The 128,777-nt window shown below is 30.1% G+C and overlaps 1 protein-coding gene across 2 annotated transcripts; it reads left to right on the plus strand.

Moving 5' to 3' along the window:
- Positions 1-3,311: 3,311 nt before the first annotated feature.
- On the plus strand, positions 3,312-118,610 carry LOC129958127 (tyrosine-protein kinase Btk29A-like). 2 transcript variants are annotated; one of them, XM_056070326.1, is made up of 13 exons: positions 3,312-3,566; positions 75,069-75,149; positions 80,727-80,791; positions 87,690-87,755; positions 94,749-94,877; positions 102,099-102,298; positions 106,755-106,819; positions 106,916-107,022; positions 108,067-108,155; positions 111,581-111,779; positions 116,976-117,094; positions 117,840-117,997; positions 118,281-118,610. In XM_056070326.1, exons 1-13 carry the CDS (start codon positions 3,480-3,482, stop codon positions 118,356-118,358), a joined length of 1,443 nt encoding a protein of 480 aa, XP_055926301.1. In that variant the 5' UTR covers positions 3,312-3,479; the 3' UTR covers positions 118,359-118,610. The 2 variants fall into 2 exon arrangements, with proteins under 2 accessions (XP_055926301.1, XP_055926302.1); XM_056070327.1 differs by lacking the exon at positions 3,312-3,566 and adding an exon at positions 24,793-24,985.
- The last annotated feature ends 10,167 nt before the right edge of the window (positions 118,611-128,777 follow it).

Below are 128,777 nucleotides of genomic sequence, written 5' to 3' on the forward strand. Positions count from 1 at the left end.
ATGTAATAATTATATCATTAAGTCTGCAATTTTCCAATCAATTTCTTTATGAATTATCTACTTGCTAGCACGATAAATGCATTTATCGTAATTTATCGATAAATGCATTTCTACGATAAATGCACGATAAATGCATTTCCTTTTCAAGAAAAATTTATCAACAAAAACACGAAAAGTTATTTTGCTTTTGTGCTTCAGTAACTTCCAGGTTGTAAGAAATAAAGAAAATAAAAAAAAAAGTGCAGGACTCTTGCGACATGTTTTAAAATATTTTGTTTTCTATTTCTTTCTTCTGCTTCCTTTCATTTCCTTCTTCAAATGCAATCGTTTTTTATTCCTATTAAAAGTATTTTAATGCATGTTCAGCAATATCTCTAATTATGAATTTTGAATTTCGATTTTTCGAATCCCGAATGTCGCAGTTATTTCTAAAATTTTGTTCCTTTTTTTTTAAGTACATCACATATTCTCGACATTCTTTCGTATAATCTGAACTCATGTTTATTAATTTCTCATTCAGAACTTTTCACGAAACATTACTCGAAGCCCTATAGTTTGCATTTATGAAATATTTCGTGATTTCATTGCACATTAAAAAATTCCGCTTATTTTGCATTCATCAGAAATTCGAACTTAAGAGTAATAATATATAATATGGAATAAATTTCTTTTGCGAAAACTTATATATTTATTAAAAAACTATTATGTTTTCAGAGAACGAAACCAGATTTGTTAAATGATTTTATGTAATGAAAATTTGAATTTTGTTTGAGTTAAAAACTAGTAGGACAAAATCAAAATTTTTCTTTTATCTAGCTAAAAGCCTTTTAAATTATTCTAGTGAGCAGTAATATGTTCAGTCAATGAATATAGCTCAGTTTAGTTAGGTTAACGCCCTGTTTTGAAGGTGTCTGAGAGTTTTCTGCAGATGAATTTTCTACTTTAATCAGAGGGTGAGGATGGCACCAGAAGCATCATTCCTTCCTCCCATGACACTCTGATGTGAATATGATCAAGATAGCTGTCATGATGGCACTGGCATTATGGCATTCATACATGATGGATTCTGTCTCGGATTATCAAACTTCTGGTCCCGAAGTGGATTCTTTAACATTAGACAACCCACCGTCGATTCATCATATTTTGTCTGAAAGACTTTATTCAAATACTATAAATCACGTCATTGCATTTTTTTTTATTAATTGATAGAAAAATATCTCTTTGGAGTTTCAGTTTTAAATGATTTGTGATTACTGGCTGGGAAATAACAAAACATCATTTCAGATTTATCACTATTATCATTCTAAAGAAGGATTCAAAGAATCATCTAAGACAACAAACTTTCGGATATGCAAATCTGTATATAATCGATTATTCTTCAATTAAAAAAGATTTAGAAAAATGTTACTACAAAATATTCGAAAGAAAACAGTAGATTTATTTAATGAATATTCACTTGATTTAGACAATGAGCTGTTTCTAAGAATGTTTACAGTTTAAACACATAAACGTAATTAACTATAAGCAGGACGCATTCAGTAAAAAATTCATTTACTAAAAGAATGTGCAATATTTCTTGTTGAAATGGTAGTGAAGTAAGGTCATTTTTAACATTTTTCATATCATAAATAAGGATAAAAGCTTATTCAATAGAGTCCTTAGGAAAATCTTAAATGACTAATTGATAGAATTGCTTATTTTACCTACAGGAGATGACATATTAGAAATATAGGCCAAAATAAAATTATTAATGAATTTGATACAAATAAATCCCAGAAAAATTTATAAAAATGTTATATGAGGTGCAGAGTATATATATAATATATGTAAATATGTATATATCCACTCTGTACCTTATAACAAACACATAAGTTGCTATATTTCTATTTTATAAAATAATTATTATCAAAATTTATTCCTTTTGCACAAAACAAAAGCTTAAAACGAAACAAGTATTTTTAAAAATAACTGAGGTCTCAGATTAATTTTTAAGAAATTCCGTTTTAAACTACTAATTAGCGTTAAACGCTCTCAAGTAAAGTACGTCATAACAATGACAATCAAATGAATGAAAATAAATTAAGTGAAACATTTCTTGGCAATATAGAGTAAAAGTGGATCAGAAAATTCCAAAAGCTGCACGTACTTTAATTATTTTTTTTTATTTAATCTTCATCTCAGTTGAGATTATGGCATTTGTTTCTAATTCGTCTTCATTTTACCTTTAAAAATAAAATAAATTATTTTATTAAACTGTATTTTCCTCGTGAAAATATGTTAATTTCCTTGAATCTTTCACGTATATATCAACCCTTTTTAGCTTATCAGCAGCTATATCAATAGATTTTAAGCTCTGTTTAAAATACAAAGAAAAATATTAAATAAAACATGCTAGTTAAATGCAAGCCATTTTAACTAGCACTTACAATGTACTGAGGACTACAGATCGAATAAAAGCTTTTATATTTTAATTATGTAAAGATAATATACAACAAATAAAAATTATTTATTTAACCAATCAGTTAAATTTATTTAATATAAAATTGAAGAGTAAAATAGTAAAAAATTTTGTCACTTGAATCTCAACGTTATTTCAAGAGTCTCAAAATTTTCGAAAGTAATTTTACAAAATCTCATTGAATTTCTTTCAGAGATTTCGTAATTTCTTGTAATAACACCCCGGGAGGTTTTTTTCTCAATACCAGGCTGTTGAGGCTACATTCCTCAAACATTTGAGTTTCAGGGATTCCGAAATTATAACATTTCAAAACTATAATGCCCTTTTGAACACAGTGACGAATGCTTCCTCGAAATACTTCTGAAATATTCCAGTAAAGTTGAGCTCTAGATTCCAAAATTATTTTATTAGATTTTTCTTTAAAAATTTCTGTCGGAAACTTTCCTTACAACACTATGGAATTCCAAAATATTTCATCTTCAAAAATTCGAAATTACTTTAAAACATACAACAATTTTCACAGATATCTCTTTACAATACCAATGCACTCCTGAAATTTTCTAAAATATTTGAGTGATTCATTCATTGTTCTGATGGAAACATCCAAGCTGTTATGAGATCAATTTCGGCTGATTTAGGAAAGAGAGAGAGAAAGAGAAAGTGATATCAAAGAAAAAGAAAATGCTGCTCTTACAGTCATCATGAACCCCCACCCTTGAACTCCAAATAGGAAAGTTGTTGAACAAGTTCCGCTTCATTCCGTCATGTTGAACACACACCCTGAAATCTGTATTGCGGTGAGGATGAGCAGTTGAGAAACTCTTCAAAATTTCAGCAATCGCAGAAAGAAAAAAATATCTCTCCTGGTATCTCCCAACTTTCATAAGGTCTAAAAGCGAAAAGAAACGGTAAAGTGGTAACGAAGCAATGGTGTAGCCTTAAACCGGTTGCCGGATTAAGTTCGACTGGCTTTGATGACACACAGTGCTCATGTGCTGTGGGAGAATCGAAGCACAATACCATGATTTTGGCTTTTGTGTGCAAATATATACCGGTTGCTATGCGGATTTGGGCCCCTAAAAGGTTTCGAAGGGAGAATTCTTCAAAGGTAAGTTAAGAAAAACAAAATTCCAAAATTGATATATTTTAATTTATTAATTATTTTTTAAATTTCTTTGCAATGTAGGCGTTTACTAGATGCTTGCTTATAAAATTGCGAATGCAAATTTATATATTACGTGAATGCTTTTTTTTCTCCTCCCGAAAAATGCTATAGACAGCAGATAAATTTGACGAATTCCTTTACTTCTAAGTTGGTTTAGTGTTCTATCAAAATTTCTTATTATTCGAAATTTATTGCAAATATCAGAATCGTATCGTCCATGACTGTTTTAAAAAAATAACATTTTTTGAATGAGAAATCAGCTTTGCCATAATATAAAGGCATTTAAATGATACTAAAAAAAAGAAGCTTTAAGTAATCCAGTGTTGTTTTACATAAAAATAAATATTAAAAAATTCTCATGTTTTGATATGAGAAAGGAACTGAAAAAGTTTTTGATATTGAAAGTAAATGTCATTTCTTACTCATATTTTCACTGTAGTTAATATAAAATTGTAAAAAAAGTCATTAATTTATTTATAGCTTCATTAATATTCATATTGTTGTTTCCTTTAAAATTTTCATATGAATATTTTTATTGTCTGATTGTGTTTTCTCTTCGTAATTTATATTTTTTAAAAAATAAGGGAATTGCACGAACTTCATAAAGTTTTTTCTGAAAATTCTTTTTATTTATGCTGCTTTGGTGTGTATATTTACATACATATCCTGCAAATATTAATTGAGTTTATCATGTACTGTCAATATAAAATAGGATTTTCTAATTTACAATAAGTATACTTTAGTTGAAAATATTTGCACTTTTTTCATTTTTTATTATTGTTAATCTTCATATAGCAAATAAGTTTACTGATATTTTTTATAGTTTTTAATATTTTAAAACTCAAAATATTATATTTATATTATTAGATTTTTATAGGTTCACTGATATTAAAATATTAAAATCTTTAGCAAAAGTGTAACTAAATGTTAAAGAAAATATATAAAAACTTTGAACAAAATTTTCAAATAATATTTGTTTGATAAATATACCTAAAATTCTTCTTTACTTTGAGAAGAAAAATCCTTGATTGCCCAATTCATTGCACACTTATGAGTATGAATAGAATTAATGAATATAATGAGAATTTTTAGAATTTCCAGTATAACAAAATGGCAATTTGATCAAAAGTGTTATAGAACAGCGTTTAACAATCTGGTGAAACCAAATTCCTCAGAAAACTGCTTGAATTTAGGAGATGATGCATTATTGAAGGAGAGCGAACAGAAATTCGAAACAGGATTGGTCGTTTTTCTTTTTGTGATACATATATAATTCTAACCTCATAAATTATCTCCAGTACAAGGCCTAAGTTTTTGATTTTCGTTAGTTCCTGCTAGATACTCTAGAAGGATGATACGAGCGTTTTGCTCTGTTGCGATATACCTAGATGAATATTTCCTAGATTTCTGTATAGTTTGAAAACAAACGGTTCATATAAGTAGTGAACTTATTAGTGATAAATTTATATAAAATGGAATATTTGTCAGAAGATTTGAAACTCGAATTTTAGTCAGATAGTTTTTCCATTTTGTTTGCAAATCACGCTACCTTTTTATGTTAGATCTTATCCAAAACAGGATTGTGCAAAACGAAGGCTCTAGTTATTTTTCTAAAAATACATCTGTTGATTTTTATTAATTGAATCAGTAAGCTAATGCAAGAAAAAATAATCATTCATACATAATCATTAGAGTGGCAGCATTGAATATTTATTACTATAAAGATGCAAAAATTAATAAACTCTCATAAATTATTCCAATTTGCGTGGTGAAATATATTTGTTGCAGCTTAAGTACATCGAATGGCACAATTTTTTTAAAGGCAATTTCATCACTAAACATATCCTACTGCTACCATAACATTGCTCCTGATATAATGCAATTAAAAAAATAAAAATAATGCCATCCAAAGGAGAAATGAAATATAACTAGACAATAATTTTCAATAAGGTCTTTTGCAGTTACGCATCACTAGCCTTTTATTTATATATCAGTTTATCTTTTTTCTAGAAAGTTAAAATATTTCTCTTACTGGTAACATCAGTAACTTGATTCGCATCTCAGTTTTGAATAATGTACTGGAAATAAGACATTCAATATTTTGAAATTTTTACAAACACACATTCACGAACAATTCCAACAAAAATGATTCTTTCAAGAAAATTTCTTTGAAGAATACAATGAACACTTTTAGAATTATGAAGCAGTTGCAGAAACAATTTTGATGCTGAAATATACTTTTAATATTGAAGAAACAACAACTTTTTTTTTTATCAGAAACTATTTGTAATATTGGTGATTTCCAATATAGTTTGAATATTTCAAAGATAGCATAACATTTATGTTGACTTATGGTTTTGGCTGCCTACATTTTTTTCTTCGGAGTATCACCCACTCCCACTTATCTACAATCATCTAACGCCCTTCCATGTTTTTCATTTTGTTGCTCAAAACGAAATGTAGTATCAATGACAAATGAATAATTAGTTGATTATTATTATTATTGGTGCAGCCGAAAGTCATATTTACGAACAATTAATCAGCAACAAGTGTTTAAAAGAAAGAATTAAAAAATAGTAAAATATTTGGAGATCAGTCACTTCTTGCATCAGAAACGACATTTCATTCTTAATTTTTAAATTAAATAGTACCAAATGCAAACAGTTCTGGAATTTTTTCCTAAGGAATGTAAAATCTATTTGTGTTGTAGCTTAAGTGAAAAATATTGGTGTATTTATTTGCCCTTTTAGACCAAATATTACAATAGGATAAAACAAGAATACCAAATCCAGGTGCTTTCACCACTGTTTCATGTTGCAAGATCATATTTCACTAACAATGTTTGCGTGCTCAGCGATCAGACGCTGATTAGTTGCAAAAATCAGAAATGCTCTTTCAAATACTTTCTTTATTTGATGAGCAAATAGTTACCGTTTCTATCTGAAATCTGAAATAATTTTGTATGGTCCAATTTGGATTTTGAATTTATATGCAGGATTGAATTCCTATTTATCAGTTCAATGAATTTCTTGGTAAACATTTAAAGCTAGATATAATTTCATTTCATAATATTTTATTATGTTTATAGATTTTACTTAATGTTTCATTATTTTTATAGCATTTTGATACACATCATGCGTTTATACACTTTAATTCTCCTGTTTTTTGCGTCTAATATTGGAATTTTATAATCAATTTTTCATTCACTTCTTTGTGCACAAAAGTCCTGAATTTTTGCATAGTTAATTCATCCCTTTTATAATAGAATATTTTAATGATTTTAGATCTCTAAATTATTATTTAATATATTAAATTAGCTAAAAGATTGATTTCGCTATTCCATTTTGAGAAAATTTAGTTTCTAGATTTCATAATATCAGTTTCATGAATCATGAAATATATAAAAGAATACAAATTTGAAAATATCAAAAATAAAGTTTTTAAACTCCCTTTTATAATGCAGTAGGAAATAAAAAAAATGTTCATGGAAAATTTTGGAATGTTATAAAAATTAAGACATGAAGGTTAGTCACAATAAGTAAGGAACAAAAAATCTGAAATTCGCATTATATTAGAATTAAAATGTATTAAAATGCGATTACAATTTCAATTTATTTCAAGTTTTTCTATGTGCGCCTCAGGTTTTAGTTATTGTTATTTTAATCTCCAGATTCTTGATGAAAGAATTATTTTTCTTTTTAGTGCAGCGATAAAAGTGTTTTTTACTTTTTCATATACGACGCATAAAAAAGTATCAGAATTGTCAAAAAAACATTTTGAACTTGAGTATTTGATGAATTTCCAGGTTACAGACCTCCCTCAGTTCGGAACATAAATTACGTCTGTCTATCCATGAACACGATCATTCTGATCTAGACGAAATAAATTTGGTATATGGGCTTTTGACTAAATTTATAGATTTCTATAAAATTTTAAACTAAATCCATGCTGAGGAAGTCTGTCTGGATGTCTAAGAACAAGTCAACCTGATAACTATAAAACGTAAAGAGCTAGATAGATAAAATTTAGAACGAAGGTTTAGCATCTAAAACGCCAATTTTTATCAAATTTTGAACGCAATCTGTCAAAGAGTTGACCATCTGTTCTTTCGCATGCATGTAAATGCAACCAGTTAAATGACTGAATCTCGGAAATTCTTGGGACAAATTTTGGTCCGTGTCAAATATTGATTTTAATCAGACGAAAAAAAGGTTCAAAATAAATATTTGCACGATAGATTCAGTAAAATATGCTAGATTCAAACCGAAGATCTGTATTTCGAAACTACTTTTCTGCAATACCATGCAAAGCATTCGCTTCCTTAACTATTAATTATAATTAATTTTATGCGGGGGGAGGGGGAAGTTCTTCTTTGGACAGTATACAAGAAAGTTTCCGGAGACAACTCTCGCTGATTTGAAAAGAAATTTTGTTTTAATCCTTTTGTACTAATTTTCGAAACATTAGTTATACATCAATCGAATGAGTAAGCTGTGCTAAATAAGATTTAGCCATTTCTATGGGAGAAGAAATGCGCCTCTTTCATGTGAAGAATTTTGTTGAGCATGGAGTTTCCCGAGCCGGTTTTTGAAATGGCGCTTAATCAAATAAAACAGAAAGACAATTCGATCGCATCAAACAAAAGATAATTATGTTTTCAATCATTTTATTGATTTCTATTAAAAATTGAAGAATACTATTTACTTTCTAGCATATGACAAATTTACTTCAAATCAGTCAAAAAATAGAACGTATTCAGAAATTTGTGTTTTATATATTTACTGTTTTTATGTAGCATTTAATTAAAAATCACAAAATAAAACTTAAAAAAGAGCTTTTTTCATTAAAAAAAATTGCTTCGAATGTACTTGCAACTACATCAACATTTCATTTGTGAATAAAGGGAATTTTTTCCAAACAAAAACTGTATCTGAATTAAAATATTATTCTTGTAGAAATAATGTGATATTTTCATTACAAGATAGTATAAAAATATTTATATCTTAAGAAGAGGTCTCAAGACAAGTACCAAAACAGTACCTTTGTTAAAAAAATAAATATCATTCGCATAATCCCCCCCCCCCGTTTTTATCCTTGAGACTTTATGACAAGGGACACTAAGATTGAAATTGTAATTAAGCTTAAATAATGATGCATATGCTATTTTTGGATCTATCTAATTTGTATTCTCCAAACTAACGTTAATTTAATAACTAAATCGATTAAATATAGTTAATTTAGTTACTGCATTTATTTCATTTTTGGCCATCCGAAAATATTAATTGTTGCATGCAGGGATTAAATAAGAAAATACGAAGAAAGAACCAATATACAAAAAATGTGTTAAGATTTGAAAAAATTTTGAACCAAATGAAACAATTTGTGGTTAATTAAGTTAAAGAAATAGATCTTTACATATAGTTGTTAAAAATTAAGTACAAAGTTTTTTTTTAAACATGAGATTTAATTATTAAAAAGGTAAATAATCTTAATTAAGGTTATTTAACTTTTAGAGCAAGCAAGGAATTACCATAATAAAAGGCATATTTAAGATACATTACAAATGAATAACAAATTTACTGTCGCAAATGCTTTTGAAACTAAGAAAAATCCCTATCTTATGAAATGCGCAATGACATATAAAATAAGAACTGCAATCTAAGTCATTCATTTACATAAAAAATGCATCACATATCAATTATAATTCCAAAATATAGATGATCACTTGTTTTTCATAATAAACACAAGGAAAAAAATTACGTTCAAAAGCTGTAAAATATCTGAAAAGGTTAAATTTTTGGAGGAAAAATTTATCTAATTCATATAAAAAAATTTTAACCATTGAAGTGACTTATGATTCAAATGATTATTACAATAATACATTTCATTGTTAATTAAATACTACGTATTTAATCCAGTTATAATGAATTTCTGAATAACAAATTTATAGCTACAAGCACTTTTAAAATAAGAATGATCAGTTTCTTAAAAAAATCATAATTAAAAGTATCTATTGCTTTAGAAGTTATAAAAATTTTCTGAATAGTTCATGTGGATTTAATACATGTCACATGACAAATCTAGCCCTGAAATAAGATGACTTGATGCTTAAAATCATACAAAAAGAAAATGTAATATTCGCATGAAATAAAATCATTTACTATTTTTTCATAGCTTAAGAGCAAACTAAAATATTTTGTTTAAAGTTATATAATGATCTTTATCCACAGGAGGAAAACAAATGATTTAAAAACTTGACGAAATTATGAAGTTTGAATTAAATTTCAACAATGAATTCTATTGTTCATATTAAAAATTTGTTAAAGTCAATTTGTTAAAGTTAATTTGTTAATCATATTAAAAATTTGTTAACGTTGGAAAAAAATTTGCGCTATAAAATTTTATCATGGAAAATGTAATTTTTGGAATTTTAAGATGGGGTAAAGATGATTCTTATGCGATAATATTTTCAACCACTTATCATTAAAAGACTTTGAAATTTAACTGCCATTTTAATGAATTAAAATTTCATTATAAAGACTCGAAAAAGTTACGTTAGTTAGGGGTAAACATTCCAAATTTATGCCATATTTGATAATTATTAGCTTATAATGGCCAATAAGCAGAGATACATTATTTTCTTTTAATATTAGGGGATAAAGTTGCCTAGGGAGTATTAAATATGTAGGGTTCTTCACACTAAAAGCCATAAGACAAAATTTTTTAGCTGTTTAAAGTTTTGAATGATATTTTATTAAATTTGCTCAGAAAATTTGATATATTATAATTTAAAACGTTTTTAAATAATAAATTAGAACAGTTATTTGTGTAAACGTTTTTAGATTTGAAAAATGTCAAATAAGCATGCATTTCATTGATCTCGTTCTTAGAAAACTTAAAAAATGCGCACAATACACGTAATCAAATAAAAAATACATACATTTACGGATAGTAATAAAAATCATATACATTATTTCACTATCCACAGAAATTTTGAAAATCCTCATTCTTTGTACTCTACATAAAAGTTGATTTTATGTGAAAGTAGGGATAATACCTTGTTCCTAATTTGGGTACAGCTATAAATACAGAACCTATAATACTATCGTCAAATACACCGTGTGAGAGTTCTTAGGATGGTCAAGTATACTTTCTCTCCCACTGTCTTTTAAAAGTACCTTACCTTTTCGGAGATCATGTTTTAGTTAATAGATATCTGTTAAAAATTCCTGTTTGTTACTTTATTTTTAGCAAGTGGTCGTTCTCTGGTTTTAAAAAAGGATCTGGAATTATTTTAATTGTTAAGAATCTGAGGAACGTGAGTAAAAAAAAGTGCTTTTCTTCTAAATGCAACAAATCGATTACTAAAACTTGCACTTACTGGTAACGGCACATGCTCTACCTGCTCCACCCTAGTTATGGCACTGATCTTAAATATTTATTTTTTAGAAGTTAATCGAACAGATGTTGTGATGCGACAATATGCAATTGTGTAAGGTACTCTTAGAAAAATGATTTCTGCATAAAATTACCAAACTTAGCACCTTATGTGAATGAAAGTTCAATAATTACTTTTATTCCAATATATTTAAAATGAAAATTTAGAAAATTATTAATACCATATAATATAAATATCTAAAAAAATCATACATTTTTTTTTCTAAATAGCATCTTTGAAACAAATAAAAATTGTATTCAACAATTGCTAATATTTGTAAATATTAGAGCATAAAATTTCATACTTATTCAATGGAAAAGATTTTATGCATTAAACAAATTATAAATTTGAAAAAAAAATTAAAAAAAACTATATATATAACTGCAAAATAACACATTTTTATTATTGAAATTTATTTATTTATGAGCTTTGGGCATTTCAAACTCAAATATACTAAACATTGAATCTAAAATGCATTTAAAATTAATTGCCATTTTGATTTAGTTACTGATTTAATTATCAAACATTGTGTGATTCGATGGCAAAATCAGAAATGTCTTCATATACGAATAGCTAAATAAATATAAAAGCGGCATTTTATTTGGAAACAAATAAATTTACTGACATTATTATTCTTTGCCTCTTTGGCGACCACTGGGAATATCGGTTGTGTTTCATTTCAAATAACCCTCTTACGCATGATTCTATGGCCATGGCTCCCTCAACGAAATGTAGCAAAGTATTTTAAAACATTAAAAAATGACAGCTATTAAAACTATGTAATTTTCATAGCTTTATGTTTATTCTATTCATTGTGTGCTAATGAAGTCATGTCCCATGACATTATAATGGTATTAAAAACAGCTGTTTTCGGTTCATTTATCTTTTAGTTTTCACGTTCCTGTTACTTTACTTCCTTATTCCCATGCAAATATTAAAAACCCTTCTTTAGATTTCAACAATGGGATAAAATCATGCGATTAAAGAGTTGAATAATCAATGAAAAAGTTTTCGACTTCATCGCAACGATCAAATCGATTGTTAAACATTAAGCAAAAAAATATTTTTAAAGAAATTGCAAAAATTAAAAAAAAAATGTACACAATAACTGAAATGGTTTTAAAATAGTTTTTGCGATAATATTTTCGGATATTATTGCGAGAAAAGTTCGTTTGATTTTTAATTAACTGAAATTACAATTAGGATTTAGAAACACTGTCTGCATATTCTTGTTCTCCAAAATATATCTATATCAAATTTGGTAGCTGTAAAGAGCCAATATACGTTCTGCTTTATTATTGATAGAGATAGTTCGCATGGCGTCGGCATATTCGAAAGCGAAGTCTATCGAAACACCTCAATCCTAATTGTCCTCTTACTCTGTGTTTAATTATTCCGTTAAACGAACTCAGTGCAACATATGGTTGTTAAGAAACCTCACCATACATATTCATTCGTCATTTTCCTTATGATGGTAATAAAATGCATTCATGAATCAACTGAAATCGTACTTCATCCTTCTCACCTTCCTACTGAAAAAAACGCATGGAAATAATCTTTTTAAAATGTAATGTCTGTATTTGATAGCAAATTAGAGCTATTAAGTAATGTTATCGAATTCAACTAAAGAAACCAAATTTGTTGAACTTTAATCCGGCAACTTAAAGGTATAATGCGAAGAAAATGATGTAGAAGTATCCAAAAATGTATGCATAAATATAAAAGAAAAGAAAAATTCTGAAAAATCTTTTTGTTTTAAAAGGCAAGAAGCAATAAACATTCGTTTTTCTAATGCTTTTATTATTTGATTAAGCTGATTTATTCATATAGTTTATATTAGGCTGAGCATATTCATTATTTAGTAAAATTTGTAGAAAAGAAACTTACTTTTTTCAAAAATTAAATATTTTTTACAATATAAATCATTTATTGGAAGGTAAAATTGATATATAACTCAAAACACTTTTTCCTCCCGAAACCGCTTAACCAAAATGACAAGTTATTATAGACAAAAGCAAAAGTACGAAATTTAAAAATAATTGTTCATTTATCTTTTTTTTTTAAACTTGACCTATTTAATAAGTTTGTATGATATATTTACTTAGAAATAAAAGTTCATTACATGTACTTAAAACTCGAGACATTAGGTCCGAATTTAAAATTCGAACCGAAATGAAACAAAATTTTCGTAAAATGTATTCATTTTAAAAGATTTTTTTGTATAATTTCACTGCTATTGAAGAATCAGAAAAAGTGCTCTAAGTGTTTTCCGTATCCAAAAACAGGATTTTGTTTTTTAGTAGCTTCGATACAAACCAACAAAGCCACCCAGAACCAAATGTTTGAGAACATTCTTCGATTATAGATAGATCAGTGTTCAGGAAAATCTTACTTTCGGTAAATGATTAGCAAATTTCCATGGCACTTCCAGTCCTTGTATTCAACCAAAAGACGAAGCCTAATTGGATTGGGTTTATTTTGATTTTTTTAACGTCTTGTTTTAAAAAGATACGAAGGTATCAGTTTGAGATGGACAAAGAAGAAATTTAAGCAATAAAATTAGGTCCTTTCTTAACATAAATTCCTTAATTAAAAATAAATTTTAAAAAGAAATTCATTTTGCTTTTCTGTGACAGAAACAGATTTTTCATACCATTTGATACTTGAAATTTTGATAATGTTTAAGTATATTCAAGGCATAGTAAAAATTATTATTATTTTAGGAAGTCCATTTGTAGTAAAAATCGAAAAAAAAAAACGTCGTATATAGCAAATAAATATATAAAAAATTTAATTACAAAGTTTTAAAAAACACATATTTATTAGTGTACTAAACCGCATATTTCTTTTCCTTCAGTTAATTTTTACTTTGTTTCTTGGAATCTGCCGTTTTTCAAAATTACTTCGAGGTGGTGCCATATGGAATCAAAATTCAATTAATGATAATTAAGTTGAAAATAGTCTGTTGTCAGTGAGACTTCATAATATTTCATTCCTCTAATACTTCAAGGAATAAGTGAAAAAACGATTCCACCTTTACGACAAGAAATAAATAAAATAAACATGCTTAGAAAGGGAAATAATTGTACCACTTTTATGAGATTATTTTTCAAATAGATTAGCATTTTTTTCAAATTTTGCCGAAACCAATCATCGAGCATATTCCTCTAAGCACAATCCGATAAATCCTAGAGTTTGAATTTTGAATATATATTTGACACAGTTGTTACAAAATAAACTTCCATTGAATATTTTTCATGCATACTGGTTTGGTGGCGTAAATAGTATGGAGAATCCTTCGAAACAGGTATCAACAGGGAAAAAGATAAAAAATAGTGTTACAAACCTGTCATTTTGCTTCCCGGCACGAATAGTGTCATCGTGGGAAAAACCGTTGTACGATCTATCCTGTGAGGGCTGAGCAGGTGCCGCGTCAATGACCTCAGAGCTTGGCGACGAATTTGGCAACTTTGGCCACAGAATGGATAATGCTGGAAAGTTCGAGAACTTTCACGATCCATCCACTAAGAACCGAGATACACCCATATACGCCTTGATTGGTCTAGAAGTTTCTAGCTCCACCTCCCGAGAACTATAAAAGGCCGACACTCTCAAGCTGCAGTGAAGTCGTGTATGAGCAGTCGGAGTCGCCGACAAGTAACAATTCTTCGAGAGGATAGCGAAGCAATGGCGAATTCTACCAGCATTGTGTGGGGCGAGTACTGAACTGCTGTGTGCCGAATCCTGTTGTCTACTGTGGAGGCAACGTCGTATATTGTGAGTAGCCAGTTGTGAGAAGTAGTGAGTCGGCAGCTAAAGCGAGAAGTTCAGCCGTTGGAGAAACGGTAGAGCGAAGCTCCCAGGATCACCTCTCCTGCTGGATTCTATCTGGTCGATTCGTGTGCTGTGGACGATAACTACTTGCCTGCTACTGTCTACTGAAGTGTTCTACTGTGTGCTAGCCTGTGTTCGTTTCTGCTGTAAATATTTGCCATCTGCGTATTCTTCTTCGTTGTGTTCGTCTCTTCGTGTAAATAAACGTCGTTGTTTTTCTACTGTCGCCTGCTGATTGTGTTCTCCACACCATATCACTACCACTATCAAAAGAATCCGACGCCAGAAGAGAAATCCGTAACAATAGTTTTCACGTTGAAATGTTAAACAAATGATGTTTCAAAACTAGGCAAGCGTGAAAAGTATCTACTAGTCCTCTCAATAATTAAAACGAATGTGTAAAGAAATGACAAGCTTGAACATTTCAGCAACTAGAAGGAACAACATTTTACAATTTTCCAAAATTTTTTACTTTTGGCAGGTATGGCATTATCACTTATAGTCCTCAAATGTTTCGAAAACTAACGACTTACTTTTCATTTCACTTATACTTTGAGGTAGAAAATTTTCGATTTCCTGATTTTTAGGGCAAGGAAAGAACTTATTTTATTTTCAGATACTTTAAAACGATGTTACTAACGTATCTAATTATAAAATATTCCAGCGGATTGATTTCGGTCGGAAATTCTGAAAAAGCTTTTCTTTTCTAACAAATCCTCTATATATAGATCGACGTTATTTTAATAGAAGTTCTATTCTTTATTAAAAAAATAGCATTTTAGATCAAGTGCAAGCAAAGGCTACTAAGAAATGTCTTTCATCAGCAGAATAAGGAAACGGAATTGAGTAATCTAATAATATATTTTAAAAACAATATTTTCAATAGAAAGAATCAAGAAATCTTTTTTCTTCATTAATGCAGTGCTGCCAATAATTTTATTGATGAATTTGTATAGCCCACTCTTCAAAGCGAAAGTGGTGAAAGGTTAAACATGGGGGGTGAAAAATCTAAAGACGTTGAGTTGAGAGCCTGAAATGCGCGCGAATTTGAGTTATCAAATAGAAATTGTTGAAAATAAGGCTAACATTCTGTATGATTAAAAACGAACATTAGCCTTGAGATAAAAAACACAAAACATTAAAAAATGACAATTCTAAAAAAGATTTTTTAACAAAATTCTACATTGGTATTTTCAATCTCTTCTGTTGTCAAAGCTGAATGAAGGAATTTTATTCACTGCGCACCCTTTTTGATTTCACAGGCAAACTCATGTATAAACTAGCATAACTGAAAATTTCCCGCAGCTGACTTCCAGCTAAAAGGAAGAGGGACCTTCGCACTACGTCCGTTTATTTGTTCGTCATATTTGTTATAAGTACGAATTTGATTTAAATATTTACCTGTTCATTTTTACCCATAGCTTTGGGGTTCAATTAATAATTGAGCCAAGCATAGATATGTAAATGAATCATTATTGTCATGCATGGATTTTTTGACGAGACTTTTAATTATCATCCATATTCCATCTTAGCTTCTATTTGCTCATAACATTGCAATGTTCAAAGAACTCGCTGTCTGAATCGATGCTCACTTTCCGAGTTATTCATGTAATTTGGTTGTACTATTGCAAACTTGTATTGTATCATTGTATATTTTATCTGATATGTTCTTTTCTTTCATTCAATTCTGTGACAAACAACTGCTTACTGGTCACTCTCTTTGATTTTCCGATCCAATATATAATTGCAAAAGACTCGTTTCTGTAAGCCTATCTTATTTTTAGCATGCAAACAATCTTTTGGAATACTCTCTTCATATAATCATTTTCTCCTCTAAATATCAAAGAGACTGCAGTCTACTGATGGGCATCTAGAAAATCGATTATAGCAAAAGGAGTACGTGATTCGGACACATCTTGAATTTATCGAGAGGAAAAATGTTTTAGCTTGACTGCGGGGGGGGGGGGAGTTTGGAAAATGCAATGCAGACTCAAATGTCTTCTTTTTCTGATCAGTAATCAAAAATATGTTATTATTCTTCATTAATTATCGCCTCGCTCCAAAATACCCGAAGTTATATTAACAACAGAAATAAACTTTCACATGCATATTGTGACATCATAGATCAGAGAAATTATCTTTTCAGGAACCGCTATTTAAGGAGGTTAGTCATTTAAGATCCATATGTATGGACGACCTCAACGGAGTTGAACATAGAAAAACATTCAAAATCGGTTTTTATATGACATAAAAAAAATAACAAGAAAGTTTTAACTTTTAATAAAAAGTTTTAACTGTTATATTAACTATTATATAACTGTGGTTATTAAAAGTTATAAAAAGTTTTAACTGTTATATTAACTATATAACTGTTGTTATTAAAAGTTATAAAAAGTTTTAACTTTTAATAACAACTTTTTAAAGTTTTTTTTATAGGAATTATTAATAAGAATTTACAAAGCAAATGAATTAAAAAAATTACTGATTTTAAAAGATACTTTTTTTTTATTTTATCTGAAATGACATCTTACGAAACTATATTTTGTTACTACATATAGATACCGAGTGCTATTGCATTTTGTGCACTCTGGTAATCGGCATGTTGAAACATTTTTTGTCATCCATAAATCTCCACAAGTTTCCTACTCCATCTAGTCGCTCTTCTTTCATTGGTTGGTTCACAACAACTCAGTGCTTCACTGGCACGTTTGCATTATTTCTCATGCGCACAAATTTCATCTCCTGTTTGTTCGTTGTGTTTCCTTCGTAATTTAGGAGACCAAAGGCAACTGTTATGTGATACTCCAATCGAGACACATACTTCTTAGTATTTTTTTCATCTGGCATATCGAATCCAGCGGGAAGATCTATAAAACGGTTAATTACTCACACCAAGCAATTTATAGCTTTAACAATGCATCTGTGATATACCTGCCACTAAAGTCTGTACCATGCAAACATTCATTATATGAATGCACAATGTCCTGTTGTGGTATCGTTTTTTGACCACCTACAGCAGCTAGAAACAGGCTCACTTCAACCGCACGAAGACAATAAAGTGACAGAAAGTTGATCCTTCCATTTTATCACGCGGTCGTCCCATTCACTTCTCTGAATCGTTCTATCACTTTTCAACTTTGTTCAAACTATTTTATATTTTATTGCTGTTCATATTATAAATTCACCTTTTCCATCGGCATGCGAAATAGTACTATAAAAGCAAGTAAAAAAATTTTGACGAGAAATAAAACCCTTGTCAAATGTAAGAAATATATATTTGAAAACTCATGAATATTTCTGAAATAAATTTTTTATTAATTTATATCTAATTAAATTTAAAAAACAGGACACTTCCCGATTCACATTTCGGATATTTTTGCTATTTCTGATAATAATAATAATAATAACTGGGACTGATCTAACTAATCTTGAATATCTAATCTCTTTTAACATCGATATAAACGTATTGAAATGAAACAGTGAATGCACGATACCTCAGAGAAAATAATCCTAAATACGAATGGTGCTTGACAAATCAAGAAATAATCACATTTTCATTTCTCCTCCTGTCCTTGCAACAGTGCATGCAGAGCAAGATTAGGCAATGCAGGCTCCGTGTTCCTCTTTCCAACTTCCAAAGCTAGATATTTTTATTGATTTTAATATCATTTCCAAATAAATAAGTAACGTAATTACTATTAGCTGGAATATCAAAATATTTCATTTAGGAGTGTTCGAAGATAGTTGGTTTCAGTATATCGATATATATATAAAAAAAGAAATTAAAGTAAATTTGAACAAAACGATGAAAAAACAAGTAAAACAGTTTGTAGCACAATCTAATTAGTATTATGTGCTGCTAGAATTGTTGACTCGTTTGTCAGTTAGCTAATTGCAAAGACAAAAAAATGTACCACGGGATCTGAATTTGAATACATTAAATATTATAGAATAATGTTCAGAAATTCGAATGATACTTGATTTTATTTTAAATAAGTTTTTTAACAGGGTTTTTGTGAATAAAGTAAAAGCACAAATTTAAATTGAGCCTGCGAACTCATCTCATTATCCTCTTTCGAAGCTGTGAGATTTCGAAGTCGATGACGACTTTGTTTTATTTGATAAACAACCCTGAGGAAACGTGAATTTATTCCCCCACAACAATCAATAAATCAACCCTTTTGATCGGCAAACTTTCCTTTCTGTCTCTGGTCAAATAAGGATGATTATACTACATTCTTTGTAAAAATTGAAAAGGATATATCATTTTTACTTTAGTTTTTAAAAAAACACTGTTTAACTAATTTTTAAAAATTAAATCTAATTAACTTTTTTTTAAATATTTGTTATTACTTTACATTAAATTCATAATATTCCGAGGCCTATAATTCAAATTTGGTGCAAATAGTTAAAATTCGGCATTATCTTATATAGGACATCAGGTCACTTTAAATATGAACTAAGTGGGGAAAATGGTGACTCGATATTATTTTTTTTAGTGACTACAATCTTCTCTTTCTTGTCTTTCAATTTTGTTTAAGTTCATTTGCAATATTGCTTCTAATAAAACAAAACAACACCAATAAATCTTTAGCGAGAGCTGATCCGTTGCTGTTTTTCCAGCAATTACTTTGGCCTTTCAAAACTGGTCGGATCAGTTCTCTCTTTCATTTTTTGTTTGTTTGTTTGTTTCGGATCGGGAAGTGAAAATGGAGATGCCGCGTCCATGCTTGGCTTCATATCCCTCTCGATTGTCAATCAGAGAAAATTCTTCGAGATAAAAAGTCATATATATATAGAGAGAGAGATACAGATATAGATATATATGATTCTTAAAACTTTATTGCTAAACAAGCAGCTTAATATAATGTTGATGAAAATTTCAGCGAAGAAAAATAACCTTGGTCAGGGTAACAAATGATAATTTACTAGATACAATAATGTAAAAATGATTTTATTTATTTCTTTAAAATAGTAAAGAGAAAATGATGATATTTGACCTATAAGAAGAAGGCTAAATATCAATATTTTATTGATAATCTTACAAATGCAAATTTTTTAAGTGGGAGTAATTATAAATCAGCTCAAATGAAAACTTGAAGAAAGTTTTTTTTCTTTGCAATTAAACATACATCGACTGAATGCAATGGTTTATGAAAAGAAAGATTCTCGAGTTATCTAGGTCTTTAAATTATTTTAGTCCAATGCATGTTGATTATCTAGAAAACCAGCGGGAGTAGTCTCTCTGACATACTCTCCAATTATCCTTCTCCCGCCACATAAAACTGGGGACCTTGGGGAAGATCACGAATTCTTTGCATAGCATTTTTAACTAGCATATCGCGAGAATATGCATTTTAGATTCCATTTTGCCGGCTGATTGACACAAAAATTTTAAGCAAAACTGCAGTTGTTGTCCCAAGATAATAAACCGAATTTCATAGATTTAAGCCATTGCGCGTGAAAGTAGAGATCGACTGGCGATCTACTTTTTGATAAATTTGGTAAGTTTCTATGTTTTAGATGCTAAACCTTCGTACCAAATTTTATTTACCTAGCTTTTTGTGTTCCGTAATTATCAGAATAACAATGCAGACAAACTTCCTGTGGATGGATTTCGTTCAAAATTTGATAGAAATCTACAATTTTGGTCCATACTTATGGCGTTTCTGAGTAATCCTGTGCACAGACATAACGACAAAAATGACTTCAGGAAGGCCTGAAACGTGGAGATTCGTCAAAAACTAGAATTTGAATTTTTGGACGTTTTCAATACTTCTATATTTCGCATATGAGAAAGTAAGGAAATCTAATTAAAAATTATTTAGCCTAAATACTAATAAAACTCATGGCAGATGTACAATGGAATATTCCAGTCTAACCAGGGAAAATGGATGGAAAATCAGTACTACGAATACATAAGGTATACTTAACATCGGAATATCTGTCCACTAAACGTAGATAGCAGTTTAATTATTTGTGGTTTTGTTAATATATTAAATTTCCGCTTCATCACATGCATATACGTAGTGATAAAAGAAACTCACTTACAAATAAAAAAAAACAATCTAGAGTATTATTGTTACTAGAGTATTTTGAGACGAAGAGAGAATTCGTAAGATCAAAAGAGATTCTAACTTATAAGATTAGTTATTTTAATTAAAACATATACCCTATACTTATTTAAAAATGTTCATTTTCTGAAGCCATTAACATATTCACTTGTAATAAATTAGCTAAAGAGACGAACAGAATTCATTCTGCTTTCAATTCATGCGGAATTTTAGAATTAGAGTGTATTAAATTATTTGAAATTACGAAAGCACGGATTTAAATGCATATGCATATCTTAAGCAAATAAATATGCCAAAAAGATTGGTTAGTAGAGAATCCTCTAACATGTTTATGTTGATGAAAAAATTGACGATACTCGTCATTTATTTAAGGTGTTGCTAAAGAATATTTTACAATCTTTTTTATTTTGTTTTATATATTTTCTCTGAAATAATGAAAGATAATGCACACAAATTATGATTTAAATATGTCAATTTATTTTTATACCAACCTATAATTTTTTGAACAAAATATCTTTTTATACGCAATACTCATAAGAGGTTTTCTTCGGTAGAAATAAAATAAAATGTGAATGATAAAATATGTAAATGATCTATCATGAAAAAAAATGTGTTCAGAGATGGAAAAATGAAATCTTTTTCCTTGAAATAAATGGCAAAAAGACATCAATAAACATTGTGATATGTATTCATCTACGCTTATTATTTACATAATTCTTCCTAATTACTTTTATACATATTGCGAATGTTCTTTTAAATGAGTTCTGAAGCAGCTGTAGTATACTTTTTTCATTTGTAGGCAGATAGTAGATATTAAAATGTGTATCTGAAGGATATGCAAAACTTTAAGAAGGAAAAATGGAATGATAGCTGTGGAGATATAAACCAATTTTTTTGAACAAGACACAAATTACCGCATATAGAGTAGTAAAAAGGATTCCGCATTTGTTTTAAATTTTTGGGGTTATTGTATCAGAAACAAGTGCAATACTTAGCTAGAAGAGCAGAAATTCATATTTATTCTTATCAATAGTAACCTTTAATAATTTAAAAACTAAATCATCATTTCGCAGAATCTTCAAAACTGCGATTTTTGTGACGTAGTTTTGTCTGGGAACAGTTTTTTTGCCTGGGTTAGTTTTGGGTACAGCTTTTTAGTAATAATGTAATTACCGCTGAATTCTGAAATAATGAATTCTAGCATCTAAGTTAGAAATCTGCTCAAAGTCGAGAGATTTCCAAAAGCTATGCCATTCCTGATAACTTCAAAGTAAGAGACGGAAAGATTGTCTTCATTTTTTCTAAAACTTTCTTGAATATTTTATTCACGTTAAGAAAACATTGAACAGATTCTTGACGCACAATGGAAAAAATCCTCTCGAGAAAAACATGAAAGAACCTCGCAAAGGTTAAAAAGCTTATTTTGACTTCAAAACTATGTTTCCACTTTTTAAATTGTGGTTAGAACCCAGTATTCAGATAATTCTCCTGTTGAAATAAGACTTTAATGAAGTTTTCCACTACAAATGAATGCATTTCATTCACATTTCTCATTCATTATTGTTTGCATTTTTTTCGCGTATCCTTTGTGAGATTCTTGATATAATATTAGAAAAAAGTATAGTATTATTGACAACAGGTTAATCCGTTTATAGCATTTTGGTATTTTTTAAGAATGATTCAAAGAGAGTACGATATATATTGTTTTGAAACAGTGAAATAGCACTTTGGAAGAAAAACAATTCTACTTTTCATACTCCATTACTAATAATAGTAATTAATCCTATAAATATTTAAAACAACTTTTCATTCTATTATTGATGCACTTTCTTGCTAAAATTGTATTTATCAAATATATGAGAAAATCAAAAGAGGTTAAAAAAGAGGTCTCGAAATGATTAATCCTTTCTAAATTCTTATGAATAACATATTTTATGCTTTGATAGGATTATTTTAGTTGGAAAATTTTTTACATTTTTAAAAAGAAAAATACAAAGAATCCTGTCCGATAGTATAACAGCTAATAATGCCTTCATACTAAATCCTTCTCTCTTAGGGCAAACTAACCTAAATACAGACCATATTGTTTTCGAAAAACCGTTGAATTTTGTTGGTACTTATCCTTTGTCATTTGAAAATATTGTGAATTTTTACAACTTTAATAACTGCTATATTTAGTCTTTCTTTTGTTAAAACACTATTTAGTCGCCAAACAGCTTTAAAAATGTGACAATGACATATTTTTTCAAAAGACCAGTTTCGGCAAAAATACTGAAGGTATCCGAACTTCAATTATTTCCTCTGTAAGTTATGTTTCAAGTGTTTTTTCCCTCATTATTAAAAAGTTATTTAATGTTACAATTATATCAAACAACCGATAATTATTGATTTTTCTTTTATTCAGTATACTCCAAGGAAAGAAAAAAACCAAATTAGTTCCGATAGTGACATAATTAATATTTATTACGTGTTGTGTAGAAAAGGAAATTATTGGAAGAACATATAAATTAAAGTGCTGTAAAAGGATGAAAAAAATAATTAATTAACCATATTTTTAGTTGTTAATGGTTGCAGCCGACGATTCCAGAATGCCTTTAAAAATATTCCAAGTAAAGCTACATTTTCGTATAAAAATATTTTCCTAGGCTGCAGGGAGCAACTGCGAATCATTCATAGTCATAAATGATGAGTTAAATTGGAATTACTTTGACACCTTGAAAATATTTTGTCGGAAAAACATTCTACATTATTCGCATTTCTTGCCATGCTCAAGAAAAGAAAATATTTGTAATTGATAAGTTGAACATTAGTAAATGATTTCTTTCTTTTAATTCGGAGAAATTTTTATTTTTTGAGTCGAAAATGCTCGGAGTGGTTTATTTTATAAGCATAATTAATGCAAGTCAGATACATATGCTCTTCTAGTGTTCTGTCGTGTTTCCTAATGGTAGAAAAGTTTTTTTGTTTTTTTCTGTAATGCTTATGAGTAATTTGAAACGGAAATGATTATAGCTATTATTTTTTTAGTTAATGATTACTTTTATCATTCCTAGGTATTTATTTGCTTGTTTAAACAGAAGTGTATTTTCTTCCCAGAATTTCTTTCAGCGGCAAGTTTAAAACAAATTCTACGCAATGGCGGATTTTCGAATAAACTGACGCTTAGAGCCGCTGGAATGAGGTAGGCAAACTGATAAAATATATTAACAAATAAATTTGTAAAAAGCTATTAGGATAAGAAATAATAGTACAATATTAGCAATTTGTCAATTTTAATTGGTCAGGTTCTTATCCCGTTAGTTCTTACAGTTTTTATAAACACCGAGCATCTCTTAAACAATATACAAACGTGGATGCCGAATAATCAAGAGTCATATGAAAAGAAAAACCTTTATGCATTTTCGAAAAGTTGTTAAAATAAAAAAAAATTACGAAAATAAACCATTAGCATGTCAATTAAGTAAAAAAAATGTGAAATTAAATTGAACAGTTTGTTAAAAGAGGAGCCTCATAATGTGCACTGACTAGGATGCCAAATGACAAAATCCAGCACTGACTATGGTCCAGAGTCTGGTCTTTATTTTAAGAAAAAGAATCAGATGAAGCTCATTAAATGTTTCACTTTCATTCATAAAACAATTCCAGAAATCACAAGAATATAACGCACCTATACGGAAACATTATGATTCTGTTTGAAGTTTCTCTAGTTTTGTGTTGCGGTTGTAGATTTTGGCGAATGTTAAGAACCTTTTCGCCAAAGTTCTATCATCCGAATCACAATACTAACAGACAATCCTGTGCAACCCTGCAACAAGAAAATAACCTGTCGACTCGATCCCAGTCAGGAAGAATGTAGGTCTTCAACAGCACGAAGTGTTTTCCTGCCTACGCTTCAGCTACCAGAATGCTGCGTAGGGTGTACCACTTTAACATTTCATAATATTTATATTTGCTTCTTCCGTATGAGGGATATTTTCGGTGACAAAAGATTTTTGGTTAACACCCGCCAAAAGAAAGTGAGTTATTCTTTTTCTTTATTAATATTTTCTAGAAACACCTACCTGGAATTTCAAAGCATGTCCGTGTGTGTGTTCGGTCTCTGATCTTGTAAATAGATTCTGCTAAAACAAATATTCTTCCTAGTATTTGCGTTTTATAAATTTAGCTTTATTCATCCTATACACAGCATTTACTTAACTTAACTATTGACATGGCGTAAATTAAATGTTGTCTATCTTAATTTATCTATTTAACGTACATCTTATTGTTATTTTCTGACCAAACTGAAATTGTTTACATATTTTTGTGCGGTTACTTTACTGAAACCAAACTATAATAGGTATACTTTAATATCAGGATTGAAAACTGAATATACCTTCATGCATTTAAATCAAATTAGGTATTTTTCGAATCAATTTTAAGTTTCTAATTAGGACGGAACACAAGATTTATCTTGCTGGATTCAACAGGATTGTCAAGTTTTATTTTAAGATGAACTTTCCGTTGACTTTTCATAACCCATGAAATATTTTAATATATAAATACGTTATTTTTCAATTATCGATTCTAGATATTGACTTTAATTCATAAAATAATCAGTATTCCTAATCATTTTTCAATCTCTTCTTTGATAAGTCTACAAAATTAAACATTTTAGGCTAGCAAGCCTATCATATTTCATTTTGCTGATTGAACGATCTTCTTTTTTTCATTCGACAAAACAAAAATTATTAGAATGTTTATCAAGAAAAGAATGTGAGATGGGAAATTGATACGCTTAACTTGAATTTGTATTATCAGCATTCTTAAGGCTACAACTTTTTGTAACAGTGCTTTAAACTGTCATATGGCTAAAAAATACTAAACAGATTTTACACACGAGATTTTGCACACAAAAAAATAAGAAAAAAATATTAATTTTATTAGATTATTTTCCAAAGATTAATGTTTAGGAAATCATGTATTTCTATAACTGAAACTTTTCTCTGTTGAGGAGTTTTCGTTGATTCAGAAATAAATTTAAGAAGGATATGGTTTATTTAACAGTGCTCCCTTGTCCATTAAAATGAGTGAAATTCGTTATTCTGATAAAAAGAATATTTTATTAGTTCATAAATGATAATCCAATTTCTCAGTTATATATTCATAATACTAGGGGAAATTTTCTTGGTGGCATTAATTAATTCTAAATTTAATGTAATGCGTGGAATATATATATATATATATATATATATATATATATATATATATATATATATATATATATATATATATATATATATATATATATATATATATATATATATATATATATATATATATATATATATATATATATATATATATATATATATAAAATTTATACATCAAAAGGCAATGTAAAAAAAATTTCATCTCGAATTTTTTTTTCAAATGTAACATTTTTCTTATGAATCATCTGACTGCTGGTTAAATAAAAATATACTTTTCCATATTTATTAATAGCACTCACTCTGTAAAGCGACCTTAGGGCATTATAGTTAAAACGAAAAATGAAATCGATTTTGCGTGGTTATTAAATCAAACACCGTTGACATTGTAATTGGTAAACAGTAATCTAAAATGTATTCTACTTTTGATGATTTATCAAGTGGATTAGAATTTATCAAGTTTTCAGATAGTATTATAAATCCATATTTGAATAAGATGCTCATAAGAAATAGAAATGAATATTTTACGAATCAGACTTTCTCAGAGGTTTTTAATATTCATTTTATAAAAATAAGTTAATTAAGAAATTTTAAACTATGAATATTTTTACCAATCTTATGATTCTCTTGTTAACTAAATAAGAAATGAAGGAGCTAATGGAATTTATTCTTTCAAAAAAGCTAATTTTGAAACGATAAATATTTATGATAAAAATTTGCTCGGATGGTTAAAAAAAATAAGGGAAAAAAAACACCGCTGTAGCGAATTATAAATATAAGCGTAAATACACTAATGTTTTCCTTGGTTTCTATGTAATGTAATGGAAATGGAATTTCTATGTTCTATGTAATGGAAAACGTTGTTTTTCTGGTCCAAAGCTGGAAAGAAATAGCGGATGGGATTATTTCACATCTTAATAAATCATTCTGTTCAATATAATTTAGAGCCAATTGTTATCTTTTTGAATATTTATATTATTTGCATTTATATTTAGAGTAGCTAAAAATATGCAGAGTTTGAATTATTCTGAATGACCAGTGATTATGTATTTTTAAAAATCCTTTTTGGCCTATTTTCTAATTCCTGCAAGGGTTTTCATTACATTCACTTCGAATGGTGGCTGAAGATTTTCCTTCTTTAAAATTTGATTTTATATATTCATACATAGATTTGCCCGAAATAAGTGTCAGTAGTTTCGAGCAATGCGTCGAAGATGTATTGCTTCAGTCACTAGCTAACGATAGAAAGGGCTGCAAGGAAGTCTGGAAAAATTGAAATGTCTTTTACTAAGAAAATGATATGTCATTTCTATTCCTATCTATGTAGCATTTCTTGCCACTGAGCGAGCCAATTCTTACGAAATCTTTCTGGGCAAGAAGAAACCGCCATTGGCATAGAGTTATTCTGAAAAAAGAGGATGGAATAAGCCTCCTTTTTTATTTTACTTAAATGATCCTTATCTGCAAGTTTAATCTTTGTTGGGCCGTCTGATATGCTTTATAATATACGTTATCAAAATTTCTGTCACATTTTTTTATTGAAATTCGAAACACTCAACAATGTAACTACTGCTAAACTAGCACCATTATTAAATGTAATTAATAATTGTTTGTTTTTAATAGCATTTGTATGTGTCAAGTAACATACCTGTCATTTTACACTTTCCATTGAATGTTGTGAACACTTAAGTGAAGGACTGATTACCTGTGAAATAAAATTTTGCAGTATCAGAAATATTTGTATATCTGTATATCAAATTATAAATTATATTGAAGGAACAGAAAATAACCAGACGCATTCCCGTTCTTCCCTTTAAAAGGGACAGACAATGAGCTGATGAATAAGTATTAAGTTATTCATTTTGAAATAAAACGGAGAAAATATGACTCTTAATAATATAAATAAATCTCAATCTTTACAAATTTTCTAAACAAGATATGCATGAACTCAAAATAAAAAAAAAATTATATAAGCTTAGTCATCAGAAATGGGAAAAAAAAAGGCTTGAACTGCCATGAAATTATGACAAGAGGAGTAGAAAGTATTAAAGCATTATTAACTTCTTACAGTGTAATCAAAACGCAAGTTTTATGCTTCTTGCTAAACACGTGGAAATAGGGTTTCGTTCGAGATGGATCATTTGAGTTCAATGAATTAGCTCTGAAAAGTTTAAAGCATCAGAAAGCATAGTTCTTTCTAGCGTTTATCTCTGTTTATATAGTCACGCGGAGATATACCAGACCGATTAAGAGGATGATTATCATTTCTACATTCTCAGCTATTTCTGTCGTCTGACAGAAGCATTTTGGCTTTAGATCCAAAGGGTTACGAGTTAGATATGCCGTGTATGGGAGCAGAGTACCAGGCGCTTTTATTCAATATATATATATAGTTTTCATTTTTTTCTCTTAAATATTACTAAATCATTAATATTCATTTACAGTTAAATATTATACATACTGCAATATAATATTTACCGGAAAAATGACTTTTGCCTCTGATCTTGTATATGTGTAAATGTGAGATAACTTCTTTTATATTTTCATATGCTGTAACTTTGTTCTTCATTCTGTTGATATTATTGCCAGATCAGTTCTTCTCTTTTCAACTGTAGAGTGTTTGCTTTAATCAGTTTCAGTTTTGGTAAAATGTCGTCAAGCCCCTCAGTGTTATGGCGACCTTAGGCAGTGGTCTGAGTAAAACCTTTCTTGTATATTAAACTGGTGCACATTAAATCTGTCTTCGTCTGTCTAATTTACTCATGTTGGCAGGGCGTTTTACTTAGAAAATAACAGTCCAGAGTACATTGTCCCCCCCCCCCTCTGCGTTTACTCTAGTCGGAAATGACTTTAAGAAACAAAGTGAATGCACGACGTGTTTTTTTTTTTTTTTTTTTTTTTAACATTTTTAAATTACTGACATCAGGGGCATACGCACCTCACTTATTAAACTGATATCTATACTCTTTTTGTCCGTCTCAATCATACAACCAATGCAGGCTGGTATAGCATGGAAGTTTCTAGAGTAAGATGATGATTTAGTTCTTAATGAGATTTACGAAGTCCGTCCTAACATCACCCGCATGTAGCTTTAACTTAATAGATTGTTAATCTAACTAAGCTAAAATGAACTTCTCTGCAGTTTTTTTTCTTTTTACATTTCGATTGTTTCAAAAAGTTCATTACAGATAATAGACAAAGAAATTTATAAAATCTCTATTTTTCCATCTACAAATTCTTTACATTATAAGAGCCGCAGTCCTCTAGAGAATCATGTGTTCGAGTATATATGGCCCCAGAGAACATTAAATCTTTTGTCGAAGGTCAAGTGCCTTCAAGTTGTTGAAAAGTAGAATGTGAAGAAAAAGATGCCGGCTTAGGTGTCGTTTTGTCATCTGACCACGATTTAAAATAATGAGGGGTTTTTTTCCAAACTAGCCCTTTGATAAAGCTTATAAAAGGAACGTTATTCTAACTAAATTAAACTAAACCGACATTTTAATCCATCTCTTTGTTTTAAAAGGCAGAAATAAGTAGGAAATCTTTCAAAGCTTAAAAGAATAAGTTTTTCTTTTCTTTCTTTCATTCTCCCTGTTCAATTTTCACAGTAGAAGTAATTGCAGCTTTATATGCTATAAAAGAAGTTTCTGAAAAAACCATTTATCATGCACGCGAATTCTCCAACTGTTATCCTCCTCTACATAATCATCCTTTCGTTTGAAAAATTTGAGATCTTTTTAATAAACAAACCGCTCGTTATTTTATTCTGTTGGGTATCATCTCATGTTTGAATTGAAGTGACTGCTCCAATAACTGCTACTATACTGGAAGACGATTTGAAAAAACTATTTCTTTGTTCAAAATCGTAAATGCAATGGGACACAGAAAACAAACTTCACGCTCTAGTATAACCTTGACTCTACCTTGATACCGAGTTAGACATACCAGAATCACTCATCTTCATTTGTTGCTGATGCACTTGTGATAAAATGTGAGCCTGCCATATATTATCAGAATGCACACATTTCTATGTCCACGGTTTGAAAACATCTAAAATTTCATCACCTAGTAAAATGCCTCCTCTTCATTTTTTTGTATTTTTTAAAATTCATTATGTTTTATCCATTCATTTAATTATGTAAATATTTTAAATTAATTTTTACATGCGCTGTTTTAACACTATTTTATTGAATTTTTTTTTTTGGGGGGGGCAGCATAGTCAACTTCATGGTTCTTGCGTCATGAAAAATCAAAACCTTTGTTTCATTACTGATGGTTATTTTCATAAATATCGAAATCAAAGAAAAATTGTTCTGCCGTCCTTGATTTTCATGAAGGAATTTAATTTTCAAAAGCAATCTTTAAAAAAAGGGAAAATTTAAAGATAAAGTATTTTTCCCTCTTCAGTGGTGAAATAGAAATCGAACATTTTTCCTTTTGAAATACTCTCTTTTTCTTTTCCTTTTTGACTGGTGTTTTCAAATGTAATTGAATATGATTAAAATTTGTTTTTCCATCTTCCGTCAGATTGAAAGTGTCGAATTTGCTGTTTCAAAAGTCCATTTTGGCTTGAAAGGTTTGGCTAAATTTTGTAATGAAATAACTCATAAAACGCTGCTTAGTTATTTTAGAAAAGAACAATTATTTCAGTTAAGAAAATATTTGACTCGATTAGATAATGCACCAGACAGATTCAGGTCACAATAAAGAGTGCTTCTGTCTTCGCCTTTTGTTGCTTGAAATATCTCTCTCGAAAGGCCAGATAAAAAAAAAAGGTGGAATTAACAGGAAACTATAAAATTTAACTACTTAATCTCAGTAGGAGCGCAAATCATGATAATTATTTTTATTCATTTTATTATAAAAATGGAAAAAATCAGAAAAATGCCAAATTTCCTTAAATGCATTCATAGAAGGAAAGTGACATTGCTTGGAAAGTAGTGCATTATGAATTAATAAATATTCTAAGCACCGAAATGTTAAGACTTTAATAGCTAGCATTGTATTCCATATCATGAATATTTATTCAGTCCTTTTTATTTTATGAAGTCTTCAAATAAATTTTTCTCAAACTAATACCAGCTGAAGCCACTTGTATGAAATCAAAATTTAATTACTTCAATCAATTAGAAAAAATTTTCTAAAAATATTAAAATAAATCATTCTCATAGAGAATATGCAAATGTACAAAATTTCAAAGCTGTAGGATATCAAGATGTTAATAATATCTTTATAAAAATAAAACATGTCTAGTTAAGTAAAATTATATAAAAATTAAGTAAACTTGATTTATGACAAAAAGGTATAAATGATTAATTTAATTCAGATGTTTGTTAAATCCTTATAAAAAATGATCCCAAAAAAATTCCATTATTACATCTGAAGAATCTGGCAAAGAAAAATATTGTCAAAGTTTTCGCTACCCCACTTATAATTAAGACCATTTTTAAAGAAGTTCTTATTAAACGATTTACACTTATAAGCAAAGAGCTAAGCGACTTGCAATCAAATATATCCTTGTTGAATAAATCAAACGTACATTTATTTGATAAATTTTATTATATCTTTAAAAAAGTCCCTCAAAATTTATTTATGCGATACTCTTAAAATGATGTGAGGAGATCTGTTTTTGAAATAAAATTTGGCTCGTATGTTGTAATGTATCGATGTTTATATCAAGAGCAAAACGGTAAAAATGAAAGGTAAAGAAATGATAAAAATTCCTCTTCAACTCTAACCTCGAATAAGGTTGAAACACACGTTCACTTTTTATTTACTGGAAATAAGTAGGTGCTGTAAATTGTAAAAGTATTTAAAATAAGTTCATTGAAATTAACGAAATAACCATGCAGTTAGTTTTCAAAAAGTGGCAATTTTTAAATTTTTATTCGATCCTGTGAGATTTTTTCTTCTTTTTTCTGCAACTGCATCATTATTTAAGATTGCATACTTCATCTTTAAAATCGATTGACTTATGCTTGACTGAATGTTATGAGGGCCATCCAGAAATGAAACGAAGACGAAAATCTAACGAACTCTGCCAAGAGTTGCAATGCAGTCACAAATGTTCGATGCTTTCACATTGACACATGCCATTTTTTAATTGAAAAAGAAATACATATTTGTATTTAGGCTGAAAATCTTCGCAAATTTGCTCAGCTGAGCTCTTTAAAGATTATTTCTTTGGCAATTCTTTATTTTAGAAATAATGACGAACGAAATTCAGTCATATGATAAACTTCAAAGGGTCGAACTCAAACTTCGAATCTACAAAGCATCATATAATATTCCTATCTCAGTGGAAATAATAAAAAAATATTAATTGATTGAAATATTTTTTTTATCCTTCTGTTTGGTAATTTTGTTTCTTAATTATTTATCAATTCTCAAGTTTTTCCTGATTTTTTAAATATACTTTATGTTGGAAGCATTCGTTTTTTTCACATTATTAACATTGTACTTCTATTGGCATTGTTTTAATTATTAATCTACATATGGCCATAAAAAAATTTTCTTCGACGTCTGCTGATTGAATGGAATGAAACCAAATGTCATGTGCAGTCTCTGGAAGGCACAAGAAGGGAAAGGGAGAAAAAAATTGATAGTGCAATTTGTATTGCATACAGAAAGGTAAGATCAGCACAATGATGATTAATAATGTTGATTAATTATGTTTTCTGATTAAAAGAATATTTTCTGTGAATTTCGTATTTCATATTATTCATTTCTGTTTGTACATTTTTTTCATCACTTGAACATCGATGGAATTTTACATAATCCAACTTTCGAACGTTTCTTGTAATTTCTGATTTCGACATTTTAGTTCCGATAACGCCGAATCGATTACCTTCCTAAATTTTTTTCTGTATGCATTGTAATTTTTTAAAAATTTGTTTAGTATAATTCGTTTTTTAAAAACTTTCTTTCTTGTCTTCGTCTCCCTGACCTATGATAGTCAGTATATGGTATTCAGTTTAATTCCGTTCATTAGTTTCAACTACAGATGCCTTCAAATACAGGAGTTTATTTTATGAACATTCTGTTTCTAATGAGTTTTATTTCATTTTTAATGGATTCATTTTTTACAAGTTAAATAATAATTAAATATACCAATAAGTCTAAAACAGCAGCCTTAAGAATACTTTGGAATTTCACAGTCCATGTTCACTCAAGTTTGTAAAGTGGAAATTCAAAGGAAAATTTTCATGCAGTAATTGTTTTACTGTTTCACGTTATTACTGTCAAAATCTAAAAAGATAAAGTGCTCTTTTTCCTTACTCAAAAAGGTTATTCAAAATGTAGAGAAAACGGTACTTTGTTAAGGTCAGATATGTCCAGGTTAAATAAATGAATACAGTTTTTAAAAACATGTGACATTCATTCTATTCCGATTTATTTCAACAAAATATTCCAAAATGAGGCATTTTTTTTCAATTTGCTTATTCATAATTGTAATACTCCACCGAAACATACTTTTTTAATACTGGAACAGGAAAAAAAAGATTCTGAGAAAAACTAGTATGTATATTTGTGACTCTAAGGATCTATGAGCAAGCTATCGCGTAACAAATCCTGAAGATGTGATGGTGCATAATATCCAGCTTTCATTCGAATTTTATTTATTCTTTATGCAAATGATTGCTAGTTTATGTGGAGAGTTCTCTAAGATTATGATTGAAATGACACTTTTTTTTTGTATGAACCAAACCACTAAAGGAGATTTTCTCTTTATATGTGGTACAAAACTTGAAATGGGAAAATTCCTTGGCCCATTATTTCATGAAGGCCCTATTATTAATTTTAAATTGTCATGCATCTATAATATGGAACTCCATTATTGATTGGTTGTATTGTCACTATTTTCACTATTTCAAATGATAAGAGAAAAAAGTTTTGAACCAATTTTAAAGATGCATGTTTAATACTTTTAATATAAAGTAGACTATATTTGTATTTAAATATCAGGAATTATGATTTTATTAGATATCAGGTTTTTTTAAGTTAATATTTTATAATGTTTATATGTTATTCTTTTGAGAACCACCCTTTTATGTATTATAGTTATGTTTTATTTATAAATCATATCTTTTTGAGAGAAATAATCTTTTCTGTCTTATTATACACTTTTATTTCACTTCACCTGCTTCATGTGTATGAAGATGGAGTTTGTAATCGATTTATCATCCGTTATCCGACATGCTAGGTGTTTCAACTTTCAGTACTTATATATTCTCAGTGGTAATACAATACTTGAACATTTTCAGAGCTTAGTGATAAGGTAAATTATCAATGAAATGAAATTTTAATTCCGTACGAGTAGTGCAATCTGATAGTTATTTTAAGATAAAAAAAATGATTTCAAGATTCTACAACCTTTAAAATGATGAATTAATGAAAGAGTCGAATCATCAAGAGTTCAGTCTTCATTAAAATAAAAGACTAAAAGTTAAAGGAATTATTTAAAAAATTATCTTTTTAAAATAAATTTACAAAATTATGTCTTTAAAAACCGTTTTTGTATCAAATTTATTTTACATAATGTCTTTTCCGCTAGAATTTTGAAAGATCGTGCCTTGTGTTTATGAAAACATATGCTACTTTCGCCTTTTCAAGAATTTTTTTTTTTTTGAAAAGAATATTCTACTACTAATATAAGAAAAGCATATGTTTGACAAAATCGCTTAATTTATATTTATTTTGACATAGAGAAAGCTTATGGAGAAACCTGGTGATATAGTATTCTAAATGACCTTTATGATTTTAACTTCCATGAAAAGTGACCTGTTTTATTGAAAATTTCTTAGTCGAAAGATTGTGCATTTGGGGATTATTTATACCAATGTGCATTCCAAGAAGGGTGTGTATGTTTCGAAATACCATTTTTAGCGTTACCTTGTTAATTTAAAAAATAAATCAAATCCTATCACTTACTATGAATAAAAATATCTCTGTTGATGATATACATATCTCTTGCTGTGAAAGAAACCGGCTTTTCATTGAAAGACAATTGCAGACATTATTTAATAATATAGTGGCTTGATCTAATCACAACGGATTTTCGTTTTCAACTCAGAAAATCGTGTTTGTACACTTATGCATTTCAGAGCCAGGTGTCTCCTATTGATGTACCACTAACTGTCAAAGAACAGCATAAATTCCTTGGTGTCATATTTGACAAACGTCTGACTTTCTTTCCTCATATTTCTCATCTACAGAAAAAGTGTCTGTGACTGCTTAACATACGACCTGTTTTGTTCAATACAGTTTAAAAGCTAACAGATCGCACCTGCCTTTTACTCGTTTTTTCACTGAAGCATCAGATCCCAATTAGATAATTAAGATTAATTAAAGACTAGATAAATTAAGATCATATCAGATCAACAGATCTAATCAAAGACTAGTTCAAAACTACCTTCCTAATACTCACGTCTGAATGAATGTTTTTGCTGTGGTGCTTTCACAACTTCTCCAATCAGCAGTTTACATGTTGAGATTCACGAACCATCACTATTAAGAAGATAGAATATGTTCTCTATTGGCTGCTTCTTCTAGGTTTTAAGCGAATGTTCTCATCCGTTAGGGTAAATCTTTACAAATCATTGTGATTTTCGTTTATTAATTTCTCATATTTCTTGCATCCCCCATTGGGAACATGCATATTCTTGATGTCCTTCATAACATCTATATATTTGACAATTTCCTTCACACATTTCTGTGGCTAAAATTTAACATTTCTTCGCTGTTTCCATGCCAAAACTTCTTAAAAGCAGATTCTTAAAAATGAGTTTTTAATCCCATTTTTAATTTTCATCAACAAATGTTTTGTGATTATATGTTGGTTTTTACAGACAGTTTGAAGTCTTATAGCCATGTGGGTTACGCTTTCATTTGTGGCAATGAAATTGTAATTCGGAAGTATCATGCGCTTTCCTCTGCATTTACAGTATTACGCTGAAGTAACTGCCATTCTCTTTGTCCTTTAATCTGTGAGAAATAAGGGATTCAAAAAGTTGTTATTCATTCTGATTCTTGGAGTTTTCTACAAGCTGTCATTGGATCGAATCCAAATCATCGTTCATACTTAAGACTCACTTCCTACACTATACTCTATTCCAGAATGTTTTTGATAGTTTATTTTCTTGGACTCCTGCTGCTGATGGCATGCAGGGAAATTAGACTGCCCATGCTGCTTCAAAATCTGCAAGCGAACTTCGTATGAAGCCTTTTCCTTATTCTGATGTGCGGGCATAAATTCGAAACTGGGTTTTTCAAAATTGGCAAAATTAATGGAAGTACAGAAAATAAATCGTACAATGTCAAATCTTTGATAATACTTTGTATTTACTTTTTAAACTACAGATATGATTTCATATTAACCCAGTTAAGAATTGGGAGTTAAAATATTTGTTCCATAAATATTTATTTTTCTTATAATTTCCACCAACCTGCAGTCGTTGGGAGAAGACATGTTTTAATGGATTCTTCAGCTCTTACATTATTGCAACTCCAACATTTTAATTCCAACAATCTGTTTATTGTTATAATGGAACAAAAACCACTAATCAACATTTTTGCATTTTTTTAAAAGCGAGTGTTTAACTGTATACTTTATTTTAACCACTTATATATTTTTTAGCTTCTAACCATTTCTAATTTTATTCCTTGTACTTGTTGCTTTTTAATTGTTGTTAACTTGTTGCTTCTGAATAAAGCTACCGTAATGTTTCTTAATGAATCTTAAGCCTCGGCGCAGTATTATGGAACAAAAAACATTCTGCAAAAGGATCCTGGCCAGTACAACACCTGTATCATCATCATTGTCGTCTAAAATTGTTCGACCGTTTAAAGGCCAGTATTTTTGTTATATATATGTAATAGTAGGGATTGTGCGACCAACATGCAGATTTACTCTGTGATAATTTTGAAATATTAAGCGGGCAATTCTACTTTTCGATGGTAACAGATTGGGACGTTTTCTATCAGTGCTACAGTCACTCTTACATTGTCTTCTGCCAACTTGTACAAGACTGTCATCAAGAAAGGATGCATATTTCTTAACTGACTATCTTTACTTCTTGGCATAGCCTTTTACATAAGAAAGCTAACCTCTTTGGCAAAGTATTCATCTTGTACCTGCTTTAATATAATAAAATAATCTATACTTATAATAAAGCTCGTGTGCGTGTGTGTGTGTGTTTGCTCTCTAAAGAAAAGACCATTTGACCTACAACTACCATATTTGGTACATGTATACCTTGGAGGTCGGGAATGTGCACCTGGGGTCCCTTTTTTTGAATTTTTAATTAGAATTTTAATTATTAATTAAAAACTAACTTACCCGCCAAAAAAATCTTTTCATTTTCCCCACCGCCAAATGAGTAAGGGTTCAGTTTGTTTCCCCAACAGTAATGAGGCTAGGCTTTACATTTTTCGATCGATTATTTCAAACGATTCTGTTTATTTTCTTAATGTTTGATGCGTTTAAATTTAAACATTGTTAATTAATCGATCTTTCAGATTCATTCTGAAATACTTTTGAATTAAAATAAAACAGAGTAAAAGAAATTAAAAATTTCTAATCTGCATAGCGTTACCCCAATTGGCGTAGAAAAATTCACGCATTTGCGTTACCATAACTGACGTCGAAAATTCAAGCATGCGCATTGTGTTCTGGTTGTTGACAACTATTTTCAATGGATGCGGACTTCATTTAAATTAATTTTAGGTTAGTTGTATGCTTTTGTAATTAAATTGTATTTATGTTAGTTATATATTTTTTTGTATATGCTTATAGTTTTAAGTACATCATTTTTTAAGTAGTTTTTTTTTTTACCTGTCTTCGACCGATTATTTTAAACGATTCTGTTTATTTTCTTAGTGTTTGATGCATTTAAAATTAAACATTGTTAATTAATCGATCTGCTCATGATAAATCTGAGAAAATGTTGTTGAAAATTCTTGAGACATTACATAAATTAAGGTCTTTAGTGCACATAAAGTTTAAATGCTCAGTGACTCAATTTTCAGTAATCATATTATAAAAAAATGCTTTGTTTCAGTAAAAAATATTATTATATTAATTTCAGATTAATCATTTCCACTTTAATTTAAATCATAAATTCTACGGGAGCTAACAGAAAATTAGAGAGATACATATTACGTTATGACTGAAGGCCTTTATAATATTATGAGTGAATTATATGACTATCAAATTTTGAAGTTTAAAAATATTTTGATGAAGAAGCTATTAAAGTAGGAATTACATAAAATATTTAATTATTAAAATTTTAACGAGCATTAAGATTGACAAACCGGCTGGTCGCCAAAGGCGCCTAGTAATTAATAAAAACAAATAATTAATATAAACAAATCATATTCCTTTAACTGATCAGAATCTCATGGATGCTCTTTCCTATCGCTTTTTATTTTACAATTCTCAAATATATTTTAAAATGCGGATTTTTTTACAATAATTTGTAGACTAAGTAAAGGATGAACAAAATTATTGACACCGTAATAAAAAATAAAAAGACATTTAGAATTATTTGAGTTCAAAGATTCATTAGAAAAATAATTTTGAATGACCGTTGCTGGATTCTCTCTTAAAATAGCTGCTGGAAACTATAAAGACCATTCTACTAAAGAGAAGTGTCGGAAAGCTCGTCGAGATTTGTACCTTCAGAGATCAATTCAGCTGTATTCTCATGTCATGGAGAATTTTTCCACTGATTAATTTTATTCAGTTCTCTTATACTTGACAATCGATTAACCACAAACGTTTTTAAGTAGAAAGTTTTCTTTCATAGCCAACGAAACGCTATCATAGATTTGGATCATAAAAAATATGTTGGTTATACCTAATTTAAGCTCAAAAATCACTCAAGTTACTAATTTTATTATTAAAACGGCTGCACTTTTCTTTGATTTAGGTATTTCAGTACAATTAACAACCTGACTAGCTTCCGCAAAGCCTTGCATTTCGATCAAGTGTAGTTTTGGAGACAATATACATCTGTAAACTTCAGTGTCATTGACATTTTAATGACCTGCTAAAAATTGATACCATTCATCTTTTGTAGGAAGAGGATCGTCCAAGTTTTGTTTCTGCAACCATAACTTCGGGAAGAATATCTTACTTTGGAAATCATTGGATTCAAACTCCAAATGGATCGAAGACACACATTATGATTGACAGTGCTTGACCTTTTATCTCACTAAAATCCTCATTGGTATCTTTGAGAGAAAAAAAATACCAGGCCATACATAGAGCTTAAGTCTCTTCCAAATTGGTCGAAGGATAGTGCTCAATATTTGCAGCAATTTCAGCACTATTACAAACCACTTGTACAAGGAATCCCTCCACAACACAATAAGTTCATTAATTCTCTTTGGGGCATTTTTGCAATTCCATTCTGTCGTCCGAACAGTAAGTCATCAATCATTGTTGCAGCAGGGAATTTTTGACCTTTATCATCAGCGAATTATTTTAATGTACTCTTAGTCAAAAGGGCCACACTTTTAGTCCCGAATATCACTATTGCAAGGTTATAAGTTTTTACTGGATCATTGTTATTGTCCATCCTCAACATTTTCTGAAGTTGTCTCTGAGGTAGATGAAATAATATCATTCTATGTATTTTTATATCCTCTGTGACGGCAAAAATATAAATCGAAATATAATCAAAAATGGGTCTTCTCGTATTACCTCCATTGTATTGAATAACATTAATTAAATTTCCCTCAGCTGTCAGCTTAGGACTGCTCGAAAAGGACTAGTCTTACGTTCTGGGCATAAGATGCCTAAATGAAGGATATAATGTGATCTACTATTTTCCTCTATTTCATTAATCTCATACATGTGCCCTAAATCACGATATTCGCGCATAAAATTCGAGTTAAGGGCTATATAATGAGGTTCTTTGACAAATCGACTCCATAATGAATATAATTTTTAAGCACTGTATGTCTTATTTTATAAATTCATTGAAATCCTATTTTCTCTTGGTATATTTCTTGACACAGTGAAACTAGACACTGCATTTTGAAGAAGAAGATTCGATTCCGAGATGGAAATTTTCCTTGACTTCAGCAATTCATAAAATTCTTCTACACTTTCAAGCATCTCCACTAGTTTAGGTATATTAAAATTTTCTTCTCGAGTTTATGAAATTATTAAAAAGTTCCTCGAATTTATCTGGAGTTGTTAATTTTTCTTTAATGTAGGAACAGCTAAAATGTTTAAAGTTCGATCATTGATTTTGTTTTGATTTGCAATTGTGACAATAAACTATGATTTACTTCGCATCAAGAACTCGTTTGATATCAAAATATTTTTTTTTATTTCTTTAATCCTAACATCTCTACGTTATTTAAGAAAAACGCCCGACTCCAGAAGTTCGATAAGCAACGCAACCATATCTACTTCCCTGATTCGTCTATCAAATAACAAGCACCAGTATTCAACAAAACCAAATGCTGCTTATTGCTATTGTTGCTCACAAATTTAACTTTGCACGAAATCAGGGGCATTCATGTTTAAGGAAAGTTCTGTCATCTGAAAAGATGAAAGGTCTCCACTTTAAGTTTTTTGCGTACATTTTTTTTAATTAAAGGTTTTCTAACGATGAAAAGAAAGGCCAATTTTCTTGTTTAGTAAGTAATTGAATGGCTGCACAATTGATATTTTCTGCTTGAGCTCTCGATAATTTTAACTCCAGTTATAATTGTTTTTCTTTTGCACATCTCGAGATTGAACATGACTCGTTTTCTCTCTAATGACTAAAGCAGCCATTTTCTTTATTGATTCAACATCTTCTTTGAAAATGTTCGAGTTTTCAGTTGATTCGATCATTTTTCACAAAAGGTTTTGATCTTCAAGATTTATTTCTGAAGCAATTCATTTCAATCTTCTTTCCATTTCCATTCAACATTTTTCAATATAGTAATAAGATCTTTGCAACCCAATAAAAGACTACTTCAAACAAACGGTAAAGCATACATTCACCCTTCGCAGCGATGAGCTAAAACACGCAGAAAATCCACCAAAATAAAGAAAGTTATAGTCCGAATCTGGTTTTTACTAGACCAGATGATGCGTCGATAACTCTTATAAGTATATTTTACTTCCCTCATTACCCAGAGAAAAACTAGGAAATTGTAAATTTATTCATTTAACTCAATAGTAGACGTTCTCCCTAGAGATAGGCGTCTACAAAGCATCATATAATATTCCTATCTCAGTGGAAATAATAAAAAAATATTAATTGATTGAAATATTTTTTTTATCCTTCTGTTTGGTAATTTTGTTTCTTAATTATTTATCAATTCTCAAGTTTTTCCTGATTTTTTAAATATACTTTATGTTGGAAGCATTCGTTTTTTTCACATTATTAACATTGTACTTCTATTGGCATTGTTTTAATTATTAATCTACATATGGCCATAAAAAAATTTTCTTCGACGTCTGCTGATTGAATGGAATGAAACCAAATGTCATGTGCAGTCTCTGGAAGGCACAAGAAGGGAAAGGGAGAAAAAAATTGATAGTGCAATTTGTATTGCATACAGAAAGGTAAGATCAGCACAATGATGATTAATAATGTTGATTAATTATGTTTTCTGATTAAAAGAATATTTTCTGTGAATTTCGTATTTCATATTATTCATTTCTGTTTGTACATTTTTTTCATCACTTGAACATCGATGGAATTTTACATAATCCAACTTTCGAACGTTTCTTGTAATTTCTGATTTCGACATTTTAGTTCCGATAACGCCGAATCGATTACCTTCCTAAATTTTTTTCTGTATGCATTGTAATTTTTTAAAAATTTGTTTAGTATAATTCGTTTTTTAAAAACTTTCTTTCTTGTCTTCGTCTCCCTGACCTATGATAGTCAGTATATGGTATTCAGTTTAATTCCGTTCATTAGTTTCAACTACAGATGCCTTCAAATACAGGAGTTTATTTTATGAACATTCTGTTTCTAATGAGTTTTATTTCATTTTTAATGGATTCATTTTTTACAAGTTAAATAATAATTAAATATACCAATAAGTCTAAAACAGCAGCCTTAAGAATACTTTGGAATTTCACAGTCCATGTTCACTCAAGTTTGTAAAGTGGAAATTCAAAGGAAAATTTTCATGCAGTAATTGTTTTACTGTTTCACGTTATTACTGTCAAAATCTAAAAAGATAAAGTGCTCTTTTTCCTTACTCAAAAAGGTTATTCAAAATGTAGAGAAAACGGTACTTTGTTAAGGTCAGATATGTCCAGGTTAAATAAATGAATACAGTTTTTAAAAACATGTGACATTCATTCTATTCCGATTTATTTCAACAAAATATTCCAAAATGAGGCATTTTTTTTCAATTTGCTTATTCATAATTGTAATACTCCACCGAAACATACTTTTTTAATACTGGAACAGGAAAAAAAAGATTCTGAGAAAAACTAGTATGTATATTTGTGACTCTAAGGATCTATGAGCAAGCTATCGCGTAACAAATCCTGAAGATGTGATGGTGCATAATATCCAGCTTTCATTCGAATTTTATTTATTCTTTATGCAAATGATTGCTAGTTTATGTGGAGAGTTCTCTAAGATTATGATTGAAATGACACTTTTTTTTTGTATGAACCAAACCACTAAAGGAGATTTTCTCTTTATATGTGGTACAAAACTTGAAATGGGAAAATTCCTTGGCCCATTATTTCATGAAGGCCCTATTATTAATTTTAAATTGTCATGCATCTATAATATGGAACTCCATTATTGATTGGTTGTATTGTCACTATTTTCACTATTTCAAATGATAAGAGAAAAAAGTTTTGAACCAATTTTAAAGATGCATGTTTAATACTTTTAATATAAAGTAGACTATATTTGTATTTAAATATCAGGAATTATGATTTTATTAGATATCAGGTTTTTTTAAGTTAATATTTTATAATGTTTATATGTTATTCTTTTGAGAACCACCCTTTTATGTATTATAGTTATGTTTTATTTATAAATCATATCTTTTTGAGAGAAATAATCTTTTCTGTCTTATTATACACTTTTATTTCACTTCACCTGCTTCATGTGTATGAAGATGGAGTTTGTAATCGATTTATCATCCGTTATCCGACATGCTAGGTGTTTCAACTTTCAGTACTTATATATTCTCAGTGGTAATACAATACTTGAACATTTTCAGAGCTTAGTGATAAGGTAAATTATCAATGAAATGAAATTTTAATTCCGTACGAGTAGTGCAATCTGATAGTTATTTTAAGATAAAAAAAATGATTTCAAGATTCTACAACCTTTAAAATGATGAATTAATGAAAGAGTCGAATCATCAAGAGTTCAGTCTTCATTAAAATAAAAGACTAAAAGTTAAAGGAATTATTTAAAAAATTATCTTTTTAAAATAAATTTACAAAATTATGTCTTTAAAAACCGTTTTTGTATCAAATTTATTTTACATAATGTCTTTTCCGCTAGAATTTTGAAAGATCGTGCCTTGTGTTTATGAAAACATATGCTACTTTCGCCTTTTCAAGAATTTTTTTTTTTTGAAAAGAATATTCTACTACTAATATAAGAAAAGCATATGTTTGACAAAATCGCTTAATTTATATTTATTTTGACATAGAGAAAGCTTATGGAGAAACCTGGTGATATAGTATTCTAAATGACCTTTATGATTTTAACTTCCATGAAAAGTGACCTGTTTTATTGAAAATTTCTTAGTCGAAAGATTGTGCATTTGGGGATTATTTATACCAATGTGCATTCCAAGAAGGGTGTGTATGTTTCGAAATACCATTTTTAGCGTTACCTTGTTAATTTAAAAAATAAATCAAATCCTATCACTTACTATGAATAAAAATATCTCTGTTGATGATATACATATCTCTTGCTGTGAAAGAAACCGGCTTTTCATTGAAAGACAATTGCAGACATTATTTAATAATATAGTGGCTTGATCTAATCACAACGGATTTTCGTTTTCAACTCAGAAAATCGTGTTTGTACACTTATGCATTTCAGAGCCAGGTGTCTCCTATTGATGTACCACTAACTGTCAAAGAACAGCATAAATTCCTTGGTGTCATATTTGACAAACGTCTGACTTTCTTTCCTCATATTTCTCATCTACAGAAAAAGTGTCTGTGACTGCTTAACATACGACCTGTTTTGTTCAATACAGTTTAAAAGCTAACAGATCGCACCTGCCTTTTACTCGTTTTTTCACTGAAGCATCAGATCCCAATTAGATAATTAAGATTAATTAAAGACTAGATAAATTAAGATCATATCAGATCAACAGATCTAATCAAAGACTAGTTCAAAACTACCTTCCTAATACTCACGTCTGAATGAATGTTTTTGCTGTGGTGCTTTCACAACTTCTCCAATCAGCAGTTTACATGTTGAGATTCACGAACCATCACTATTAAGAAGATAGAATATGTTCTCTATTGGCTGCTTCTTCTAGGTTTTAAGCGAATGTTCTCATCCGTTAGGGTAAATCTTTACAAATCATTGTGATTTTCGTTTATTAATTTCTCATATTTCTTGCATCCCCCATTGGGAACATGCATATTCTTGATGTCCTTCATAACATCTATATATTTGACAATTTCCTTCACACATTTCTGTGGCTAAAATTTAACATTTCTTCGCTGTTTCCATGCCAAAACTTCTTAAAAGCAGATTCTTAAAAATGAGTTTTTAATCCCATTTTTAATTTTCATCAACAAATGTTTTGTGATTATATGTTGGTTTTTACAGACAGTTTGAAGTCTTATAGCCATGTGGGTTACGCTTTCATTTGTGGCAATGAAATTGTAATTCGGAAGTATCATGCGCTTTCCTCTGCATTTACAGTATTACGCTGAAGTAACTGCCATTCTCTTTGTCCTTTAATCTGTGAGAAATAAGGGATTCAAAAAGTTGTTATTCATTCTGATTCTTGGAGTTTTCTACAAGCTGTCATTGGATCGAATCCAAATCATCGTTCATACTTAAGACTCACTTCCTACACTATACTCTATTCCAGAATGTTTTTGATAGTTTATTTTCTTGGACTCCTGCTGCTGATGGCATGCAGGGAAATTAGACTGCCCATGCTGCTTCAAAATCTGCAAGCGAACTTCGTATGAAGCCTTTTCCTTATTCTGATGTGCGGGCATAAATTCGAAACTGGGTTTTTCAAAATTGGCAAAATTAATGGAAGTACAGAAAATAAATCGTACAATGTCAAATCTTTGATAATACTTTGTATTTACTTTTTAAACTACAGATATGATTTCATATTAACCCAGTTAAGAATTGGGAGTTAAAATATTTGTTCCATAAATATTTATTTTTCTTATAATTTCCACCAACCTGCAGTCGTTGGGAGAAGACATGTTTTAATGGATTCTTCAGCTCTTACATTATTGCAACTCCAACATTTTAATTCCAACAATCTGTTTATTGTTATAATGGAACAAAAACCACTAATCAACATTTTTGCATTTTTTTAAAAGCGAGTGTTTAACTGTATACTTTATTTTAACCACTTATATATTTTTTAGCTTCTAACCATTTCTAATTTTATTCCTTGTACTTGTTGCTTTTTAATTGTTGTTAACTTGTTGCTTCTGAATAAAGCTACCGTAATGTTTCTTAATGAATCTTAAGCCTCGGCGCAGTATTATGGAACAAAAAACATTCTGCAAAAGGATCCTGCCAGTACAACACCTGTATCATCATCATTGTCGTCTAAAATTGTTCGACCGTTTAAAGGCCAGTATTTTTGTTATATATATGTAATAGTAGGGATTGTGCGACCAACATGCAGATTTACTCTGTGATAATTTTGAAATATTAAGCGGGCAATTCTACTTTTCGATGGTAACAGATTGGGACGTTTTCTATCAGTGCTACAGTCACTCTTACATTGTCTTCTGCCAACTTGTACAAGACTGTCATCAAGAAAGGATGCATATTTCTTAACTGACTATCTTTACTTCTTGGCATAGCCTTTTACATAAGAAAGCTAACCTCTTTGGCAAAGTATTCATCTTGTACCTGCTTTAATATAATAAAATAATCTATACTTATAATAAAGCTCAATGTGTGCGTGTGTGTGTGTGTTTGCTCTCTAAAGAAAAGACCATTTGACCTACAACTACCATATTTGGTACATGTATACCTTGGAGGTCGGGAATGTGCACCTGGGGTCCCTTTTTTTGAATTTTTAATTAGAATTTTAATTATTAATTAAAAACTAACTTACCCGCCAAAAAAATCTTTTCATTTTCCCCACCGCCAAATGAGTAAGGGTTCAGTTTGTTTCCCCAACAGTAATGAGGCTAGGCTTTACATTTTTCGATCGATTATTTCAAACGATTCTGTTTATTTTCTTAATGTTTGATGCGTTTAAATTTAAACATTGTTAATTAATCGATCTTTCAGATTCATTCTGAAATACTTTTGAATTAAAATAAAACAGAGTAAAAGAAATTAAAAATTTCTAATCTGCATAGCGTTACCCCAATTGGCGTAGAAAAATTCACGCATTTGCGTTACCATAACTGACGTCGAAAATTCAAGCATGCGCATTGTGTTCTGGTTGTTGACAACTATTTTCAATGGATGCGGACTTCATTTAAATTAATTTTAGGTTAGTTGTATGCTTTTGTAATTAAATTGTATTTATGTTAGTTATATATTTTTTTGTATATGCTTATAGTTTTAAGTACATCATTTTTTAAGTAGTTTTTTTTTTTACCTGTCTTCGACCGATTATTTTAAACGATTCTGTTTATTTTCTTAGTGTTTGATGCATTTAAAATTAAACATTGTTAATTAATCGATCTGCTCATGATAAATCTGAGAAAATGTTGTTGAAAATTCTTGAGACATTACATAAATTAAGGTCTTTAGTGCACATAAAGTTTAAATGCTCAGTGACTCAATTTTCAGTAATCATATTATAAAAAAATGCTTTGTTTCAGTAAAAAATATTATTATATTAATTTCAGATTAATCATTTCCACTTTAATTTAAATCATAAATTCTACGGGAGCTAACAGAAAATTAGAGAGATACATATTACGTTATGACTGAAGGCCTTTATAATATTATGAGTGAATTATATGACTATCAAATTTTGAAGTTTAAAAATATTTTGATGAAGAAGCTATTAAAGTAGGAATTACATAAAATATTTAATTATTAAAATTTTAACGAGCATTAAGATTGACAAACCGGCTGGTCGCCAAAGGCGCCTAGTAATTAATAAAAACAAATAATTAATATAAACAAATCATATTCCTTTAACTGATCAGAATCTCATGGATGCTCTTTCCTATCGCTTTTTATTTTACAATTCTCAAATATATTTTAAAATGCGGATTTTTTTACAATAATTTGTAGACTAAGTAAAGGATGAACAAAATTATTGACACCGTAATAAAAAATAAAAAGACATTTAGAATTATTTGAGTTCAAAGATTCATTAGAAAAATAATTTTGAATGACCGTTGCTGGATTCTCTCTTAAAATAGCTGCTGGAAACTATAAAGACCATTCTACTAAAGAGAAGTGTCGGAAAGCTCGTCGAGATTTGTACCTTCAGAGATCAATTCAGCTGTATTCTCATGTCATGGAGAATTTTTCCACTGATTAATTTTATTCAGTTCTCTTATACTTGACAATCGATTAACCACAAACGTTTTTAAGTAGAAAGTTTTCTTTCATAGCCAACGAAACGCTATCATAGATTTGGATCATAAAAAATATGTTGGTTATACCTAATTTAAGCTCAAAAATCACTCAAGTTACTAATTTTATTATTAAAACGGCTGCACTTTTCTTTGATTTAGGTATTTCAGTACAATTAACAACCTGACTAGCTTCCGCAAAGCCTTGCATTTCGATCAAGTGTAGTTTTGGAGACAATATACATCTGTAAACTTCAGTGTCATTGACATTTTAATGACCTGCTAAAAATTGATACCATTCATCTTTTGTAGGAAGAGGATCGTCCAAGTTTTGTTTCTGCAACCATAACTTCGGGAAGAATATCTTACTTTGGAAATCATTGGATTCAAACTCCAAATGGATCGAAGACACACATTATGATTGACAGTGCTTGACCTTTTATCTCACTAAAATCCTCATTGGTATCTTTGAGAGAAAAAAAATACCAGGCCATACATAGAGCTTAAGTCTCTTCCAAATTGGTCGAAGGATAGTGCTCAATATTTGCAGCAATTTCAGCACTATTACAAACCACTTGTACAAGGAATCCCTCCACAACACAATAAGTTCATTAATTCTCTTTGGGGCATTTTTGCAATTCCATTCTGTCGTCCGAACAGTAAGTCATCAATCATTGTTGCAGCAGGGAATTTTTGACCTTTATCATCAGCGAATTATTTTAATGTACTCTTAGTCAAAAGGGCCACACTTTTAGTCCCGAATATCACTATTGCAAGGTTATAAGTTTTTACTGGATCATTGTTATTGTCCATCCTCAACATTTTCTGAAGTTGTCTCTGAGGTAGATGAAATAATATCATTCTATGTATTTTTATATCCTCTGTGACGGCAAAAATATAAATCGAAATATAATCAAAAATGGGTCTTCTCGTATTACCTCCATTGTATTGAATAACATTAATTAAATTTCCCTCAGCTGTCAGCTTAGGACTGCTCGAAAAGGACTAGTCTTACGTTCTGGGCATAAGATGCCTAAATGAAGGATATAATGTGATCTACTATTTTCCTCTATTTCATTAATCTCATACATGTGCCCTAAATCACGATATTCGCGCATAAAATTCGAGTTAAGGGCTATATAATGAGGTTCTTTGACAAATCGACTCCATAATGAATATAATTTTTAAGCACTGTATGTCTTATTTTATAAATTCATTGAAATCCTATTTTCTCTTGGTATATTTCTTGACACAGTGAAACTAGACACTGCATTTTGAAGAAGAAGATTCGATTCCGAGATGGAAATTTTCCTTGACTTCAGCAATTCATAAAATTCTTCTACACTTTCAAGCATCTCCACTAGTTTAGGTATATTAAAATTTTCTTCTCGAGTTTATGAAATTATTAAAAAGTTCCTCGAATTTATCTGGAGTTGTTAATTTTTCTTTAATGTAGGAACAGCTAAAATGTTTAAAGTTCGATCATTGATTTTGTTTTGATTTGCAATTGTGACAATAAACTATGATTTACTTCGCATCAAGAACTCGTTTGATATCAAAATATTTTTTTTTATTTCTTTAATCCTAACATCTCTACGTTATTTAAGAAAAACGCCCGACTCCAGAAGTTCGATAAGCAACGCAACCATATCTACTTCCCTGATTCGTCTATCAAATAACAAGCACCAGTATTCAACAAAACCAAATGCTGCTTATTGCTATTGTTGCTCACAAATTTAACTTTGCACGAAATCAGGGGCATTCATGTTTAAGGAAAGTTCTGTCATCTGAAAAGATGAAAGGTCTCCACTTTAAGTTTTTTGCGTACATTTTTTTTAATTAAAGGTTTTCTAACGATGAAAAGAAAGGCCAATTTTCTTGTTTAGTAAGTAATTTAATGGCTGCACAATTGATATTTTCTGCTTGAGCTCTCGATAATTTTAACTCCAGTTATAATTGTTTTTCTTTTGCACATCTCGAGATTGAACATGACTCGTTTTCTCTCTAATGACTAAAGCAGCCATTTTCTTTATTGATTCAACATCTTCTTTGAAAATGTTCGAGTTTTCAGTTGATTCGATCATTTTTCACAAAAGGTTTTGATCTTCAAGATTTATTTCTGAAGCAATTCATTTCAATCTTCTTTCCATTTCCATTCAACATTTTTCAATATAGTAATAAGATCTTTGCAACCCAATAAAAGACTACTTCAAACAAACGGTAAAGCATACATTCACCCTTCGCAGCGATGAGCTAAAACACGCAGAAAATCCACCAAAATAAAGAAAGTTATAGTCCGAATCTGGTTTTTACTAGACCAGATGATGCGTCGATAACTCTTATAAGTATATTTTACTTCCCTCATTACCCAGAGAAAAACTAGGAAATTGTAAATTTATTCATTTAACTCAATAGTAGACGTTCTCCCTAGAGATAGGCGTCACAACCAACTTCTTTAAAAAAAATAAGTGATAGCAGACATCCTAGACACCTGCATAAAAAATTTTTACAAAATATGTAATAGCTGTATTATGTAAAATATGTAACTGACCAATCGTAGGAAACTAAAACCCGTTGTAATGAAGAGACCTGGACTTTCTGTTGTGAATCGTTGGTCTTTTTTTATGGACATCATCCAAATGAAAAGAGTATGTGTGTTTTCATTTAAACATCTGAACGAAAATGAAATATTTAGGCAGTTTTTTTTCTGGCAAGAATAATTCAAGCTTGAATTGCACATATATATTTAGTATCATAACAATTTTTTAGATTACAAATGTGATCTAAGGTCTTTTTTTTTTTATCTTGCCACAAAGTTTTCGAAGCCCTTCTTTATTCTGTATAGAAGAATTTAAAAATCCAGTTTCCAGGTAAAAAAATCTTTAAAACACGTTGTTGAATAATCTCATTTCGATTTCTTAAAGTTCAGATGCTTCCAGTCAAATTTCGAAAAAGGTTTCACCTGTCCTCGATATTTCGTGATTGACTTGTAAAACCACTTTCAGAAGACCAGTCAGGTAAGAAAAGTTCCTTTTTTGACTCATGCCGATGCTAAACCTAACCAGTATTAGTAAGTTTACGAGAGTGGAAACCTGCGTTACTTCCCTCTGACGTAAGGTTTAATTGTATCTTTATAAAACGTCATAGTCGATTGACATTGCAAATAGCTTTAATGAACTAACAGTGGAATAGTTTCCTCCTCTCATCAGAAATATAAAAAGTCAAATATTATTTTTATTTTGCTTAGAAGAATGGAATGGATTTGAGATAGAAAACTGAATATTTTAAATATTCTAAATAAATAAGTGATACTTATAGAAAAGAAAACTTTTTGAAGTAAAAAAAGTTGTTGGCAAATATTTTCTTTTAAGCATTGAGATTTTATAACTTCGCAAACCGTATTGTTTTTAAAAATATCGATAGAGAATCTTTTCTATCTTATGTAGATCTCACCATTTGGAGTTCCCTCGTCAATATGAATGTATTTGATTAATATAATTGATGTCACTGGATAGGAACTCTATAGAAATAAAAAAGTAAAATAGCTGAGTATATGTGTAAATATACTCAGTTAGATTATATATGTTTTAATTTACGATCATTTCACAAATTGACATTTACATTCCTTTTGAATTCGTGTACCGACATATGAAACTTTATTTTTTAATTGAAATATTATTTTTTAAACATAAGTTTGGAGCGTCTTGTTGCATTCATTTCAAATTTTTTTAATATTTTTATGTCTTTGATAATTTTTCTCTGGATACTTTTTGAATACATTAGTCTATGTTTAGAGAACTATTCCAAGAGATATGTAACTTCGTAGCAGCTTCAAAATGACAGAGTTGCCGGCTCGAAACAAGCTGCCGCCTAATATATATAGGTCGAATGCCTTCATCTACCGAATGTCCTTTTTCTCGTATGGTGATGTAGTAGAATATTGACCCAATGGGATCCTCATCATCTGACCACTTCCAAGTTCCGTTCCAAAATAACTCTTGTTTATAATACTTTCTAAAAAGGACGTTAATCTAACTGTACAAACGTTAACTGCATATACAAAGGATATCGATAAAAATGCAAAAATAAAACATTTATCTGTGTAATATCTGTATTTATAAATGTAAAATCATGGCATTATAAATTTGATATATTAAAAGACTTGTAGTTTAATTAGATTTTGCATTGCTAGGTATGACATGCTTGCTTCGTATAATTTATGAGGAAAGTACTTTTACTCTCTTTATGACGAATTAAAAAGTGTTTAGTTATTAAAATTTCATGAGAAATATTAAATAATTTTTTCATTAAAAGAAATTTATTCAGAAATACTGAATGAGCGTGTCCAAATGCTTCTTTCTTTTTTTTTCGGCAACGATGTCTATGGAGAAATGAAACATTTGGTGCCCATTAAAGACGACATCTACGTTCAAAGGGCAAATTTAAAAAGAAATTACTCATACAGATTGAAATAAAATAAAAATCAGTGCAATTCCTTGGAAAAAAACGTAAACTTCAAATGGTTTTAACTGATTTTCAAATTTCTCCTTCTTTAAAATAGTTGCTCTCTATCTTGGATGCAAATGTAAATGAACGAATGCGAAAAGTCATCTTTTTTTTTAATTCCACCCTCTATGAGTTTCTTCAGAAATGATGCTTAACATTTTGAATGTGAATTCTCTTTACAAATCACGGGAATTGTAAATGCAATATACTTATAGCTTGTCATTCATTTTCTACCTCTAAGTATCGAATCCATTTTATGTATTCGGTAGTTTACATTCGTGTTGTCGATATGAATCGTGGTTCGAATAACAGCATAATATAACTTTTCACTTACTGGTTCTCAAATATTTCTCTATTTATAAATTTGCTTCCACTGAAGAGATATTGAATGTATGTATTTTACAACTCTAAACCCATAGCATTTGCTAAATAGATTTAATAAACAACAGAACACATTATTTCATCATGCAAATTGAATGACTGAAATAAAGATGAGCACACTTAAAGCGCTCCCAAGAGTGTTATAAATATAACCTTATATCAACTGAATCAAAAGGTTATAAATTTACGAAGAACACATCATTTGGGAATGTTTCGTTTCGTAGTGAAGTATGACGCTGAAGGTTGTTAAGATAAAAGTGAACAAAAAATAAGATGAATAATGCAATATATATCTAGTTTGGAATCAGAAATAGTAATTAAGTCATATATCACCAAACTTTGTAATTTACGTTGTTTATATGGGATATCAACAACTATTATTTTCAGCATAATGACTAGATGATTAAAAGCAAATAAAAGGAAACATGCATAATGAGTAAAACCTTTTACTCTTCCCGCATAACAAAAAATGAAATAATGATCACGCGAATTCATTTCATCTCAAGAACTCGTTTCTACCTGCCGGATCTCGTGCATTCGACCTTCTTCATCTGAGATTCGATTCAAATGTCGTTGGAAGTCAGAAGTTGGAAATGAACTTTACCTTACGAATGTAGAAAAGCAGTCACATTCTCGAAGAATCAGTTTTTGTTATCAAACAGTCAATTGTTAGTTTCAAAATTAGAAGTGTCTGTCAGGGGAATCCATATTTTTAATGAAATATATTCGACCCAATGAAAGTTGATTCAATGATTATTATTATTTGGTTCCCTTTTTGTGAAATAGAGTGGATCATAGCAAATTGCAAAGCATAAGGGATTTTTAAATTTTGTATGCAAATGGAAAATAAAATAAAAATAAATAAAGCAAATTACAAAGCAAAAGGAATTTTAAAATTTTGTATGCAAATGAAAAATAAAATAAAAATAAATAAAGCAAATTACAAAGCAAAAGGAATTTTAAAATTTTGTATGCAAATGAAAAATAAAATAAAAATAAATAAAACAAGTTACAAAGCATGAAGAGATGTAAAATTTTGTACGCAAATGGAAAATAAATTTAACATATCGAAACTTGAAATGAAACGATAAAAGCAACACAAAATGCAAAGGGTAAGGGTTTTTAAGGGTAACTTATTATTTTGAAGAACAGAAACATATATTAAAAGTTCCTAAATCTAATATTTCAGTTGATTTCTAATTTTAAGCTAAGAATGAAATTTTGTTTATAATTTTTTACTTAAAAACATCTTATTCAAATAACAATTGGATATGTAATGTATGAAATTGGGGTATTTTATAGAATTAGAGATAAAATATAAATACAGCTGTTTAATTTGAACATTTTACTTTATGTATAAATATCTGATAAAATCCAAGAAAGACAATACGCTAATTTACCTAATGCAATGTTTAGAATAACAAATCGTTTTTTTTTTTTTGTCAAAATATAAAAAAAAAACTTTTAACAAAAAATAAACTTCTTTAAAAATTCCAGAAATTCGAAATGAAAAATAAGTTCCTATTCCTTGCAGAAAGATAAAAAGACTATTTTCTTTGGAAAAATTTCAAGCAAAAAATTCAATTTTTTTTTAGAGAGTTGTTATTTATATCCTTTTAAATGATAACTGAAAAGTTCCCGATATTCTGTTGTGCGCGTCTTTTTTTTTTTTTTTTGAGGTAAATACTGACTTTTAGAAATCTGAGCGTAAGATGTGACAGGATATTTTACATCGAGAAGAAAAAAATTGATAAAAGTTTTATTATATTTTGACTTAATCACTTAAAGAAAGGTCCAGTTTGTTTGTCCCAAGTTTTTGTCTCTAATGAGGAGTGCATTTTTGCTTCTAAACGGGAAAAAATAAACTGAATTCAAGTGTATTTTCACTTTTTCCTAAATTACTCAGAAACCATACATTGAAATCTAAAAACGCCAAATCAGAAACGTTGTAGAGCTTTAACGTTTGCACAAAATAAATAAAATTGTAATGGTTTTTCAATTTTTCAAAAAATGTTTGTCTGTCTTCTGAGAGAAGACACATAGTCAAATATGTTATCAAAATAAAGATTCTATGCAAAAATATGTAATTTTATACGCATATATATAAGTTGGTGTACCAAACTCAGAGGTTTAGTGTGGTGTGGCGCTTTGGCGAGGGAGTTCTAGATTGTTCTCGCCATATTTAATTAACCACCGTTCTCAGTGTTATATGTTGTGTGGCTACCTGAAATAAGTACTAGGAAAACATGGGTGATTGGGCGAAGGTCATGTCTGCGCATTATTAATGCAAACGATTTCATCACAGTTGATGGTAAGTACGATGTTGGCTGTTTTGTTAAATTTGCAGCAAAACTCTCCGAGGACAAAGTACTTTTTTCAGACGACAAAGTCACTTTTCAGACAAATAAATAGTTTAGCCTACGGATAAGACTTTTTCCTACATTGATGTTTCTTACTTCACGGATAATTATCCACCTCACTTAATACAGATGATGAGTAATTCCAGCTGTTTTTTGTATCATTCTTAAACGTTCTTTTTTAAAGATCAGATCTTTTATTTTCGTTCCATAATTTTGTTGAAGCATTATAGCTTCTGACTGGTTAGAATGGTTGATCCTTTCAGCTTATTGGTAAACACAAGCTTATCATCGTATCAGCATCATGACACTTGCCATCAATTGTGATAAAATAGATTGATTTTCAATGCAGCGGAGGTTTCCCGCCCCTGGCGTTGGTGGCCATCGTCTCGTGACTCGAGACTTTGGGGGGAGGGGTCTAAAAATCTATATCCCATTGCTGAGATAGAGGTCTTTTTTTTGCATTGTAGGCTAGTTCTCCCAAATGTTTATAAGCAATAAAATACTTTATAAGCAATAAAAATAAATAAAGGAAAGGAAGGAAGATACGAATGAAAGGAGTCAAGCTAAACGTAAGGGGAAATAAGCATAAACAGAAACGCAAAATGAAATGTCAACAACAAAAAAAACCCACATCAATAAATAATTTCAAACAGTGATGTTCGGAAAATTTCCAGAATGTAAAAAAATAATAAATATTGGAAAAAAATCAGTATAACAAAACTATTTGTTCTAAATAAGTTGCAATATGATTAGCAAAATGATATTATTCGAATCTTATTATTAACCGAGTGAGATATGGCGTACCGAGATGATCATCTAAATGTTTTTTTTTTCTGGACCAAACAGGCATCTTATTTTGATTTACAAGGACGATGTACTCGAACGCATTCTAATTCAAATCAACTTTCGTTCAAATTTCAGAATATTTCTCTTAGGATTTATTAAATTCAAATTTGTTTCCAGATCAAAGAGGTTCAATTTGCCTTTGTTCGCTAATTGCTTCACAAGTCAACAATTCTTCTCAATCATAAAATAGAGGAGGGGGGGGGGGCTTCTTTTACCAGAAATGCCAATGTTACATCCTTTTCTCCCTTCACGGAGAAAAGGGTATGATATTACTAATATTAATTAAAGCCAAATTATTGACACTTAAAAGCCGTTCCTTCAATCTTTTCTCTGTGTCGTATATTTATTTATTTGAATAAATTAGTTTCTTTTGTTCTCCCCAACTAGTTTAAGAATTTTTTTCTTTCAATTTCTGCAAATAGTATTTAGATTCAGAAAAGAATTTTTGAGAGAATAATGAGTTACATTTAAAAAATGAAACATCTTAATTTCAGAAATTTTAAAGTATTAGTTTCTTTAAATATAGATATACGTTATAGATCAATACATGTTATGTAAGTAATTACAATATTCAAATTATAAATTGTTTCCGTAAATTTCAGAACTGTCACATAATTTAACACAAACACTTCATTTCTTCAAGAGAAAAAAAATAAGTATGAAAATACGAGGAAAAAATACGTAACTTTTTTTTTATGTTGTGGAAAATATGAATTTTTTTAGATTTGTCTGAATTAAATATTATGGAAATACACCAAATGCTTCTTAAAAATTGCATCCTTAAAAAGAAATATTTTTACGGAACTGCATATAGTTTTTAATCATTCTGTGTCAAAATTTAAAGCCTTTTTGGTATGCATAACATTAGAAAAGATCTATATAGTTCTGATTTTTCTGGACGTTTTTTCTTCTAAGTAAAAGCATTTCTCGAATAAAATCTTGATAACTATTTTCATAAGAATTGCCAATAAGCTATTGAAGCAAGAAGAGCTATTTCTTCTTTCTACACTGGAACCAGCTGGAAGGGTCTTGAAATTTGATTCTGCCTCCACATTTGTGCAAAAGGAAACTAAAGTAGGTTGACTCACAGAAAAGGGCCGGGGGCTGAATCTCATTAATTTATGTCCGAGTGAAATGCAGTTGTTTAGTTCCTTTCAACTCTCATTCGTCAAATGTCTATAACTATTACCAACACTTCAAGAGAAGGAAAAGAACAAAGGCTTTTTTTTTAATCGAAGCCATTTCGAGATATTGAAAAATACTGCAATTTGCACAACTAAAATAAAACTTGCTTTGAAAGAGGCGAGCAAAATTCTTGTTGTTTTAAGCTCTGTAGTATTAAATATTTGTTTATTAAATTGTTATTTTTTGAAATATTTCTAAGAAAGTTTAGCAAATATAAATTATTTGATAGTTAATTAATCATTAAACATTCATGACAAAAAAATATTATTTATTCTACTTGACTGTCGTGAACTGAAGAAATAGAAATTCAGTTTGAGTTGGATTACGAAATAATTTTATATTTATGACGAAATAATTTCTTGTCTATTATAACAATTTTCACTGACAGAAGTAATATCATTTTACTCTTTCCCACACGGTCAATAAAACAATGAGTGAGATTTTAAAATAAATCAGCAAATTTTTATTCATTTCTTATTCATTTGATATTAAATCTTTCCTCCTTCTAATAAATTAAATTCCAATGATTCTTTCAAAACGATTGTTTAGAATAATTAGTTATTATTTTAGTAGCCAGAACAGAACACATTGCTAACAAGTCAATAATAACCTTAAATTGGTATGAAATATTATGCTTTTCGATTATATTATTTAAAATTTTGCAAGTTAAAGCTTTGTTAACCTATCTAAAATTTCCTTAGTCTCGAAATATTTGCCATTTGCTATATTTATAAGTATATCTTCTAATGTTTCCGCTGTTAAAACTATAATCAAAATAACATATGATATCTCTGGTAACCATAAGGATAATCAGTTTTAAACGTTCTATTTTATTTTTAATCTTTTTGAATTGATAACCGTAGAATTTTACATAAACATGCAAGCTAATCAATCAAATTTTGAAGTAATAATTTCAATATTTCTATAGTGCTGTACTTAAATTTTTTAAAATCAATTTTAAGATTGCTCTAAATAAAGGCGAAGAATCGATTTCTTTTCTGCTTCTGGTAGGAGAATTTGTGATGTAATAGTAAATGGTGAAAACTGAGACGGTGTATTTATATTACTAGCAATACTTGATAATTATGAGACGAAAGCAAATGAAAAAAAAAAACATTTCGAGGATGGTAGTATGTAAGATGTATTATTTAGAGGAAAGGAAAAACTAAGTGTCTAATTAAAACCAAGGTATTCTATGCTCAGGACTTCCGTGCCATTTTGAAGTGTACAGTAAATTCAATATTTGGATTTTTAGTTAATTTTCCAAAGTAAAACCAACCTCGAAATTAAGGAAGCTGATCAAAAATGTTAAGAACATTATTCATAGAATATCGAATCTGAATTTGGTAATTAAATGGTACATTTTAAATTCTTCATGTCACAATTTCTTGTAACAAGTAAAGAAAAACAGTACCTGCAGTACTTGAACAAATTCTTATGAACTGATGTATGATAATATGTTACAATCAACTTTTCCGAATTTAATGGCTATGTTTTCAGATGGCTAATGGTCACAAATGCAAGCAGAGAATGAAGTTTCAAGAAACTGAAGCTGCTAAAAAACTGCTATAGATTGTTGATAATTCAAAAATCCCTGAACTTTCCGGCTATTATGGCCAATTAGCATGATGTATTAAAAAGTTGATTTCCAAAATAGTTTAACTGAATATATAAAAAACAAATTGAGAAAAGTTGCAATATGAAATTTCTCATAATATAATAATAAAAGATATAAATATAAAGTATGATTTGTTTTATAATTATATAACATAATACTGTTTTTAATTTTAAAAATATCCAATCTTATAATTAAGGAGTATTTAAACCGTTTTAACAAGTTTATGAATCTTTTTACTATTTTGTTGAAAATAAAATATTTGAGGCTTCAATTTGTTCTAAAATTTTTTATTTAAAATCTCTTATTGAAAAATTTTAAAATATTATATAATTAATTTATAATCAGTTATCATATCAATAATATATAATCAATTTTTATATAATTAATTTAGTCTATTAAATAATTTTAATTTTTAATAGTAATAAATTTAATAAGTTAAATTTAAAATAAATTAAATATGAATTAATTTAAGTAAGTTTAAATATACTAATTATTTTATTATGCATTTTTACTAAGAAATTAAAATATAAATATGAAATTGAATAAAACATTCCATTTAGTCTATGGAACAACGAACATTTAAACTATTTATTCCAATTCGAAAAAAATATTATTAGGAATATTTTCCCTTAATAATTCTCCGTTTATAATAAATCTCGTTATAGCTCATAAAAAATAGTGGATTGATGAGCAGAAACTAATTTTTTTAAATTGAATAAGTTGTTTTTTGAAAAAAACTTTTAAAAAAATGATGCATTTATCAAGAGTAATTTTTCAATTTCAAAATTTGAATGCTTGGACTTTGTAATGTCCAACCCATTTAGAGAATACACAAAGACAGAAAGAAATCACTATCCCTTTACCCTTATCAAAAACAAAAAAACAAAAAAAAAAAAGAATAAAAAAAATAAAATTAAAGAGAAAAAACTTTATTTATTTGATATATATATCACATAAATAAAATAAGTCTAATGTTGAATTTCAAAGCGCGAATAAGTTCAGTTTACAATACTTTCTAATCATCAAACAATTTATCTATAATGGGACTTCAGAATAATTTCGCGCCTGTGGCCTCCAGTTGTCAAAATCCGCCAGTGCTTCAATGGTGTAAAGAGAGAGAGACGTGGCAAAGAGTGAGTGACATTCTTTCCTGAGTCATTAGTCGGCAATATTTCAAAGGATAATCGAATGTGACTCTGCACATCAATAGCGTTAAAGACAGAAATTTTAGTTCTCTTTCCGCGAAATACGTACTGAAAATTTGTTGAAAAAAAATGAATTATTTATAAAAAGAAATTATTGTCTCCGCGAAAACGGTAAAATTGCGTTTGTTGTATGCCTATTCTCTTTCCTGTTAGTGCAATACTAGTATTTCCACAAATCAACATTTTAGATGCAGTTCTAAAAAGGCAGCATTTTTATATAGATGTGCAACTCATTCACATTACTGTTTTATACATCTGTGGATTCTCTAAATTCGGATTACATGAAATCACAAAAAAATGCCATTAGTCGGCAAAGGGTGGAGGTTCTAAAATATAATTAAATGGAATTCCGTTGTCTTAATTTATTGGTATTTGTTAATATAACTTCGTTTTATTAACAAATTCCAAAAGAAATAAATAATTTCAGACTACTTTTTAACATAAATTAATTTTTAGTAAACAAATTTTTTTACCGCTTATAAATTATGTAATTTTTTGATCTGTATATCATAAATTGACGCATCAAAATTTGAAAAACCGAACTGAATTTCTTCAGGTCGGTAATTACAGAATTAACCAGGTTACACAGAATTAATGCGAGTTGCTGTCACAATGAAAAGGTTAATACTGGAATTAAGAGAAAATGTTTCGTAGTGCTCTGGAAGACAATTTTGGAAAATGTTTTGATGGGAAATAGTTATTTAATGTTTTTAATGCAAAATATACCCAAAACTGTCTTTGATACTATTTACCTCAGATTTTAAAAATTGTTGAAGTATCTTTCAATGCCTGTAAGCAATTAAAAAACAATAATATTTAGCTAATTGGAAAGATTTAAAATCAAATTCGTCTGTCATTCATTTTTTTCTTAATTTCATATTAAGATAATGTCAATACATTACCTTTAGTTCGAATATATTCAAAAGGAACGGTCCGTTAAAAGATAAAAATAACATTTGTTTCCTAAAACTACTTTCTTAGAACTCTCATAATTTGCTTGATACATTTATGTATGCAATTACAGATCTGTATTGCTTTATATAGCTGATGATCATCCAACATGTAAAGCAAATGACACAAAGTGTTGCACTTCTACGATTAGTTTAATGCACACGATTGAGTAAACTGTTTTGTGAATACATCATAAGTTGTGCCTTTTTACAGCATTTTTTAATTTCTTCAAACGAGGGTGAATTCCTGGATTCTTCCTGAAAAATATCATTTGAATGTCTTTCATAACTGATGAGACAACGATAGCTTCAATATTTCAATCGTGTTTAATTTTGACATCCCAGGCAACTAGGCAAGATCTCAGAGTCATTTCTGAATCGACATGCGATGCTACGAATGCCGCATTTCGCACTTGATCAAGTATTGGAATGCTTTTGACTTAACTCATTGATCATGCATTATGATTGAAGTGACTATGTAATAAAAGTCGATCTAACGCTCTTTTACAACGATTCGTTTTACTTTATTGATGATCGATTCGTTTGTTTCATTAGAGAATGTAGAAATATGATGACAGATACAGAAATGACTCTTGTACTGTAAAACAATTCATTCGTTTGCGCAAAAAAGAAACTTTCTCATCGACTATAAAGAAATATTTACAATCATTAGCAAGAGTACAATGAAGTTTAATATGAATTTATCAAAATTCGTTGAATTTATTTAATTTTATTTAAGATTTATTTTAGAGTCCCATGAAATTTTGTATAATGAATTTCAGAACAAGTACTCTTACCGTAAAGTCAATTTTTCTACTGAAGTTTTTATATCGTAAAATGTGACGAATAATTGTATTTCTAACTCAGTAATTTTTGATGTCTTTGCCCTTTTCTAGAGTACTGGAGCCAGGTGTTGTTTCGTCAGAGGCAAATAGTAACACACACTTTATGCGATGGTTTTAATCTGAATTGTCTCTAAACATGATTCTTACGGCGAGCCCCATTGAGTCAGCACAATTAGTGCCCAGCCGATTAAGAAAAGCGAGATATTGTATTAGCCTTACTAGTTCATTGAGGAAAAAATATTTCGTAAATTTTAACTTAAGGTAAATTAGTTGATCTTTTCAGAAATATTTTTACTTTCTTATTTTGTCTATGCATAAAGTTTTAAAAATTACTTTAAATCTTTTCTAATTCAAAATTTTTAAATGTCTGAAACTATGAGATGTGGGAAGTTGTAACATATTACAACTTGCAAGATTTATCTTCATTTGTGTTTGATTCCTATAATTCTATTTTCTGCTTTAAATATTAGCATGCAGCCTCATAAACCAGATCTCTTCCTAAGAATTCACTCCGGAAAGAGTTTCACAAAGATTTATCTGTCACAATCTTACAAATATTAAAGAAAAGTCCAAAAGAGAAAAGGAAGGGAATTTTGAACTAACAAATGGATTCTGAAAAAGAAGAATGATTTGACTCTCGCTTCAGGAGATGCCAAACACAACTCTGACGATATAATATATTATTGTACTTGACATTAATATCCCTTTTTAAAGCAAAGTTAAAATTACCTTGGGACAGACTATGTCATTTTGAACAACGGTTGAAAGATGAGGATAGTGCCGGAGCTGGCACTCCCTCTTTAAACTTACACGCCACACCAATGAATAAGCTTTAGGCCCCCACTCATTTTTTCGTGCACCAGATACCTTATATGGCATTGGAGCTAGGCCTGTGGTGTATGAACAAATCAGAATGCAGTGCTGGACAACAACAATTAAGACATTTATATACAATAATTTAAATCGAAACATAATACTTAAAATTTATTTCCAGCGGAGAACGCGTATATCCTCATCTAAATTCAAAATAAATGTGTCTCGTTAAAACCCGAAGACGTTGTCAACAGAAGATCAAAACTTGGCAGAATAGTTGGTAATTCGCAGGTTCAAGAACAGGTAAGGCCGTTCTTCGGCGAAATCGGGTTTCGAACACAAGACACGGTAGCCTTGAAGCCGAAACATTACAAACATATCACCATGCTCCTATCTTTGCGCAAAGCGAATGAGTTCAATGCTTAATTTTCAAAATGTGCTCGAATGTAGATGATGCAAACTGATTTTTAAGTTATTTGGTTAAATTACTTTATTTTCCTATAAACCACTATGATTATCTATTATCACAGTCAGTGACAAGTGATAATTAGTTACCATTTTATGTACTTTAGTTAATAAAAGAATTGTATCGAGTAAATAAGTTTAAATATTGTTGATTTTATTATTACAACTTGCCCCATATCTGGGGCAAACTGAAAACAGCCTGCAAGTAGAGGTTGCAATATCGGACCAAAATTTCAAAACCGGTATTCGGTATTTTTTAGATCTTAATACCGGGATACCGGTTTTAATACCGGTATTAGAAATTTTAGAAAAAGTAAAGAAAACGCATGTGTTTCTTCGTTTTATTTGCCCTTTTTATTAGAGAGGGTAAATATCACAAAAAAATAATTTGTAACCTATAAATTATAACAGTATATAAAAAATCACAAAAAAGTAAAGGACCATCTTATTTATTTAAAAAAGTGTAAATATCACTATTCAGTCTGTGGTACTATTACAAATTTTTGAAAAGTGATCTTAAAAAACATAATGCATCAATTGTACTGTCATTAAGCCTGAAAAGTAATTTTGCGCAAAAATTACCAGCTGTTGAAATGCTCTTTCGGCATCTACGCTAGTTGGTGGTACTGTTAGCAATGCGCGATATACTTTTTCCAAGTATTTACCTCTAAATCCCTCATCTTCAAATAAATCGATTTCTCGTCGGATGGTTTTGGATATAGCTGATTTCTGTACTGAATTTTGGTTCGTTGAAATTTTTGTATTTATCGCTAATTCTAATTTTTGTTCAAGAAACAATTCCTTTTCACTATCGACATTAGTATCATCATAATCTTCGATAACTGAACCGAATTCTTCTGTATGTGGATAGGTTTGTGGGTAAAACATTTTAAGAAAATTTACTATAAACTTAATCAGATTTGAATTGGTTATTTTCTTTTCTTTTTCATTTTCATTTTTAAAATTATTATAATTATGTAAATACCATAAGACATTTTCTATTTCAGTATGCCTTTCTTCTGTGCGATTTTTCAACGTAATATATAGTTCTTCAGATAGTGATGCATGCTGTTCTTGCAGTGATTGCAACATGAAATTTAATGTTGCATTAGCAGTTAATAAATTAGAATCTCTCCGACATAATGCCTCAATAGTCAGTTTTATTGGAAGTAGAGCTGATACAGTTCTGGATATTAAGTTGATTTCACTATCTGAAAAATTAATTTGCAGGTTTAAGTCTATTATTGCTTTTTGGAGTGGATTTCTCAATTTCAAAAATCATTCCATCATTAGGAGTAAACTGTTCCAACTTGTTTTAGAATCTAATATTAACATATATTCTGTATTATTTTCAGTTAGTATATATTTTAGTAATATATCCTTTTTTATAGGGGAACGTTTAAATATCTTAACAATTTTTCGAAATTTATAAATTATAGGAAGCAATTCTTGATGGGTTAATATTTCATCCTCATTAGCAATATCTTCTTCAACAATTACATTGTCATTATCTTCATTGTCAATATCACTCACACTCTTATTCTCTTCGAAATTGGAATCCGAAGTTTCTATATCCACAGTATTTTTATTCTTCTGTTCTTTATTTTTTTGGTATGATACATCTAATTCTCCTAATTGAATTCCATTAGCATAGCACAATTACTGATTTGCACCAATCAACTTTCCAACTTTTTTCAAAACTGTTGCTCCATCAGTCGTTATGGATACAATATCTTCTTTCAGGGATAATCCATGTTTCGTTCATTTAGATTAAAGCAATTAATAAAGCCATTCATTAGCTAATTTCGTCCGTTACGGAGACATAAAAACAAAAACGTATACTATTTTGCTATGTTGGCGATCTCTGAATATATAATGGAGACAATTTTAAAAATTTCTAGTAAATACCGAAAAAACGGTATTTAAACTTGTGAATACCGGTATTACAAAATTGTACAAAATCAAATACCAGCTCAAAATACCGGTATTCGGTATCCCGGTGTATCGGTATGGCAATCCCTACCTGCAAGTTTTGAAAAATATTCCTGGCATTAAAATCAACAAAATTGTGGAATATTTTATGATGCTTATTATGAATGAAGAGTTAAGCTGTAAAAATAGTTATTAGCAAAGAATCCTAAATACAGTAGACTCCCGATTATCCGCGGGCGGGTTATCCGCGGAGCGGATTATCCACGCCTGCCGCACTAAGTTTTTTTTTTTTTTTTTTTTTTTTTTTTGCTTTCAAGCAAAGAGAAAATGCTTCCAAAGCAAGAAGCAAACACAAATGACTGATTTCTTCAAAAAGGTGCAGTTTTACAGTTATGTTTTTGTAATTACATAATACATTTCAGTATTACAACAGTACATATGTATTAATTTTTCTGATCCTTACTGTGTATCCTTGACGCCTCTCGTAAGTACAAAGCACTTTTCTGTTTTCATTAACAAAATGCATTTTAGGTTAGTTTTGAGTGATATACTAAAATATTAAGCGTTAGTTAAACATTTCCTGCTGTTTATTTTACGTTTTATTGTACATAAAACGATTTTTCAAAGTTGGAATGACTTTTTTCTCTTTTGCTATACCCGTTTTTAGCTTTTTTCGGATTATCCGCGATTTTTGTTATCCGCGGCGGCCGCGCCACCCAATTCCGCGGATAATCGGGTGTGTACTGTACATTAACAAATATAAACATTTTTCAGAAAATTGTCTCAACTAGATCCGATTCCTATTCACATAATATAAAGTAGTAATTGTAATTGTAAATGTCTTGAAGAAATAGGAATAAAAACTTTTTTGATTTTGCACTAATCCGTGATCCTATAAAGAAATAGATGATTCAGTTATTAACTATTAGAAAATTTGAAAAAAAATTATCTCCATGAACAATTCCAAGAAAATGAAGCGCAGTAAGTAGCTCGTTTTTGGGCGAACGTGAAATCATAGAAAGCGGAAATCAAAGACGGGCGATAATCTTATATACTTTCGAAACGGAAATTATCCGATGGAAGAGCTGAATTAACATTTTTAAGGGTCTCTTAGCGTGGTAAGTACGGAAAATCAGAAATTACCATAATTAGATTTTAAGAGCTCTAGGAAAAATAAAAGGCTAATATGACTCAGAATTTAAAGAAATCCAAAAATAATCAATATGAAAATTCATCTATATAATATTTCCTGAATCTATATAATAAAAATAAAATATACATTGTATTTAAAGAGCGCTAATGCTGCTACAACTAAAACACAAATGAACTTAACAAAATAAGAAGAATTATTAGAAATAAATATTAAGTTTACAGCCAAAGAATCAAAAAGAAAGATATAATGAATCCGGCCTGAAGACTTTCTCAAGGGTCACCCTCAGGCAAGGATTCAAACCAGGGATTTTTTCTGTGAGGGGTCTGACTTTCGTCCAACAAACTGACTCCCCCCCCCGTGATCCGAAAATTCCAGGAAATTGAGGTTTTGGAGATAAAATTAGTATCACAAAATTAAGGATAATTCTACAATAACAAGCAAAATCATTTCCAAATTTTTTAATCTAAGTAAGTACACAGCAAATCAAACAACAAAAGATCATGAAATTAGAACCAAATTCATTTAAATAAGAAAGCAAAACACTTACCAATTGAAAGTACAATTTCAAAACACAGTGTGAGGCAAAAAACCTTGTTAGTGCATCTGTACTTCGTTAAATTAAACTAAATTTAATTTTTCCGCGTTTAAAGCTATATAAGCCTACTATATATATATATATATATATATATATATATATATATATATATATATATATATATATATATATATATTAAACTCTTAATTTAATCCAAATTAATTTTCAAGATTTTATCTTAATTTAGCCCATTGTAACTTCATTCTAAAATATTCTCTTATTTCGTGATCTAATTCCACTTTCGGTTTAATTAATCCCTTTGTAAAAATAATGCGCCATCATTACTACGTATCAAATGAAAGTTATACTTCTTTTTATATGTTGCCCTTGTCAAAGGTCATTCCATCGGCACGTGGCCGGAAATACTATGTTATATACGGCTAGTGATCATTTGTTCGGCCCTTTTCGCTCTTCTTTCTTACTTCTGCTTTTGTGCAGCGCTGCGCCTTCTTGTGTAAAAAATCATGCCTACTCTCGGAATAAATAAAACGAAATTAAAAATACCAAGTCTCTTCACTGCTTCAAACCTGCACTCTGCTTCAACCAAAAATAATGTTACATATTATTTAGCCGACAGGATTAGAAAAATTTTACATATTATTTAGTCGACAAGGATAGTTTCCTGTGAAAAAAAAGTTCAAATGAATGAAAAGAATTAAACCCCCGGAATGAGAGGCAATTTGATGTTACGGTGCAGCTCCTTGATTCGCCGTGCATCGAAGATGGTTCCGTATTGGTGCTGCCGCCCATGCTTGTCTCCGATTTCGAAGCTCTTTCGGCCACGTCGTTCCAAGCAGCCAATGCGACATCCTCTGCATTCTGCCGCATTAACCTGTGACATCATCCGACACTCCGGCTCCATACCCTTGTGTTTTTGTGCTCCTTGTCATCATAGAGAAGTTCCAATTAATCAGTGCTCAAAATTTCTTAAAAAAGTGTTTGTGCTGCTTATCGTCAAGAAGTTCCAACCTGCGCCATGATTCATAAAGTTTTAGTGTTAAAAAAAAAGGCCTCCATCAACTGACTCAACGGATGGAATTCAAAATTTATATTCTGTTCTTCTGATTTGATTTTAAATTGCATTTTTCTATTTCAATATAATTGCAAATAATCTTTTTATATTATTATTCAAAATATCATGAGTTTTTAGTTTAAAATATTGAGTTTTAAACATTTTGTTCAAATTTATTATTTAAAAATTATGCATACAAACCTTGTGGGCAAAAAAAAAAATAACATACCAAGATTCTTATATACTTAATTATTAATGGCACATGATAATTAGACTAAGGTAGTGAATACCTCAGGGGAAATTGTTACACCTCTGACAATTATTGATATACTCTCTATTGTCACTGTGTCCAAATAATTTTTTTTTTACTAAACACAAATATTTTTTATATTATATATATATTTTTTTTTTCAAATTTTATAAGAGTATTTTGAGTCTTGAGTCTGTTGCATTCATTCACAAGTGTTTTGTTTAAAATCTTTGAATTTTGCATTTATTACTTTTGGTTCCAAGCTTTTCATTTGATATTTTTGAATTTTACAATTATTATTATCATTTCCAAATAATTTATTTGAAATACTTGAATCTTGCATTGATTTACATTTCCAAAAGTTTTATATGAAACCATTCAATTTTACAAGTGTTTAATGTGAAATATTTCAATTTCGCAAGTATTATTTTCATATCCAAGTTTTTTCCCCTGAAGATTTGAATCGTGTTTTTATTTATAGCTAAAATACTTTACTTAAAATCATAACTGTACTGATATTTAACTACACTGATTATAATAATTTAATATTTCACTTCTAATTTAATAATCTTGTTGAGTCAGACTTCCTTGAATTTAAGAATAATACAGGCAAATACACCATAGACTGTCTTCATTAAATTAAGTTCATTAATTCAGTTTTTACAGAAAAATGGTCAAAATAACTTTGTGCTCTATATCATTTAAATTTTAATATTTTGATTATTAAGTTTATATAATATTTTCATCAATACAGTTCTTGGTCTTTTTTATGCTTCTAATATAAAATGATAAATTCGATGTCTGTATTAATATTTGTTTAATGTAAAGGCAATGGAAACTGAGGTGTCATGAGGTGAGGAAACTGAGGTGTATATATACAATGATATTTTAAACTCTTAATTTAATCCAAATTAATTTCCAAGATATTATCTCAATTTAGCCCATCGTAACTTCATTCTAAAGTATTCTCTTATTTCGTGATCCAATTCCACTTTCGGTTTAATTAATCCCTTTGTAAAAATAATGCGCCATCAGTACTACGCATCAAATGAGAGTGATACTTCTTTTAATATGTTGCCCTTGTCAAAGGTCATTCCATCTGCACGTGGCCGGAAATACTATGTTATATAAGGCTAGTGACCATTTGTTCGACCCTTTTCGCTCTTCTTTCTTACTTCTGCTTTTGTGCAGCGCTGTGCCTTCTTGTGTAAAAATTCATGCCTACCATTCGGAATAAATAAAACGAAATTAAAAATACCAAGTCGATTCACTGCTTCGAACCTACACTCTGCTTCAACCAAAAATAATGTTACATATTATTTAGCCGATAGGATTAGAAAAATTTTACATATTATTTAGTCGACAAGGATAGTTTCCTGTGAAAAAAAATGTTCAAATGAATGAAAAGAATTATTTTTAAATAAATATATATATTCTTTTAATTTATTGTTTTTTTCTTTTCTGTAAAAATGGCGTATCTCTTAGGCCTTAATTTCAGAGGATTTTCGGTTCACGAGGGGTCAATACTGTTGGACAAAAGTCTGGATTCTTCACAGAAAAATACCTTATTTTGAATCCCTGCCTGAGGGTGACCCTTGAGAAAGTCTTCAGGCCGGATTCTTATTTTATTTGGTTTAATTTTGATTCTATTTTTCTATTCACTTGGTTTTTACTACTAATTGTGTAGATTCATCTGTGTTTTAATAGTAGCTGCATTTGCGCTCTCTAAACACAACGGTGCATTTTCTGTTTTTTACTTTTTTTATTTTTTAGTTTAATTCCGAAATAATTTTTTAGTTCCGATTTCGAAATAACTTAGTTTCGTTTCCGAAATAATTTTAATTTTAAATTGTTTCAATAATAGATTTTAATTTCATATTGCCTATATTTTTGGTTACTTATATATATATAAGAAAATTAAAATTAAATTAATTAAAATTAAAATCTATTTCTGAAATTCTGAAAACAAACTATAAAAATTAAAAATTAATTCTGAATCAAACTAAAAAAATACAATTGTATTAGAGAGCGGCGCTAATGATGCTACTACTAAAACACAGATGAATTTAACCAAATTAGTAAAAATACCAAGTTAATATTATCAAAAAGAATAAATATAGAATCAAAAAGGGAGAAATTATGAATCCGGCCTGAAGACTTTCTGAAGGGTCACCCTTAGGCAGGGATTCAAACAAGGGATTCTTAATTTCTTCCCTTTTGATTCTATATTTATTTTTGCTAATATTAACTTGTTATTTTTACTAATTTGGTTATATATATATATATATATATATATATATATATATATATATATTAGCTCTATATCAAGAAAGCTGGATGAACTGTCTTTGAATTTTGACCATGTAAAGAATAGGTTTGAACTCGTGTTTTTCAAAACGGTTCGGTTAAGAGGCATAAACTAGAAAATAATGAAGAAGATGGGGTCCCCTCCATTTCACAGAAGACTTGCAACATTTATGAATGATTTTGCTTGCTGTGCGCAATGCTTAAAGGCATTTTCTTAAAATTAGCACTAGTATTTGAGGAAACATAAAATTAAAATAAATGTGGTTTGCTTATAACATTTGGAAATTTTAAAAGAATATTAAAAAAAAACACTTAGAAAATATTTGACAAAATGTCACGATCGCATTATATTATAATTCTGAATATTCGATTAAATACAAGCATTTGTAGCTAATAATTTTTAAATGCACGTGTACGAACTGTAACTCATTTCTTCTTTCATAATTTCAAAATCAAATACATGAGCAAATCACATAAACATTTCGTTTGAATAATCATTAAGATTAAGAAAGATATTAGCGTTGCAACGAACCGATTCTTCAAAGAAAGAAAAGAAAAAAACTACAAGGAAAATGAGTTAGATCGATAAGTTGATATTTTTTAAAACTTAAATACTCGAATACATATACTGAATTTTATTAATTTTTAAATATTTCTGAAAACTTATAAATTAAGTAACTAATTTGAATTTGTAGTAAAACAGGCATCATAAATACTAGTAAAATTTATTTCGTTATTCGCACAAGCATTGGAATTATATGCAATGAGAACCAGACTCTCAACGGACTAATTTCTTAACACACGAATTCAACCTTGAATTTGTGTGGTACCATATCGGCTTGCCGGTTTCTTTTTACAAGAATGCCTTTAAAAGTATTCCAAAAACAACCTTTGTCTAATATGAAGTGGGCTGCAATGACAGCCGTCATTGCAGCCCACTTCATATTAGTAATTGACATCTACAGGATAAACAAAGCATGAAAGTACTTTCAATTATACAGTATATATTTAATAATATTACAATGCTTTTGCTAATAATGTAATACATTTTATTCTTATTTAATTTTATTAAATTAATTTTAATATTAATAAAAACTTTTTATTAATCAAACGCTTACCAGAATGCACATAAATCGTATAAGATACTAAATTTATAACTAGCACTTAAGGTTTGTAATAAGGGTTAGATTTTTTTTCACTTTTATGACAAATTAATTTTAAAATTTGAGTATTATTTTTAGTGAGATATAGTTTAATATTTGTATTCGTTGGTAGCTTTAAATTTGTCATAATAAAAGTTGTTTTGTAAAATTTCGATTATACGTCTTTTTACATCAGTTCTTTGAAAGGAGTATAAATGGCTCTTTAATGTATTCATTTCTACCTACATTGGCCTTATTGTTTAATCATCAGATGGAGAGAAACTTCATTTGAGAAACAGAATCTCTTGCTATCAGACTTTTCATGTCTAATATATATATGTTGTTTTTGAATACTTTTCTCCGAAGTGCGTGAATGTGTATTGACATAAATAAATACGTAAACTGTGCAAGTTGTAATTGAAATATTGTTGACCTAAGTGTAAACTATTCTAATTAAATAACAATTACTCAAATATACGATGCAGGCTACATTATTTTTTAATTTTAGATCAATTGACAAAATATTAGATCGGCAGCATTTTATATTGAAATCTTATTTTCTAACTAAATAACGAAATAACTGCTTTTACCGCGTGCTATCCTGAAACCTATTATCATTTGCTATCCCGAAAATGGTATAGAAAATTATAAATTTTTACCGAGGAGGATTTCTATATTCTGTGATTTTCAAATCCGTGCTAACGGCATTTGAATTTACTTGAGCTCAGCCACCAACAATAGCTATTCACGGGCAAGAAAATTATTGAAATCGAATCAATTATTGAAATTTATATTAACTTTAACTGGCTTTCGTAAGCCAATTGGGCGTAATTGGCTACGAAATGATAAAGTAAGTGGTAAAAAGAGCCACTCAAAGGAAACTCACAGATTATGTAAAAATCCAGATGCCTTAGGTTAAATTTGAACTGAAGACAAAGATGATGAGAAAATGACAAAGCCGGAGGGAAAATTCATAAATGGCAAAAAAATTTTAATGATATTTTTCTGCATGTTAATACCAGAAAGTGTTATGGGGACTTTTATTTAAACCAGTTGCTGATAAACCATTGTTTTTTTCACTCTTATCAGCAAAGAGATTTTAATAAATTTTGAAGATTGTGAACGATATTGTAGTACAATATATTTATGATTTTCCCAATAAAACACATATCAGATTGAAATATTTTCCATGTGATTTTCACAAAAACGGCATCTTGTATTTTGTTACCCATCCAAAAGCCAAATTTTGCCTGATGGTTCAGATATTTTTTTCTTAGTCTCTGGATGGATTTTGTAAAAGTTTTCCTCTGAATTTTAAAGGTTGAAAAAAAAAAAAAAACCGCACTTTTGATCCATTTTGAGCCTTACCTATTTTTGAAAATTTTTGAGAGTTTTGTGTTCTAAATTGTGTTCGTGTGATGGTGGATGTCGGTCTTATCTGTAGGAGACAGCTCCACCATATACGCTTGGTTACTTTCTACAAGTACTTATCAAAACGTATTTAAAAAAAGATTTCTAAACACACATTGTCATCCTCTGAAACAGTCATGTAAATTCATTCACAAATGGAAAAACGTGTAGCCAAATGCCTACACAATGCACTGCAGGGTTAAACGGAAAGTGATTATACTTCAGCTATCCTAATAATTTGCATGAACGAAGCAAGTTCGTAAAATATCTAAAGATAGAAGAAAGATTTATTTAGTATTGAAATTTTGTGTATTACATAATATGTTTCATGATCTACGTAATATATCTAAGAATTATTCAATCAAAAATTTCTCTGGTTCAAAAAAATCAAGCGAAATACATAAAGCATCTAATTAAATAAAATTTGACATCCAACTCAATTATTAGAAAGAGCAATCATTTTTAAAAATGCCTAAACTTTAAAAAATGTTTATCATTCCTTACTTCTGACGTTAAAGGCAAACTTGAACTGTCACAGTATTTAAAAATCTGACGAAACGTATCCTTTAAACAGATACCTATTCAAAATAGTAAAAATAAGACGAATCTCCACACCTTAATCATCAATAACAAAAGAAAAAAAAACCAGAATGAAATATTAGTAGCAACAATATAAGCGATTTAGTTTCATTGCACAATAAATATATTATTGTAAAATATGCATAAAAGCATTTAAAAAGTGAATAGCAAATTATACAAATAATCTTATTGCAACAAAATTGGTATGGTAGAAAAGATAATAATTGAAATTTTAAGATGACATAAAAATCAATCCAACTTTTGTGCTATAATATTTTTCTAAGTTACGGCGAGAAAATTTTGTTTAATTAAATTATTTAAAATTTCAAATAATAACAATAGAACACATTTTTATCGTCCAAAATATATATGTGCCAAATTTGGAAGCTGTAAGCCTAATGGTCTGCCAGTAGAGCGTCAAGTCACTCATATATTCTTTAATATTTGAAGGGGCGGAAATTTAAAGCTTGCAAAGAATTTTAAAGCTTCTTTGTTTGTTCACTAAGAATTACAAATAGATTATACACTTTAACCAATATTGTGTTGAACCATGTGCTAAAATGAAATCTTAATATATGTACATAAATCATTAGCAACTACATTAAAAGGCTTTATTATTTTTAAATATTAATCTTCATAGCCAAAATCTTGGTACCAGAATCGTTTTACAAGCGCAACATTTTTTTAAAAAGGGGTAAATTCATGTATCTTTCTAAATCTTGATAGAGTCAATTTAATAGTTACTATGAATATCTTGATATTTAAAGAAATAGAGGTAAACAGGTTTTAAGTTCAAAATCTGCACTTTATTAAATGGGAATAACACAAGTTGGGTATTTAAGTATCAAAGGTGAAAATAAATATTCCTGTGGGAATTTATTCTCTTGATTAAGCAAAATCTCAATCAAATCAAATATATTTTAAATAGAATGAGAAGAAGAAAAAACTTATTCAAATTAGAAAATTTCCCATTAAGCTGAGAAAGATGGTTCGCCACTATTTGAATAAAATAAAACGTCTTATATTTACCATTTAAATAGTTTAAAATAGGATTTTAGACTGAATTTTTATAATAGATGATCAATAGTACATAGTTTGAAAAATACGAGTTTACTCTTTGTATAGTCCAAAAAGATGCTACATTTTTTAAAGATTAATAACATCCTATTTCTGTAGATTTTTTTTTTTTTTTGGTTCTTCTAGTTATGGATTTTGAAATATATCCTGTACATTTCGTTACACAATTCTGTAAACAAGCATGTAAATCATTTTCAAACGAATCATGTTGCAAATTTTTGTTGATCGTCTTTCAATGGAATGAAAATCCGAACTCACAGAAAAATCAAGGAGCACCTGCTATTATTGTATTTAAAAAGATCGTTCCATTTATTTATTTTAGAGATCTCTTATCAATATGAAGAAAACTTTAATTATTTCCATTTCTTTCTATATTTTATATGATGATATATGTTGAAAGTCTAGGTCCATGAACATTATTAAGTGTTTTAATAGTCGATGAATTGCTGTGAAAAAAGAAAGGCGTTCAAATCGGAATTCATTTTATTTAAAGACTTATTAACTAAAAAAATATTTATTTGGAGGTTTAAGTTATGATTTGTATTTGAAAAAAAAATTCTATTTTTATAGATGAAAACAAACTGCGTAAAGACGGTCGTCGCATTATATCCGTTTCAAGCCATTGAAGAAGGAGATCTCACGCTAACGAAGGTAAAAGACTGATTTTTATTATCATATGAAATTATTTTATCTGCAGTTGATGATACTCGATACAAAGTGTGGGCAAATTTCTCTTTTATGCTTAATAAATAAGTTCCATACACTATTAATAATATAGCAATTATTTCGAGCATAAGTTAAAATATCTGTAGCAACTGATTAGTCTGCAATTGATGAATTAGAGGAGATATTATTTCATCATTAGAAGAATGGTTTTTCATTCCATTTTTGTTCATTGTAGATAAAATTTAAATTCAGAAACCAATTTTAGATATTCTTTTGAACTCTAAGTTTATTTCATTATTATCAATTTATTTTATTATTATCGATTGAGATCAAAAGTGATTTTTTAAAAATTTTGTTCTTTAATAACTTTAAACAAATCATAATGCTTCAAGACAGATCAAATTCCATAAAAAGAACTTTTAGAAAACAATATTTATGAACAAAAATGCTGGAAGGAAAGGTGAAAAATAACTCCGAATCAGCCTCTATTTTACTTTAAGTTATTTTTAAGTTTGAGAAATAATTTATCAATTTAGTCTGATGTGATCAGTAATAATATAAACTAACACTTTTCATCAGCTAAAGTGCTAATGGAAAATGTGTATAAAAATAGTTATGCCATTGCCAATAGGAGTATTCGTCTCTCTATTTGTTTCGTTCAATTCATTTTTAGCTACTATGTTCATGTGCACATGCGGTAGACTATCAGATCTCATCAAGAATTGGGGTGCGTAGGCCCAATTTTTTCCCCTTCTAGCTCATTGCACATTTCAGTTTTCACAGAAAGACGTAATTCAAAAGATCAATGTCTAAAAACTGGAACTTGGTCAAAATCCCATGATCGGATTCTTGTGACGACTACATTTCGTACACGAGAAAGTTCAACCAAAAATCTTTAGGTTCTTATTATTTACTACTACTTTGAAATGTGATCAAGACCAAATGTTTTCATATCTCGAATTTGAAAATGGGATCCACAGTTAAGGAATCCTTACTTTAATCGAAAATTATCTGAGCACAATCTTCACGTAATGAATGTTTCTTTCTTTCTCTATACTTGTTTTTTTAAGAAGCCGATTATTGAAACTTGTCAATGGGCGGAGTCCTCTTTCCTTGATACTATCATTTGCTTCTACAGTGTGGTGTATTTTATGTTTAACTTCGCCACATAGTGAAAAGAAGGCATCTTTTGTCCGTTAAGCGATTGGATACAAAGTTTTTTTGCATTTTCTCCTCATTTTATTGATCTAGCCTGTTATGTTTTTGAATTATCTCACACGTATATACAGAGACTGACCAACAGTTGACAGTTTTATGTTACAAATCTATAGTTCTAATGATGAAATCCTATACCAAATTTAATATCTGTTTTTTAATTATTATTTTTGAAATAACATGTACATATGCACACAGATATACAGAAATACTTCACTTTGTCAGATTTTGTTTAAAATTTGATATCTAACAACAATTTCGGTGTAAAAACCACATGACACATTTTATTAGTCTAACAATTTACTTATTTGAATTATAATGCCCATTGACAGATATAATTCTAAAAATAATTTTGATAAAACATGGTGATTTATCTAAATTTTGCTGTCTAATTTTTTTTCTCTTCATAAACTTTGTATGAAAAAAGTAAAAACAAGTTTGAGCTGCAAAAAATAAGTACTTTAAATAGAATAATTGAAAGCTTTGCTTTCCTTCTACAAAGTACGGATGAAAAAACAACAAAAGAAAAGGAGACTTTCTGTGAAGACATCGGATGGACGAGTGTTGACAAAAGTTAAGCCCATTAACAAAATCAGTTTTCGTCAGTTTGAGTTCATTCCCCGCTTCGAAAATAAAATGGCAGGAGATTTAATCATCTTAAGTTGAATCCAGGTCAGAATAAAGAACAATTTTTCCTATGCGGTCCGCTGGTCCGAATCGAACGAAGATAAATGGGCACAATTGGAAAGGATTGCGTCAGTAAAGATGCAACTTCAAAGCAATTTGTCATTTCTACAAATGATCACGTGTCATTCGTCAAAATGACATAATCACATTTTCATTAGAATAATTGTCTATAATTAAAGATAGGAAGGGAAAAAGTGAAAATTAGTTTCAAGATATCATCTTTGTGTTCTGTTTCCACTTGTTTCATTTTAAATCATGATTGTTTATTGAAATACCTCACGGTTTCAAAATCTTAGCAGCAATGAAGAAAGAAGCTGATTAGGTGTAACATAGTCAATAAACTTTAATGCTTCTCGAGGAATTGTTACAGTATTTTTTTAAATCTTGCAATGCATTTCAACCAATGGCATTTTAAGCAGCTGCTTGGAGCGGCCAGACTAAAAGGGGGTATCAATATATCAATGAACGGATTCTATTTTCATAATTGCCAAATAAATAAGTTTGTAAAAAATTCTATAAATTTTAAAATATAAGAATAAGTATTTTAAGAATGTAATTGCTCAGGTTCTTCAATACGTTCACTTTACCATTAGAATATTTCTAAATTTCGAAAATCTGCTTCATTCATATTCTGAAGTCATTACATATAAATAAATGCAAATGCATTTTCACAAAGTTATTAAAATAAAAAAATAACCAAGATTAGAACATTAACTTGTTAAAAAAGCATCGAAGCGTGAAATTAAATTGCCTAGTTTATTAAAAGAACCTCATAATATGCACTGCGTTAGATCATAAAATAACTAAATACTTCATTAATTTTAATCGTTGTGAAAATATTCTTATAGATTTTACCAGTTTATTCTTTAATCAAGATTCAAATTCATCTCAGAAATAATACTGCAATTCAAAAATTTCTCTTTTTCTAGAATTGCTTCTAGTTCAGATTCCAGGACAGAACATTCTGATCAGAGATTCTCTTGTTTGTAGTTTTCGAGAGCTTTTCGTTTTTTATTGGTAGTAAGTTTGTTGTCACGTCAGTACAGAGTTATAGATTTTAGTAAGACATGTAATTTTATCAGTTTCTTTCTTTTTTTTTCTTTTCTTTTTTTTTTTTTTTTTTTTTTTTGAAAATATTACTGTTGTGCTTAACAAAGTTTTGTGAACAACCTTTTGGAATTAATTTCAGGTCAAAATGTAGTTCCAATACAGCGCAAACATTCATTCTCAATCAAGTAAAGGTTTTATCATTCAACCAGAAGAATCAACATGCTTCTCGGATATTGATAATATCCTCTGTTACATTTAGGATATTTTCCTTGTGGAGAGGGCTTTACGATCAGAAATGAGATAAAAGTAAATATCGTCACCCAAAAAACTGACAGTTATATATCAAAAATTCCCTTTGGTTGAAATCCACTGGTTGGCACTCCTTCATATCGCCAAAGTCACCAATACCAAAGGTAAACAATTCAATGAAGAGACACTGAATTCCAATGACATCTATAAACTTTGGCTATTTAGCATCCGTTGGCGATATGAAGGGGTATCAACTAGGGGATTTGAATCAAATGAAATATCTGGCACACAACGGTTTCTATTTTGGCGAAAAATACAATGATATTCCAGACACCATTTACTTTCGCTGGGCCTCATTTTTCTATATCTGAATGTGTAAGAAGTTTTGATTTATTTTGATTTTAAATGAATATTTTTTATCATTCACAGCACATGTACCAGATATGTGGTACGTGTAGGCCTGGAGTACACGTCAGACCAGTTAGGAGTACTCGAAAGTAATATTGATAATGGCAGAAAACTTAAAACATAAGGGATTAGAATTTTTTATCCCTAAGTTCCTGTGAAAAATGAAATTTATGCAAATATTAAGTCTGATAGGTATCGGTATAGGAAGTATACTAAGAACTGAATGTTACAGCAATAAAATGTTTAGTATATTTCATAAACACAAAACTTGTGGAAAGGAAAACAGTATTCGTCTAAATAACAAGTATCACAATAAGCTTAATGCATCTCCAGACACGAAATTATATCTATCCTCATTTGTTATGAAAGAAGCTCTTTGAAATTCTCTTCCATCTTATTAGTTAATTGTCGCTATAAACAATTATTATCTATCATTATAGGTCAAAGAAAAGTTATTTATTTGTTAGAACTTGGAACTAATAATAAGACATAAAATCAAAAATAAGCCTTACAAATCTTAAGATATCTGCCTACCTGCGGAGAAAAATTTTGAAAAATCTCCTAATGAAGAATTTTATTTCATTATTTGGGTCATTTAAAATAATGAGTGATATCAATCAGGGAATTTTGTAATGATTGAAATTCCATAAAATGGAACCGTTTAAGTGTTACAAATTACCACAGAAAGCAAAACGCTCTGCAAAAAATTCCATTTCTTATAGTCAAATTATTTTTCTACACAGTATACCCATAGCTATGGTGAAAACAATGAACTAGGATCTAAAAAATATTTGCATTTGCAGGAAAGTTGAGTCTAATTGAGTACTTTTGTATTCAAAATTTCACAAAATTCATAGTTTGAAACTCCATTAGGCAACTTCAATTTGTAGAATATTCATTCTTTTATAAAAATTTCCATCCTTTTTTTTTTCTTTTTAAGAGCAGTTTAAATTTTTTCCCATAGCAACTTTCCTCCCTGTTAGAAGCTGCTATTTTTAAATACATATTCTCTGGTTATCAATTCGAGTCTCTCTACTCTCAAGCTAAACTAAGAACTTAACATTAGTAATGAAAGTAGGGAGTACTCAAAAATAAAATGTCTATCAATGGATGAGGGGGAGGAGAATAAAACTCGGGACAGTAGCATAAATGTTTGCATTGACTGACACGTTTTGTAAGGAATTTGATATTTGCGAGCTTATTTTTTGACTCTGCTACCCGCAAATTGGTTACAAGAAATGCAGCAGACTATTAACCTTGTTGTTTTTCAAAACTTCTTTATTAAAGGTGTTTTATATTTTTAACTGCCTGATGTTTATATTACGCTCGATGAAACTCGTAGTACTTCGCAATTGATGAAGAAGGGGTCTTGGCAGTTGGGAAGGTGGTCTGGTAGCTGGATCGGTATCCTCTGGTGATAGACCAGTGAGAGAACATTCTTTCGCGAGTTGGCATGTCCACATGTGCGAATGGGATGGGATGGGGTAGAGAAGATTATGTTCTTGTCCAATGAGGCGAACGCGTTTTGGTTTATGCAAAAATTTGATGTGGGAGATTAAATTTTTATTGTTACTGAATATGATTTGATTAAAGAGTTATGGATGAGTAAAAGGATTTTGCTGTGACTTAAAAAAAGCATGAGTCTTGGTCCTTTGGAGTTTGGGTGGGGAGGGGTATATATCTCTTCTTTCATTTATTGTATATTTGATTAACATTAATGAAGAATTTTTCTGTGAAATATTTTGTGAAGTGTGAAAATAAAGTCTTTAAGTGAAGGAATATTTAATGCGCATCTAATGCCCTCGTTTCTCACGAACCATCTCGATTTAATTCATTGCAAACAACTTGTATTTCGGATTCAAATAAATTTTGTACGTCAAACAGTTTTAAGGACTACAGTTCTATCAAATACATTTTTATCTTTTTGTGTGATTAAAAAAATATTTTCAATAGGGTGAAGAATATGAAGTGGTTGATGACTCTCGCGAACATTGGTGGCAAGTCAAAAATAAGTTTGGGTAAGTAGAAAATTTTCAAACATTCTATGTTTAAATGGCAAACAATCTGATTATAATTGGGCCCAATCAAACTAAGAAAAGAGTTTCTGTAACCTTATGCATTTCGTGGGCTAACGTCAAAATACTGCTTCCTGTGAAATGCTGAATTTTAGAATTAGTATACGTCATATATATAAATAGGTTAGTAAATTCTCATAGCTCTCATAGCTCTGAAATTTCTCATAGCTCTGAATGATGAAATATGGAAATTTTAAATCTTTTGTTCGTTCAAAAAAAAATTGAAAATCAAACTGACACAAAAAAGAATATTCTTAGAAAAGTGAAATATTATGTTGAGAACTTTTTATCCCTTTTTTTTTAAATTATATAATTTTAATTTTAATATATAATTTTCATTTCTTTTCGGGTTCACAGTTCGGGATGGGATTTAGTATAATGATAGTATACATTAAGAATGCTCGTTCAAGAAAATATTAAAGCGCAAGAGCCAGTCAATTTCGAAAAAAAAAATGGCCCTTCATCATAGTATATAAACTAATAATGTGTCCCAATTGCCGTGACACGCTTAGTACAGTGGATAAAACACGGGTGTAGCATTCATGAGACCAAAGTTCGGTCCTGGACTAACGGTTTTTTCTTTCTTTCTTTTTTTATATGTTTTTTTTCTGAATTATTTCAAATTAATTTTAAAATTTACAAAGCATTTTAATTAATATTTTTTTCATTTTGTATACAAAAATAAATATCTATTCTCCTAAATTTTGGATTATAATTTAATTTTTAGAGGAAAAGTAAATATGAATGCGTTATTTTAAATATTCAAAATTGCTTAAATTGCATTAACAATTTAAAAATGGTTTCAAGTAATATGATGCTTATTTTTATATTGAAAAATAAATATATTTTCGCTTAATATCGGAATTTTAATTTTCTAAAAAATGTAAGATATGAATGCGTTTTTCTTTTAAAAATTATTTAAATAAAATTACAAGCAAGTTTAATTAATTTGTAACTCTTTTATCAATCAAAAATGAAAGTTATCAAAATAAATTTCTCTCAAAAAAAAATGTTCATTCACCTAATACTTGAATCGTAATTTTAATTTTAAGCAGGGAAGATAATTACAAAGATAACTGAAATGATGATAAATGATATCATAAAAATGTTTCATACATTTTTTTATTACATGCATGAAACAGAATGGTAAATATCGTAAAAACATTTCAAACAATATAGGTATATTTTGATATCTTGCACAAATGATAAATTAGGATTATCCACAAGTGAAACCTTAAAGGAATCAATTAAAAAACGAATTTCATTTACCTTTAAAAAAATATTTGTTTTTCTTCAAAAAATCGGGCAGCAAACAAGACATATCGTATGTTATTAGAAATTTTAAACCATCTGCCTATGCATTCCATAATTTGATTTCTACATTTTCTTTTCGATTACTATTTAAAATGTTTGCTGATGTAATTTTATTAATTTCAGATGTTCTCTTTAATTCTCGTTATAAATACAGCTTCGTTCAGTTATAACAAATAATTTATCATTATTTAAATCCAAAAACTTTTAAATTTTAATGATTTTAAGATAAAAATAGTTATTTTGAAATATTTTTATGATTATAATTATATTTACAATTATTTTAACACTTAAAAATTAAATTATAATTCAAGAATCATAAAATGAACAAAATTATTTTTTTTAAAAATAATTTATGTATTAAGAAAAAATATATTTATTTTCCCATACAAAAATGAGTATCACATTAATTGAAACCATTTTTAAACTGTTAATTCTATTTAAATAATTCTAAATATTTAAAATAAAGCATTCATATTTATAATTATTTTTCTTCTAAAAATGAAATTATAATCCTAGAATTAAGAGAATAAATATTTATTTATGCATAAAAAATGAAAAAGTTATTAATTAAAACGCTTTATAAATCGTTAAACTAATTTAAAATAATTCAGAAAAAATATAAAAAAACAAAAAACATTAGCCAGGACCGAATTTTGGTCTCATGAATGCTGCACCAGCGCCTTAACCACTATACTAATCGTTCTACGGCAATGGAACGCATTTTTAGTATATAAACTATGCTGAAAGTTTGAGGGCCATTTTCTTGAAATTGATTGGCTGTTGCGCTTTAATATTTTCGTGAGCGAACATTCGGAACGTGAACGTGAAGTCCGCCCCGTGAAAAAGGTCTGTGACACATGAGTAGCTAAGATGTACACTTTGCCCTAGATGGCGCTACTGAAACAATAGAAACTAAAACTTGGCTTAAAATTGCTGACTTCGTCGGCGGGGTTGCCTTTGACAAGTGCCATAAGCAACAAAATACTAAATCTCCTCCCGAACTCAATTTTCAACCTCGTGTTCTCCCCTTGTCAGCTTAGGTCGATGATCCAGTCGCATCTGAACTCTACTGTCAGTTCTTAATACTTAAATGACGGATCATACAAATTTACGTTTTTCCATTCTGGCTTCCTAGGACAGGCCACATATATCTACGTTTTTGCTTCAAGTTTTAGTACGCTGTTTTAATTTTTCATTTTATGCTCATTGTGTTATTTTTTTCTTGGTACCATTAGTTGTAGTACTATCTGTTTGCTGATTCGGCTGCGCAGTTTTGCTTTTCAGGTAGTATTTTTAAGTAATTTCGTAACCATAAGAGAGTTTTCTGTGGAAGATGAGGATATTTATGCGGAAAACTTATTCAATATTGGAAGTGATAATAATTTGATGAAGAAAGTGATATTTCTAGTGATGAGAATAAAATTATTGATCCCAGGAAAAAAACTGTACAGAGGTTACTGTATCCAGAATATTCAGAAAGTGAATTTGAAAATAGTAGCCTGAACACAGGAAAATGGGAGCTTCAAGACAAGTTAATGTCTTTAGAATCTTTTCTTGGTTTCTCTGGTATACAAAAGATGCTCGGAAGCCGAGAAAAGGCATAGTAGATTCGATCCGTCCGTTAAGTGTTAGCAAATGGGAATTGGGATTCATCCGACCAAGCAACGGCTTTCTAGACATTTAGAGTCCAATCGATATATTAAAAAGCTTTGTAGAGATGTTGCACTCTGACTCATTTAAAGACACTCGGTTGATATTCTGCTGTCATATTTCAACAACTCCATACTTCGTTGCACTGTCTACACAGACATAAATCTCACGTTGATTGTTGCTGTTATTTTGACGCAGTAGATCACTGCTTTATCTATGGTAGAAAGCAATACTTGAAATTATATGTTCTTGGTACACTGCGTATCGAGAAATATTGAATTTCCTAACAACTTTCAAAATAAAATGCTTCTAGCTCCACCTAGCACTCCCCATTGAAAGTCTGTTCATTTCTGTCAGAAAATTTTTTCACATGAATAACTGAATACAAATGAAATCTCTGAAAGTGCACTGCCCATTTGTGCATTTCTGATGTAATGCTAATGCCATCTCTATTTTTGCATGCTGACTTTTAACACTTCAGTATATTTGTAAAACTAATATAGGGAGAAAGACCGAGAAAAATTAAGTAATTTAGAGGGAAAATGATGAAAAATATCTAAAACATAAAACAATTTCACGTTGCAGAAAACTTCATATGAGAGATATAAAATTATTTATTTTCATTTTAACCCTTTCGCGACAAACAGCGCCTTTAGTGCGTTCAGTTATATAAACTCACTCTGAGCGATAGGCGCTCAGGCAGAGTTACTCTCTCCGAACAAACAGCGTCTTTTGGCGCAGTTCATTTGTGACATATCCTATACTGAAGTAGGTTTCTAAAAGGCTTTTATAGGTTTTATTTCGTTCTAATGTGTTGAGATGCCGATTCAACGGTTCTGGATTTCTTTTCATGGGATACTTATCATTTGTTTTATTTATAGTTTTTTGTCAACTAAAATAATCAAATAATAAACAAACAAATAATTAAATGAAAAAAAAAATAACCAAAATAATGATACATTGCCACCATAAATTTCTGGGGATACCATAATTTGTTATCAGTAACTGCCCAATAATGACTATTAAGTCGTTTGCTTTTCAATCGCTAGCAGCATACGCGTCTTTTTACTCGTACATAATCAAATATGATTATCTTTGCCCCGATCATCAGCAAATGATATGAGCTGCGATGGTATGGAATTGTCATCGGATTCTGACCTGTCTGAAATGTTTAGAGAAATTGGATACAAAAGTAAAATTAAAAATACATACAAAAAGAACCGCCTACTGCCAAGTACTGTTCGACAACGGATTCTAAAACCCTCCAAGCTTTTGCGCATGCGTTAGGATGGGCTAAATTCGTCGAAATAGGGGTGAGAGGAAACATGAAAGGAGGGTATGTTTACATCTATATACTTATAATAAAGCTGAATGTGTGTGTGTATGTGTGTGTGTGTGTGTGTGTGTGTGTGTGTTGGCGCTCTACAGGCCAGGTCATTTGACATACAGCTATCAAATTTGGTACATGTATACCTTAGAGGTCGGGAATGTGCACCTGGGGTCCCTTTTTTTGAAATTTTAATTATTAATTAAAAACTAACTTTTCCGCCAAAAAATCTTCCATTTTCCCCACCGCCAAATGAGTAAGGCTTCCGTTTTATTTTCTCCCAACAGTAATGAGGCTAGAGTTAGTATTTTTCGGCGGATTATTTCAAACGAATCCGTTTATTTTCTTAATGTTTTATGCATTTAAAATTAAGCATTGTTAATTAATCCATGTTTCAGATTCATTCTGAAGTACTTTTGAATTAAAATAACACAGAATAAAGGAAATTAAAAATGTATAATCTGCATAGCGTTACCCCAATTGGCGTAGAAAAATTCACGCATTTGCATTAACGTAACTGGCGAAGAAAATTCACGCACGCGCATAGTGCTCTGACTGTTGATATGACAACCAACGGATGATTTAAATTATTTTTAGGTTAGTTGCATGCTTTTGTAAGTAAATTGTATTTATGTTAGTTATATACTTTTTGTATATGCTTATAGTTTTAAGTACATCGTTTTTTAAGTAGCTTTTTTAAACCTGTTTTCGACCGATTATTTTAAACGATTCATTTTATTTTCTTAGTGTTTGATGCATTTAAAATTAAACATTGTTAATGAATCGATCTGTTCATGATGAATCTGAGAAAATTTTGTTGACAAATTCTTCAGATATTGCATAAATTAAGAAAGATATTCTTTAGTGCCCATAAAGTTTAAACGCTCAGTGACTCTATTATCAGTAATCATAGTATTAAAAAAATGCTTTGTTTCAGTAAAAAATATTATTATATTAATTGCAGATTAATCATTTACACTTTAATTTAAAGCATAATTTCTACGAGGGGTAACAGAAAATTAGAGAGATACATATCACGCTATGACTGAAGGCCTTTATAATATTATGAGTGAATTATATGACTATCAAAATTTGAAGTTTTAAAATATTTTGCTGAAGAATCTATTAAAGTTGGAATTGCGTAAAATATTTAATGGTACGACCGGAGTTTAACCCCCTGCTTGGCGAAATTTTTAAAAATCTCCAACAACGGCCTTCGAAATGTTCAAAAACAAAGGATCAGATGTTCAATCATAGTGCATAATAAAGATTGCCAGCTTTGGCGCGTTATGGCGAAGAAGGGGGTTAAACTCCGGTTCAAGCTATTATTAAAATTTAAACGGACATTAAGATTGGCGAACCGGCTGGTCGCCAAAGGCGGCTAGTTTAGCAATAAAATAAACTCAGATTAATGGCAGACTGAATGAAAACAATACGGTCAGAAACGACACGATATTCACATACACGTGAAAAAAAATGAACAAAAAAGTATCTAATAGGGCGAAAATCAAGGTCAAAGAATGACGAAGAATTCCGGAAATGCGCTCATCCTTCCGCGTCTCTTCCCTTAATGAGATGAAATCGTCGAAAAGTGATCGTCTCAGAATACTGAATCGGAATCTGATTCTGAAAACATTGAGGAATTACCAAACATCGATCCGCGACAATTTCTTTGGAGAGCACAAAATTTGGCTCCGAAAGTTTTTGATTTTGATGAGCAAGATCGTCACACCGCCTAGAGCACAATTGATTTCTGAGCGTTCCGCCGCGAAAGGGTTAATATAGGATGTGTCTCTGTCCGAATAAGTACTTTGCTTAAAATGATCACAAAAGTAGTCTCAATCACATGAATGTAAGTTTTGGCATCTAGACTAATATTTAATTCGACGCTACTGTCACATGGCATGTCATCTAATATTTAATTGCACATTTAGTTCATCTGTGTTACGACTTCATATCCCTCAGTCTTCTACCAGAGAAGCAATTCATTCTAAAAGTTAATTTCTATCAATGTTATTTTTCCTTACTGCGTGAAAAAATAGTTTTGAAGGACTGATTTTAAAACGATTTTACCAGTCTGTGATATCATTTTGTTTTAAAAATTTATTGAAGCTCAAATATAAGTTTTTGACATCTGTAATGCTTAAAATAAATAAGGTTTTATATAAAATTTTTATCTTGTGCCATTAAATAAGTAGTTTTTTGGAAATATTTATAATAATTATGCAAAGGAATTGTATCCTCCCAAAAGAATTGTGAATTTTATTCCTTCCTAATTATCAGTTTGTGTTATAAAAACAGTAAGGTAATGCTATAAATTTTAAAAAAGATTTATCATACTTCATTTTTCAAAACCTTAAAGCAGCTAATTAAATGTGTCTTCTCAGTGTTTTATAATTCTACTAAAAGTTACTGAATAATCACACGCTTGTTTTATTTCTCATTATAGTCGAATTTTTCTAGGAATTATTGTTATTGCTTCTGACATACTTTGCTTATATTGTTTACTGATTCTTTGGAAAAAGTCAATTTTAATTAACTTTGTTTTAGAGAAATTGGTTACATACCCAGCAATTACGTTGAAGAAAAATCTCCTGGGGGTCTGAGACAACACAAGTATGTATCATTTTTTAACTCTCAATTAAATAATAAATTAGAACAATTTTATTTAAGAATAAAATTTGATGAAAGGAATTAGAAATTTGTAATGGCTTAATTTTGATTACAAACATTAAAAAATAAATGGTAGTGAATTAGTGAAGAGCCCTGTATAAAATATAATTATCAGCACATTTTTAGTGGACAAAATGCAAAATAATTATAAGAATCTTCATTTCGCTGTTTCAGATTATGAAAAATAATGATAATATTGTAGAGTGGAATAATTGTGCGGTTGAAATTTCTTCTAAAATAGTAATGATTTATTTTATATTGCATGCCGCTTTATAAATGATAAGATGTGATTCTTTTATTTCCAGAGGAGAAATAGCAGGGATCACATTACTTGTATTTGTTTATTCGTGCAGTGTTTGAAAGTATGGTGTTGGCTATAATGTCTAGTTTAGCATGTATCTGTATCATTATAGTTAAGGTGTTTAGTTAAAAATTGAAATCAACATTAGCTTTTTCGTATTTAAATTATTAAATGAGTTGTTACGTATTTTCAATCAATACTTTCTTTAATTTTCTAGGTTTTCAATGAAAGTCACTTTTAGAAGAGTTATAAGAAACACGAATCTGAAATAGAATTTCACTCAGCATAACTCGAGGAAATTTAAATTCTCTCCAAAAAATATCCATTTATTTTGAAATTCCTTTAAAGATATCACCATTGGTTTCACCATTCACTTAAAGATATCACCATTCTTTTAAAAATATCCTTCAGTCTATCAGTTTAGTTGGATTACTCCCTGTTTTCAAATTACATAAGAGTTATATTTCATAATCTCGAACCCTGGCCAGTCTTGGTTTTTAGTAATCTTAACGCCCTGTTTGGAAGCAATACAAGGATTGTTTTAGTACGGATGTCTTAATTTGGACACTAGTCAGATAACGAAGATGATATTCCTCTTCTCCAAACTTTCGCATTATGCCATTGACAACATTTTAGACTCACAATGTCTGATTTACTGTGATCCGACGATAGATGTAGACGATGCTGATATACATATACGACGGAATTGGGTTTCGAACCTGGAGCGCTCCGGGAACAAGGCCACCTTGGCCTGTGCTCGGAATGTGGTCAGATGACAACAAATGAACCAGCACCCCCTCTTCATATCAGTAAAAAGAAATTTGGTAAGAACTACCGAGCTATTTTGTGGTGCTCTAATTATATGGGACAACTTGAAATACATAGATTTTTCTCCGAAAATTATTGAGCATGAAAACAATCGTACTTAGCATAAAAGTATTTTACAGTATGAAATATGATACAATTCCTAGACAATTAATCGTTTCTCTTTCTTTACAACACTCATTTTTCAATTTTTATATCTAATCTAACTTCATCTTAATTTTTGCTCTATTTATTTCCGATTTTAACCTATCTATGTATTTATTATACAAATATATTTAAGAATGTTTGTTAGAATGATTATCTCTTTAATCTTTATAAGGCTACAAACACATTTCCAATAGGAAATATGTCTAAACAATTATTGTAATGTCTTATACTGACATGGACTGAAATTACTCTCCTAGATCTGAGATCAGACATATTTACAGACATATATCAGACATAAAGAAAAATGTATCTTTTTAACTTTGTCCTTACTCTTTTGAATGTTGCGAAAAACAGAATACCATTCAAGAATCGCATTTAAAAGCTCATATATAGGTTTTATGAAGTACTGAAATATATTAAATGACAATATTACTGCTGTTCTATGTCATAATTTGTAAAAAGAAAAAAAGTGCGCATGCGAAGGAATGATGGACATTTGCAAACTGCAACAACAGCGCTAGCTAATTAGAGCAAAAATGTGGCAATGGTACAAAATTCTACTTCGAATCTACTTTACCCATAGCAGCTGAAGTTTTTATTTTCAAATCCCTATATGAATGTGTTGCATTTCAAGCATATTAAACAATCAATATAAGATACAAATTCCTTACAATTTCCTCAATCGAAAATGATGTGAATGCTGAAATAACAACTCTTGCATACTTCTATTTTCGCCTAGTCAACTCGATAATGCTCATCTAGAGATGAATATCTAATAGGATGTGCAATAAATGATATGCAACGTTCATCATTTTTTACATTTAATAATAATAATTGATCTTTCATAAAATTCTTCATCTGCATAGCACTTTAGAAAATTACCCAGGTGCTTTTTTTCGAAGAGTAGTTTCTAATAAAAGAAAGTGAACAACCAATAAAACAGATATTTCTAACAAGGCAACAAGAATCGAAACCAAAGCTCATAAACATTCAGTGACAGAGACAGGGGGAAAGGCCTGAATGAAGAAAGGGGCACTTTGTTCAGAGCGGGCGGGGGCAAAATTATCAGTGCTAGAAGCCGGATCTCTTCTGATTGTAGCTCCTGCATTTCATAATTTAAAGGGAGAAAAAGAGTGCTTTTAGTCTTCAGTCAATCAATCAGTTGTGAGGGTAGTAAGCTCATATTCGGCTGCACGACGAATCGCTCTGATTTGCGCTTCGCTTCCTTCTTGATTCAGTTTCTACGTGCTTTTTACGGCGGGTTTTTTTTTTATTTGTTCATTTTATTTTATTTTCGTTGGTCATCGAATTCTCTGATTTAAAAAGTAAGCAATGAACATCGAACTCTCGGAGTAAAAAAGACGATAAAAAAACGAAAATGTTACTTTAAAAAATAATTTCAGAGGTGTTGCAGCTCTGCAGCCTTAATGGACGAGTGACCACTATGCGGCAATGGAGACAGTGCAGTTGTTTTCGCAAAGGTGGTCAACGTGTGAAACTTTCGGAGCGGTGAGGGACTCGTTTTCCGGTTTGGTCTGGACGATTGTTAAATCACCATATGAAGAGAAAATCATCAGCCAAGCCGGCTATTTAAGCTTGGGAAATTGAGGAAGACTTTTTTTGCTCATTTGGTCCATCAGATGGCGCCATCAACTTAAAAAATGAATTTCGAAATAAAGAAAATTCCCTTTATATACACAATTAAAGCAAAATTAAAGATATTATTAAAATCATCCAATAACTCCAGCTCTCTAAAAAATTTCTTAACTTTTTCCTCGCATTGAGACAATACAAATAAGTCAAAACAGCTGTGGAGAAATTACAATTATCTCTCATGACATCGGACGGTCCTGTTAACAACACTGCCAACTGAAAGTTCAGTCTTATTAGTTTATGCATATCGTATTGGAACGCAAATGGGATGGAAAATAGATTAAGTTTAGGATACTTGTAAAAAAGTATTTTCCTGATACAATTCTCCTTCAGGAAAAACATCTGAAAGAAGAAAAAAATTCTCCATGGCAAATCGCGTTTCATAAACTGAAACCTTCAAGCCCAGAAGGTGGAAACATTGCCATACTAAAATAGTAAATAATATTCCATCTGCGAACTTATTCCCTATACTCTTTACTAGATCGAAGTTTCATTTGTCGTACTAAATTTTAAGAACCAAGATTTGATAACTAACTTCAATCTATATCCCCTCCTAGTTCTGATAACTGACTCTTTACATTGAACCGAGAAAATCTCATTCAAATGAGCCAAAATCAAATGATTTGCGGAGATATTAAAGATCACTGCATTAATGGGGCTGCAACTCAAACCGAGCGAGAAGAAACTCTCTTGCAGAACTTTTGAAATAATTGCTCACGTTACTCCCCAGCAGATTCGGCATCCATTCTCCAACTCACAATTGTATAAGAATTATCTCTCTACCATAATTAATTTCCGGCTACAACTCCATTTTTTAACAAATTTCTACTTCCTTCTTAAAATCGATGGAAAATTAAAAAGTAATTGGAATTTATTTAAAGAGAAACTTAAAAATGCTGAAGATTTAAATTTCAGTAGTATTGATACTTCTGAACTACTCGATGAGTCCGAGGTAGAGTTCGAAGATCCGATTCCTCAGATGACTGCAAAATTCCATGCCCGATCTTTTGATAAGGAAATTTAAGCTATATAATATTATTAATCGGGAATAGAATCTTTATTATTACGTATGACAGATTTCCATCGATTTATAAGTTTGCCAATTTCATTTCTGAAAAACGATCTTGGATTTCCTTGAAAAAAAGAAGACGAGATTTTTTTTGTATGTCCTCCTCAGATTTTAAATTTTTGTCACTTAAGCTCTATTTTAAAAACCTAAACAAGTGATGATCTGATGGCGCAAGATCGGAAGAATAGGGTTGCATTCACTTCATTAGTATTAATGCTCTATAGTTTTCAGAATTTCTAAAATGACTTCTATCACTTTTTTTAATTAACTCGCAATGTACATAAATATTTGAGAATGAAATTTCGACGCTACCACTTGTGACAAACCCGAAAACTTTATTCTGCAAAATTCAATTAGAACCCAGTGCACATATTCGACTCGGTCTCAAAAAATATCTCCACATCCACAAAATATCCATTTCACCGAGCAAATGAAATGTTTCATCGTCTCATTCAATATTTTCTGATCCCTTTCAGTGAATCTTAAATCATTTAGATAATGTAAAATGACGTTATTTTTTTTTCTACAGCTAAAAATTCTAATTCCTTGTCAAAACTCTCCCCGTTATTTGTTTTCGAAATTATAACGTTTTTTCCTACTGTCATTGAAGAATCATTTAAGCAAGGAAGCATAATAATTCTTTTTATTAAGCCTCATTTATCCCCTGAATTTTAACTCACCGCTATCTAATAACTATCGTCCGGAGTGGAAATTTCCCCATCCATCTTTTATCAAAACCGTACTTTTGGTTTTATTTTTACTGTAACGAATTTCCCATAGGCGAGTTCACTTATAGTTTGCTACGATTTTTGTTCTTCATGTAAGCTGAAGGGGCGTTTCTTACCACATCGATGACAGTTCACCTTGGTCTTGTAATCGCTTTGTTAACGGAATGATCTAAAGCATAACCAATTCTACTTGCTCAGTCTCGGATTTAGTATTATGAGCTTGGCTCTTGCAAAGAGAGTACTCTTTATTAGATGTAGCCTATTTTGAAAGTTCTCATTCTGATAGAAGCCTTCTTTTGAAGAGTTCGTGCGATATTTCGAGAAGACACCATTACTTGCCATTAAAGGTTTCGCACACAACGTAAGTCGCATTCTTTCGCTAGCTTAAGTAATACGTACCAGCCCTCTGTTTAATACTAACATGTACGGCATCTAGCAGTTGAAATATTTTGTCTGAAACTGTGAATTGTTTTAGAAATTCTTAGTTTTAGGTCTAATCCAAATTTGTAATGAACCGAGAATAAAGTGCACATGGGTTCATTAATGCGTTGGGTCTTACAGAAATTTTCCAAACAATCCTGAGCAGTTAGCTCAAATTCTCTGTCGATTTTCTACTTCATAATTATGAACCTTGCCGCCATTCATGTACACAATGATGGTTTATGCCCACTCACTTAACAAATTTAGAAAGATCCATTTTTTAAGTGGATCGTGAAATCTCGTATTTTTCATTACGGAAGTTCTTTCAAGAGATGGAAAAAAAAAATCCACAGTTCCCGTTTTCTGGAAATATTAAACATAAGAGTTTTTATTTTTTTTATTAAAGCCTCTAATGAGGGATTCTGACTGTCGGTTTTGGTTTTTATGAAAGAAATATGAGCATTTTTAATACATACTTTTTAACTGCGCATGTATGAAACATATCAGGCTTCCTTTTTCGTAGTTTCAAAACCAGATATATAGGGTAACTTATACAAATATTCCAATTCAATATTCTTAAGATTCAAAAACTAACTGAAATGAATTTTTTCTGAATTTTCAAACCTCACAACGGTAAAATAATTTAGAAGATCGAAATTTATTAAAATATAAGAGTTCCTGAATTTAAAACTTAAATAATATTATGGATGCTTAAAAATTCAAAGTTTATGTCTCTTCCATTGATATAAACTGCTCAATATTTTTTAATGTTTTTAGAAAATCCGGAGGGCCGCGATGGCCTATTGATAAGGTCTCGGCTTCGGAACCAGAGGGTTTCAAATTCGAGGCCCCATTCCGTCGAAGAAACGTCGTATAAGCGAGTCTGGTGCACGCTAAATCCGTCAAGGCCAAACACCTTCCATTGATATGGTGCGGAAGTTTTAAGAGGGGATACCAGCTCAGGCGTCGTCCTCGTCATCTGACCGTGGATAAAAATGACGAGGTCCTTCCCAAAACTGCCCTAATTTTGCTTTAAAACGGCATGTTAATGTAACCAAACCAAAAAAAGAAAATCTGGATATTTTATAGTGATTGAATATAACTTCAGAAAACGCATTTTCTATTTTTCAATTCAGTCACGGAAGTCATAAACATTTTCTTTCTCAAAACGAAATGTTCTCCTTCATATCTGCGAAAAACAATCAAATCACAAATCTTTGGTGTATTAATAAATGTTTTATGAAAAAATGCTAGTTTTTGTTTAATTAGGTATAAATTATTTTCTTAATATGTTTGGAAATAAATTTGTTAAGAGATTCCTTTCGCAATATAGAGCTGGTGCCTTGTTGAAGCTTCTTATAATGCGTTCTCATGAAAGCAGTCAAGAGCTGTGAGGTGAATGTAACTAGCCTTCTTTGACGCTGAATAAATTGTTATGTTAGAACAACTGGTATCACAGCCTAAACAAAATTTTTCTTGGCTTGAAATGTTTTGGTGAAGGGGACTTCGGGTTCGAACACATTAGAAATTCGATTCCATCAAAACTCCCTCCAGTGCACATTAAAAAAGCCCTCGACAGTTTAGACGGAAATGTTAAGAGTCCTTGTGTCTGACCATGGCTATAAAAACAGTATGTTCATCTAATAAATATTACTCTGCATTTAGATATTTTGTCAAGTATATATTATGTTATTTAATAAAGTACTTTGATTAAATTTTCTTAGGATATACTAACTAAAATTTTTCATTAAAATCTTAGTTCTGAATGAAATCGTTTCCTTTTTCTTCCTTAGCTGGTATGTGGGAGACATGTCGCGGCAAAGGTGTGAAGTTCTCCTGAAACGAGAAAACAAAGAAGGAAGTTTCGTGGTCAGAAACTCATCTTCCAAAGGAATGTTCACGCTTTCTCTTTTCACCCGAGTGTAAGTTTTATCTTGGAAAAGGATGGTATTTAGTCTTTTTTTTTTTCAAATGAATAAATTGAATGACATGAGAATGTCAGAGGATATTTCATTGAGTGGAATATTCTCTTTTACTTACTCAATATGAGAGTTTTAACTTCGTGAGAAGCTTTCATTTTTCTCATATACTTTGATTTTAGCATCATAAAGGGCTTCATTTTTAAGAAAGCTAAACTGATATTTCACTGAACCATAAAATAAACATATATCATAAAATCATCAATAGTCAAGTCTCTTTGTCCCTATGGATTTGTGACGACATATCATTACCTACTAAACCAGCAAGATTGTAGTAGTTATCTTTATCCACTGTGACGGATGGAATTTAATGTTTTTCTCAGCTCAGTTAAGATTCTTTTTTTAAACTTTTCTTTGTATGTTTTTTTTGTGTGTGTATGTGTGTGTGTGTGCGACTTTGTAAAATAAATCATTGTCTTGTTAGTATCGAAACATATTTTGGAGTTCTTAAGTGAGGACTGTCACAAGTTTAAGCTTTAGATGCTTGATTTCTTACAAAATTCAACTGCTACCATTATTACATTAATAACAAGACGAAAGGTTTCTAACAAAATCTTCTAGCTTGATTGTTTGGGCTGGTACTGGCGACCGTGCAAGAAAGTGTCCATCTCAGTCATATACTTGAAACGTCGAAACTGTAATATATAACAATAAGTATCTAATCAACTCATTTTTGAGAAGCCTTTTTGAAAGTGTCCATTCTCTTTAACTTGACTTTTTCTATACAACTTTAAAAAACGAAGCAATGTAAATTGTATTAAACTGTAATTGGAAATTAAACTGTAATTGTGTATTAAACTGTAATTGGAAATATGCTTAAATCGCAGAAATATTTTAATTCACCATGCCTGCTAACGTAAAGCTCAAATTCTCCGAATAATAATAAAGGAATATCATAAAACACATTCGCATACTCATCATTACAATGACTTTTCAAATTCGAATGACAGAAAGGAAATAGCGATGGCGCGAACCGACATTTTAAGAAAATAATCTAGGGTCTAGGTCTAGGATTTATCTTGCAGTGTGCATTTTGTACCTCCTCCCAAATTAAAATTCATTATTGACCTACAGTTTTATTTTCAAGACCACATCACAAATTTTATTTATGTAGGTCTTTACATTTTAAGTTATCGTGTTGATTTACACACGAAAAGACTAACAGGTAGGAAGTCAACCCTTGGATAGTTTTGGTCCACAATCTGATATATAAATAACAATTCTTGTGATAAAATCCGTTGCAAAATTTCAACCATATAGTTTTCGTGATTTTGAATTTTTCGTTTTCATATTAATCCAGACAGACAAACTTTCTGTTGGCGAATTTCGACCAAAATTTAATAAAAATCTACAATTTTGGTGTTCAGATCATGTATTATATTTCATCTTTTTAACATTTTTCGTTAAATTTCTACAGACATAAAGCCTCCCTATGACTATAACCATTACAATTAGTAAATGGCTGGGCATGGAACGGCGAAAATAAACCCTGTCCCGCACAAGAACTAGAACCCACAATACTAGAATCCACCTGTATATCTTCAGATTCAAAGATTTTTTTTTTCATAAATATAGGTGAATTAAAATTCAGAAATAAAAATTTTACAGGCAATATAAAAAACTGCGCTCTCCTCGGATTTCACCGTTATATTTTATATTAGAATTTAGAGTATTACTGTTACAGCAGTCATCAACAACAACAACAAAAAAAAAAAAAAATGGGATACTGCTGTTGCTTATTATTGTCGCTTCTTCACAAAATTGATGTGAGAGGACACCAATTTTAGAACGAAAAACTGATTAATCGAATGAATTAATATAGTTAATTAGTATCTCGTAATTTTCCTACTACAGAACCATAGATTTTTTTAATAATTCGATCCGGTGAGCCTTTTTCTATATGTGAAGCAAATTTCGTACCAAAATTTGCAGTAATTCTCGAAATCTATTAATTTTTGTTCACGTAAAACTTCGCTTAAAACGAGGCAAACCCCTGAAGGTTTTATATTAAATCTCAGATTGTTGAAAGCAAAACACACACACACACAAAAAAAAAGCATTTCTTATGTTTTATTTCTCTGAGATTACGAAAAATTAACCTGCTTCCGATTGATCGTTAACACGAACATTCCTTATCAAATCCCAACTAATACGACACTTTATAAGAAATTTAAGCATTTCATGTCTTTTCAGAATATTTTAGGTTTCTATGGTTCATTCCGCTCTAGATAAATTTTTATTGCGAATGAAATGCATCGATTCCAAAGTTTTTAAGTGGAATTTAATTTCGTTGATAAGAACTAATTCACGTAAAGACATTTTCAGTCAATGAGTTTATCAGGCTTTATTTAAAGGAGATCTTGTTTTCATGGGGAAGCAATTGTTAAACACATAGAAAATTCACTGGGCTGAAAAATTCTTTTTGTTAATAATAAAGATATTAGCGTTTGGCATTAAAAAGATTTTAACGACATTTTTATCAAATCAATAAAATAAGTATTTTAAATGGTAGAAATAAAGGAAATGCCGGAAAGGAAATTCGAATGACATCATTTGTTTGAAATAACTGCATAAAAGTGATATTTATGGCACCTATTCAGCACCGGAATTAATATTTTTTTAGTTCATAAGAATTTAATTATCATTATTTTCTCTTATACGAAGTGTGTAGGACGAAGCACTGTAATCGTTGAATAATTTAATCTGACGAATGTCTTGAGACTTCATATTTTAGAACTTCCTGAGGGAAAAAAAAGATAAAAAGATTGCAAGATAATTGCTATAATACATAATAGAAGCAAGTCTGAGACATTTGAAAGGAAGTTTGAGATTTATCTAAACAGAAAATATTATTTTATTTAATGTTTTTTTTTTTTCACATTCTATTGAAAAAAGAGAACGATATAATTTGACTCTGTTTTAAGTTTTTATGATTCTCGGAAATAACCGTTTCTTCAAGTTCGTCTTTCAGTTTAAAAAATAAATCTCTAATTTTGTAAAAAAAAAAAAAAAAAGAAGTAATGCTTGAATTTCCTATTTATTCAGACTTCATCTATTTTTACCAAAGACACTTGAGTTGAGTTTCGCTAGATCCCAATTACAAACGGTATCAGAAAATTCCTCATCAAAGACAGAATCGGAGCCTGAAAATTACAATAAATTCATTTGCCGTTCTCGTATTGATGTAGAACTGGAAAGCGCTGCTTGAGATTTAGGAAAACTCGCTTCGCCATTGTTGCGTTGCATCTCAGATCAATGACCAACTAATGAGAGTAATGTGAATGACGTTTCTGTTCCAAAAATTATCGGAATCCACTAAAAGCCAATAGAAGTAGGGACGATTTTTCTTAGCCTAACCTTTAACCTTTCGGCTCATACTTAGAAAGAGGGATTACATTTTCCTGAAAAATGAGACGGGCGAACTCACCCGGCTGCCGATCAGTAAAGGTTGGGTGGCCGTTGCTACGGCTTATTTTAACATTAGGTCTATGAGCCGAAAAATCAGTGTAATCAAATTTGAGGGGCAGAAAAAAGAATAATTCCACACGATATAGTGTCTTAAATAAATAGAAAATTGCCATTCTTTTTAATACCTGATTCAAAAATACTTTTTAATGTGAGTGCAGATCTATGTAACTATCATAGGCTTACATTTATAAAGAGGGTAATGTTCATATCCCTATTTGTAATCCTTATGCCGAACGTATCCTAATTATATGTAAACCATATGTCTGATGTTTAAATTTTATTTAAAAATTCGTAAATATGCATTACTTGCACATCTAAACATTGATAATTAAATCTTTATAGACTGAAAAATATTAAAATTTAAATAATATTTTTAAAATCGCAATTTATTATTTTTTTTTCTAATAAGAAATATTTTTTTATTTTTTTCTAATAAGAAATATATATATATATTTTATTTTATTTATATTATTTTTTTTCTAATAAGAAATACTACTTGATATTTTTTAACTTTTATATGAACTGGTTCGACAAGAAAAGAAATTCTACTTTAAATTTAAATCATCCAATCTGGAAATTATTCTACGACGGTTTTACGACATTTAAAACACGGCGAGTCGATCGATAGAAACAATTAGGAACAATATATGGTCCCTTAACAAGCAGAAGTATCAAGGCATTACAGTGAGAACTTTGCAGTTTTTTTTGTTTTGTTTTTTGTAATTATTTCAAAAATTATCACATATGTGCACTTATTTTATAGGATTCTGATGTTTTAGTATATTGGCTTTACCTTCATGTAAAAATTTTACTATGTCACATTTTATTTTTATTGAATCTTGACATTTAAGTCGTATTTAAAAAGTTGTAAAAAACATTCTCTGAATTTATTTTATCATTTTATGTCATAGCACTGTTTTTTATTGAGTCAAAAAATATGAGAAACATATAATAGTTTCTGAATTATCGCCAGTGCTTTATAATTAATTAAACATTGGAAATGTCATTTTTCAAAACCTTATAATTTTGGAAAGTTTCATCAGAAATTTATAAAAAAATTTCTAAGAGTTTATTTCATGACAAGCAGAGATTACCTTCCGTATTTAAAAACGGTGACTTTTAATAAAGTATTATGGGAGTGGCAAACATTTTTTTTTTAACTTTGATTTCCTATTTTTTGCATATAACTCATTTTTTATGTATATTCTTACATTATAATAATGTGTAAAATGATATTTGATTCACGAAATCTATGATCAGTTGTATTTGAATGCCTAATAAAATGCTATAAACTTTTTGAAATTTGTAAATACGCCCCTAAGTGCATCTAAGTGCAACGAGTCTATTATCAGTTCTAAAATTTATTTATTAGTAAATAATATTCCATTTTTCATTCATGTCTTAAAGTGACATTATATGAACCGAAGAGTAAAAACTCTAGCATACCACTAAAGCAAGCCAGATTTTTAAAAAGCGGACTATTTAAAAAATATTATGGCAATGGAAAGAACTTTTTTTAATTTCCTATTTTTTTGTCGGAGACGGAATTTTTTTAAATATATTCTTTCAATGCAACAATGTAAGAAATGATATTTGATTTTAAAAATGCATCATCAGTATAGCATTTAAATGCAAATAAAAAGATGTCGGCATTTTGAAATGTTTGAATACGACCTTAAATGCATCGTTTTAGAGAAAATAGAAAAAAAAATTTAAATAACAAATATTACTTATAGGAATGACCTGAAATTTTGCATATACTCATAAAATGGCTTGATTTATGCCTAAATTTAGGTGTGGGCCATTTAAAAAATTTTTAACTTTAATTTTGAAGAATTATATCACATGTTAAACATTTATTTTAGTCATAAACTTATAAAATTACATTTTCCTTACACATTCACTACACATTTTCACTAAAATTGTTTTTAGTGAAAATGTGTCGAATAACTTATATTCCCATAATAAAACATGCCAGCTCAATAACAAGATTATTTTTCAAGATATGAATAAAATTCGAAATTTCGAAATGAATAGACCGAGACTAATGACATTTCATTTCCGGGAAGAACTTTGGAAGTAGTTTTAAACTTTGATGAGATAAATCATTGTTGCTTTTCAAAATTTTGTTCTTATTTTTAGATATAGACGGCCCTTTTATAAAATTTTCAACTCAAAAATTTTTCAGAGTAGGATCATTTTTTCCGAATGATATCTGCTAATGATATGTTTGTGATTGCATGATGAACGATGAGGAAATAAAGCTGGATTGCTTTTTTTTCTTGTAATTCTGCGATTATACTTTTGGTGAGTAGTTATATAAGAGTGTTTTGGGATGGTAGACGATGCAGGTAGTTTCGACGAGGACATTGAATCTTTTGCATGTTTTGAGCTTTGGGTGGATTGCACAATATTCTTTTCAAGATAACAGCATTCACGAATAATTGAGTGCATGTTTTTTTAAGTAAATTTCATTTTTTTAAATTTTTCATTAGTAATACTTTCAAACAATTTGTTGAATTATCCATATCCAATGGTATATCAAGGATAAGTGCTGTTGGGACTAAAATATGATGTCTTTCCCCTCAGTCATTATCATTGGCTTAGCATGAGTAAATGGCGCCAAGGGCATTTTTTTTTTCTCCTTCACATATATTTGACTTTAAAAACGGGTTGATCTTATCACGTTTATTTTCAGCCGCATCCCCAAACACCCGGGGTATTTATACCCTTCTTTCTTCCCGAAGCTACGCCATTGGCCATATCAATATGAATAGTTTTTCAACTTCTACAGAAGGCATTAAATTTTTGAATTGTATTTATTTATAGCTTCCTAACTGGCTTTTCAAATGAAATAATACGAATAACATTTCTAATTCAATTTCGTATGTAATAATATGGAAATCAATCCAATTTCCTTCCGCACAGTAATGTTTATTTAATGACACAATATTTTCTCTCTCCTAATAGCTAATTTTACTAACATGGCATATCATATAAAAAGAACAAATTTGTACATATTGATATCTAAACGGTTTGCTCTAAATACTTGTAAAAGATCTATTTGCCCATGGTGATACATCCTACTCAGAAGTTGTAAAAGTTTAGAGATTCTCAAATTATTAGAGAGCAAATACCCATATCAGTTTGAATCGCACGACCCTTCCATGTTGTTCAGGTAGTTCATATCAAATTGACTTTTGTAAGTATCATTTTTCTGTCGAGGGAGAAAGGGGGAGATGCATTAGATTAGAGGGTTCTAATCAATGAATTATAAAATTAAAAAGTTACATACAGCAGATTATTTCATTTCGATTTGGATCTTCAAAAATTTGTAAATTAAGTAAAAAGGAAGTCAGTAATAGGAAAAACTTACAAACTCCTGGCATAAACTACAGAAACTATAAATATGTCAGATTTACATAGAAAAGAAATTCCAAATGATGTGTCAAAGTTCATTTCCTTCATTCAGATGAACGGTGCAATATGTATATACCATACTTAGTTAATATATAGATATAGATATAGATATAGATAGATAACTCATCAAAGACCATTCATTGCACTACATTCTTATTTTTCCGCAACTGATATTTTTCTTTTTTTCTCTCAAAATCGATTTAGAGTTATTTTAATTGAAATCATTATTTATATATTCTTTTTTATAAAAGAAAAGTAACTTTTTATTTCTTCTAGTTCTCAGCCGCATGTAAAGCATTATCATATCAAAACCAACGCCAAAGGAGAATTTTACCTGTCCGAAAAGCATGCGTTCCCCTCAGTTGAAGATCTCATTTATTATCACAAACATAACAGTGCCGGACTGGCTACCCGCCTTAAACAGACGCCTAACTGTCAAATCACTTGTATTCCTACTACAGCTGGTCTTAGTCATGGTACGTACTTTTAAACCTGTTTGAGATGCAGGAAAATAAAACAGCTATTTCGTTCCTATTTTTTAAAACTTAGCATTATTTATTTCAATTTTTTTAAACTTTAAATACTGTCTGAATTTATCTTTCATTAATAATGAATTTTGTCTGGAATTGTCTTTCATTAATAATGAATTTTGTCTGAGATTGTCTTTCATTCATAGCGAATTTTATCTTTTTTACTGTGAACTGTTAATATCATGCTTAATACTAAATGCACTCTTTATTGCTAAGCTAAGATGACTAGATTTACTGTTTAACTGCAAACAGGCAAACATTTGATAAATTTTTTTGACAAAACTGTAAACAAAATAAAGAAAACAATTTCGACATCTTTTATGCTTTATACTAAATCATAACAAAAATTCTATGAGACTTCCTCAGAGCATGTTGCTAAGATAGCAAGTGAAAGGCGTAATTAAGTAGCCACGCCTCCTCCATATCATATCGGTGAAGAGGTGTTTGTTCCTCGAAATCAGGTTTTCACACACGGTGGCTCTTTTGCGAATCCCATCAATTAGAAGCTGAGATCTTAGCACTGGATCGCAACGGCTCCAAATTTTGTCCCGTGTTTTGTTCTTGTTATAAAGTATTTATTTTGTATAAAGTAATCATGGTTAATAGTAATAGAAGTGAGTGGTAACAGCACCTTGCCTAATAGGTTTTTAAACAGTATTTTCCCTAAACCTTATTTGCACATGGTGATGGGCCTTATTACATCAGAGTAGTCCAGAATTTGTTTGTATTAGCGCCATTTCTGTTGCAGGCTGACTTTGATGTTGATTGGTTAAATAATTTTATCTTTTATTTGACTGTAAACCGCTTGATATCTTTTAATGTCACTATGAGAAGTCATAATAATTACTTAATGTCTTATGTACTTTAACTAATAAAAGAATGGTAATGAGAAAATAATTTAAAATAGTGCTTTTTTGGTTGTGTCTATTTTTGCCCTGCTTTTGTTAGAAGTTTGAGTGTTTTGTAATTAGCATTAATGTGCACAAAATAGCTTTTTGCTCTAAATCGAAAACGCTGTATAGTTTTGTAATTGTTATCTTGTCCATTTCCCCTTATCCTGTACTGTTTTCGATAAAGAAACGCTAAATCCAGAATTTTCTGTCAAATGGCGCTGTAAGCGTTCTCATTACGTTGCGTATCTTTGTTTATTGTACCAGACACCACTTTCATTATTATCGATGCTGTCGTTCAGAAGTTAAGGGGGAAGTGAAGCATTTAACATATATCCATTTAAAAAAATATATGTGTTAACATATAACATATATTCTAAATATATCCATATTTTAGAAGGTACATTTACCTGCTTAAGAAAAATTCTGCCTTTTCATACTAGGCTGATGACAAGTTTAACTACAAGAATAAGAAGAAAAATGGCGACCATTGAGAAACTGTAGGAATTCTAGACAATAAAGCTGTTCAAAAATGGATGGCATCAGGTACTGATAATTCAGTAATTATAATGGAGCAATCATTCGCTGAATCGGTGATGTCCTACAAAATTCACATGACAAAGATTCACGAATATTTAAGTATAAAAATCAGGCAAATCAAATATTAAGTGTTGAAAATAAGAAAGGAAATCTCGTCAAAGCGAGTCAATTAATTTCCATTGGAGGGAGAACACATATAGCTTCGAAAGGATCGGAAACTACAACTTGTTAGGCTTGCTTGAATGATTCAAACTACAGGAATAACTGAACTTCACCTAATCAGAAATATATTTCAAAAATGCATGATATCATAAGAATATTTTTTTCATATCTCCAATGCTTCTACAGTTTATAAAAAAAAATCTAGTTGTCTAAAAAGTCTATAAAGGCAAAAATAATTACGCTTCGCGACCATTCCAATCTCTTTAGTAAGATGCATATAGTTTTCAAAACTGAAGGACACATGCTTCACTTGTGAAAATCATTCCTCCCTTTCTTCTATAATGAACGTTTGAGAAAGCCTCGTAACAACGATATAATAAAATGAATAAGCTATTTAGAAGAAAGGAATAAAGATATAAATGCTTGGAACAAAATCCTTCCGGCAGCTATGCTGCTGACCAGTTACAGTCCACTTACTTATTTCAAAAACACAAAATATTTTAGCACTACTATAATAATATCTATTAGCCGTACATTTATAGCTTACTCCAGCATGCGAAGAGAATTTATGTGATATGCGTTAAGTATAATCCCTTATCCTTGATACTTCATTGTGACTGATTGTGAGAGGCAGGATTTCAAATACATAAGACACCAACTGTTACTGCACAAAAATATCTTGTAACTAAAACGAATTCTTGAGTGTAAATGAAAATGAAAAATAGTTATTTATATCTAATGGCAGAGCTTTCATGGGAACAGTAAGAATGAAATAGAATTGTTTGCATGCATAAAGACAAAGTTATTTCCAACATAATTAGAGGTCTCCGAAATTTTACCTACATGCCTCGAATTACCTGACTCGACCTGAATGCCTCGAATTACCTAATTTTCTCGAAATTTTACCTAGGTGGAAGATTTTCTCTTTCCATTCACTTAAAGCTTGCAGCTAAAAATGGTCACAACCACACAGCATGGAGACAGTGGATTTAGATGTTATGATTTTTCCAATATTTATTTATTTATTTTTTTGTTAAATACAAAATTTGAAGGAATTTGCTATGTCTTTTGCATTGTTGTAAGACATGCAGCTGAAAATAGTCATGACCACATCACCAGACAGACAATGGATTTAGGTGTGATTAAATTATTATTACGAAAATGAGAGAATTTTGTATCGGCTTTTCGAGTGAAGACAGGGAAAAGTCATTTTTGTTCATTTCTTTGTCTCCTGAAATATGTACTAATTACCAATATGCCATTCGATTGCAAGATGGGTCTAGTGTCGGTACTGTTTTAGGTAAATAAAAAAAAGAGCTTTAAAAGTTCGGATTCATTTTTTTGATATAAACAGCGAAATCTTTTTACGAGTAGTTGATTGCAAGCCTCTGGATTATTCGCTAATGCATACTGTCAGCAATTTGGTATTCTACATGATGCAGCATCAATGACATTACTAAATGACTTCCGACTTTTATTATTTGTTAAGAAAATAGACTTACGAAGATTACATACTTCAAACTGAAATATTAGTCAAGTAATCAGCACATGATGTGAGCTACACTGCAAGCATTAATCGGAAAGCATTATTAAAAAAAAAAAAAAAAAGATATTTTGAATTTTCATTACTTGTGACTTGAATATGGAAAAAGGGTAATCATTACTACTCCCTATAGAGACAACAACTCCAGATGTATCAAAAAACTACTCTACACTAGTCTTCAAAATGCGATTAAAACGGATTACAACTATGAGCGAGAGGCCTAGTGTTGCCAAAATGTATTTAAGAAGGAATTCATATTTCTTCAAAGTTTAAATGACGCGTTATTTTTTGCATTTGTTTCTACTTAATTTTATCTATTGGATTAAAAATATTCATGGCTGCCTGTTATTTCTTGTCAACTATTTCTTCCTGTCGAATATATTCTGAATTTTGAAATAATATTGAAATTGATTATAAAGAATTCGTAAGCATTTATTTTTGTAATGAGTTTGTGCAATAGTATTTATGCTACAAAAAGTTTATCGATATTCCTTTAAATACAAAAACATTGATACCAAATGCAACAATGTAATATAATAGTAATTTGCTCGTATTTATTGTCTATATCTATCGCCAAATTCAATAATTATTTACAAACCAAGCAAATTAATTTTGTTAACAATAAATCAAATAATGGGAATCCCATATATTTAAAAGAAATGTTAAATAACATAAAAAATTACGATTATTTAATATTTCAAGTTTCCTTCAGGCCGTCATTTGAATGGCATCATATCGGATGAATAAGCCATTAAAACTTAGGACTGTTTTTAACCCAGTAGATAAACAGACTCTTTCACTACATGCACACTTTCTGTTAAAGCTGAAATATCTTTTAACTTTTTTTGACTGCACTGTGGGAACTTGGCCTCAAAAGACGATATTGAATTTCTTGCGTTATTATCGATAATATTCTGAATATCATGGTTTTCTCTCTATATCTGCGATTCATTTGCTTACTGATTATGAGTTAATATTCCTGAATATTTCAGCAAATTTTCGTCGCTTATTAGGTTTTAATTTGGGGATAAATTCATTTTTTAAAGTTCTTTTCTTTTTAAATCGACCACACTGCAAATTACTGAACCCATGAAGATTTTATCACGAATGTATTAAGAATTCATTGTGATAAAAATATTTCATCAAAAACAAAATAATCATTTTAAGATACTACTGAAATTCTTCCGTAAATATTTTGATATTTTAAGCTGATTTATACCTTTCACTGAATTAGTAGTATTAAATCAACTGCAAATTGTTTTCTTAGACAAGTGGGAAATCGACGCCTCAGAACTTACTTTATTGGAAGAACTCGGAAGTGGACAATTTGGAGTAATTATTTGTTATAATTCTCATTTTTTTCAATTCGTTTATTCATTACATATTTAAGAAAACATTTATTTAACAATTATATATTTATATTTACAGGTAGTTCGGAAAGGCAAATGGCGGGGGCATATAGACGTAGCTGTCAAAATGATGAAAGAAGGAACTATGTCTGAAGATGATTTTATCGATGAGGCGAAAGTTATGACGTAAGGAACAACGTTCTGATTTTTCATCATGTTGTGAGTTTTAATTTTCCATGCATGATCATACATTTGAATCAAGTTTCTTCTACTTTTTATAAAATGTATTTTGTTGCTACTTGTGGATTTCCCAACAGATTAGGATATTCATATTTTAGAAAATCCGGCCTCATACCGGGAATTTTCCAAGAAAAATTTTGGATTTAATGATTCTACATTTACATCCAGAAATATTGAGAAAATTTAATAGATATCACTATGAGTCTTTTTGAGAGAAAATCATTTTTGACTTTTCTTTCTGTTTTTAAAAATTTGCTGGATTGAATGTTCTAAGAACTCCAATCGATTAAAAAAAGAAAGCTTCAATTCTTATGCTAGTTGAATCATATTTAAATTTTATAAGCTTCATGTGTGATGTGTTGGATCATGCTACCTTCATACTGATTTTCTCATTTTTAACATATATACGGCCAGTAGTGACGTAGTAAAGATAAATAGCCCATGGAAGTCCTCTCCTCATCCTGTTAAGCATAGAAAACGGCATAAATGCCCTAATATTCTGCCTTTGCGTTACCCAAGGCATTTATCACTCCCATAGAATAGGAATAGTGGTCATAGTTCCAATTTAATCCTTTACCCCTTCCTTATGTCCTTCTCCGTTAATACACTGCCGAGAGTCAGTCTCTTGATAAGTCCTAAATTTAAACAGCTATAATTTTTAACAGCTTAAACAGCTAAATTAAACAGCTTATAATTTTTAAGCATAAGAACAATCAATTTCTTTCGCTGAATTCCTAGATTTATCAAGCCTGAACATTTTTTTCCATAAATATTTTTACTTAATTGTTCATAAGCATAAAAAATATTGTGTAAGAAACAATTGGTAAATTGAAAAAGAAAGTGTTGAATTAGTAAAAGCTTTTATAGGAAATGCTTCAAAGACATATATGACAATCTTCTCGTATATTACTTTCTGAATTATCACACTGAGCTTTGTTTTGATTTTTTCCTTCATTATTTCAAGTTACATTGCTTTTATTTTTGTTATAGAAAATTACAGCATTCCCATTTAGTTCAATTATATGGAGTTTGCACCAAACATAGGCTGATATGTATCGTCACAGAATATATGAAACATGGTAAGTTAGTACAAAAAACTTCTATTAATGAATATATTTCTAATAGAAGTAAAAAGAAACAATTTGTCATCAAAGTTTTGAACAAATCTAAAAAGTCATCCCCTAACTTCTTTGCAACTTCGGGTTTCAAGTATACCTTCGTCGAATAACTATGCATTTTGGAACCTCCTCCCCATTCGATTTAAAATTTGATACAGATATACAATTTCGGTATACAAACCAAATATAATATTGTTCGGCTTCTACACTTTTCAAGAATCAGAAGGATTGCGCTATAAACTGTAGGAAAGTGTAAATCGACTTAATCTGACAGGGTTTAACAAATGTAATAAACGGCGGGAAAACATTAAAGACGGGGACGTTAAAAGTAGGTAATATAAACTAATTTCACTCTTCTAAAGAATTGTTGCACGAGAGAATGACAAAAATGTAGTGCATGTGAGCAAAACAGAAGTCCGCTTCTGAAATTGCAATCAATCTGATGCGGTCGAAACATGAAATGAATCAAATCTTGAATCGTATTGAAGGCTTCAAGTAGAAATCTCTCTTAGGAAGGTCACAGTGATCCATTTCTGCGCCGACAGGTGGTATGAAATAATTATTCATAAAATTTTAGAATCAGGATATATGAAAAACCTAAGATGGTTTGACTATCGTGTAGAAAACCATAATGAAAATCTCTCATGCTTTTTGCTTATACGTTGCTAAATTTCGCATTCGACAAGGAAAAAAAAAAGTGGAATTTGGAAAGCCCTGGTAGGTTTGCATGCTTTTGATATTATCTCCTAAAAGAATCAAGGAGCATGCTTAGGAAACTGGTTGTGCTTAGAATAGTGATCGCTGCAGTGATGGAAGCGATTTGCTTCAATAGTCAGAATACCTGGCCTCCCTCAATTGTGAGTGAGGGAGGCCAATATATGATAAAATACAGAAAGAAAGAAACAATTGCCGGCTATTTGCTTCATTTTAATAAAATTTTAGGTGGGGGAGATTGGAACTTTTCAATATAATAATGCTTCAATCTATATCCCCAAGCAAACTTCACTGTGGTTTAAATCAACTTGATATCATTTTTAGCTGGTCAGCCTGATTTGTGTTCCATGGGGAGCGCATGTGATATCCTCACATGCTCATGTTACAAAATGATAAGCATTACTCTTTATTTGAAGAAATGAAATTAAGCACTAAAAGTGTTTAGTTTATTCTAATGTCAGAAAAATAGTAGTAAATTAAATGTTACCGATTAATGCTAATTAAATGTCATGTTTTTCAAATGATTAAGTTTAGAACAGAAATGATTATGATACTTTTAACTAATAAATAAGTCGTTAATAAGTATTTATTTATTTTTACTTGGTTGTAAAAAAATAAAAGGCTAATGTACTTTAACTTTGCCACTACTGTTTTTTGTATTTTTGCTAAATTGGAAGGTTGAAAATAAAATTTTAAAAATAATTATATGAAATATTATTTCAAATTTGTAACTTATACATTTTATGAACATTAATTCGAAACAGATTGAATATTTTAAATTTTATTTTAAATAAGTAGTGCTTAATTTTTTGTTACACACTGTAAGTAATATAATAATAATATATTGACGCTTAACAAGTAACATCTCTCAGTTTTCTAAATTTTACGAAAGTAATTTAATTAACGAATGTATCTAATTCCTCTCCTCTTCTTAAAGGCACATTTTCTTCAGTTGTGACAGGCTTCACGATCCCGAGGTACCCTAGTGATCTAGTCTGCCTTTTAGATTCTCCTACCCTTAGTCTGTTGCTTTCTGCTTTCTTCCTTGTTTCCATCGACGCCAAGCGAGGGAATCTCCATGAGAAGCTGTCGCAGCTCTGCTTCTTGCTTCTCATAAATAGCCGTAAGCCCCACGTGTTGGTCGTGCCTGGTGACCCATTAGACGGGTAGTGCACTTGGTCCCCGGTGTATCATTCAAGCGGTAGCTAATCATCTGAATGATTAGTTTGCTAGGAATCAAAAAGAAGGGGTTACTTCTTTGGGTTTGGCGTTAAGTATGGTCACTGTACAAGGGGTGACTCCGAGCTTATAGGTTTCGACTAGCATTAGTCTTCGAACCGAGTTTGGGTATATTCAATGCCGGTGGCTGTCTTCTCTTATTGGGCTCCATGACTGACTGTGCCGTTGGGCCCGAATAATTTTTCATGTCGCATGGACGCAAAAAAGAAATCTTCTTTCAGGGGGCATCATGAAGATCTCAAACTCAATAATATTTGTTACTCCACATTTTGATAGTTATTTTATAATTAAACGTGTTCCTGAGAAGAATTATTCCTTTAATGCTCTTTTACCTTTTCTTGTTCAGAAAACTTTTACTGTAACCATTGATGAAGTCACTGGTATCCGCAAGATGCATTCTGCTTACCTGCTGGTAGAAATTTCTCCTAAAAAGCAAGCATAGCAGGTTATCAAATTGAAAGTTTTACCCAGAATTCCCATTACTATCAAAGAAGTAATAATGTGTGAGATCTCTGAGAAGATACAATCCCAAGGTGTGACCCATGTACTCCGAATTATCATTCGGTGGGATAGACAACTATTACTCACAAAGCATTACATACTTATCTTCCATTGACCTACATCCGTATAAGACATATACGTTTCACACATAAACATCTCATTTATAGAGAGAGGACGCCCATGCGTCCAAGATGTAGCACTGATTTTACTAATAACCACATTCTTATCGAATGGTCAACTTTTAAATCCCACCGTTAGCACTTTTTTCCAATAATCGTTTCTACCCTTGCAAAACTTGATAAGTAAAAAACGGCACCGAAATATTTTTTATTTCTTAAAAATTATTCATTTTTTATTTTTACTTGTATTTAATACCATCGTTTTGTACTTTGTTTTGATACTTTTTTCTCTCCAATTGTGTTCCCTTTATTTTTGCTTTTAAATTTTATGTCAGTTTTATTAGTTTTTGATATATTCGTGCCTTGATCGGACATGCGCTTTAAAATTCTTCTTTCACTTATTGCTCGGTTTAATTTATTTTTAACCATGTAATTGGCACAGTTTAGCCAGGGTTGGCTCTTGTGTCAATAAATCCAAACCAAATCTTCCCCTCTCCCTTACACATTCTACACAGACGTACGGTCTCATGTTCAATCTAGACATGAAAGATTCTGCCATCATTTCATAGGTTGTGAAAATTCAGCTTTTTTTATATTTTGTAAAAGCTGGAAAATTGGTCGTGTTGTTTGCTAAGTGACGATAATAATAGACTAATTAATATCTTTTCTAAAATATTTATAATGTTTATCTCCTATATAATTTTATCGCATTATATTAAAGTTAGTGAAAAAATTCATCAATTTAATTTTGATTTCATTTTTAATACTTTGTATGAAATGAGTTCTTCAATATTGAACTCCTTTTTTCCACAGGTTCCTTGCTCAAGTACTTAAGGAAGAATGAAACAAGACTATCCACCAAGACCTCTGTCTTGCTAGATATGTGCATTCAAGTATGTAGCGGTATGGCATATCTTGAGCAACAAAATTACATCCACAGGGACTTAGCAGCCAGAAATTGTTTGGTGGGCGAAGGCAGTGTAGTGAAAGTTGCCGATTTCGGCCTCGCGAGGTCAGTAAGAAATTAAATCTAATTCTATTCTAAATTAAGATTTTTAAAGAACTAATCTAAGGAGAGTAAATACTATGTAGTTGCATTAAATGAATTTTTATCTTTTGAATCGAAACCTTACATCAGAAATTATCTTATTTACCACAGTATTTAAGAAGCAAATTTTATTATGTTTTGAATCAGAAAGAAATTCGAAACAAAAGGAAAAATGGCAGTTATTTATGTCATGTATTGAAAATAATATTTACAAAAGAGTTTGTAATCATTGCAATTAAATAGGAACGATAAAAAGAAGAATGAAAGAAAATATGAAGTGGATTTTCTTTCCTCGATCACATTGATTATATGCCAACAGTTTTACATTATAATAACACGTTTAAATAAATTTTGAGTATTCTTAAAAAATTGTTTCCTTTGTTGATTTCAGTGAGGAGAATGCAATTCTTGTATTAAGGGGCGAATTTCCAACAAGCCGCTTTTGAAACTACTTCTTTATTTACTACTCGAAATGAAACTCATAAATTGAAGGAGAGGCGAATTTGTTTGTAATTAAAGAAGAAGGATTTTGTTTGTAATTAAAAATACAAAATGACCGGGCGATTTTTTTTGTTAGTAAAATAATTGAAAACATTATTAAAATCTTTTTCATGAATCAATTTATTTTCGCTACATAAATTAGCACGATTGATAGAGAGGTTGTGTATAGTTAATCAGAGATAATAGTCCGTTTTCAATCCGTTTCAATTTTGAAAGATTTCTCTCACAACTTGCGACATTCACAGTAGTGAGATCAATTCAGCTCAATTGACAGCTAACCGCATCTGTTCAAATTTCCACCTTTTTGTTCCGATAACGTTGATGAAGTTGAATTTTATGCTAGCAGAAAATTATCAAAAACTTTTGAATTTTTAAAAAGAAATTAATATTTTGAATGATTGTCCCCAATGTTTCGTAGTAATGTAATTTTATTTATTATGTTAGAATTTTAATTAGTATTTTCAATGTAATTATTGTTTTGGCATAATTAATTAATATCGCTTTCTAATTAGTTTGGTGCCGTTTTATCCTTTCTTTTCCTATAACCTTTTTTTTTTGTTTGTTTGTTTAAAAGATACATTTTGACAAATTGGTATGGCAGAGTGTTTTTGAAAAAATTACATATGTTCTTTTTTTCATATTATTTAAATGTAATTATTGAATTTAATTATTAAATGTTGAATTTTATAAATATAGTTTTCTTTTTAAAACAATTATTACTTCTAGATAAGTTAAAAGTTTGAATCTTACTAATAAAATAATTAAACTTTTTTTCGTATGTAATGATTTTTATTAATGTTGAGACTGATGTTTGCAGTATGCTCAGAGGAAAGAGCATGAAATCAAATTTGTATATTATTATAATATTATCTATGCAACTTATGAATCAGTTATTTCCTTTTAATTTGTAGAAATCATTAAAGAACAAACAAGCCAGATTAAACCTTCATATTTTTATTTACACATTATAAAAATATAATAGATAAAATACATATGATAATTATTTGAAAAAACATGAGCAAACTGATGTTTCAATGTACTCACGCAGTGAAAAAAAAAACTCAAAAACTATTTATCAACATTTATTTTTCTAGATACTTACAAAGAACATAAATATAGCATGACAAGAATGTTAAAAGTAAATGATGAAATCAATTTTATTCAACAAAAACATGATAGATACTAAACAAAAGTTTTTTTTTATCTCCATATCCTAATGTTGAGCAATATACTTTTAAAACAGAACATTTCTGAAATGTATTTTAAAATGCTAAAGCTACATTGAATTAAAATTATAAAATAAAACAAAGCCATACAATATAAAACATTTAATAAACAAGAATGATAAATATAGAGATAAATTAAATGGGACATAAAGAGAAGAAATACTTTTGATGCTTTTTAAGAATTTTATAATGATTCAAAATCGATATGTTAAAGAAAGAAGAAAAATAGGGAAGCATTCATGTAGCAATGGAATTGGAAATAAAAAATATATAATAAATGCTGATATGGAAATTCATTTCAATGAAATGAGCTGTATTTTTAAAAACTGAAATGCACAATTGTATAACATGATATTATGATAACAATCAGTTTCAGTTTTAATACAAGAAACTAATGACATTAAACAATAGAAACAGTTGCTTGACATAAATTCGCCACCTAGAATCCATCACAAATCAGCAAATTTGTTTAGAAAACCAGTAATAATGTCTTCTGGAGTAATCCATTTCATTTCACCATTATATTGTGGTAGTATTGATAACTCAAATTTAGACGACCATAAACAGGTACAAAATAATGGAAAGTTGATGACCGGTTTTGCTACCAAAATACCAGTTTGACTTGCTCAGCAATGAATAATTAACTACAGTAAGTAAATATGGCTGCAAGTAATACAATTAATCACAAAAATACACTGAAAATTTATTTTTATGAATAATGTAATGAAACAAAAATGATAATTATCAGAAAGAAAACACTAATAAGAATGAATAGATTGCTCTTTTGTTAGTAGACATGACTGCCTAGCAAGAACTAAACAATATTATTACTAAAAGATAAAGAAAACTTTAAGGTTCATAATACAAAAGTAAAAGTTATAAAGCATTTTACAATAACAATCAATGCAAAAAACTAAAAATTAAATACAAAAATTATTTAATGTTAATTAATGGTCTTTGAAAGTTACACAACATGCACGTAATAAAAAAAATAGAGAGAATTGACATCATGTAAACATGTATAAGGGAGAGCCGCTGCAAAATATTTATACATTTTGATTTTTAAAATAGCTCTTTCTACTGTAACCCTTACATTGGATATCTTGCAGTTATCAATTCTTTCAGTTGCATTGAACTGAATACAGCCCTTTACAAATTTAAGACATTTCAATTTACATCTTATTTTTTGCAGTTCATGTTCAATTTGGAAACCTTTATCTTCCATCACATCATTCGATTTTAATATATCCATCAGATTGCTTTTAATAAAAAGCTCCTTGTCAGATATGCTAACACAGTATAATGGTGAAATAAAGCTGGTGGCTCTTGAAAGCATTATGCCTATCATACCTTTTAAAGTATTTTTATTCTTATAAAAACTGAAAGTCATTTGCTGTTCTGCTGGACAGTTAGGTTTCTGTATAGGAAATTAAGTGCAGTCAATAATGAATCTGAAGTCTTTATTTTCAGACTGGAACTGTTTTGGCATGAATTCAATAACTAATGACTTTACAGGACTTATAGGTAACAATTTCAACTTTTCATAAAAAATTGTTGTTGCAAAATTAAAACACCTTAAAATATTAGAATCTGAAAATTTAAACAAAACAGATAAACATTCATTTGAAATTCCAGTCCTTAATTTAACAAGGAACAGAAAATATAAATCATCTGGAAGCTTCAAGAAATTCAATTTTTGAAGATCTGCTTTAGAATTCAAAAAAGAATATATAGAGCAAACCCTCTCTTCAGTGAAACCTTTCAATGCCCTCATTTTAATATCTCAACAATATTCTCTGAAATGAAGGCCTTTTTTCCTACGGAATCCTGACGTTCTTGCAGCTCCTCCTGCTGATTGCTGATCTTGTCAATTATTTCAGAAAAAGTAATAGTCTGGGAAGAAACAGGGTGCATTTCACTGAAATCACAATTCATATAATTTTGTTTAATAATGAATTCTCTTGCATTTATATATTTAACTAAATGGCATGTATGTATTTTCGAAACTTATATATATATATATATTTCAGAAAAAGTAATAGTCTGGGAAGAAACAGGGTGCATTCCACTGAAATCAGAATTCATATAATTTTGTTTAATAATGAATTCTCTTGCATTTATATATTTAACTAAATGACATGTATGTATTTTCGAAACTTATATATATATATAATTTCTTATATGCAACATTTAGTTTATCAAATTAAGAGCACTTTTAACAAAATATATCAATTATAAACGCTGGTAACAATCAATAACAATAAGAAAACTAGATTTAAATCGCTAGTGAAGGATTCACATATTAAATAAATCTTTAAGAAATTTATTCACTTCCACACAAGTTTAGTATTTTAGCAGTTGTTAATTTTAAGCTAGGAGTGATATTTTTTGCAACAGGAGTTTGTTTACTTACATCAATTAAATTTAGATAAGATTTTGCAGGAAACATATCATGCAATATTCACGTAAACATTTTAAAACCTTCCAAGAATAATCAAAACTATCATAAATTTCATCAAATGTCAATGAAGTAAATTAGAAATGCACTCACGGTTTTCTTTGATTGTCCCCATTTGTTTCTGACGCCAAATCGTTTATCGATTTCTTTTTCTTCGAAGGTCTTACGCCCCCCCCCCCCCCCACTTCTTTGAAAATTACTGGAGCAGCTTTGGGTTTCAGTTTCCTATATTTAGTAAATAGACACACACATTGAAGGAATTTTCTTCAAAATGATCGGAGCATATCATCGACATCGAAGAAAACTTAAAACCTTCCATTCCAGTGCTAACAACCCAAGCGTTCGACAAGCCAGGACTGTTCAAAGGAAATTTTAAAAAACGTTTTATAACGAGAATCACTCTTGTATTTCACATTAAAGCAACCAGCAACACAAACAATATTTCGTCTTTTAACAGATAAGAAAATGATTCAAAATTATAATTTCAAACGTAATCAAAAAACCCGCTTTATACTGCGGCGGAAGATGTTAGTAGCAGACTCGTCGACGAAAGCGTTGAGGATGAAAGTTTAAGTGCCATGTACAGAAGCAGATGACTTGTGACTTTTACGCCACATGAATTGACCCTCACAGTTAAAAATAATTCTGAAAAGTACGTCAGTAATAAGAATCGAGTTTTCAAACCTGCATTTTTGTTCGAATTGTAATAATTCAAAATTGTCATTTTACCATACTTCCGTTCGATCTTTCCTAGTGCCAACATAAATAAAAAAAAATTGTATTATTTATTTTGTACTTTATTATTTACTTAATTAGCATTTTCTCATGTACTTACTTTATTAGTAAATTCCTTTTATTAGCTCGATATTATCAGGCATTTGTATTAATTTACCTTCGTAATATGTTAAATAGTTTTCTTTATGATGTGAGGATATAAAGAATCATATTGTAAACTAATTATGAAACATTTTACAGATATGTGATTGATGATGAATATACTAGTTCAGGAGGTGCTAAGTTTCCTATAAAATGGGCACCTCCTGAAGTTTTAGGCTACACGAGATTTAGCAGTAAATCAGACGTCTGGGCATATGGTAAGTTCCTTTTCTCATTTAATATACATTTTAAATTCTGTTTGCATGTCAACTGGTTTCAAAATAAATAAGGAATTATTTAGTAGGCTGACTACATAAAGTCTTGTATAGAAATCAAAATATTTATTAGCATTTTCGATACCACATTTTATTTCTACAACATATTAAGTTTCCTATCATATTTCATACCTATGTAAGTGGTGGCACCTTGTTTTAAAACGTCCATTTGAAATGTATAGACAAGCAATGTTATCTATGTTTGAAGGTTAATGATTCCAATTAAAATTAGTCTTACGAAAAATAATTTTTAAAAGTAAATAGAAAAATACTTTATTGAGATAGAAACAAATTTGTAGATGACGTTTGGTGAATGACTTATTTTTTTTCCTTTTACTTGAATAAAATTGATGTGAAAGTGGTCAGTACTCTCAAAATTTTCGAACTTCCTATTTGGATAATAATTGTTACATATACATTTATTATTCATTACATTCTAATAATACATTTTTTTATATTGAACATTTATAAATTCCCCGTGCACCACAAAGTATCACATGGGGCTTCTAATAATACATTGAGTTCAAAATACATACAAACACTACCAAGTGGCATTCTGTGTCTAGTTGCTGCTGCACTTTTCTTATTAGTACCGAGTAGTAGTACTCATTAATACTTAGTGAGTACTAATGAGTACTTTACAAAAATTGTATATGCGATATTTAAACAAGTAGATAAAACTTTTTAGGTGTGCTAATGTGGGAAATATTCACATGTGGCAAGGTTCCTTATGGAAGAGCAACAAATGCAGAAGTGGTAGAGCAAGTTCAAAGAGGACAAAGACTAGATGTCCCTAGAGCATGTCCTTGGGAAGTTTACGTTGTTATGAAATCATGCTGGGAAGAGGTAAGTTACTTTCTTTTTTTACAGTGTAATTAATTATTTTCAATATTACAAAAAACAAAAGCTTATTGGAGCAAAATAAATACTTTATAAGAAAAACGGTTTGATTTCTGTGAACCTGAAAGAAAAGCCAGTTTAAATATCTTTCACTCAAAACATATTGATAAGTGCAGAGTGTATTTAAATATAGTCTTGGCTAATATCCTGGTGATGGGCATTTCTTAACTGTTCTTACATATTTGTCATTTTAAAAGAGAACTTTTAAAAAAATTCTCATACTTTACAGCTGCCGGAAAACAGACCGCCCTTCCGAGCTCTAAAGTATGAATTAGAAAAGATTTTAGAAGAATGGGACATAAGTTGAAGGAAAAATTACGAAGAGGTGGCCATCAGTTGACTTTACATCTTGTTTCTGCAACTAAATTAGGTTTCATGTGCTTCTTAATGAATTTCGATATATGTGTGTTAGTGTTTCAATGTTTGTGCAATATTAGAAGAAGATGCTATGACACATTTGTTTGAAAATAATTCATTATTTCTCGGAAATGAATCAAAATTTCTTGAATTTCCTTTATTGTGAATAGAAATCTTATAAATAAAATAAATTTTTGTAAAATAGTTGAAGTTATTAAGCTCGGGTGGAATAATACATTTTTTTACATTTATTATTTAAAAAATCCATTAATGAACTCTTAAAAAAAATGGGATAAAAATAAATAAATAAAAACTTCATTGAAGCTATCTGTTGCATTAATGTGATTAAGAATTAAATGCTTCTGCATTGCGAATTCATAATTTAAAAACTAATATTTAATGCAAAATATCTTTTGAATGTAATTCAAAAGCATTTGACAACGGAAAAAAAATGCTCAGTCGTATTAATGGTAAGTTTCAGGGCGGGGGGGGGGGGAGTACAAATAGAAGGGCGCATTAATCAGGAATTTATAGAATTTTTAATGCACAAAAGAAATGACATACAATGTTGAGAGCAGTGTCGGCTCTTCTATTAGGACAGCAGCGCCCTTTCAAAATATTTTTCAAAGTTGTATTTTCCCTTATTATTTAATTTACTTACTTTTCCCGCTAAGAGTTTGATACTCTGAGCTTATATTTTTTTACTTTTAGAATCAAATAATCTACAAAAATGAAAAAGAGGATTGGTGTATTGTGAAAAACTGATGTAAAAATTAAACCTTATTAAAGTGCCTTAGCTTTTTTTTAAGGAGCACTTTTGTACATGCATGCATATATAGACCCATACCTTTCTAAGCATAAGATGTTTCCTGTTTTATATTAATACAGTTTTTACTGAAAAATTTATATATATATATACAAGGTGATTCATAAAGAATTATACAATTTCAATGTATTATAAATCAAGAACAATGTAAGATATTATATGTCACCTATAACAGAATTCTATGGGGTTATTTTATGTTTTGGAGACAGTCACAGATATTTTATGTGTGATCCCTCAGTTACATGACACTACACACATTGAGCCGGTAATCCATTTTCGCCCAAACGCGTATTAAGGTACCTGAATCAATTCCATCGACAGTGACTGTGACACGCTGTTTCAGTTCCGCTAGATCAACAGGAATGGGATGGACGAATACCTTGTCCTTTATGCACCCCACAGGAAGAAATAACAAGGGAGGGGGGCATTTGGTAAGTTGGATGTTGTAGTCCGCGCCTGGTCCAATATATCGGTGAATATGTTCATCTAGAGAATCTCGCATGTAGGCCAACCATTGAGGTGGTAAACTATCTAGTTGGAGAATGAAGTTCTCATTGTCGTCCTGCAATTGCGGATCAACCAAAGAGTTAATATATCCAAAAAAGTGGCCTCATGAGCAATTTGCTCGTGAAAAAAGAAGAGGCTATATATTTTATTTCTGGGCACTGCACAGACAAATTTACCTTAAGGGAATCTCGCATGTGCTGCACTGTGAATTTTTGATTCTCACTGACATGAAACGCTGCTTCATCAATAAAAACTAAGCGATCGCAAAATCATCACTTTCAAAACGAAGCTTCATATCGGCACAAAATTCAAAGCACTTTTGTTTGTTAAAGTCATTGAGATTTTGCAACAACTACACTTTGTATGGAATCATTTTCAACTTCTTTCCCAATACGGTAGCCTAGAAATCGTCCAGGTTTTATACCTTTTCACAAACAGCCCGCAGTTTTAAATTTTTTTATGTCATTGATAGATAGATTTTCTAATTGGAACTTCTTTTCCGAATTATGATCGAAAATGCCATTGCACAACAGTAGTGGATTCCGTTTTGCAAGAAGTTTCCGTTTTTCGTGAAGAACACGAAAAGCCTTCTCCACTACGGACGCCGCCCTTTTGACTGACCCCTTCGACATGACACACATGTGTTTATGTGACTTCTGTCAAGGGAAAGTCACAACTTTAAGAGTGCGATTACGATTCAATAAGGTGGTTTGTGTCTTTGACTGTTACTATTTTACAGCATCTGAAAAGTGTATACTTCTTTATGAATCACCCTGTATAATTTTAAATACGCATTTTTTTAGAATTGTAATATTTATTTATGTATTCACACAGGGTATTTTATTGTAAAATAAAGGATATCTTTTAGATTTGACAAAAAAAAATGATAACATAAATTGTCATCGCCAAAAAATAAGAGCACTTTTATTTGTTTAAAAATAAAAATTTGTGACTTTCATTCTTAAAATTAACAAAGTACCACTTAATTTGAATGGATACATAATTTCTAAAAGTGTCAACACCTATGTAGAACGAAAACATGACCTAAAACTTTTAGGAGGCAACAAAATTTTTTTTTATCATTTTTATATCAAAATTGAATAAAAAATTGTTAGGTGTTTTTAAAAATTCAATTAATATTTTATCCTATATTAAAAATGTTTTAAGAAACTTTTAATATAATAAACTTTTAAAAGTTATAATAATAATATAACTTTTAATTAATATAATGTCTTTTTATTTTAGTAATACTGATTTTTTTTAAATATCTATAAATATGGTTTATGGATATTAATTGATTCAACTTAATTTATTTTGGGAACAATCATGAAAAAATGTTTGACAATTTTTTTTTCACATTTTAATGGAAATATTATAATATGGTATGGCGAATTCTAAAAATGGGTATAACTCTGCTTATAAGATGAATCCAGCTTCAACACTCTTGAAAATATCAGTGTTAATTGTAAGTAATAATTGATATAATAATTGAAAATTCTGAAAGTTTTATTTACGAGGTATTGATTAGAATCCATCTATATATACACTGAACAGGCACTTATTATGACAACATTTGTACGTAGATCGGCTGTTGTTGTTGCTGCTAAAGAGCGAGATAGCAATAAAAAGAGAATACAGGACAAGTGATGCATGAATTGCACTGAGTAACTTGCGAAGAACTGGGTAAAAAACATGATTTAATTGATTATGAATGCGGGATGCTTGTAGGCGTTCGAAGTATCGGAGCCGTTATCAATTACACTAGTGAAGATTTCCGAGAGCAGCAGTTATTAATACTTACAGAGAGTGGACTATGAAGCAGAAAAATAGGTCTCAATGACAAGCTTGTGTTTGTCACAGGCTACTGAATGCTCGATCTGAAAGGATACTTGCAAAAACTGTCCAGTTCAGCGGAAAATATATAGTACATCAAACTGCTTAGAATCTGAATCAAGGAGCAACTGCGAAGGTCTCTGAACGAACTTTTCTCCGCACATTGCACCGTATAAGCTATGGTAAACGACGACTTGTTCGAAGGCTTCTATTGTCTGCCTTGAACAAGAGCAGACGCCTCAAATCCTAGTTCGCAAAGGAGAACAAGGATTGGACAGTAGATGACTGGGAAAGGGTCATGTGGTCCGATGAATCGCATTTTCAATGACATAAACAGATGGCAGGGTGCGGATATGGAGAAAACAGAACGAAAGCTTGACCGCGATCTGCATTGCCACAATACTTCTAAGTTAGTGGAGGCAAAATCTGGTTTAGGGGAAGTTTTCTTGACATTATATGAGTTTTTTGCTTACTGTGGAACAACGTTTGAAAGCCCAAAAGTATTTATCCTGTTATGTTAAAGGTGTACCCTGCACGGGATAGATACTTCTAGCAGGACAATGCTATATCATTAAGTTGACATTTCCCGTAGATGATTCGAAGAGCATGACAGAGACTTTACCTGGTTTGGTTGATCTGCACAATCACAAGATCTCAATCCAATTGAGAATCTGTGAGATGAAACCAAACGGACCTTCGAACAGCTGGACCCAGCACCATCAAATCTTAAAGGATTTGGAAAGTGCAGTTCGTCGGATATAGTCTCAAATTCATCATACCGCATATCAACATCTCATAGAGTACATGACAAGAAGAATCCATGCAGTACTAAGGGCAAACAGTGGTCCAACATTGCATTAAGGGGTGGTCATAACAAAATGGCCACTCAATGTATGTTACAAATAAGGGAGATTTATATAACCAATGAATTGGATCTCTGATGAAAATTAATTAAAAAGTTAATTGTTCAAAACGCGGGGAGCTTCTACCGTTTTCTAACAAACACATCTTTGTAAACTATACCACAAAAAGAACCACAAAAAATTATCAACTCCGTATTAGTTCAGAAAACTCAATTATATCATTATTAGATTCTGCTGACAGATATTTTTATCACTGACAGAGAAAATATAACTAAATAATTTTTATACCTAAATTTTTACAATTTTGAAAATTTATAGGTAAAAAATCATATACTAACTTTTTAATCCTCAACTGAAATTTTAAAATTAAAAAGACAAAAATTTCGTCATGCATTTTTTGTTTACCCTTCAAGCTAGAGATCGATCAATTGGTCAAAGATTACCATAGAAAAGGAATGTTACTGCCCAAGAGAAAGAATTCCGATTTCAGGTCCATGTCATATTTAAATCCAATTCCTGATTTTTATGAATGGTTGTAACTAACCATTATCGGGCATTCCAATCCTTTGAATTGGAAGTCTGACGGTATCAAAGGAGTTATTAGTACAAATACAGTGGTTAATATCCACAATTTCTTAATTATAAATACAATTTATAATATAAATTCAAGAATCCCTATTTTCTCAAATTAACTTACTATCTAAAAAACTTAATTATTACCATTTAAATATTAGTTGAAGTATTTTAAAAAGTAAGCTTGATATTTTAGTGGTATTTTTCCCTTTTAGGACACTAATCATCGCCATGTTTAAATATTTGTTTTTTCTATTACAGAATTATTGCCAAGATTTGTCAGGAGATCCAATAACGAAATAGCATCATTTTAATATTCAGAGAACTTTTAAAACACAGTAAGTGTTCTCCACCCGATGCGTAACTGTGTACCAACTTTTAAGTTCATAAACAGCATGATTAGAAGACTCCGTGATGAGTCAGGAAATCAGTTGTATTTGATTTTATACATGCAGCGACAATTAAGATGCATGGCATGGAAAGTGTAAATTTCCTGCAGCACTAACTCACAATACTTAGCAGTCTAGAAAATTTTAATTGCAACCTTAACCACTAACAGTGGCAAGAAGTTGATAGGTAACTCGCAGCAAGGTCACACGAAATATCTGATACCTTATAGAAATCGGGAAAAGATTTACATCTTCTAAATGAATTAACTTTCGACCTAAGACTATGCTCCTGTAAACTGTGTTCCGGCAAACAATCTCAGTCGACAGGTCGCGAACATCACTTTTACTTCTGTGATAACTACCTGCTGACATGTGTAGCACGTCGTTGGCGATTTTGTGACAAAAGCATCTCGACGTATGTGATCGGGGCCTCCGAGAACAGTGCTTTCTCTCCCAAAACATTTATTGCGCTTTTCGTTCTCGGAGGCCTTGCAAGTGATTAAAATGCCTTTCTACCGCAATTGATTGAAAAGTTAAGAGCTAAAGCGTTCCTAGATGGTGGAAGACGTAAGATTTGGCAAAACTGCTAAAGAACGGACGACAGAGCAATGCCAAGCTCTAAATAAATTTTGTCTAATACAATATTTTAGATCTAATTTTTTAATTGAAAAGAATAGCAGCGTTTATAAATGGCCAAATTAAATATTATATATCTTATTGCTTTTTTTAGTTTTTTTAAAAAAAGTTTCATTTTTTTTAATGCTTGATATATATATATACTAGCCGCCTTTGGCGACCAGCCGGTTCGCCAATCTTAATGTTCGTTAAAATTTTAATAATTAAATATTTTATGCAATTTCTACTTTAATAGCTTCTTCATCAAAATATTTTAAAACTTCAAATTTTGATTATCATATAATTCATTCATAATATTATAAAGGCCTTCAGTCATAACGTAATATGTATCTCTCTCATTTTCTGTTAGCACCCGTAGAATTTTTGCTTTAAATTAAAGTGGAAAGAATTTATCTTCAATTAATATAATAATATTTTTTACTGAAACAAAGCATTTTTTTATAATCTGATTACTGAAAATAGAGTCACTCAGCGTTTAAACTTTATGGGCACTAAAGAATATTTTTTTAAATTTATGTAATATCTCAAGAGTTGGTCAACAAAATTTTCTTAGATTCATTATGAGCAGATCGATTCATTAACAATGTTTAAATTTAAATGCATCAAACACTAAGAAAATAAAACGAATCGTTTAAAATAAACGGTTGAAAACAGGTTTTAAAAAAACTACTTAAAAAACGTTGTACTTAAAACTATAAGCATATACATGTTGTCATGGCAACAATCAGAACAGAATGCGCATGCGTGAATTTTTTTCGCCGGTTACGTAACGCAAATACGTGATTTTTTCTACGCCAGTTGGGGTAACGCTATGCGGATTAGAAATTTTTAATTTCCTTTATTCTGTTTTATTTTAATTCAAAAGTACTTCAGAATGAATCTGAAAGATTGATTCATTAACAATGTTTAAATTTAAATGCATCAAACATTAAGAAAATAAACAGAACCGATTGAAATAATCCGTCGAAAAATTTTAACCCTAGCCTCATTACTGTTGGGAGAAAAAAAAACTGAATCCTTTCTCGTTTAGCGCTGGGGATAATGGAAGATTTTTTTGGCGGAAAAATTGGCGGTGGGGAAAATGGAAGATTTTTTTGGCGGGAAAGTTAGTTTTTAATTAATAATTAAAATTCTGATTAAAAATTCGAAAAAAGAAACCCCAGGTGCACATTCCCAACCTCCAAGGTATACATGTACCAAATTTGGTAGCTGTATGTCAAACGGTTTGGCCTGTAGAGCGCCAACACACACACACACACATTGAGCTTTATTATAAGTATAGATATACAGGGTGTCCCCAAAAAATGTATACACACTTTAAATAATTGTAAATTTGGGGTTTATTATAATTCGAATAATTTTCAACTAGTAAAAGATTCTACAAATATCATTCTATTGTCTTGTTATCGCATATTCTCAAACTGATGTCCGTTCTGCTCCAGCCACTGCTGACAACGCGAAGCGATGGAATAGCACACATGAAGGAACAATTCCCTTGAGATATTCGTACATTCATGCTCAATGTTTTCCCTCAATTGAACAACTGTTGCAGGTTTATGGACGTCCTGAACAGTTCCATCAGCTTCAAACTTATCTCTAATTCGAGTGATGGTAACTCGTGTAGGTGGTTCTTTGTTAAACTCCCTCTTAAATTGTCTTTGCACTTCTACTGCATTTTCATACTTCCAGTAGCATTTTAGAATAAATTTCCTTTCTTTAAATTTAAGCCTGTCTGCCACCACTCGGTTCAATATGTAAAGAAAGAAGAAATAACTTAGTTATCAGCTGCTAAAATGTGTATACATTTTTTTGGGACACCCTGTATATATATATCAGTTGCCACATTTTTAAAAGTATTTATATCTTTAAGACAACACTAGAAAATATATCGCATTGCCACGAAATTAGCATGTTAACAGTAATAGAATTACGTGATTTAAAGATTTGATGAAGCAATGACACCGTTTTTAATTTCATTAAAATAAAGATTATTATTACAAATTGTTGACCAGAACTAATTTTTAAAAAATTAAGAGATCGGGGGAAAAAAGGGAATAAAATTTTCTATCATTGAAAGGCTATTTTATTTATTATTATTTAATCTTTAAGACGGTGAAAAAATAATTTTTATGCAATACTATAGTTTGATGTTATTGAAGAAACATGTTAAAATTCTATTATTTTTTTTTAAACTACTTCTAATTGAAATTTGGCAAAATCCATTCTTAGCGAGCCTCTAACACCCAACTAGAAACACCCTGCCATACTTCATGCTCCTAACTTCAGTGGTTTAGGATGTGTGTTGCTCTGTCTGTAAAGACAAGCAATTTATATGCGTTTGCGTATATATAAAGAAATTTCACTGGGAAAAAAAACCCGTTAAAAACGAAAACTTTGTATCTTTTAAATATTAAGCACCAAATCAAACAGAATTAAAAAAAATAACTAAAATTTAATAAGATAGGTCTTACAAATAATTTTCTAAAAGATGGAGACATTTAAAGTCCAAAATAGTGGTCATTGAAATTTTACAGCTTCAAGTTACAATCTTATTGCACTGGATTTTCAAATGTAACTACGAATCGCAGTGAAATACAGTTCAATATGGTATAGTTAAACTTCCTTAGTAAGTCTAAGATGAATGGATATCTCCAAAAGATATGTAACAAAAGTAATATATGTAACCTACTAAAGGTTAAACCATAATAAGAATAACAGCTGTGAAATGCCATTTCATGTCGGTCAGAGCCAAACCGCGTATTTTCCTAGAACCCATACATGGTTTAACATACATTTACCAAGCATAACTAAAATTTTGCACCATATAAAACATTAAAGTTCGAGCATTTTTCGAGTTGTTTCAATTTTGATACAGCTTATATTTCAATGCAACCTTTTCTGCATGCCTATTCTTGTATTTCAATGCATGGAAGCCAATTGTTGATGAAAGAAAGAACGATTAAGTGTTATCTTAACATGTGTCAATACACTTGGATCTATCTCAACTTGGACTCCTCCTCCGAATTCTTCTCTTTCGTCGGTTTTCTTTCTTGATACAACTGGTAAACAAAGTTTTATGTCTATGTGTTCGATTTATTGCATTCAACATCTAGGGAAACAAACAAATTACAAATGAATGCTTTATTTGCATTTCTCGAGAAAACTGAGCACTCCTCTTCATGATGCTAAGCATTCTGAATGAAGAGAAGTCAGAAAATGAGTCAACAAACAAGAGAAATGCTGATCAAGGCTGGTTTTCAGGCAGCCCATTAAAGGCCATTGTGCGCATAACTCATTTATTGTTTTGAAGTTAAAGCATACTTTTCTTCCTTTGAATTTAGTAGTATCAGAGTTGCAATTCGAACAGACCCGATTGCAAAGCAATTGAATTTTTTCCTTCTACATGCAAATATACTTGGTTTTAATATTCATTTTCCTTCATTAGACATCATTTTTCGAAAAAAAAAGGCAAGATAATTTTCTAAAATATTCAGATCAAAATTTTTTTGATTGAGGGATCAATTCATATTAATTATTACAAGTAAAGAAAATAATGGTCGATGCAGACCTTCAAAAAATTTATTTTCTTAAATCTCACTGCACAAAATACTGATTATAAATAATCTAAGTTGCTCTATGCCGGATTTGAATATTGTTTAAGCAGGAAAACTCGGACCAACAAATGTTATGCAGCCAAATTTGCTTTAAATGAGGATGATTACATGATTGTAATGTATAATAATGCATTATTTTGTATCCTGTGTTTATTTTACGGTCGTGATAACGCAGACTGTAGATGGTGTGAAAGATCTGTCATTTTCTTCAAAAATAAATAAGCACGGAAACTTTGAAAATTGTAATATATATATATACAGGGTGATAAAAAAACCCCCCAATATATGAAACTCTAGCGGCCTATCCGCTCAACCAAAATTTCAGACATGGTTGTTTGAAGGTATGCGTTGGAGATTGTGATGATTTTAAACAACACAGAGCTTACGTTTACGGTTACAGTGAATTTCGAAATTTTCGAATGGCAACACCCACTTTTTCCTTGCGCAAATTGATCAACGCATTGAAAAACCACAAATGGCGTTGGAACGATTCGAGTGTGACGAAAATTGCCGGCGTAAAGCATTTGCAAAGAGCATTATAAAGGACTAATGACAACACAGAGAGGAACGAGAAAAAAAGCTTTTATTGGAATGGAAAGTTATAATTACAGGTTTTCAACGTATTCACCTTCGCAGGCGACAACGCACTGCATTCGGGAGATTGTGGACAACAATGCCGAATGTAACATGAAAGGAGGAATCTGCATAACTTCACGTGTTGTGGCATCTTGCAATTCTGACACATCTCGTGGACCAGGCCTGTAAACCTTAGATTTCAGATAACACCAGAACCAAAATTCCATAGGAGTAAGGTCGGGGAATCGCGGTGGTCACGGAACTGCAAAGTTACGAGAGATGACTCTTATCACCAAAGTGTTGTTGCAGCACTGGTCGAATACATTGGGCAACGTGTGGAGGAGCCCCATTTTGCATCCATACAATGTCACTAATGACATTTCGTTGCTGCAATTCAGGAATAACGTAATTCTGCAACATTGATTTATACCGAGCACTTGTGACAGAGCACGATTTCAAACCTGTGGATATGATCTCTTTGAAGAAGTACGGACCGAGAACAAACATGCTAGCGATGCCGCACCACACAGTAACTTTGGCTTCGTGTAAAGG

The sequence above is a fragment of the Argiope bruennichi genome, chromosome X1 (assembly GCF_947563725.1).
Source record: "Argiope bruennichi chromosome X1, qqArgBrue1.1, whole genome shotgun sequence".
In the NCBI taxonomy this organism is placed as follows: Eukaryota; Metazoa; Arthropoda; class Arachnida; order Araneae; family Araneidae; genus Argiope; species Argiope bruennichi.

Coding starts and splice junctions, on each gene's coding strand:
- LOC129958127 (XM_056070326.1), top strand. CDS start 3,480: ATGATTTTGGCTTTTGTGTGCAAATATATACCGGTTGCTATGCGGATT. Junction 117,095..117,839: donor ATCAGACGTCTGGGCATATG/GTAAGTTCCTTT, acceptor AAAACTTTTTAG/GTGTGCTAATGTGGGAAATA. Junction 117,998..118,280: donor TGAAATCATGCTGGGAAGAG/GTAAGTTACTTT, acceptor CATACTTTACAG/CTGCCGGAAAACAGACCGCC.